The 144,179-nt window shown below is 39.3% G+C and overlaps 2 protein-coding genes across 10 annotated transcripts in view; both read right to left on the bottom strand.

Moving 5' to 3' along the window:
- Window positions 1–12,105, bottom strand: part of AQP4 (aquaporin 4) — a 12,440-nt gene extending 335 nt beyond the window's left edge. Inside the window, exons 1-5 of one of the 2 annotated variants that reach the window (XM_038129315.1) lie at window positions 11,869–12,105; window positions 7,390–7,804; window positions 6,299–6,463; window positions 5,864–5,944; window positions 1–4,066 (exon numbers count right to left, since the gene is read on the bottom strand). The exon at window positions 1–4,066 is cut by the window's left edge and continues 335 nt beyond it. In XM_038129315.1, coding sequence (XP_037985243.1) covers window positions 3,788–4,066; window positions 5,864–5,944; window positions 6,299–6,463; window positions 7,390–7,804; window positions 11,869–11,942 — 1,014 coding nt within the window. In that variant the 5' untranslated portion in view covers window positions 11,943–12,105 and the 3' untranslated portion in view covers window positions 1–3,787. The other variant, XM_038129316.1, reaches the window with a different exon arrangement.
- A 15,985-nt stretch (window positions 12,106–28,090) lies between these two features.
- Window positions 28,091–117,344, bottom strand: CHST9 (carbohydrate sulfotransferase 9). Of its 8 annotated transcripts, XM_038128152.1 has the most exons (8): window positions 115,419–117,344; window positions 114,639–114,780; window positions 114,438–114,538; window positions 112,333–112,459; window positions 110,289–110,347; window positions 108,044–108,249; window positions 45,040–45,077; window positions 28,091–29,626 (listed from the first exon to the last, which is right to left on the bottom strand). In XM_038128152.1, exons 6-8 carry the CDS (start codon window positions 108,141–108,143, stop codon window positions 28,532–28,534), a joined length of 1,233 nt encoding a protein of 410 aa, XP_037984080.1. In that variant the 5' UTR covers window positions 108,144–108,249; window positions 110,289–110,347; window positions 112,333–112,459; window positions 114,438–114,538; window positions 114,639–114,780; window positions 115,419–117,344; the 3' UTR covers window positions 28,091–28,531. The 8 variants fall into 8 exon arrangements, with proteins under 8 accessions (XP_037984080.1, XP_037984079.1, XP_037984085.1 ...); XM_038128151.1 differs by lacking the exon at window positions 112,333–112,459; XM_038128157.1 differs by lacking the exons at window positions 110,289–110,347; window positions 112,333–112,459 and having other exon boundaries at window positions 114,438–114,534; window positions 114,639–114,686; window positions 115,419–117,343.
- Between the last annotated feature and the right edge of the window lie 26,835 nt (window positions 117,345–144,179).

Consider the following 144,179-nt stretch of genomic DNA (forward strand, 5'->3'; position numbering starts at 1 on the left):
AGATACACACAGGCTGAACTGAGATACAAAAAATTGTGCATGGTGTTTTCAGCTCTCACCTTGAAAAGAAAGAACTCACAATGTAAATTCTCACATATTTTAATAAGATTAAAAATATTGGATGGTGTATAATATCCTGAATGTGTCACACAGCCGGCAGATAAGATGTTTCAGAGCACAGCAGCAGCTGTTCTGCCATCAAACACTAGAAAGGTAGATGGCCATCTAGCTTTCTAAGCACATACTGTGGTAATTACTAATAACCAGAAATAAAGCACATTTTGAAAAGCTGATATGCAAATACATGTGACAAACCTAAACACAGCATGAGATGAATCTCACTCCTACTTCCACTGAAAGGTGGAACACTTGGACAGAAGGGTTATCATGACAACTTGAATGCTGCCGTGTTTCTTCTTCTTTTTTTTTTTCCTGAGAATAGCTAGAATTTGGGTGATGAACTCCTCAGAGTACACACAACCTAAAAAGTATTTGTGTGCTTCAATGCACTCTTGGCTTCCATGCTTTCTTTTCTGAAACCCAGTGACTTAATATTATGAAGGTGCTTGGTAAAGTGCAAATATAGCATTGAAAACAATCGTGCTAACATGGAGGAGTGAGACTCATCCTATTTTTGCAGGGGCCCAAAATGATGACAGACCTGCCAGTCTTCCTGTGATTTCCATCCACAATCATAAACAAAAACATTTCCCATCAAAACCAAGAAATGTTTTAAGAGGACATCAAGTATACTATGAGCTGCAGTGTAGAGCTGAAGAGCTTTAGAACACAAATCTCACTCAAATAATATCAAAGCAAATGTTTAAAAAAATACTAAAGCAAAAGTATCTTGAATCCATAAAAAGGTCACGCTAGTCTATTACTTAACCAAGCATGACTATTGTACAGTGATGATACCATTGCAAGACCGCTTAGAGGAGCACATATCCCTGTGCTAAACTAAGTCCTAATACCTGCTGAAGAGTGTTCCCTTATATGAATGTGGTGGGGCAGAACTACCCGTGATTACAGCCACTGCTAAGGATTTACTTTAAGGTGGGTCATAAGCCTCAAGTTGAATGCATCTCCTTCCAAAATTAAGCATATTGCTGAAAGCCTTGGATTTTAGAAAAAAAAACAGAGTGAAATGTGTGAGAGAAGCCATCATGCCCAAAAAAGCTCAGGATCATTTCCACTGTAGTCAATCACAAACTCCTCCACAAGTTTCAATCTATGGGATCAGGAGCTGACCTACCACACATTGTTTACCTGTTAATGTCTAATGGCATAGCATCAACTTTTACTGCCTGCTGGCCTGTATTTTAGCATCCCTTCTTTTCAGAAGTGTCAGGATCTTACCCTCAATAAGGAGCTCTGCTGGTTCAGGGGTTGGTTCTGAGTGTTTGCCAAAGTTCATTAATACAGAGTGTTTCAGGAAAAAGATCCTCCTAACAGAGGTGGCTGGTGCTATGCTCACATTATGCTCACCTCAGCAGCAGAATCAGGCTGGGTGAGGAAAACACAGATCAAGCCATTTGTGTAAAGGACCCTTAAGCATAAAGCAAATCACAGCTTCTTATTTAAATAACACAGTACCATGCAAAATTCACAAATTAAGGAGTGTCTTTAAGTACAAAAAAATGCAAACCTTTGCTTAAAAATCCACCAATTTTATGTGTATTACTCTTTACCTTTTTAAGCCATGCAAAAGGTTTAACCAAAATGTCCCTTTAACAAATACACAGACTGGAACTATGTAAAAAAAAAAAAAGCCCAACTAACTGCCTAGACAAATCCCCAACAAGTTTTGATCTTTCTCATTGAATCTCTTTATTATGGTATCTATCCATCTGAGCAAAGGTCTAACACCACACCTGTGCTGCCCTTCCCTTGGGAGACTTAGTCCTTGCTGTGGGAAGGAGCTCTTATCTGCAACTTGACATTGTCCATTGCAGGTCCCCAGCCACACTCAACTGCAAGTGTGTGAAGGAGTCATGAATCTCATGCTCAGTGCAGGGAACTTGCACCACACTAACAGGGATTAAGACAAGAAAAATGGGAAACCTGAAAAAGGACATGCTGGGACTACACATGGCTGCAAGCTGGGATACTACAATTGCCCTTGGATCATAGTGCACAGATTTGAGGGTTGTAGTGGTTTATTATCTCATTAGAAACATCTAATTCCCTGTGATAAAGATTGCATGTAGAGTATGTCAAAGAACAGTTGAGGCTAATACAGCCCACAGTCAGGACTAATACTTTTTTTTCCTGTCTTATTGCTAAATAAGCAGGGATAACTTTTCCATTTAAAAATAAAGACTATATAATTACGGTAATAATACCATGCTCCTGACTGCTCTGCAGCTGCATATTGTAAAACTCAAAGCCACTGATCAGAAACAAAAGCAGTAAGTCAGTAACAGCTTTACAGAAATATTCTGCTGGGGTGATTTTGTCTGGCAAAAACCTCTATAGGGGAAAGACTGTTTACCGAACATATTTCATGTCCTTTTGCCCCTAAAACATCCTGCAAGCACTTGAACCTTTTTCTAGCAACAGATAAAGAAACATTTGCCAGAGGTGTAGTTTATGACTATATGAACACTGGAACAAGCAGGGAACCTGTTCAAACAGTTAGGCATCAGTTACAACAAAAAGCCAGAAGCAGTCGTATTTTTATCATCTGTTATAAAAAATATTTCCCAATCAGTGTCTCAGTACAGCTAAAAGTTAAAACCCCTCTGCATTACTAATAAATTAAAAAAACACTATCTCCAACCGTCTCGTAAGAAAATAGGTAAGTAATTTAAACCTTTAGTTTACATAAATTAGCACAGAAATGTGTATTCAAACAAGTGCACTGAAAACAGATATGCCTTCTTTTCTTCTGATATCTCTTATTTAAGTTATTAAGTAACAGGAAAGCCTTTATATTCTTTGCATGACCTTGAGAGTCTGCTAACACTGAATGGTCAATAGTCAAACCCCAGGAGAATGTTTCACCAGATAGACAATGACAAGAGGGAGCATGAAGTACAATCAACAGCTTTGCAGCCTTATTACCCTACACTTCAACATTCCATTTCAGCATATTTACTCTTGGGGATGAAGATAATGTATTTATACAGTGAATCAGATGAGTGAAATTTGATGGGTTGATAGAATTTTTTCTTAAAAGCCTGTTAAAGTATCATTTTTTCAGAGGTAGTCTGCAAGGCAATAATGATGTACATGAGTGGAAACAATACTCCTTTGCTTGACTGCGGATAAAACTCTTAAATAGTGCTGGTGTTGTCTCTGAACCTTGCAGAGAAGGCTTAATGGGTAAGATGTTATAATCGGTGCTGACAACAGCCAATTAAGTGTCAGAAGAACAATCTGATAAGTAGGTCTTCATGTCTATAGGCATTTCCTGGTATGTCTTAACTGTCAATCTGGATGTTACACATCTCTATCTTTATCTCATTATTGACTGCTTTATTAAAGGAGAATGCTTTCATCTCTTTTTTTGACTTTGGGGTTTCTTCAGAAAGAGGAAAAGGAAAATACTAGGAACAAGTCTAAATTTGGAATAATAGATGGGGAATCCTAATTATAGCAAAGTCCTAATCTTCCAACTGAGCAGGTGTATGGTTTGGTGACACCACTCCATGCATGTGCCCACACCATACCTTTCAAGAAGTGGATGGTGCCCAGTCTAGAGGAGATCTGTTTCTTTAATGGGTGGAAGGATATCTGTGGACGTGCTAGCAGACTGCTCTCTGCTTTCAGTGCTTCTTGCTAGTCATACGGAAGACAACACCTCGCTGGATGGATCTCTTCCCTTCTTGTCCTCACCCCTGTCGATATCAATCACATGAACTATGCCAGGCTTCAGGATCAGGTCATCAGTCTCTACGTGGCTCCTGTTGTCATCCACCTCGATGTACTTGCCCTTGGAGGGCTGGGTGGCCTTACCAAAGACGTCTTTGAAGCAGCGCTTGAGTTCAACGTCTGGGCAATAGACGTACTCGTACAGAGCACCAGCAAGGACGGCTCCGATTATCGGTCCCACCCAGTACACCTGCAAAAAAAGAGGTGGGAAAAAATCCCAGGCATTAAGCTTTTAAATTAACAGTGATAAGAAGACTGACGAGCAGGCCCACTTCTTTGAAGTGAAATAATTTTGTGAAGTTTTATTGATCTATCAGGAAGTCAAGTTATATTGATCTATCTTCTTTACAGAAGCCTCTTCTAAATTTTGTATTGCTCATTGCCAGCTGCAGACTACAAATATGGATTCTTTGCAAGAAGACACACAAAGGAAACATCAGTGTGGAAAAGTGATTTTCTTTCTGCATTTTGAACCGAGATGACAATGAACTTTCACGGGAAAAAAGCCCTTCCTAGTGTACACACAAAGGCCCTTCCTAGTGTACACATAAAGAGTTCTGAGTTCTGCTTTGGTATTTCAGACTTATGTTTCCAAAATATTTCAAATTTGACATTTAATCCTACAGAATACAACAGGCAGTCAACCACAACAGGCAGTCTGATAATCTAATTTAAATAAGCAAATACAATGGACATAACACAACTTTGTAGGTACCTATCTATTTAATCATGACAAGCAGCAGTGCAGTAACATTAGTAGGTGCCAAAGCCCATAGGCTCCTGTCAATGGTATGCCAATGTCACTGCTCTGGAGGAAGAGAAAAGGCTGTCTTTCCAAGTGGCCAGGACAGTAACTAAGCTTCTCCTGCAAGTTTCTCCATGGTGCATTTGCTTATTGTTTATAGCTTTAGTTATAAATTATAGGCTTCCTTAGAGTATGGATAATTAATCTTGTGAAAAACTACAGCAGTTTTTCATATGAACAAGCCATTCACTGATAACTGGGTAAATCTGCCTCAATAGGATAACTCTTGGGAACAAAGTTACACATGGTATCGTGTTTGCAGAATTGAAGCCTTAGGGCCTGAAGACAATGCTACTTCTATTCTTAGCTGCAGTGGGAGCCATGTGGGCTTCATACTTTAAAAATCAAGAAAATCCTTATATGCACTGTAATATGCAGCTCTTCCAGTCAGCACTGAAAGTGTCTCTAGAAGTGAGTTCCCTCTCTATAATTAGTTGAGGCTGAGCTGTGATCCATCCATCCCTTGTAAAATATAAAATGTCTTTTTGTCAATTGGATTGTTGGATGCTATAGAAATTTACTGCATCATTCACAGCCTGCTTATAACATTGTTTCCTGCGCAACTGCTCCTGGCTAAGCTGACACCTTCAAACTGAAGCAGGTAACATCTGGCCTGGTCTGTAAATACCAGACTGCAACCTCTTCATCTCTCACTGCAGGCATTTGTTGAGGCAGGTTCTCCCCCAGGAACCAGATCACAGAGGGTCCCTGTTCTCATTTTATACATCTGCCCCAGTTTGCTGCAGAACCAGGTGAAATGTGAAGCTGACAGAATTACTTCCATAGCTCCTCACCAGCAGGACCACTGGGGTTTGCTATCTGCCTTGGAGGATTTTTCTTTCCAGCAGTTCAATTCTTTCATTCTCCTTGGGCTGTTTTTTATTTTTTATTTTTTTTATTTTTTTGTTTTGAACTTTTCATAAGATTTCTTTTCTACTCCAGCTACTACCTTCACGAAATGGCCCCTGAATAGTAAGATGCTATTCCAACATGCTGCATGCTGCACTGCAGTCCTAGATGAGGAGCATGATGATGCCTAAGCTTGGGGCAGGTCAGTGCCTGTGTTCCTCGGGGATGGTCTCTATGGGATGTACTGGGAGAGGTAACTGAAAGCGAATGATGTATGAAAAATCCTGACCACTGTTTGTCGCTGTGATGAAAGAAGTATGAAAGGAGAGTTACCCATTGGTTTTCCCATCTGCCCATAATGACAGCAGGTCCGAATGATCGAGCTGGGTTCATACTGGCACCGGTGTAATTGATCTAAAGCAGAGAGAAAATGTTGCCTGTTATTAAAGTCTGGAAGGTCGTGATTTGATTTCTGCGGGACCACCCTGGTTTTGTACAGCTTCTCTTTACAACAGATATCATCACTCTCCTGAGTCTTAACACGAAGTTAAAAAAAGTCATCACATGAACAGCCAGAAAAGTTCTGGTGCAGCACCCTACCCAAGGGGACACTCCTGGGACTCCAAAGGGCTTTGGCATAGATCCATAAAGAATACAGCAGCTATATAGCTGTAATTGCTCTAAAGGTCACTAAAGTTTCCATTTACTTCTGAAGTAGTCATAAAGGGTAAAGGGATCTATTTTTTTAAAGAGAAACCATTAACTTACAGCAAATAAATGTCCAATTGCAACAGAAAATCCAATTGCTAAAGCTACTGAACCAGTGACATCATTTCGTTTTGAATCACAGCTAGCAAAAATAGTAAAAACCAGCTGGAATGTAATTATCAATTCCACCAGGAGTCCATGCCCAGCAGAAAGATCTCTGTGTACCTGGAAGAAGGCAAAGAAACATCAGAAATGAAGCAAAGGTGATTTTGTAAATCAGAAAGCCATCACATGCACAAATTGTATTTCAATGAATGGTATTTCTACACAGTACAAAGTGAAAGACAACAATGAACTTTTAGAGGTACAGATTCCCCCCTCCTCACCCTTCTACTTTTTTTTTTTTTTAATTTGAAATTTTTTTATTTATTTTGAGAAACATGAAAAATCATTGCTGGACTGAGAACAGAAGGCTTAACAGTAACATCCAACTGGAACTGCAAAGTTAGACTGCAGAAGTATAGTTTATTTTTATACAGGGATTTGCAAATGCTGCACTTCCCTTTCACAATTTTTTTTCTTGGGAGCACTGTAATTTACTATTCAATTATAAATTCATTAATTAGCCCTGACTTAATTAATTTAAATTTCAATTAAAAATTAAGCAGTGTGCGGCTCAAGTGCATTTTTAATAAGTCCTGCAACAGGGCTAACTGATGGCATTCCTTATTAGTTTAGAACAAAGCTGAAATCTAAGCCACAATCTATTTCAAAAGTATGTCATTTTAAATTGATGTTTTTTCAATCCCCATCATAATAGCATGGAATTAATTTCCCCCCTCCCCAGACCATATAAAAATGGCATTTCACGCATATATTATTTAAATTTTGTATGTAAATTAACATTACCTGCTGTCATCAGATTTGGGGATGTTCTAGGAAAGACAGCTTCTATAAAAATATCAGCTATAACTATTACACTGCATAAACCCATCCTAAGGAGAGCTTTAAGCCCTGTCTGGATGTTGTGAATAAACCAGCAAGCCGTTAAAATCTGTACCTGAGCTCTCCTCATTCTGTGTGACACTGATTCTATTTTCTCAGGGTCTGAGCTAGCCTAGTTCAAGAGGCAGAAGAGGAGAAGTGATTACCGCAGTGACTCCCAGGCCTCCCACCACGCTGGGCGGTGTGACAAGGTAAAGGATGCCCGCGCCCACGATGGCTCCCAGGCACTGGGCAAGAATGTAGAAGACGGACTTGGCAAGGCTGATCTTCCTTGTGCAGACCATGGCCACGGTCACAGCAGGGTTGATGTGGCCCCCGCTGATGTGTCCAAAGCACTGCACCATGGTGGCAATGCTGAGTCCAAAGCAGAGGGATATAAGGACCATGTCCACAGGCAGGGGCTTCTCTGCTCCACCCCAGTTGATCGTGGAGCCGAGGCTGAGGAGGACAAAAATGAGCATGGCCAAAAATTCTGCCGAAACGGCTTTCCAGAAGGGCTGAGTCCAGACTCCTTTAAACGCCACCATAATTCTCTCACACTTACACAGACGTCCACACTTACTGAAAAGGAAAGCAAATCTTCATCAGAAGTGACCAAATGAACCTTACGCTCTCCTGTTAGGGGCTGCTCTTCAGCAGACTTTGGAGACAAGGTGGCAGTGCTGAGGGTCCTTGGGCTGGGACCAGAGACTACACTCTTAGAGCAGACTGCCCTTAAAACATGCCCAGTGTTAGAGTGTCTGCAGGACACAGGGGAATTAATCACTCCTTGTGATAACTCTGTGTAGTTGCAGCTACCAATGCCTGTGTATTTTGAAATGACCATGAAATCAAGTGTACTCTCCCATGCTAGCTGCCCTCTGATTTAGAGGCTGTAGAGCTCTACCACTTCCAGCGGCCTGTTGATCATCATGTTCATTAAATCAGTGAGTATCCTATTTTTCTATGCAAATCTGTAATTTTCACAAAGCAGGTAAGATAATTCAATAAAAAGCAGTATCTTAGTCAAAGCCTAGTGGTTTTGATGACAGTGTAGTGTTGGGGAGTTGCCCTGGGAGCTAGAAGAGAAAGTTTATTTGCTTGAACACTCAGACCAGTATTTCAATTTATATTTATGCAAAGAGCAGTTTCTTCACTGTGGATAGCGGGTGAAAATTGAATTCAGGCAGGAGGATAGATGCAATCCTACATTCTGACCTTTAAATCAATCATGTAATCAATAAAATGCTTTCTTTTGGGCTAACGGCGCCAATTGAGCTGGGGAATAGAGCAATATTTTCTTCATGTGTGGTGTGTAAAACTCTGCATGGCAAAGAAAGAAGTGTCTTGGCTTTTCTTTCTGTCTGGAGATGCTATTTATTAGTCTACACCGCCTTCCTGATGAATTACAATTTTGCTAGATGTTCAGATACCTATGAAAGTGGGTCACCAAAGAAAAGTTATTTGTGGTATTAATAAATTAGGAGAATAAGCCAAAAGGGAAGCATTTTAATTAGTTTCTAAGGAATGCTAAAAAGATTCTTCTCTAAAAACAAAACCAAGAAACATCCGACCCATCCAAAAAGTAGAAAACAAAAGAAAGAATATTCAGCTGCTACATTTGGGAACAAAATTTCAAGTGGAAGATGGATGAATTTATGCTCAGTTATCTATGGTAACTGAGCTACAATGCATATTTAATACCAGTTACATCAGAAAGAAGCATAAAAGGCATGTCTGCCCTTTTCAAGTCATTGCAAGAGGAATGGCCCATGAATTTCTTAACAGTTCCAGTGAGTAAGGGAAAAGCAATTTAATGCTGTGACTGGAGCAAATAAGTTGTTTCCCTGACTCATTTCCTATGCTAATTTACTCTGTATTTTGGATAGGCCTCTTGAGCTCTATCTCAGTTCTCTAGACTCTCAGATGAGAACAATTACATTCTCTCCTAAAAAATGGCCCTTATAAAGTGCTTATGAATGGATCTGAGACACTTGAATGAGACTTGTTCTTCTAGAGAAGTGAAGCCAGAACCTCAAAAGAGAAGAAAGTAATACCCCAAATCTTCTGATTTTAAGTGAAACTCAAGATAAATGGAAAGATGTTTTTGTAAAATCTCATATTAACAGTCAGTTAATGACCAACCATCCAGACTAGACTTTTTGTACAAAATGAACCCAAAATCATTGCCTCCCTGAAAGCTGAAGCTCACAGATATTTGCCTGTTCTTACCTTTGAACCCTATGCCCAGATTCACATTGAAACTTAAAGGCTTACCTCTGATTCCCTTACTGCTTCCTCAGTAATAATTTATCTTAGTGACCTGAGTAAGATACAGGTGCTATATCCATACTGAGAAAAGCTCATTTTCCCAGTTCCCTGGGCATGTTCCAGGTGAACATAGGGATGACACTTATAGTGAAGCCCATGGAAAAGAAAATTGGGACCTGGGTGCACAGACAATGGAAGCAGCACTCAGCCACTCTTTTATCCCTCAGCTCAGCTGGGATGTAACCTGGATTCCCCTTGTGCAAGCACTGGTGTTATATTCAAGATTTTTGAAAAATTTCCAGCCACCAATCCTGATGTCTTCGTTCAAATGTGCCTGACCGTCTCTTTCTGTGCTCAGAGAACAGCAAGATCAGAAAATTAATCACACACCTTCATCCCAGAAAGTGGACAGAAAAAGGTGTTTGTATTTGGCATCAAGATCATGCAGTTGGCTTCTCGCTAGTTGTGGAACATCTTGGAAAATCACCTTAGGAATGAGTGTGTGCGTGCACGTGCATGTGGAAGATCACACCTTCTACTGGACAGCTGGTGGGCCTGACTAGAAGGAGGCTACCACTTATGAAAGACAGATCTCATATTGTTTCTCCAGCTGAGAGCACGTGCAGTCAATTCAGTCAATATTATCTGCAGCCCTGAAAATGCGGAAATGCTGCATGCAAGCCAAATGCTTCAAACACAAAAGCTGGCTCATCAACGTAAGTTTTTGTTTTTCCGGAACATCATGCTACACAGAAGTCTGCCAGCCATATTTACAGTTAATGATCTAAACATCTATTTTTAATCCATACCTGGTTTTTTTTCAAGCAGTCTGTTTTTCTATGATTTCAACACCAAGCAAAATGCTCAGCTGTGAGGGTCAAATTTTTCTTGTAAACTGCACACCTTTCCTCCCTACAGCAAAACCCCCTATAAATGATAATAAAAGCTTAATACTGTGTTCAAGCCCTGAGCCCAGGTTTTCACTTAAATTCAAAGGCAATCAGCAACTTATAAATCATAACCATCTCTTACATCCACTATTTGTTCAGCATGCAGTTAAATTAAAAGGCTGGAGATAAGTCAGAGTGATGGCTGTGACAGGTCTGAAACTGAATTGGGACCTCTCAGCAGCTAAGATTTGCCATCAAAATTGCCAAACAGGTTCATTTTGAGTAGTTGTTCACATTTTCCTTAGATAAATTCAAAATACAACACAAAACCACTTCAATGTGACGGTCACACATTAATTTCACAGGGGGGCACACTGGAAATTCTCTGGTCTGGGCTACAAGATTCCACAGTAAATTGTGTCTGATAGGGTGGGTTTTGCAGATCACGTTGCCAGCGTGGCTTCAGGCATGATTAAGGCTTCAAAAACGTAACAGTGTAAATCATAACAAAGGTTTAGGTACAAAAGTCAACAGTATTTTAAAAATTCGCTTTCTAACTAATATAATTTCAAGGAGCGGAGCACACATTCTGGACGCAGGCTTGTGGCCAGCCACTCCACACGACACTGCTGTCACACATGAGTTCTGTGCGGGCAGTGGCTATTTACAGTGGCATCTCCGCAGCAAACTCCCACTCTGCCCGACCTGAGCTCGCACCGCCGGCTGGAGCTCAAATGGACATCGGGCACCTGCCGGCCAACTTGGAGGGAGGAGGGCGACACGCCACTCTTGCAAAACCAATGCACGGTCGCAGGGCTTGCTTGTAATAATTTTGCCTCATTTTCCAAAAAGCTTTGGCGACTGACATGGATATCCACAGGAGGTGGGGAGTCTTGGGAATCGAGTACCATAACTTTTTCGCTGTGCGGTACCTGCGCTTTCTCCACACACGACTCTCTATTGCAGGACCGCAAGCGTACAACGGAGTTTTAACATGTGGAAAGATATTGTGAGTTTGCTTCTCTCTGCACCCTTCGCACCTCGGATGTTAAAACTCCAGAGCGACCGATAGGCTCCGATAGTGCCTTCGGAAAGGGGAAGCTGCTGCCTGGTCGCCATCCCTCCGTGCAAAACGCAGGAAAAAGGCAACAGCGCGGAGCCCCACACCTGGCTGCGCACTCGGACAGTCCCATCCCGCGGCCGCGCACCCCCCGCGCCCAAGCTTTCCCATAAACTCATCTTTGGGTTGAGGGGGCTGTCCCCGGCCGCCTGCCTGTCTGTCTCCTGCCTGTCTCCCGCCCGTCTCCTGCCTTCTCTCCCTCCCCCGCGCAGGGCCGCGCACTCACCCGCGGCGCGGAGCGGCCGCTCCGTCGCTCATGCCTCCCCGGCGGGCGCGGGTGAGCGGCGGGGCCGGGGCGGGGGCCGGGGCGGGGGCCGGGGCCGGGGCCGGGGCCGGGACGGGGGCGGGACGGCTCCCCTCCCTACCTGGCGCTGCGGGCGGGCGGGCGGCACTCGAGGAACGGGCGCCGGAGCCCCGGCTGCGGGTCGGCTGCGGTCATGTGCCGCTGCAGAGCAAGGCAGGGGGGTCGCGGCTGCCGGGCAAAGAGAAGCGAGAGCGCTGTGCTCCTGCGGCGCGGGGCCGCCCGGCAATGGGGAGGACTCAGAAGCTGCTCAGTTTCCTCTCTGCCGCTCACTGTATTGAAGGGAAAATAGCCCTAGTAGCTCAGCAGCCAGGGAGTTTTATCCATCTAAAATGCATATTAGTACCTTACTAGAACTCTACTGGTTACAAAATCATAGAATCATAGAATATCCTGAGTTGGAATTGGACCCACTAGGATCGAGTCCAGCTCCTGGCTCTGCAAAAGACAGCCCCAAGAATCACACCATGTGCCCGAGGGCATTGACCAAACACCTCTTGAGCTCTGGTGCTGTGACCGCTTCCCTGGTGAGCCTGTTCCACTGCCAAACCACCCTCTTGGTGAAGAATCTTTTTGTAGTGTGCAACCTAAACATGTCCTGACACAACTTCATGCTGTTCCCTCGGGTCCTATCATTGGTCACCATAGGGAAGCGATCAGTACCTGCTTTTCACTGCCTCTAGACTGTGATGGGTCTCCCCTCAGTCTCCTTTTCTTCTGGCTGAACAAGTCAAGTGACCCCAGCCACCCGACATGTGGTTTCCCCTCTAAGCCCTTCACCCTCCTTGTAGCCCTCATTTGGATGCTTTCTAATAGCTTTATATAATTCTTATATTGTGTTTTGTTTGTTGAAGTTGCTAAATTGAATGAAGTTTTGACTAGTATGAAATGCCAAATGGAGGCCACTGGAAAATAGTGTTTAAATTAGACTGTGATGCTGTCTGTTGAGGAAATTCACACGGTCATTACTCAGTGCCTCTACAGTATGAAAACAATTCAATGAAAAACAGCCCTTCATGTAGTAAGAAAAAACACAAAGTTGCCTAAGGCCCCAGGCACAACTGTTTCATTAGAGAATGCACAGAAACTGTCACTTGACGAAGACATGGTTGAGAATGGAACAAACTGTATAGAAAATCTGATTTAGACCTTTGCATGCTGTAGAAGAGTATGTGCATAAGTTATATTGAATACATTCTAAGGAACATGTTTATCTGTAAAATGAATTTAAACTACAGGTAAAGCCATGCCTCCATGCATCAACAGTGAAAAAAACAAAGTTTGGCATGACCAGCCATCCTGTACAAGACACATTGTACCAGATAATCCTTCTAACCATGAATAAACAGTGCCAGATCTGAAAAACTACTCCAGGAAATTACAGACAGGAAGTCCCCCTGAGCTTCTGCTAGGAGATTATAGACAATAATTTACAACAGTGAAAAGCGAGTATAATGTATTACACTATCAATTAGGGATGCCCTAGACAAATTTGTAGATACAGCAATGAAAAAATCATATCCATATGTTAAATGCTTACCAATCACAGTTTATGGCAACTACAGGCTATCATAATGTACAAATGTAGGTGTTTGGCTCAATTTGCCTGCTTCTCCTCTAAAGCCATGTCATAAAGGATGCCAAGAGACACTCACAATTTGATGGCAAAAGAGAAGCTGCTTGATGCTTGCTTTGTTTTTGTTTTTATTTTTATTTTTGTTTTCAAACTTCACTTTATTTGCATATGTCTTGAGCGCAGTCAAGGGATGGGCAGGGTTGTGTACAGTCATCATTACACATCTCTGCTCTTTCATTTGCTGTCTTTGGGTTTTCAATCTAAGCCCTTCACAACCTGCTACAGTGATTTCAGAAAAAAACTCACTTGTTCTTTGGCACCTTGTGGACTCTGCTCCTCTGGCATGTTTGTTTGTTCACAAACAAAATTCACTTAGCAAAACCAGTAATTGCTTTTCCTTTTCTGGCAGATAATGTATTATCTGCTCTTTTTGATCTGCAGAGCAGATCACTGCCACACGGAGAAGCCAGAACATTAATAGCTTCTGTCACTGCTACCATTCTTATTGTGAAAGATCTTCTGGAGGATTAGACAAAGGTTGTGGCCACATAAAACAGAGAAAGGCAATGCTTCAGGCACAAACCTGGAGCGAAGTGCGCTGTGCCAGCTCTGATCAAACAAACAGACTATGTTCTGTTGAAACCACAGAAGGCAAGGAAGACATCCCTTGAGATGGCACTGAGAATCAGAGGAAAGCTGCCCCAGCTTATCCAGGGGTAGATTTGTCAGTGTTGGGAGGTTGGGAGTTGGAATCACATACTTGGTTGTTTTTTTTTTTTTCATAGTTTTCTTTTTTTTTCTTTCTTTTTTTTTTTTTTTTTCCCTTATATGTTGTCCCCTTTATAAAATCTGGGCTAACTTGTTTTGGACTTCTATGCAACAGTGAAATAGTCCTGCTAGTGTGCTCAACATAGTTAAGGAAATAACTTACAAAAGAGTATTATGAAAAATTTAAAGATGGTGTTAAAACTTAATCCAGGATGAGGGGAATTGTGCAGAGGAATCTTGCTGTGCTTCTGCTTCTCCTTCACTGAACATTAAGTCTGAGTTTCTACAGTAATTTCTAGGGCATCATGAATTAAAGATCTCTGTAGGAACTTAAGCCATGGTGAGAAGATGCTGCAACACATAAGACATCCCTGTTCTGAACAAGAACTTCCCAGACAGTTGAAGCGTGCTGGATCTGGGATTTTAGTTTGGTTGGTTATGGAGGAGAGGGCATGCTGCCAAAGTCAGAGAGGAATGTGCAAACAGCTAATTCCAGCTAAAACAATATGAGGGAGAGGAGCAGAAAAACTCCCAGCACTAGACCCTGTCATCTCACTGAACAGCAGTGTGGGAAGAGTCCCTTCACTGCTATGCCAAATCTCATAGATACCCATCCTGGGCAGCTCTGTCAGACTGTGGGGTTTGTCAGCCAAGACTGAAACAGATTTAAAGAAAGACCAAAACCTAACAAAATAACACAATTTAGAAGCGCTGTCTGTTTTCTCAGTGTCTTAGTCCTTTTCCACTTGTACCTAGTGGATCTGGACTCTATCCTTCCTTGTATTGCTGTTGTTAAGCTCTTCAGCTTGCTTGACTCCTCTCAGCATCACTTCGGGCTTTTAGTTTCCAAAAGCAAGGAGATTTACATGCCTGTGCCTTCTCTCCCTCTCTCTTCCCCTCTCTTTGTTCTGGGTGCTCCTGCCCTTTTCAGCAGATCTTGAGCCCACTAGCCAATTTCAACTACAGCTGATGGAGGATCAGAAATCCCAAAGCTGTTTAGGCTCCTGCCACTTCCATGGGCATGAGTGGCTGCAGGTAACCACAGCAAAAGGGACACTTGCTGTCACTGGCAGGACAGACTCCAGGAGGATTTGGAGAAGTGCCCTAGTGATGGAGGACTTAGTTGCTGTTTTCAAAGTGGTTCAGACTCCTAGGAGACCAAATTCCTTTGGCCTTCCTTGGCTCCTGTCGACAAGTGCGTTTAAGAGCGGGCTGTGAGCCTTTTCAGAAACCATTTGTAGAAACTCTCAGGCTTTTTTTTTTTTTCCTGAGTGATGAAAAGTTTCATTCTGTTGCCACTATAAATCCCCCTCCTCTCATCAATTTATGTTTTGTAAGTTTGGGTTAAGCTTTGTCTACTAAAAGGATCGTACATAAAACACCACTTACTGAAATGTGATCTTTGCGCATTTCTGAAGTTTTAATTTTCCTGCGGTGTAATCTTGTTACTTAGGTCATTCATTTTGTCACGCCTTGGTATCAGTCTGGTCCAGGTTTGGCTGCAGGGCTATGTTCTCCTGACATTTAGAGCAAGAATTCCCTGGGAAATCAGTCAAGAGATTTGACATTGCTGCTGGCTAAGCTCCAGTAGGTTTAGTTTTACTCTCCTTCTCTATTTATTGTGGAATCTGTCTGTCCACAAGCTGCACATTGAGTTCTGTGCTAGAGAAGGAGAACTAAAAGGGACAAAATGGCCATTCATTTGGGGGATTCATTCAGGCTTTTCAGAAAGGATTTACAAGAAGCTGTGCACTTAAATGACTGCTGAGCTTCCTTAGCCCTGCACTATTGCCACCCTCACAAGACAATTTGGATTGAGTGTTTTTTCTTTGCCCTCTCCCCCACCTCAATAGGCTTCAATTACTTTTGGAAAAGCAAAATTAAGAACTAGGTAGCACAGGAACCACCTGGGGGTTTTTCACCTTTATAAATAGTTTAATTTGAACATGGCATGGACAGACCCTTTGCTTGGAGGAAAAAAACAACCAACCCAAACAACAAAACAAAAAAAATCTTTTTCTCTCCCCTTGCCACAAATTGCTGCAATGTCAGCTGTGAAAAGCTGCATCAGTGGCACAGCCTGTCAGGATTTGATAAACTGGAGAGAAGGTGCAGGGAAGCTGCCCTGGGCACTCGTGGGGAACAGGAAAGTTAGGGGAATGGCCCCAGGTCAACTGGAAATAGAGAAGTAAGGTCTTGTGGAGGGGGCAGTGTCATGCAGCAGCAGCACAGAGCAAGATACAGTCACCTCTGAATGTGCTGGGAGGGAAAACCAGCCCATCATACTGGTGGTCTGTGTGCTGGGTCTGTGTAGCCTTAGCCAGTGGGACCAAAGAGATTTATCTAACTTTGCTAGCTGAGACACTGAAATTCAGTTAAGCACTCACAGATTTTATCAGCCACAGAAAATGCAGTACTCAGTAAACACCACTGTTACACACTCTGTAACATCCAGCCATGCTTTCCTGACCAGTTTGTGTTGCTGTCACTTACAGTCCTTCTGCTGTTTCTAAGCTCCTCAGCTCAAAATGCTCAGCTTCTTCCCTCACCACCACTTCAGGTTCCTACAGAAATGAAGCTCAGTAAAGAATTGTGGAGTTCAAGACTAGATAGTAACATAACGTGTTCTGTTTAACTTTGTAGACCATTTCACTTTACCTCAAGACACATTTCATGAGTTCAGTAACTTATATTTGGTTAAATATATTTTGAAAGAGCATCCTTGCTTAGATTTGAAAACTCATGGGAAAGAAAATCCACCCATTCCCTTGGTAGCTTATTCCCAAGACTAATAATTTTCATCACCAAAAATGGTCTTTGTCTCTAAACTGAATTTGTATGAATCCATCTGCCATATGCTGCTTCTTATTATGCTGTTATCTGCCAGATTAAAAAGCCTCTTATACTTCTACTGTCTCCCCATGAGGATACTTATATAATGTGAGCAATTCAACTCTTCGTCATCCTTTTGATAAGCTTAGCAGACTGAGCTCTCAGTCTCTCCCTCTAAAGAAAATTCAGTAACTTTTTTTTCCAGGTCTTGTTTGTGCCTTTGCTGCTTTTTCAACATGCTTTTTAAGATGCATATTTAATATTGGTCTCCCAGAAGGCACATTCTGAAGTAAAGGCATTTCTTTTAGCACACCTGGGAATTGAATTAGTCATTCTTGCCACAGTATTGCATTCAGGAAGCCTTCTTTTTTGCTCTTCCACAGTAGCTCCTGAGACCTTCTGGGAATATAGCCCTCATTCTGTAGATAAGTCTTGTTTCACTCTGAGGCATGCAAATCTGCAGACATTCTGTCTGACAGGCATCACACTAGAGCACAGTCCAGTCTGCTGTGTTTGGCCATCCTTTTCTCAATCTACTGATTTAAGTAATTTTCAAACTATACTGGCAGTGATTCTATATTTACTTCCAGACTTACCTACTGAGGAAAACCCTAAAGCACATGAGGCCTCACAGTGATCCCTTCAGATCCCCCAACATGATTAGTATATTCAGTACTTTCAGAGATCTCTCAGCCAGGTCTGAATGCTTTTGCTGTTCTGTGGCTAATGAGCAGTGCTAATGCTCGAAGCAAATATAACTCAGTGTAGCAGCAAAGGCTCTAGAAACACACTGCTCTGTTCAGCTACCTCTGTCAACCATTATGGGATTTTAAAGATTAAATTGTGCTGTTGCTCATTTTCTTTCTTCTTTTTCTTGGGCAAGGCTGAGCCTCAGTGGTGTATATTTGACATGCGGCCAAGTACTAGGAATTTCTTCTTTGTCCAGGTTGGTGTTTTTTTTTTTTTTTTTTGTTTTGTTTTGTTTTTTTTTTTTTTTTGGTATACAATATAATGAAAAGATATATAATACATACTTAGCTTCATATTCATAGGATTTATATGTCTAATGGAAATCTATGCCATGAATTGGCTCATGCAGCACATTCCAAGAAAGAATTTTGCTGCAGATCATTCAGGTTATCTTTGTAGATTACTACAGTAACTGTTGTCTTAATACTATGTATTTTACAGGGGTTATCTTCCCTCTCAACACTAATAACTTCTAAAACCTAAAACCTCAGGGCACAGATGTGAAGATGTTGATCCTTTTCCCTTGCAGTGGTGCATCTTTCATTGAACTAACCAAAAAAAGAAGGTCTGACTATGAATATTTACAAGTTCTTTTGTCCATAAGCTTCTAAAGAAAACCTGATAGCAGGTTTTTCTCAAAATCCTTTATAGAACAGTAGCTTTATTTCTGACAGATTTTTGTGTTTACAGCTTGGAAAAACCCCAACACATCAACCTAGTGATACAGGTGCTGCATTTTTGCTGGACTAGGAGAAAGGTTTCAAACTCAGAAATGACAATTGGACCTATTCAATCCCTTAACTAAAATTAACACAAAAATACATTTATTGCAGAAGACCTTGGGGATAAACTTTTTTTTTACTTATTTACAGACTTAATATAGGATAACTAGTCTGAGACCATTCTTCATGGCTTACTTCTTTAAACTCATCAGTCGTCTCTTTTCTTGCATTCATGTTTTTGATAGATAGCCTTGCTGTAAGTTGCTGTTTAAAGTGGATTTCATGAGTTTTATGGAGAAAACTATTTTTGTGCCAACAGGTATTGTACTGAATTAGTGTCTATGAAGGAGAAAGGCTGAGGGGGACTCCAAAGCAGGGAGCTGGAACCAGAAGATCTTCAAGGCCCTCTTCCAACCCAAACCATTCTATGATTCTAGGATAGCTCTCCAGGTCAAAATAGTCTGAACCCTGTTAAAAATAGATGTAACTTTCTAAGAATGCATGCAGAGAAAGGGAGATTTCTGAGGGGTTTATGGTTTAATTTGACCCCTTTTATAAAAGCTTGACATGTCCAATTCCTATCTGATTTTCAGTGTCACCCTGCACACTTGACTGACATGGGCACATTTGTCTCACCCACAGCACGGCAGAACCAACACTCCAGTGAAAGGGATTCTTTTCAGCTACACGCCTCACCAGCACCCTGATCCCCACTGCTCCCACTGTGGCCTGACTGCTTCTTGGGGTATGGGAGGGGATGGAAAACCACCCAGCCTGAATCTCAGTGTTGCAGAGCGGAATTTGCAGAATGGTCTCTTCAAAAATTAGTTTTGACTTCCAAGCCAAACCTGTTTAGTACAAAAGGCACGGGAAGGCACTTCCACACAGTGTCATGATGCAATTTTTGCTGTGAAATGTCAGAAATTTGTAACTCATTCTTAAAAGGTCACCCTGATTCCATATGCATTGCCTCAAAGAGTTGTTCTCTCTCTACCTGAGAAATTGTAGATACTTCCAAGTATCCGAAACCATGAAGAGGTATAAAATGCATACAAAGTCCCTGTAGTTTGTAGCCAAAAAAGCCATTTTTCCCTTCCCTTCCCTTCCCTTCCCTTCCCTTCCCTTCCCTTCCCTTCCCTTCCCTTCCCTTCCCTTCCCTTCCCTTCCCTTCCCTTCCCTTCCCTTCCCTTCCCTTCCCTTCCCTTCCCTTCCCTTCCCTTCCCTTCCCTTCCCTTCCCTTCCCTTCCCTTCCCTTCCCTTCCCTTCCCTTCCCTTCCCTTCCCTTCCCTTCCCTTCCCTTCCCTTCCCTTCCCTTCCCTTCCCTTCCCATTTAGTCCAGTTTGATTTATTTAGTAATTTAGTTTTTAAATTTTATTTTTTACTCAAGTGATGATGCTAAAGCAGAACAAAAATCAAGTCTTGCAGGGGAAAATGATCACCTGAGTTACAGGCAAGTGTAATTTGTAGGGAAAAATGGAGATTTTAAAGCCACACAGAGAAAACAATGCAAATGTAAAACAGTAGGGATCATAGTGTAGCCCAAGCAATTGGAAAAATGTGTGAGAGATTTCTATCATGATCCTGAGCGAGATATTTTTAGACAGTAGTCTGCCCTGATTAAGTAATGAATAAATAAAAGACAAATCTTTCCCCACTGTTTCTTTGTGTGTAGAAGATACTGAAAGTCCTAGACTATTCCAGAAGTTTGGGCACACCATTGATTCATGTGGGTTTTGTTATGAGGCCAAAAAGGGAAAAGAAAAAAAAAAAAAGCCTGTGAAACCCTATATCTGTCCAGTCTCAGTGGTTTTGTTACTGTGCCAAAATAAGGGGTCAAGGCATAATAGCACTAGAAAAGCTCACTTGCTGTAGATTTTACATAACAAGTTCTCAGCTTCTCTCATTCAGCCTGTGCCTGTTTCTGCAACCAAGGCAGCGCAGAGAGCAGATTTTAACTATAAATGTGTCAGTGGGTAGAGCTTGTTTTCCTTTGGTAAATTAAAGAAATGCCTTGGTGTTTGAGGTCCGAGGGTGGCACAGAAAGTAAAATTGAAAATTCTAAAAAGAATCTCTGAAAATGTACCAAAATATTCCCTCTTTTCCCCCGTGTCTTACTCAGAAAGGTATGGGTCTGGCAAAGTAGCTTCTGCTGCTTCCAATTATAAGTATGTTTAGGGGTATATTTTTGTACTAAAACTCTGTTAAGCATGGCTTCCTAAGAGCTGGGTTCTTCAGCAACACTTAGGAGTAGCCCTTAGGGGCCTCCTGCTTTTCAGAGGAGGCCTTTGCAACTCCCAGAGATGTGCCTGGCTGCAGCCATGGCTCAGCCCACCTAAAACATTTTGCCTGCTAACCTGCCGGTTGAGTAGCCTAACATATATCAGCTTAAGCTGAAAATTTCAGTCTTAGCATCACTTTTGAATAAATCAAGGCAGAAAATAAATTGTGTGTTCAGTGGGGCCAGATTCTGCTTGGTAAGAGTGCTTCCACTAGGGGAGTTTCTGTACTCAGGGGCAGTGCATTGTCTTGCCCCACTGAAGATACAGGGAGAAACAGGAGCCTTGTTAGCAGCAAGTCTGAGACAGAGAAAAATTTTATCTAACTTTGGTTCGGTGTTTGTGTTTTCTCTGCTCTTCAGGAGGACCTGCAGGGATCACGAGGATTTTGAGAAACATCATCCTCCCTTGGAGCTGAGCTTTTGCTCTGCTGCAGCCTGAGAGTACTTTGATCAGAGATACAATAGCAAAGCTGCAATTTATTATTGTTCATTGTCACCTCCAGCCACAATTAACATTTCCCCTTCTCATTAGAGGTTTTTCCTCTGTCCCTTTTCTGTTTCACATTTTTTTTTTCTTTTTTAAGAGAATAGCAGAAGTCATAGCAAAGGTGACAGCTTGTGTCTATGGCTTGGAGTGCACAATGGAGGTAATACCATAACTTCCTTCAAAGCAGACCTTTCTGTAAACCTCTGCCTCCTTCCCCCCCCCACCAAGTGTCCCACCAGGAAACCTCCTCCCAAAACCCACATCTATACCCATGACCAGAAGCAGGCTCAGCTGGCAAACTGCAGCCCCATAGATGTGGCAGCATCCTGCCCCAAGCAAGCTAAAGAAGGAAAAAGAAAGGCTGTGCAAGAGGCAAAGTTCGCAAGAGGCAAACTTGCAGTCCCTGCAAGTAGTTTAGGTTTGCTTGGAATAATGTTGTGGTTCTGCAACATGCTAACAGATTGTTTATGTGCATGTGTTTTCATGCACATTTAAGGTGTTTAAAGTCAAATGCAGGACTTTAACTATGTAGCTCCCACTACCATTGTTGCAAAGCCTTTGTCTAGGGGTTATAAGACTGACATACAAATACTGTGTACACATGCATTTATAAAACATGTGCATGCATTTGTATTGCATTTATGCAAGCTTGTAGGGAGGGAACTATGTAGTTGAGCTCAGCTTTCTGAACACACTGAGAAGCACACTTTTTTTCTCAGATGAATGGTAACTTATTATCATTCCTAGAACTTGAAAATCTGACTCTGTGTGCATCTGCTTTTGTCAAAAATAAGATAATTTAATATGCAGGTCCTACTCTGCAGACATCCAGTTTTTACATCCAAGTAACTACCCTGAGAAAATTAGGCCTTTAGCATTTAATATCCTACTGACATGTATTTACAATCTGCTGAGTATTGATTTACCTCTCTGTATGCTGAAATGCCCAGATAAACCTGCTTTGCTCCTACACCTTATATCTCAGAATGCTGTTTCTTGAATGCAAATTATACAGGTCACTCAAAATTTACAAATCTTGGGAGATGAGCAGTACTGTGAGCTTTTGTGGAAAATGTGTTTTCTGCAAGGAATTTGAGACAAAAAAACCCCGAACCCTGAGATAGAAGGAATTTCTGCATGACAAAGTCAAGACAGATATGTGTGCACAGATGGTGGCTGACAGTACCATACTCTCAGGCAGGCTTATTAGTGCAGCCTCAGTGCCATGATAACATAGATGTGCTGGACTGGAGGTGGCTTACACTTGTCAGCTGAGAGCAACCCAGCAATTGGTCTCACCCATTTGTGCTGACATAATTAGAGAGGGAGGGAAATTCTGTGTGAGGAGACAGCGGAAAGGAAGCAACAATACATGTATTAAAAAAAAAAAAAGTGATGGTCACGGCCTTGAGATTTTCCCTTTCCTTTTGTAAGGACTCTTTTCCCCTCTCTCACGGTTGTTAATCACATCATTTTCGAAGACAAAAGGAAGAAAGCAACATAGTCTTCTTTCTCAATGCCATCCCCATGTTATTTGTAGCTTCCACAGGGTCACAGAAACAGTGGCTATGTTAGTATGAGATAAATCCTGAGGTGTTCTAGCATGCCAGGTAAACTGGAGCCTGCGACGAGGGGTGGCAGGACCTCAGAAAGGGCTGGGGAAACATGGCCCTGGGTACTGGGTCATGCAGCTCTGGTGTTTAGGATAAGGCAGAAGTTTGCATACCCGATGGGATCCAGTGCTTCTGCAGAACCCTCTAGTTGAGCATCACTTCATTTACAGCTACTGCAGTAAAATAAATACTACAGTACTGATTTACACTGAAATAAAACAGCTTCTCTTTCATTTGGGCTCTGAATGAATTGAGACAGCAAGATTCTCACCCTGTCTGCTCTCCCAAAGGAGCCAGAGGGACACTTTCCCCTGGTCAGACATCCTGGCACTGGTTTTATGCTGAGGCAGTGCATGGATAGGCTTGACAGATGCACAGTGTTTTGAGACAGAGCTTGCATTCTTAAGGCTGCCAACTGCCTAGAACACAGCTGAATAATGTGTTTCTCGGCTGGAGCAAAGCTGGGAAGTCCCCAGCTTCCTCCAAGCCCTTGGAAGTAAAGCATAAGGAAATGCAATGAACATCCTGTGAGTTAAATTCCTTACTAATACCTAATTTCTAACCACTGCTCTTTAGCCACACTGTTTTATGATTTTAGGAGAAGACACATGATATAATTTCCTTCCATTTACAGGACCACTTCACCACTGGTGACACCAATGCAGAGAGCATTTCATGTTTGTCCAACAAGTGCATGAAATTACAGAACCTGGATGAAGATCCAGGTCTCTTAAGTACAAGTCCACCACTCCAGCCACAAGCAGAGCTACATCTAACACTGAAGAGACATGTGGAGCTCTCTTCAGTGAGCTACATTGCCAAAAGCACAATTGTTCTCCCATAAAGCAGGTATTTCTATGATAACCAAACAGTCCAAGACATTCTCATCAAGCTAAATAATATGACTGTTTCCTGAATCCACCCACTTGTACACATTTCTGAAGGAAAAGCAATCCTAGGTATCTGGGGATATAAAAAGATGCTTTTTGCTAAATCAGAGAGTTCCACCTCCCAGTAGTGTATGTGCTTGCCCTGCCCTGTGAGCTGTACATTAATTGGGTGATACAGGACAGGTGCCTCCATATTTTTAATGAAATATAATGATTTATGGTCAGATTTCAGACTTTATGTTCCAAGACCAAATTAATATAGTTTTGAAGGCATCACAGGAGTTATAAAGTTGATAAACTGGTATTAGCATTACAGTTGAAAAGACTTTTCTGATGTATTGTTAGCCTTAAGGCACATACAACAAAGATGTTTATATGTAACCTACATATACAGTACAAAGCTCTAGAAAAATATTTTCATCTCAGACTTTTGCAGAGTGTCATATTGCAATTTTCAGTTAAATTTAAACTACATTTAAAATTAAAGCAGTGATCTCCAATGACACATCACCAAGATAGCTCAGCCTGAGGCAGAAGTAGCTCCAATAAATTTGGCCTTTTGGGGGAGTTCCACCAGAGGAAATTCCCAGGAGTATGTGCTGTGTTTGATTGCACTGTGGCTGCATACCTCTGACTTCAGCAAGCAACAGTCTAGCAACAGTTTTAGAAGAGATGGGCACAATGGCTATGTCTGAGCTTTGCAAGCCAAATCCTACCTGAAAAAAAGAAGCTGCATTATGTTGATGCATATATCAGAACTTGGGAATGCACACCTATGAAGTTTAATTCTTTTAAATTTGTTTATTCTTTAAACATTTTGTTATTTAAAAATTTGGTTTTATTAATACTGATTCATTTTAGAAGAAAGGCAGATGTAGAACATTAGGTTCCAAAAACCAAATTTTAATTTCAGGAGAGATGCATGACTCTCTGGTGTTTGGAAGAGACACATGAGCCAAGGGAGCACTCTCCTGCCATGCCAGCCCTCCCACAGGCTCCCTGTAATGCCTTTACAGCACATTTGACTTGCTCTGACAACTGACCTGCATTAGAGGAGTGCTTAGAGATCTTCAAATGAAGAAATGTTCATAACTAAAAAGCATTTACTGTAATGAAGCCCCCTTAAAAGAGGCTCTGCTTGCCACAGCTGATCTCTAGTGTAGATGTAATCGCACTGAATGTTGTGGAGTGTATTTTCATTCCTCTTCTGCATACATTATGGATAATTTTCTGAGTAAAACAAACATCTGTGCACAGTTGTGGAGATGAGATTTTATGCTAGTTATGGTGGACTACCTTCAGTTTTTGTTTTTGCCCAGGATTCTTACAAAATACAAACAAAGTTACAATGCAGCCTCCCACTTTGACCTTTTAAATTTTACTTTTAAAAATAGAGGTTATCTTTTATGCTGCAAATTATGCCTTTATCTCTTATAATCCCATAAGTCAGATATCACAGTCCCACTTCAATTATGCTAAACTCTTATGTTAATTTTAAGTCATGTAACTTAATTCCTGGCAAAGCAGGCTGGTGATTTTCAAAATGTGGTTAATGAAGCAGAGTACAATCTAGATTCTGCTACTGAGATCATCTGAATCCCTTAGGTCACTGAACAGGACTGTGGAGAGGCTCTTCTTTACAAAAGTCTCGGCTAGATTTCCAAAAAATGAATTTTTAAGTGCAGTTAGGGGCTATGAAATTTGAAGTTGAGCATACAGAGAAGTTAAATTACTTTCACTAGAGCCATAGAACAACAGTGCAGCTAAACCAATTACACTTCTGTGCACATACATGCTTTAAAGACCTTAACTAGTGTCCTCCCCTGTTAAATCACAAATGCAAATCACACCAGATTTTCAAGACAACAGTCTGGGGACCTGATGTCCATGTATGTATGCAAATCAATGTCATTTTCCCTATCACTTGCAGAAACCAAATATTTGCTGATAATTTCTTTCAACCCCCTCCTTGACTCAAACAATAGCTTTACCTAAGACCCACTAGTAGACGAAGTCTTATGAGAATGTGCAGCTTTTCCAATGCAATTAAAACTGCTCCCCCAAATCTCTGTCATTCTCTGATCAGATAGGCAGAAAGTTTGCCACTGAAATGAACTCAGTGTGAAGCTTAAGTTCTTCAGAGACTTTGTAATTTACTAATATTAATTTATTTCTCTCAATTAAAGTATTCATACCAAACTCATCTATAAATTTGCCTTCATTCTTTATTAGCACATTGCACTTTTTTCCTCATGTGCTTTTTTGAAAATACTAGTACCTCTAGTGTGCCATATTTTTGTCTGTAAACTATCAGTTAATTAACACGTGTCCACAACAAACAAGACAAAGCAAATATATAGACACCCAAAGGTTGGTGGGCATTTATTTTTTTATTTAAATTTACTATATTCAATGGTCTTCCTGTAAGGCAAGAGCGATTCACTCAGGATTTGAGACTGAATCCAATACTTACAAGAGCAGAGAATCTAGAGTCAAACCAAGGTCAAATCCAAGGCAGTATTCACATGACTTAGTAGGTTGCACGGTACAAAATCAAAACTTTCAGGAGGTCTTCTTTAATTGTCTTGGGTTGCAAGATGTGGACTGGAGCCCACAGGAATACCAGGAGGGATTTCTGACAGGGAAGGTGGGAGCTGAGCACCATCCTGTGTTAAAAGGGGGAGATTTTTTTTCACCTGAGGAGAAGCATGCGTGGGGGAGGTTCAATTGCCAGATATCCTCTCCCAGACAGTTCTGGGTGTTAACACCTGTGGGTCCACCCATGCACAGCAACAGCTCACACAAGCAACAATGTGTGTGTTTACCTGTCCAAGGCATCCTTGCAACTTCTCACTGGTGCTCAGCAAATGCGTCTCCCCACACCTCCTCCTGATGGATGGCTTTTTGCTCCTCCTCTTTGCTCCATGGCCCCAGAGAACAGGATGGTTTAAGCTATGGGTGCTGCTAGCCACAGACAGCACAACCCCTGCCTTGGGCCGCCCAGTGTGCTTTTACCTTTCCCCCTTGGAGTGGCTTGTCCTGCCACAAGGATAGACACGCAGAGCCTGTTTGATTACACTCTGGTACCATGGAGACTTATTTACCTCTTCTGAAGAGAAAACTGACGGAGAATCAAGCAGTGAGAGTACCTAGGAAATGGTCTGGCCTTTCAGTTGCGACCCACACCTCCTCCTACAGTGGGAGGACTGAATCTGTACATCATCCTTTGTCTGAGATGAAGAAAAGACCACAATAATAGCAGTAGTTGTGACCAATGGTTGGGCACAGAGGAAAAGGACATTTTACTTGTATTACTTTCCTGTCAGGCTGTTTCCTCACCCTACAACTTGCTATATCAAGGCATTGGAGCAAGATGCACCAAACCATTTCAGAAAGAAAGGCATAGGGCACATCTTTGTTGTGGAAGGGCATAGAGATTTTTCCCTATCCATTTTAGAGATTTGGTCTACTGATGGACTTGGTAGTGTTGTTAATTGTTGGACTCGATCTTAAAGGCCTTTTTCAATGGTTCCATGATCCTATGATTTTCCAGAGGTTTCTCCTCCTTCTTGGACACCCTGGCCCATCCACTGGGCAAGACAGGTTGCAGGAACAACTGCATGTTTTGGTCAGGCAGCACTTGTGGGAGGAGAGGGAAGGGTAGAAGGTACTTTTTGCTTTTCAAACCAGGATTATGGGATTCTGGACACATCTTCCTCTAGGACAAATCACCAATACACATTACACCACATAAAACTGCACCGCGCACACCATTCCTTGGGCTTGGTGACCACTGGCAAGGCAGGCAGGACAGCAAAACACAGGTGACTTCAGGAAGCTCTGGGGGCAGAAGCAGTTTATAGGTTTGAGAGGCAATGGGGACACACACCTTCTCTGTAACAGATTTCTGGGAGCTGGGCTGATAACCAGTCCCCAGCAGACCAATGGTCACAGCAGTTGCATTGAAGTTGCTTCTCAGTACAGACCTTAGAATATCTCAGAGCTGCCAGGCCGAAACTTAGGCCATTTCACCAAAAATGACGATTACCATGAATATTGGGACCACAGTATGCAGGTGTCACATGTAATGATGCATCCACTGTGCATTAAAATCTTAATTTTGGTGAATTAAGAAAGGAGGATCATACTCGTCAACCCCAGTGTATCAATCAAAATGAGGCAGTGGACTGGTCCTTCACAGGCTTACCCAAATCTACTCTGCTCTTCAACTGAGCTGCTGTGTTATTTTTAGTTTGATGCATTTGTACTCAAGAGCATCCTTCAATAAAAAAGTCAGGTCTAAAATTGGCTACAGTCTAATAGTAATCAAAGAAACAAGCCTTGCAACTGAGAACACTGTAAACATTTTAGAAAATTAGCCAGTGATTCTTTATTAATAAGTGACAGAAAGTAAAAATACATTCAAAAGTTTTTTCAAAACCTATTTCTAAAGCAAACACACCAAAAAAAGAATCATGACACTCAGAATTTTTTTTCTTAAACCGTTAAAAGAACATTAGGTAAGCTAATGCAACAGCTGTCTGAGCTACTGCTTCCACAGAATAATCCATAATGGTAAAAACAGCTTTCTCAGGCATTTTAGTGCAATTTATGCTGTTTACAGGTCTTTTTTTCTTTGCATTCTCCATAATTTAGTATCAATTGATATCACTCTAGCTTATAAAATCCCCACTAATTCAAGACAACTCTACTTAGCAGTAACTTCGTTTCCTTTCAGGACTAATATCAAAGTAGTTGTTTTGAATCCCAACATGATAAGTATCTAGTAGAAGCCTGAAGCTATTCTAGTTCTATACAAGTGGTGATGTATAATTGAACATTAAGTAATCCAAGTAATAGAAGTCATAGGTCAGCTGTCTCTCCTCCTTAGACAATTCCTTTAAATATTGCCTCACTACTTCTGTACTTGTTCTCTCATCAGAGGAATGTCTGTCTTTGAATTTAGGGAACTTCAGATTGGCTGGAGCACCTACCAGCTGCAGAAAGTAATTGGCATCTTCTTCCAGGGTTTCAAACTTTCCTATAAAATCATAGTTGATGAGGCAGGGATAGCAGAGCTTACTGACTTGCTCCCAGTGAATATCCATTCCTACTGGTCGGTGGGAATCCAACAAATACTGGATAAACTCCTTGAACTTAACTCCGGATCCTGTTTTCAGTGCTTCTTCATCTGCATTATGTCTATACTTTTTAATTATTGCCTTCCCAAATACCGGATGGTAATAGCTGTTTGGATGTTCAAACTTATCCCTGAAGGCAGATACCAGTCTTTCCATAGGATCACGTACAAATATAAACTTGGTGTACGTGTTCAAGCGTGTGTAGATCCCTTTTAGGTCATAACTGTCCAATTTCCTTAGGTGCTTTCCATAGTGCACATCATCATGGGAGATGTTGTTTGCTGAAGCAGCGAGTCCACTGAGCACCATGAGGACCCTTTTCCAGTTGGAGCAGCCTGCTTTTGGCACTTCACAGTACAGAACCTTGTGTCTGTCCTCTACATAAATTCTTGACACTAGGTGCACCAGGTGGGTTTGCAGCTTCTTTCTGCTGTTGTATTTCCTGCAGAAGTCTTGCAGGAAGGCCCTGCGCTTTTCCTGGGTGCTGTCCATGTCCTGCCACTCACCACCCTTGACAAATGTCTGGTTTAATGGGTGCAGAGCAGGAGGTAAATACACCCCTCTGAACCAGCTGAGAGGGGACTCACTCGTCTTCTGCTGCTCAGGCAGCCGGCTCCCTGAGGAGGCAGCCACCACACCGAAAGGGTCAGCCCTGCCCTGCCAGTGCCTGCTGCTTGAGACGGCCATCTCATGGTTACTGAGGCCCACAGGAGCACTTCTCCATGCTGCTTTCCTTGGCATCCCCAGAGGTTGGAGCATGAAATCCTGCAAACATGGAAAGGATCAGAGCTTAGAGCACAGTGACAGTCCAACCCAGCCCACTCATGTTGCAGCAGCAGCAAGGATGGTGGGGTGTGCTCGTAACCAAGCCACACCTGGTACTAAAAAGTCCCCTTTGAACTGCTTGATTAATACACCTAATTTAGGAACAAGCTGGGCTAATTACTGAAATACATGCTTCTGAAGATCACCTGTTAGCACACAGTAGGTCTTCCTACAAAAATAAATAGCTCAAGTCACACCTCTTAAGAAATCAAAAATGATTCACACAGGGGGGCTGATAGTCCTGGTAGGGGTGGCCAGGCACTTTTCTCTACTGAACACATTTTCACCTGGGACAGCACTGGCACTGGTGGAGTTGCACGGTCATTCTCTGGAGTGCACTGGCAGAATCACAGTAACAGGTGTTGGATCTACTTTCACCACTGAGACTTGGAGCAGCCCTTATTTCCCAGTGGTGGCAGGGGACAAAACCAGGGCCCCTAAACAGCTGACATCAGTTGGTTTGAGTAGGGTGTAGAGACAGACAAAATCGTCCCTCCAAAATGGTCCTACTCCTACCTGCACACAGAGAGATGATGGAAGTGCATGCACTGGACTGAATGTACATACAGGTGTCTGTGACACAGATGCCTGCACCTGAGCTGCTTTCACAGCTGATAAGAAAAAATAGATGCCTTTGGAGCCTATTCCATCTGACTTATTTAAACATCAACATTTATGACACCAACTAACTAAACATTAACTAGTCACTCTGCAAAGAATGTGAAAAGATGAGACTTTCCTCCTAAACATCTCTTTGTATGTCCCCAGCCATTGTGCAATCCACAAACTGCAGGAACAGCAAAGCTTGCATCTATGTTTTTGACATCAGATTCTTCAGGTCTTGTATCGTGCAAGTTGACTGAAGAATTTCTTGCTATATGGGTATTTCTGCTTGTTCATTCCTGAGTGGATTCTCATGTATCTGCTAAGCCTTGTAGATTTTTTTTTTTCCTGCTAGTAGACAAGCCTGCTGCATTGGGACACCTTTACAGCTGCTTATTTTCATTACACATCTGGAAAGGGAGCATGCTGGTCAACAGGTTTTGACATCTTGTTGCAAGTAACAGAAAAATGGTTAGATGGTTAGACAAACATAGACTATCTGACTGCTTTCATGAACCTAACTTTTTTTGGAAAGCTACATAAAAAGGCTTTTCTGGCATAAACTGATTAAACATTTACTGGAAAGTTGCTTTGTAGACTGGCAGATCATACGTGTGGATTTGGGGGGATGATAAAAGTTCATAGGCCAATTCAAATAAAGCTGTTAAAAATTCAGAGGAATAATGTAAGAAATTGTAATGAAAGGAACACAATTTGAATTCCAGTTTGAATGAAAGCCTATGAAAAAACAAGCAGTTACAAGAAAAGTTAGCATGTGTTGTAGTGTAATAATTTCCCATAACAAAAACAAACCCAGGGGATCAGGCTTTTCTGTACTGCTGCAAGCCACTGACAAGCTGGTCTTTATGCCACTGAACTGATTTTTGTATTGGTGAAAACAAATAAAAGAAGAGAGTTGTGCAGGACTTGTATGTCTGTGAGAGAGAAGGCATGTTGTTGTTTTTCGAGATGCAAAAGGATACTTGAATTCATTGGATTTGATGTGGTCCATTTTCTAATATATTTTAAAAAAATGTATTCTGTCTAATATTTTATTCTTTAAAACAAATGAAACACATGTGTCTAGAGATTTTTCCCTTCTGCCCTAGGATGGAAATAATTCAGGAGCTAAGTCAGTGTGTAACAACAGAAAGTAGTGCTAGTAGTAAATCAGGGTATGACTATGAGCCCAATGGGAGTTTCAGCATCACAGTGAATGGCAAAGTGCCATTCTTGCAACTGCAGAACCATAGACTTACAAATAATTTAAATGTTTTTACTTTAAAAGGGTAACTTGGAACTTAAAAAGGTGAGATGAAAAATGTGGGATACTCAGAAACCAGCTACACAATACAAGGCTCAACAGAAGTAGGAATAAAATTGTGACAGTGCTAAAGTAACTAAAGGTTGTAAGTTCATCAGTGCAACTCTGGTGAGTTTGAAAATTTAGAAGACAGTCTCCAGTGATACATGGCTGTACTGGTGTTCCCCAATGCAGAGAAAACTCAGGAGAGGGCAGTACCTCATGACTTCCTATGGTATGTCACCTGAATTTAGCAGCTCATTTCTGTGCAAAGAAACTTAAACCATCTGAATTTTAATCCAAAGCCACTAAAATGAGCCCTATACTTCATAGGAAAGTTCAGCCTTCTCAAGCCACCCTGTCATCCTGAACTAGTGGAAGATACCCTAGTTCCACTAGAGCAGGAGGGAAAAGAACAGACTGACAGGTGTGTGTGGTCTTGATTTTGTTCCATTTCAAAGAGTCTGCCTGGGATCCAGGACAAGCCTTGAGGGTAACCCAAGATGGTACCAGAGGAGGATTGTATTTTAGTTGCAGAAACTGTGAATGCAGATGTAGGAATCCCTACTAAAACATTTTTGTGGGATTAAAAACTTCAGAGAAGGATGGACAGAACTATTCAGAGAAATCTCAGTACCAACGTAAAGGAACAACATATGCATAGTTGGAGGCAATTCAAAGAGGCTCCTTCGTAGTGAGATGAGGCAAAAGGAGAAAGAATCACTTAGCAAAAAAAGGCCAAACAGAAAGGAAAAAAAAAAAAACAAACCCAAAAGAAAACCAAAGTCAAACCAAACCAAAACCCCCAGAGGCCTACCCCTCCCTCCCTAAGCCAAATAAAAACCCCTGCACAAAACCCCAAAACTCTAGGGCCAAAGCAATGATACAGGAAGATCTGAGGACCAAGAAGTTATCTGAATCTGTAAAATATTATTAGTTGCTTTCCTCTTCCCCTTCTCCCTGAGACTTTACTTATCCCACTTATGTTGGCTAATATACATTTTTATGGTCTCCATGAGGGAGAGTGTCCTTGCAGTAAATGCTGGCTGTAACTTGCTCTAGAATAGGAATGGATAGTGATATTTTCCAAAGGCATAAATGGCTGGTACATTGCTATGGAAGTTTTCTAACCCAAAAAAATTAAAAAAAAAAAAGAAGAAAGAGATCAAACCTTTCTATACACTTGTCTGAGTAACCAGGTTAGTACGTAATAAAGGTGAGATGAATGAAAAGATGAATCAAGCTTTATTTTTGATGAGAAATATTTAACTAGACAGTTTTCTTGGGAAACTAAGAGAAATTGTTTAATAGATAGTGCCATGTTCCTTAAGCAAAGATGCCTGACAGTCTGACACTTATCCGCATGAAAGAGCTGAAAGCCACACACTCTGAAAGGATTTAAATATTTTATGACACCAGTCTTACATAAAGAGAGTTGCCTTCTTTGGCCTGTTCTTGGTGTCAGTGATGCTTTGTTGTTCATTTTATGACACTTTAAAGATCTGAACGTCTCTATGTTGTATCTTTCTTTTTTCCCACAGCAATAACAGGTAAACAAAAACTTGCAAAGCCAATAAACACTTTTGAAAAACATCTGTGTCCATATATCTACAGTCTATATCTATCCTAACAGTCCATCTCACCAGCTGCTGAGCATTGTTGTTCTGAAAAACACCTGAACATACACCAACAACAGGCAGCATGCAAGCAGTGTCAGACACTGACTCTGGATCCAGATCTTCCCATGCAGATAGCCTTTACCAAACTCTTTGAGCCAAGTGTCCAAGGACAGGAACGCCCGTTTATGGCTTTCCAAAGAGCTGCTAAGTTTGGGAACCTGCTGCCTGACATGGGAGATGAACTCTGTGGTTACCTTGGAAAGATGCAAGGCTGTCCTTAAGACATGCTGACAACCTGTGCAGCAGGCTGCATGCATTTAGTTTGAGAATTAAAACCCAGGGAAGTGTTGTACCTTTGCCAGTAATTGTACAAACTGTCCTCTGTTTGCATGAACACATTTGAAAGAAAGTTAAGAAGTGGCCATGAGCCCAGTTTAGAAGAGTAGAAGTCACATTGCCTCTGTCTCACTTTAGCTAGGCTAGAGCTGAAGACAGATTTAAAAACTAGTTTAAATTTGAGGAAAAAATGGAATTTAATAGAGTATTTCTGTGATGTGTGGCTACTGGCAGGCAACTCAGTGAAGCTGTTGAAACAAAAGGCATTTTAGAGTCATTAATGGGTTCATGGATTTTTTTTCTTTTTACATTTTTATAGCTGTAGATTCCCTGCTCCTCCCCATTGAAAAAAGGATTTCTCCTCACTGTAAAAATAAGTAGCCAATACTTTCTTTTATACACCTTGAAGCTGTCTTTTCCTTTAATACCTTCACAAGCCACTGAGGTAGAAGAGATTGACCACTGCCAGGAATGGTTAAGACTCATCCAATTATGCTTTGTGTGATTTTACAATGCACGGGTGGGATCACATCTAGGCAGTTTGCAATTAGAGCAACTCACCATGCAAAAAGATAATGATGTATTGGAAAGGCTGATATTCCAGGGCTGATTTACAAAGATTTAATGGCCCGCAGTGCAGACAGTGCTGTGTTTCCTAAATGCCTTAGTGCTGGATATTCAGTTTTACTAACAAGAATAATAAAATTAAATAAGCCCAAGAGAAAACATATAGTGAAAAATAGCAAAGGAAAGAAATATTCTGTTTTCTTGTATTTGCCTCTGCTGCCAACTTACCTATTTACCTAGGATCTCTCTACAAAAAATTGACAAAGAGTAATTTAAGACAAGGTTCATTTTCCAGTTCATGCTCAGACTCTAAAAGGAGGACACAGAGGTGAGTCTCTTAATTTAGGTTTTTAGTGGAAGGCAGCTTGAATACTGGAGGACTATAAAACAAACATCCTCTTACTTGGATGGTAGGTATCTGTGAGTGTTTGAAAACATTGGAACTGGTAGTTTCAGCCTAAAACCTCAAGTTTTTCACATAATGGTTGGAGGGGGCTCTGAGCAAACTGATTTAGTTCAAGATGTCCCTGCTCATTGCAGGAGGACTGGACCAAGTGACCTTTGAAAGGTGCCTTCCAACTATAACTGTTCTGTGATTCTGTGATAATTGTTAGGCACACTTTAAAGAATCTCTTAGTCAGAGGACCAGGATTGTGGCAGATAGCTCAGACTTGGTATGCAGTTTAAATGTGAGGAAAAGTTTGCATGATTCCTATTTTCAGCAAGCCAGTGAAGCCTGGATCTGTTACTACCTCACTTTGGCCCTACAAACATGAAGAGCTGTACTTGTATGTGCTTGTAAGTTTTCTTAAGCCTGCCAAAAGGAGAGATTATCCAACTTCTTGTGTGCTAGAAGACTATTTGGAAAATGTGATTCAGAATGATCAGACTCATCTACTACTACTATGCTACCTGAGCTAACATGTAAATGTGCTCAGAACTCTATCATATCATAGCACTTGTTTAGTGTAATGTTGGTGAGCTAAACAAACTTCCACAGGATCTCCCAATGGAGAGACTATTCAGGCTGCCTACAAGTGACATAAAATATTTGCTGATGAGGTGCTTCACCTTCTGTGCAGTGGAGATAAACCTCTTGATTCATCACTTGTGCTTGTATCAGCTACTCCACAGATAATAGGCAGCACTAACCCCTCACCTCCCAGCAGAGCCATGAATTTTTGGCTTATCTAATTTATTCAGGGCATATCACTGATGCTACATTTGTCAAAAGCCAGAGGCAAGACCTTACTGCCACAGACACCACATTTTCCTATGAGATATGTATCCCTAAAACACATGTACTTGTACCAAGCACCTCTAAGATTACTAAACTGGTTGAGGGGAAAAAGAATAAGAAAAAAGAGTATACAAGATACTCAGAAATTCCTTCAGAGACTAAGAGGCAAACCTCATAGTTTGTAGCTGAATTACAATTAGATTCAAAGGAGATCCTTGTGAACTCTGAGCCAGACACAAAATAGAATAACTGATTGTAGTAAGAAAAAAAATACTGCAGGTAAATTTTATTTAACAGATACCAGTAATTTTAAATACTGCTTTTCAAAACACAGCTTTGTAAATCAGTGGCTATTGCCCCTAGAATCTGTTAGCAGAAAGTCCAGCATCTCATTGCATGGTGACCTGGAGTTATGGCAAGGATACAGACTAAGATAGTGAAGACGGAAAGGGCAGAGGGAAAGATAGGGTTTTTTTTGTTTGTTTTGTTTTGTTTTGGTTTTTTTTTTTTTTTTTTTTTATATGGTGTGGTCAAGTGTCAGTGATTGGTGTGGAAAAATTTGATGGGAGAGCCTCAGTTCAGAGATGGTTTTGGAGGAGAACAACCCAGGCCCACAGGCAGTGGGGATAGTGGAGAGGCCCAATGGGGTAAGATAAACAGTAACATGAACACAAGTATAGTAGCGTACTTAATAAGGAGACTGGAGAAATCCATTTGTCTTTGGCTGAGACCTCATAGATACCCAACTCCTGGCTTTGCACCAGCCTCCCCTCCTCTCCCTGCCCTGTCTTGATCTACAGAAAGCACAAAGTCATGCTAATGAGGCAAGACAGTCCGCACGAGCCACTTCCACAAGCTGATTCACATGGTCAGCAACTTGGATGGAGCAAATTAAACTCTAATTTACTTGCCAATTCTTGATCAAATCTGGAATTAACTCCCTCCTGTGTCCACTTTCACAATCAAAGCATTTGGATTCTCCAAAGCATACTTTGAATGGGAGGAATAAGAAAGATCAAGGCATAAATAATAGAAAGAGTAGCAGTAAAGCTGCTATTATTATCAGAAACTAAGTTTTTTGTGACAGATTAGATTAAAGATTCACCAATACAACTGCAACCAAGTATAGCAAATAAAAAAGCACTCCACTCCCTTATTGCTAATAAATAAATAATAGGGAAGGTCACTTGATAGCAATAATAAATTGGTTTCAGGGTAGTGCAATGCTGATGCTGCTTGTCTTGCCTCCTGACATCAGTTTTATGGTGCCAGTTCTTTACACTATAACTTACAGACTTGAAAATAAGCACAGAGCCACTGCAGACCTGACAGCTAGTGTTTGGGCAGAGTCTGCAGCCAATTTGCGTGGAGTGCATGTCTCTAGACGTGCAGCTAATAAAAGGCAATTTTCAGGTCATGGACCTCTTAACAATTGGCCATATTTAGCCCAACCTCCTTCCTACTTAGCAACACTTGTTTCGGGTACAGGTAAACCGGTGTGTTTAAATTGTTTAATTCTGAGCTCAGTTCTCCTCTGTATTAGTAAAACCTAAGTCAAACACTGTGGCTAGTGGCCAGAAATCTTCACCAACACTCACTCACATTTCCATACAGAACAGCAAAGCATTTTAAACAACCTGAAATCCAAAATGCATTAAACTAAGCATGCAATATACATTTTATGAAGCATAGTGCTTCATAACAAGTAGGTTTACCTTATGTATAGAGGGAGATTAAGTCTGAAGATGACACTTTCAGGCAATCTGTGTATATTACATATTGATCTCGTATTTTAACTCATTAAGTAATGCTAATGTGCCCACTTTTTCATAACTTAAAGCACAGAAGCAAATCAAATGACCTAAACAGTTCCTGCTGTTGACAAATGCAATTCCCAAAATTGCTATTTTCAAGCGTATTTGAAACATGTCTTTGAAAATAAATAGTGTGTCTTGCATGTTCACAAGTCAAGCCAGGTGGGAATTTTTGAGCACATTTCATATTTCAGACATCTATTTTCCTCTCTTAAGAAAAGGGACACCAACATTTTTTATCTGTAGAGGGGCCATGTCTCAGCCCTTGCTGATCAACACCCAGCCTGCACAGGAGAGACCCTGCACCATTTCCTTGTCTGCATGAGTAGACATATTTTGCAGGAAGCTGACCAAACTGCTGGGTGTTAATCCTGGAGGTCAACCCTGCACGCTTGGACTGAAACCTTGGCTCCCATTTCCCAGCAAATGGTTTGAGAAAGAGGCCTGAAATCTAATGCTGTGCTTCTGCACACAAGTCAGAATTCCTCACATTAGTGGCTGTGGCAAGATTCACAGGTTTTTGGGTTTGTTTTTTTTTTTCTGGTAAACAGAATCCATCTCTATCTTGTTTGCAGGTAAACACACTTATCTTCCAGCATAAACAAGACATCTTGCTCTTTTAGAAATAATAAGAAAAGTTTCAAATGAAACTAAGTTCAGATGAAGAATATTAATGTATATTCAGGCATGAAGAATTCAATTTTTCCCAAATTGCTTTGGAAGAGACACTAAGATCTCTAGAGGTCTCAAAGCATTTTCCGTTCAATCAAAATTAGCATTTAATTCAAATTAGATGACTTTATTGGTAAATAAAAAAGAAATAGAAATGTAAAGGCACTCTAGGTAGGCAAATATCTCAAATACGTGTTTGCCTACATGTGTACACTTTTAAACAGATTTGTCTGTTAATTTCTAGACAGAAAGAATAATACTTGAGAAATGATTGCATTCATAAATTACAGTGGGAAAAAACAGACTGTGAATTGACAAAGGGCATTATTCACTGTACACTCCATCCTCACGCTGACTGACCCTGTTTCACTGAATGGGGCTTTCATGTCTATCACAGGTAAAAGAAAATACACTAGCTTATTCTGTAGCAGATTTTTATGTGGCTATCCACCCAATATGTATTAATACGCAAGCAGTGCCACAGCTGATCAGTGTGCCACCCAAACATTAACTAGTTCAAGCACCATCCCTCCCTGAAGTACAGGAATCATAAAAGCAGCACTGTGTTTAGGGTAGCTGCACCCACCAGAGCCACAGTGTTTGGTTTTATGCAATTCCCTTGACCTTCACACTTCATTTTTCCATGTCTGTAAACCACAGAAAGATAATTATTGCCTAGCCCATGTGAATATTGTGATTCCTACTTTCTGATTAACACTGGTAGAAAAACCTGACCATTTTACAGAGCAAGAAGAGACAGAAATCTGATAACTGGGATTGCCACACAACTTCCCAGTCCATGCTGCCCTTCATTGCTTAAACCTCTCATCATGTCTTTTAATACTTATGTTGAGCATTCAATCTGTTGCATATTGTTATGTTTGTTTGTTTTTCACAAAAGAAATAATTGTTCAAAAAAATTTAAGATATTTTTATCTTCAGACACTGCACTTATGTTCCTGTCTATACAGCCTGAGAAACAGTTTCCTCCACAAGGGACTGAGAAGGTTCTCACATAAAAGTGTCTTCTGTACTTATTTAAATAATAGTTCCTCCTGCATTTTTTCTGAGAGTAACCATCTTGGTGACGATATATTATGAACTAATCAGTGAAGGACTGTTACATTATCTGAACTCAAAGGGGGCAGAGAATGTTATCAGAAGCAACCTTTATGAGCTTGGAAGAAAATGTTATCTGTAGGGAAAAATGGAGCATTTTTCTCAACTGATTTTATCTGATAATATATCAGATAAAAAAATTAAAAATTAATTAAAAAAATGCAGCTTCTGTATACTGATACAAAATATGCAGGGGGAGCAGGAAGGATCTCATATTCAACCAGACAGGGCTCAGAGCTGACTACTTCAAAAAAGTGAACATGTGAGAACCTACAGGACATGACCAGGTGACCCACCTAGTGGATTAGGGGAAAGAGGAGTGGCTGGAAAATTGTCCAGTGGAAAAGGACCTGGGGGTGCTGGTTAACTGCAGTTGGATCTGAGCCACTGTGTGTGCCCAGGTGGCCCAGGGCTTGGTTTGTCATTTTGAAAATAATTTTACAAACTGTAAAAATCATTTGTATTTTTGATACAAATCAAGGAATCTTGGTTTGTATCAAAAATATGGCCAACAGGACTAGGAAAGGTTTTGTCCCTCTGTACTCAGCACTGGTGAGGCCCCACTTCAAGCCTGGAAGTAAGGAAGATTTTCCTTGGTGGAGAAGGATCAGCTTAGGGAATATTTAAACAAACTAGACAGAAACAAGTCCTTGTGGAACAGAAACAAGGAGCTTATGGAATGTACTCATGAGTGTTGAAGGAGCTGGAGGATGTCACTGTGAGCCTATTCTTGATTATCTTTGAAAGATCATGGTGACTGGGGAAGGTTTCCTGAGGACTGGAAGAAAGCAAGCATCACTCCTGTCTTTAAGGTTGGATAGCAAGGAAATGATGGCTGATCAGCTTCACCTCATTACTCAGGAGCATGATGGAGCAAGGGACTGTTCCTTCCCAGGTGCATTTCAACTTGATGAACCTCATGAGGTTACTGTTGGTTCATTTCTCCACCCTGTTGAAGCCTTTCTGAATGGCAGCACGATCCTCTGTTGTATCAGCAATTCCTCAGCCCAGTTTTACCTCCTGTGACAACTTCCTGAGGGTACACTCCATCCCATCATCCTAGTACATAATGAAGACATTAAATGGTATTTATTCAGCTGTGACCTCTGGGGTACTCCACTGGTGACTGTCCTCCAGCTAAATCTCATGTTTCATGGATTTATGAAGGGGAAATTGAGCCTGACCAGTCTAATAGTCCTGTACAAGGAGATGACTGAATCAGTGGCCAGGGGAGAGTACTGGATCTTTATCCCATTTATCTCAAATTTACTGAGGCTTTTGGCACTCCCATAACACCTTCATGAAGTACAAGTTAGGTAAGTGCTCACTGAGTTGGACTGAAAACTTAAGCTCAAACAGTTGTGCACAAAATGCAGCTGGAGGCCATTCACTACTGCCCCAAGGTCGATGGTAGGTCCAAAAGTGTCCCACATCTTTATCACTGACCTGGATGATGAGACAGAACATACCCTCACCAAGTCTGCAGGCAATATAAAATTGGGAGGAGTGGTTGATACACCAGAGGGTTGTGCTGCCAATCACAAGGACCTCAACAGACTTGAGAAATGGCTAAACAGGAATTTCATGAGATCTGACAAAATGGAATGCGAAGTCCTGCAGCTGGGGAAGAACAACCCCAGGAACCAGTACAGGCTGGCGGCTGCAGAGTGTGAAAGCAGCTTTGCAGGAATGGACCTGAGGGCACTGGAGAACAAGCTGCCTGTGGGCCAGCAATGTGCTCTCAAAGCAAAAAAGGCCAACAGCCTCTGGGCTGCATTAGGCAGAGCAATTCCAGCAGATCAGGAGAGGTGATCCTTCACATTTGCTCAGCCCTGGTGAGACACAAACACACTGGGAGTGCTGTGTGCAGTTCTGGACTTCCCAGTGCAGGAGATGTGGGCATGTCAGGAGACAGGAGACATACTGGAATGCATCCAGTGTATAAATGGACATGGATGTAGACATGCTGGAGTGAGTTCAGTGAAGGGGCAACAAGGTATTTAAAAGTTAGGAGCATGTGACACACAAGCAGTGGCCAAGAGAGCTGATGCTGTTTAGCTTGGAAAAGAGGAGGCTTGGAGAGATCTTATCAATGTATATAACCTGGGAGGGAAGAAGTGGGGGAAATAAAAATGATGATGCCTGACTCCTCTCAGAGGTGTCCAGTGACAGGACAGGAGGAAGCGGGCACTAAGTGAGATACAAGGAATTCTATATAAATACAACAAAATACATTTCTACTGTGTGAATATCCAGGAATAGAGGAACCACTATTCTTGAAGGTACTCAAAATCCAGCCAGATATGATCCTGGGCAACCTGCTGTATGGGTAAGGGGGTCAGACAAGATGACCTCCAGAGATGCCTTCCAACCTCAACCATTAGGTGATTCTATAAAGCACATGAGGGTGAAACAATAGTACAATTTGTTTAGTGGGCTAAACGCATTAGCTCTCTCATAGATTTTCAAACTCTTAATTTTGGGGGAATAAAGTATGTAACACTGAGGAATATGATCTCAAACTGGGAAAACAGAAGGAAGGGACGTAGCTATCAGATAACCTCAAAGTGGCAGGACTTGGAAGCTGGCATAAATGGACTGAAGTTTTTTTTAGCTAGGTCATCTGAGACGATGAAGGGAATAGAGGAGAAAACTGGAGTAAACTACAGCAGTGCACAAGGGCAATCAAGGAGTTTGGTCTGAACTGTGAAGTTTTCAATCATGTTAGTATAGATTTCTTACACCATGTGCTCGAAGCAACCTTCAGGTCATAAGCTATTCCTCACCACAGTCTGTGCAACAAACTTATTTTGTCATTTAACAGAAGTTTGAGTTATCTTTGACTTCTTTTCTTTGGCACAAGGTGTGCACATACTGACAGTATGCCAGAGCTGCAGTTATCTGTGGTCCAACCCCAGCTCTAGCAAGTACATTTCCTCATCATTATCCTTTCTGTGTTCCTGCTTAGCAGCCCCACATACAGAAAGGGGAATACTCCCTGACAGAGCACTGACTTAGGGATGGATGTGCCACTTCAAGAGAGTCTGCCTTGACAAAAAACTCCTCAGTGACAAAACAGGAGGACAGATATTGTGGAGTCTCCCAACTTGACCTGCAGCTTCACTGCAGAAGGGACAGGCTCAAGTCTGAGCTCAAACACAGCTGGGATTTTAAACCAAAAGTCTGACTCTGCAAGCAACTTCAACTTCCAAAAGCAATTACAGATATTTTTGTCAGTACTTCAGAGATTCAGAGGCACTGGACAGAACTATATGTAGGAGTGTATATTAAGACCACAGCACAAGCAAGTATGAGTGTTAGGGATGAAACATAAAGGATTTTTCCAGGCACATTTTGATTGGTGGTCTGTAATGTGTTGTTTTGCCAATACTGTTACATAGAAACACAAGGTTTTTTCTTGTTTCCTTCCACTTTCCTCATCAGTCATTAACATGCTACAGTAAACAGGCTGTACATTGGTGCCAGGACTTACCCTTGAAGTTGCAAAGGTAGTTAAAAACAGGTATTGAATGAAAAATAGAGTGTGTGCTACATCTGGTTGGCTGCTGGTGGTAGATGACCACTGCTGTTAAATGAACATACATATTTATATACATAAATGACAAAAATGGTGTTTGAGGAAAACCAGCAGATGCCTTATGATTAAAAGGAAAAAAGCTAGTGAAGATGACAACTGTAGTGAAAGGTTTCTGGAAGCAGATACTCCCTTAGTGTTTTGTCTATGTCATGTTTCACTAAACTTTGCTTAGGCTTTAGAAGAGCTAAGAGCCACACAGAAACCACAGTGATCTTCAAGATTAGAGAGGTCCCAGATGCACACAGACAGTCAGGGGTTTACCCAGTAGGAGATCACTGGGACAGCAGCTTTATCATTTCTCCATCCCCTCTCTGTTTCACTCACCTCTCAACAAGATATTTCCAGCTATTTGCCCCTTTGCACTCCTGCTCCTGTCAAGTCGTAATATCATCCATCTTCTGCAGAGAGCTTCTCCCTCACTTAAATTTCTGGCAGCCAGTTTAAGTCACTGTTGCTGAACTGGACTTAAAGGGGACTAAAGGATCTTACTCTGCATATAAAATTTTAACTTCAGTATTGAAAATAAAAAGAATCCTTCCATTACAGATAATCCATCATGATCAACACCCGTTTAAATATTTTTGTTGAAGCAATACAAATACAAATCGAATATGAAGTGCTTATGTAATTGTGCCCTAAATGACAGACTTGAAAATTAAATTGATTTATGTTCTGAAACACTCTTCTCGTTTTTGGAAATCCAAAGGAAATTCACATGGAATGGGACATCATAAGCTGAAGTAGTACCCATTTAAATAGGAATGTCCACAAATCAACTTTTTACAGCTTTATTTAGATACATTCAGCATATCAAGACAACACAATATTCTTCCAAAATTAGATACTCTTAGGTTAACTGCACAGAGACAGAGCAGGTGGACCATTCAATAAAGGCAAGACAGTGGCATGCAGGAAAAGACCAAGACTGGTCACACAAAGTACAGCACATGATCCACCCTTTGAAAACGTGGCAATTTTTTTTTTTATCACAATACATTCTTCCTCAGAAAAGGGCAATGGCATGCACCGAGCAGATTTTGTAACACAGAAAATGTGCAGAATTAGGTCTCCAATCAACCATTCACACACTGCCAATGTTGCCGCAAGTTGTGAATTAAAAATACAAGTGCCCCCCCTTCTGGCCAGCAGAGACTCCCAAAAGTGGCTTTGCGAGAGATTTCAGGCTAATTTTAAAATGCAGTTTTGGTTATAAAAGTTAATTAGACTTGTTCTAGAATATAAACTCTCAGTCAAAGCACATAACTCCCATTAAATTCCAAAATATTTCTACAGTTATTTAAAAAGTGAAAGATTTCCTTTGTTTATGCAATGACATATTCTGGACTGGGTATCTATCTATCAGTTTCTCAATAATAAGAATGTTGTAAAAACTCTGAATATTGCATTGTGCCACAGGACCAGGCTTCCCTTAAGTGCCCAGACATACAAGGGTTTACTTGGTGAAGAATGGTGCCAGCTCAGGCCACTGAAAGTGACACACTGACATCTGTGCCATGCTCAGCCATGGCAGGGGACTTGATATTAGACCCAAACCAGGCTGCTTTAGGTGGTCAGTCCCCTGTCAGGTTAGTCCTTCACTTTGGTGATCAGTTCACAGATGACTGTGATGTAATTACTCCAATGCCTTGGTATGTAGTTTTAGAAGGAGGATGGCTTAACGGAGGGTAATTGCTGGACTGCAAACATTTTAATGACTGCTTTTTAAGTGGCATTTCAAAATAAATCTCACAAACAATCCAGATGCCCATTAATATGCCATCTGGACTACAGTGTTCAGCAAGAGGACAAGAATCCAAAGAATGACAAGCAAGCACACTGCTTCTGTGGAGTCAGGTCCTTTCAATCCACAAGGGCATGCCACTGAGGAAAGCAAACTCTGGGGTTCCTCCTCTCTTTTTGGTTAGAAACTTTTTCAGTTTAGTTTCTCCTGATGTTGAAATGACAAATTACAATATATAAAGTTTTTTTTCATAAGTAATTACTCTTGATACAGTAATAAAGACAGGATGGAAAACGCCTCTGAAAGCAATGTCAGTTTAGTGCAGCCTCAATGAAAATTCATGGCAGAAAAAAACCTAAGAAACACTGCAATACACTGCTTACATGTGTTGTTCAGGTATTTTATCAATAGCTTTCTCCCTCTTAAAAGGAATACCAGCAAACAGAAGGGGAAAAAAGGCATACTGTTGTTCTTCAAAAATTGATACCAATGAACAAATTACCTTTGGGCTTTGTCCTAAGCACCAACACGGGAAGTAGATGAACTGAATTGCTTAAGTGGCAAATCTTAGATCAAAATAATGGCCACTCTTGTGAGTTGAACACATTTGCAGAGCCAGCAAGTTGTCTGAAACGTTCTCCTTTGCACACCTGTATTGCTAATATTAGTGTATCTCGTGAAGTTCTACTTTCTACTGTCTGAGAAATTAAGTTAACAAAAAGTATTAAAGTTTCCAAATACCTGATTAATTGTCTCTTGTTGCAGTTTTTTCCCAGACTCTGAAAGGGAAAGAAAAAAAAAATAGTTTGCATATATTCTAATCAATATGATAGGGGCCATACAGAGCAAAAAACAGTAAATTAGTAAAAAAATAATCAAAACCTATAATTAAGAAAGAGAATTTACCATGTAGAAATTACTTGACAGTTTGAAATGGAAATACACCTAAATTAAAAGAAACACAAGCCTCTCTTATAAAAGAGATGTGATCGAAAGAAGACTGAGATAGGTAGCCAATCTTGCTAACCTGGAACCCCACAAAATATTTAAACATTCAAAGGGGAGAAAAAAATTTCTAACATATAGTATGAAGCTTCTTAATGTTGCAAGATGTCCTATGTGACCAAGAGACTGGTAGCATCCAGCTCACGATTTGACCACTGGAGGAAAAAAGCATCTTCTGCCATTACCTTAAAATAAAATTAAATGCCTGTGTCAAGACTGAGACTCAGCACCAGCTGGCCCAGGGAGAAATTCTATCCTGATATTATCCATAAAGCGGCAAGTTGAATTATGGTCTTGTTTCCTTATTCTGGCCTTCTTCTGCAGTGTCCTTCAGTGTGCTCCTGGAGATAAAATCAGAACCTAGACAGAACACTGCTTTTCTACACTGCCTGGGACTCTAACAGCAAGGACACCTCAAATCTGTTCTTTGCTTTTTGACCAAAAGGGGTAGTAATTTGCTTCATTTACTGCTCCCATGCATGAGTTGTCAAAAGGGCAGCTGGTATCAGTTTGCTACTGGAGACTGTCCACACATATTGGGGAAAGTCAGGAATTTCACACTTGCCTATCCAGCTAGGCTACGTGCACCCTGAGGGTTTTTAAAAATAATAATGATAGGACAGGACTTACAACCTGTCAGTATCACTATTAACTGTCAGGGGAGCCTGCCTAGCTGCCACCTCCAGCCCTGGAAAGGATATTCCATTTCAGCAAAACTTTTCCATATTGATAAGTGTGGCACAAACAGAATTTTTAAAATGAGGTGAGAATATTTAAAGTGTTAAAATACAGTATAAAGACTCTACTTAAAGGAAAATGATCTTCGCTTCTCATCCCTGAGACTACTCCTCTTTTCAATGAAAGCATTATAGATTATTCAGATGAAGATAATTACTTTAGGCTATATTATAAGATTGTCTCTTATGATAATTACTTCCTGCATGCTTGTGTTGTGTTTTTATTTGCTAAATATAAAAACTATGCTTTTAAAAAACTCCACAGAACTATTGTTTAGAGGAGACTTCTTAAAATGTATTCCTTTGCTCACTGAGTTCATCTTTAGGAGAAATAAGATTTATTCTTGTAACAAATATTTTAGCCAAATAGATTGTTGGCAATAGAAGATTAAAGGGCTATGTGTTTTTACCATTCTCTAATGATATACAAGTTGCTAGGAAAGCAGAGTGTTTGAAATCTCTGGTTAGATCAACACTATTTTGCTCAAAGGTTTGTGGACTTTGAATACTGATGCTTTCCTGTTTCCCAGTACATTTGTTTTTAGGCTATTTTGATTCACTTTAAAGGAATTTTAATGACTTTCTGTTGACAGCATGGACAGCTGGTCTTGAGAATTAGTGAAAATTCACTTGCTGACTGAGGAAGGAAGTGACATCAATGAGTTTCTAAAGTCAGCCCTGAGGGAAAAGTGTGCTCTGCCAGAGTAGCCTTTCATGCCATTGTATTTCCAGTGATGCCTCAAGATGCAAATTGCATTATCAATCAAACTTGTGGTTTCTACCTCGGATAAATATAGAAAAAAGAACAGAAAGACTGGGAAAGACCTGTGCATCCATTCCTGACACTACCAAGAAAAAAGTGAAGAAGAATTTATGGTAATTCTTTCCTTGATCTCTCTTCTTTCTTTTGGTGATTTAAATGTGTACAGTATCAAGGAAAAGGCAGTTGCAGAAGTGGCTGTGTGATACGACAGCAATGATGACATGGGTTAAACAGGGCAGAGATTGACTGTTGGGCTGTTAAGGATAGAAGAGAGATCAAATTCAAGGTCACCACTAAATTGAATACTGAGTTCTCCATTTATTCGCTAGATGATCCTTGTCCTCATCACAGAACAACTATGTGCATTTGGCAGAGTCAGCACTTGTGCTCAGAAGGGACCAAGGTCTGTAATAACAGACAGACTACAAATCAGGGTGGAAATATATTGGCACCATTACATGGGGGGAAACCTGCAAAGTCCTAGTGTGTATTTTACTATTGTTTTAGAAGAAACATCACAAAAAGCAGAGAAAAAACATGACACCTACAGTGCTGAAAGGGGGTTCAGTTTCCAGCTGCCAGAGGCTAATTGTGGGGCAGGACAAGGCCATTGAAAGTGGGCAGAATTTAGTTTGTAATGCCTTGGGGTTTTTTTTTTTTTTGTTTGTTTGTTTTTTGTTTTGTTTTGTTTTGTTTTTTTGTTTCTCTTTTTTTTTTTTTTTTTTCTTAAATTCCCAGAATTATCTTATAATGACTAATTGCTAATCTGTGTTTTACTTTTGGCACTCTCACTTTTGAGGAGGATGTTCCTGTGTTGGTGCCTTGTGATCATTTGTGGTGACCATCAACATTCACCAGCAGGATTCAAAAAACACCACTGGAGAGGATGCTCCTTACTCAAAGGGCATGAAACAATGGGACACTGACAAAACCAGAACTGTCAGAACATGTCAGCCAGTCGTACAGGCAGCACCTGCATCAGTCTCATGAAATGCAGGTAATACTTGACACTTACAAGAAGTTTCATTTCCGGTAGACGTATACATGCTAAATTTAAAATTTTGGACAGGTTTTTCCAAGCCACTGCAATGAGGCAGCAGCTTATGCAACAACATCAAACTAACTGGGAAATTTTCTGCCATCTGAAAACTCTCATGAAGCTGCCCAGTAGGTAGCCAGCGCAGTCCCAGAGCATACCTTCTGCAACTCAGACTGCTTGTGAGCAGCCTTCTCTTCTCCTATATTTCTTCTGAAACTTCATTTTTTTTCCTGTCATCTTGCAAACTGTTCCTAAATAGGTGGCTCAATAATGCCACCTGAGCTAAAAATCACAATCAAATCCAAAGGCCTTAATCATAGACAAATAACTGATACTTTGTGAGTCAAAAGTTGTATTTATCAGTATGAACTATGATTCTTGTTTGTTGGCACTGTGCTTTCCTACCATGCTGAGGCCAAAATGCTGCAACTGGACTCCAGTGATGATTTTGGCATCAGGACTGGAGAAACCTACCTCTCCCAATTAATTTTTAGTGATTTTCTTTTGTCTCTCTAGTTGCAAAAAGTGTAATGGGTGGTGAAGGTTGAGATAAATGGCCTTCTTGGGTTGACCTCAAGCTATATCACTTTAGAAAAAAAAATTACAACAACATTGTTTAAAAGAATTCTCTGTATGTTCATGCACTAATTAGTATACTAATTCCTGTTTCCAGGGCAAGTTGGTTTTTTCAGTTTTTGTTTTTTTTTTTTTTTGTTTTGGTTGGTTGTCCATGATTAAAAGATTACCTTACTGAGAGGAATAATGTATGTTTTCTAATGTAACTGACAGCTGCAAGACATGAGAGCGTGCCATAACTGCTGCTGTCACGAGGAACAGCAGCACCGACTCCTCAGCCTTGTGCACACAGCCTGCACAGAGAACAACAACACGTAATTATGCACTCTATGCCCTGCTTACCTCCATACAAAAGAATGGCATATTTGTGCAGGTTTACAGATTAATCTGCTGTAATTCCCTTTAATGTTAAACTACTTCCAGCTCAAATATAATTAAGATCACCAGGTACAAAAGATTCAGATTGGAAATATGAGTACACTCCAGCAGAACAAATAACAGCTTGATGCTGTTCTTTATGTTCAAATAGTTGGATACATTAAGGATTTTGACAGCATGCTTGTTCTGTAGGTATGTAGATGAAAAAACAAAGGTTTCATTTCAAAAGGCAAGACATTACTACTGTATTTAATTAGAGACAAAAATCCCTTAATTATACAGATCTGCCAATTTATGTGACGTGACTGCTATAAGACCTAGCAACAACAGATTTTTTTTCCCTTCCAAAAACCAAATCCAAATTTATATGTACTTCAAGCAACCATCATAAATGTCAAAATAAAAGCTTTGGAATAAAAAGTTTGCTTCCTTAAGTCTTCAGATAATTCTACTAATATTTGTGGCATGGCAGAAAGGAAGGGGATGAACAGAAAGGCTCAGTCTTGTTTCTCTCTTCCCAGGTATCTGAGGGTTTTCAGAAAGACTGAGAATAGCGTGGAGATGTCAGGGCGCAAAGGGGACCCTCAGCCTTGCTCTGACACTGCCATATGCATAATCTGGAACAGCCATATTCACTTAACTTCAAGTGGGAATGGTACTTCTAAAAAATCATTTGTGAAGAGGGAATTTGATGCTCTAATACCAATTTAGTTTTACTTTTCCAGTTTGTGAAATAAACCCTACCAACTTCATCTTTTACTTTATGTTTTTAGACTTAAACACATATGCAACCTATTAAGTTGTGACCCACCCCACTTTGATTACCGCAGTCCTGATCTACCAGCACAGATTCTGAGAAATGTAAATAAATCAAAGCACTCATTTTTGATAAACTTCTGCAGCAAATTTCCATGGCACCAGAGCCTGGGGAAGAAACACTCAGATTTGTTTTTTATGCTTATAACAGACAAGGTGTGACATGAACAGATTATCTTCTGTGAAAGCCTGTAACTAGGCACACAAAGATTAAAATATTTAGGGCAGAACCATTCATTTCCTATGTTTTATCAGCAGAATCTCTGGAGTCTGCAAGCAACACAGCTCTTGCCGACCCGCACATCATTTCCTCTTCCTTCTAACAAGGAATTCAATAAACTGGAAGTGCTCATTTATACCATTGCCTTCAAAACCTAGTTTAGTTTACGGTTGCACCTCTATGATAATTATGCAACTGAATATGAATACAATGGCCTAAAATATATTAATCACATCTTCATGGTATTGCATAATCCTTCTCAGTTGTCACAACGCCAACTCATAAGTTGCCCCAGCAGAAGGAAACATAAAAAGAAACCCAAGTTGATATTGATTGAAGCAAATGAAGGAAAGTTGGCCATCTCAAAACACTGAAACTCTCACAGCATTCCAAGGTCTCCCTAGCTAATTTTTTGTGATTACTTTTGATATGAAAACAGACCTTTAATTGTCAGTCTCTAATAAGGATGCAGAACTGCTCCCTGGGAGGTTCAAAGGACCCTGGGAAACTAAACATTTACCAAAGCTTGAGTAGCCAAATGTCTTGTGCTGATTAACATAGACCATTCAGTTTCCACCTAATGAAGTCATAACAAGAAGGAACCCCAAAGGAAAAAAAAAAATTGGACTGACAAAGGAGCATTAGTCTTAATAAGACTGAGTTCTCTCATTCATTAATTCTGTTGAGCGTAAAAAGGAGGTGGGAGTATAACTCAAATCCATTCCTGGACGAAATCCTGCATCCTAACATTGTGTAACTGTACTTAGGGTGACGAGATGTTACAACATAAATTAATTAAAATTTTGAAGTCTTACCTGCTCTCTGCCTCATCAGCAGTTATAAAAATTTTCAAATGAGACAGAATTGCCAGGATGCCCACTAATGGAATTACTAAGCAGCCTTGTTTGCCAGTTTTCTTCTAGAAGGCTGTGCTTTCTCTAACTGGGAAAAGGAAAAGCAAAAATTTGTCATATTTTTCCTTTAGGGATGGAAGATTTGAGATAGTGGAAACATGCCAGACAGTGTATTTGGTTGTAACATCAACACAATATTGATATCACGATTTGGATGGTTTCCAGCTGAACATGGTGCATATTTTCAATGCCTATTTGGCATTCATCCTGTGTCTAACAACAACAGTAGTTTGTTTCAAATTTGTTTTACAGCTCACTATGCAATTGCTTTGAAAAGTTTTTTTCTTTTTATCCAACTGCTTCACTACTTTTTTCACATTCCTGCACTCTTAAAGGAACAGAATGGAGTGAATCACACATTCCTATTCATCTGTAATAGGCAAGAAAAGACCAGTTAATTATGTCTTAGTAGGGGCATTTTTTGAAATCCTATCACAATGTGATCCAAATCCAATGCTAAAAATTCTCAGTTCCCACCCTGCAAGGGCCATTGCTTTTTCATCTGAACTTGTACAAACCACAAGTCTCCCCTTTAATGTTGCTAGTTAGGTATGGAGCTTTATGCTACTTTGTATTATGATAATCTGGAGGGTAGGTCACATAATCTGTTGAAATGCATTTGACTGTGCTCCCATGTCAAGCTCAACTGCTTATGCAGTTGTAGGAAAAAAAAAAAAGGTTTCCAGGCTTTGACACAAAGGAAGTTGTTTCTACCCATCTGTTTCAGGGTTCTTAGTACATCATTAGTGAGGGATCATAAAATCATACAATGGCTTGGGTTGGAAGTGACCTTAAAGATCTTAAAGATATTCTAGTTCTAACCCTGCTGCCATGGGCAGGGACACCTTTCACTTGACCAGGTTGCTCAGAGCTCCAACCAACATGACCTTGGATGGTTGATTTTTTTCCAACAAAGGAAAACTGTGTGTGTTTTTTTCTCTTAGAACATCACAGTAAGAGCTGACATGATAGAAAAGAGCATGAAGAGCAAATGGAGCTTGAATCCACATGCTCAGAACCCACACAGAAATAAAGCTGTTGGCATACAGTTCTCTCTTCATTATACCTGCTATGGTCTTAGGCAGCTGAACTTTTGCATTGGGCTCACAGCGGACTGAAACATTGCAGTAGTCTGGCTTTGGTTTTGGCTCCTGCTTGGGTTCTGCTCATATTAAGGACATATGGTTGGCCCTGTCCAGATGAGGAGTATGAGTACAGTTGAAATTTGCAGTCCAATTAACCACCTCAAGGCAAAGCCTCATGGAGTCATCATCATCCTGGTTGTCATCATGGTCAACTGTTGGTTTTTCACGGGTAGCAAAGATAAGTTGATCTCCACCTCCGGAGCATGCTATTCTGATATAATCTTAATTAGAACACCCTGGAAATGGCATATGAAGCTACAAGTAACCATGGGAAGCAGCACATAAGCCCAGAGAAACATATTTTGACTCACCTGCTAGGATAACTGCATCACAAACAGCTGAGCGACAAAGCTTCTCTAGTGTGAATCAATAGTCTAAGCAAGTTAAGTACACAGCAAGCCCAAACAGGGCTGAAAAAATCCAGCTTCTTGGCACTAATTACAAAGTAGAGTCCCACAGCAAAGTCTCCATGGGAAGCCTTAGTCTACAGTTTCTGCATTTCAGAAATAAAAAGAAGACGAATTGTCTGTACAACATAAGGCCAGGAAGTGACCAGTGGTGATGAGAGCAAATATTCTTTTAATTTACTACTCATTCTGAGTTATGCCTACATAAACAAACTGTACTTGTTTAAATCTTCCCTGTTTCTTTGTTTAAGGTCTAAATGTGACACTCTAAGGCATGCTCTTAGCAGAATGGCCTCAAACAACTTCTGTGAAATCATTCCAGTTAGAAGTAGAATATTCCCCAGTGTGAACCTGACAGTAACAGAAAGACACTACTCACATTTACGAGGCATAATCTGTAATTAATCCACTAGTAAAGAAGAGAGAGGAAAATGGAAAAGGTGAAATAGGAACCCTATGAAATAGAACTTTAACAACTGGAAAAGTAAAGAAATTCTGTAAACCAAATAATTTTATAGTGAAAGAAAATTAGGTGAAGAAAGGCAAAGAGAAACAAAAGCTAGAACATAACCTTTTCTAATGCATGGCTTTGAATTAAAATTGGTCAGATACAAACCAAAACCCTACAGCAATCAGTTGCTGCAGGGAGTGCAAATTTATCTACATTTTGTATAACTGGAATATGACCTTTTACGACCAAATCTTGTGGTTGACTTCAGCTGCAGCTATTGGAAGTCATTTGTAAAAGGTCATCCATGACTGAGAACATAATATGAATCCAAGATGCACAAGGATTCAGGTTTGTGCTACTCAAAAGAACTTGGGGAAGGAGAAGAGGGCAGGAAGCTCATCCACTGCTACTGATTCAGTTCTCAAATGGATTTATAGTTTGCTAATAGCAATTAATCTAAGAAATCAATTTCCAATATGTGAATGCAAATTATGAGAGGATACACTGTTTTTTTGCTTGTCATTTATGACTACATTACTTAAATGTTACCAAAGGAGATTATATTATAAAACAAGGTTACTTATTTAGTAATGTAACTTGAGTCAATTTTTGTTGTCTAGAGCATGGTAAAACCTCTTCATCCCACAGGTTCTTCACTACAAGAAAGTATTATGGACTCTCAGTTCTTACTGTTATAAAGAAATAAGGTTCTTAGGCAAAGATAGTTTGTAGCCCTAAATAACACATTTATCTGACTTTGTCCATACACAACCTTAGCACTGTTTTTTTTGGTGGTTTTGTTTGTTATTTGTGTTTTTTGAAAATTTTTGCTTTTTTTTTTCACAAAAATTATGATAGTTTAAGCAACTACTTATAATAGCTGATAATGATGCACAAGCAATCCTCAACAAGAAAAGTGCAATGATATATAAAATCATGTAAGGTCATTAGTCATGTTCTCTGAACATCAGAAAATTCAAACTATCATTCAGGGTAGTTGATTAGGGAAAAGAAAAAATAACAATATTTTATATGTAGAAGTAAAAGAAAATTCACATAAGAGAGATCTGTCAGCAATTATTAACCAAGATCTCATGACAACACTTCCCCAGAAACCTAAAATCTATTCAGAAGGCCAGTCTGTAAAGGATTCACCACCACTATATGAGAGTACATTTAAAATTATGCAAAAAAAATACTCTTTTATGCTTGTTGTCATTAAAGCCAAACCTGTAGCTCGGGCTTGCAATCTACCCTACCACTAGCTTTGGGCAGCTGTGTAGCAACTGGGTATATATTACACCCACTATGGATAATTGCAGCCACCTCCTTGCCTGCAGGTGAAACACCCTGATGCTCCAAGCCTCACAAACAGGACCATATTCTGCTTGGGAGGAGCCTTTTGCTCACTTCAGGAATGCCTGTTGTGCCTCCCTTTGTGTGCCATCCTTGCTACACCGATGAGGATACTGGCAGTGCTCAGAAGTGGAAAGCAGCAGGGGTGATGAAGCAAGTTCAGCTGGAGAAATCTTTATGATAACTGAACTCAACATATGTCACTGACAACATAGTTAAATTATTTTTAATTAAGCAGAGACTCAAAATAACAGCAGTAAGGTGGTGTATGGTAAGGTTTTCTGTACCCAGAAAATGGAAATTACCCCAACACCAAAAGAATAAATGCTGCACTGCATCAGTTTGATCACTTGAGCAGGGTCTAAGTAGATGCTCTCAGGTACAGCGCATCCTTTTCATGCACAGAGGGTAAAAGAGGCTTTAAAACCACACCTGCAGGTTTTGTACATGCCAGCAATTTTTGCCCACAAAACATACTGTTGGTGCTTGCAAAGGACCATAGGTACATACTAAAAGCTGGTACTGAGGTACAATTTGCATCCATAAATGTGCAGGTGCAGTTCTGAGGAGACCTATGAGAAGAACGTGACCACACAGCCGACAACTACTACTTACACAGCAGCATTCAGACAACAATCTTTCCATAGCATGGGCCATGCCAGGCACAGCAAGGAGAGGCAGAATTCACAGCTGAAATTGCAGCTGTGTGTCGGAACCCAGGACACCCCTCTGGGTGCCCTGGATGGCCCGAGCCGCTGGCAGGGGGCTCTGAGACCCTGGCATGCAGCCAAAGACACGTGGTGTTTTGATCTTAGCCCGTGGAGCAAATTACCAACTCTGTGTGAAGAATTACAAGCTACACAAGTTTAGGTAGCATGGTAGAGATAATCACAAAATGAAGGGAAGAATTTTTGAGTGCTGTACAGGGGGGGTTTTGACCTCTGTGCAGTGGGGTTTGGATTTTGTACATGGGGGTCTGAGGCTCCAAGATGGAGGAATCAGAGCATGCCTTGTCTTTCTTCCTTCTTCCTAGCCTCCATGATTTGGTTGATGTTGGCACTTTTAGATTGGTTTAGAATAGAAGCTGACTGTCTAACATAGGTTATAGCTATTGGAACAGAATTGTAAATATAGTACACATAGTTTTTAGTATAAAAGATAGCACCAGCCTCGGGGGTGGGCAGAGAGTGTGCAGAGAGTGTGCAGACTGTGCCTCTGGCTGACCTGCTGAGCAGACCACAGCAGCTCAGGAAGAAAATCTTTTAGATAACTTATAATAAACAACCTTGAGACTGGACAACAGAAGACTACTGAGTCTTTCTTTGAAGGCACGGGTTGGAGCAGAGACTTTTCCACCTTTCGGAGTCACCCTGACCTGGGGGAGACTCCGACAGCTGTGTTCATGACTGGCAGACTGATTTAAGAAACAAGCCTACCCAGTCCTGGTTGCAAATCACGGGTGTATACTAAGACTGGTAGCTCTGATGACACCCCAAACTGAGGGCAAGATTAATGTGTCAGCTACAAAGGTGGAAAAATTTCTGAGAAAGTCCTTTGCACCAAGTGATTCAACATGGTTTTCTATGACTGAAAGAACCCACCTTGTTTATTCTTCCCTAGTGAACTGCATTCTTTTCCAGGCATTAAAATTAATTATACCAGCCTGACATGAATCAGCATGAGAATTACTGACCAAGTAAGTACTAATAGATACAGTTCCATAATATGGTGACTTTATTCACATGTGCATTACTGATTTCTAATGAAGTGAGCACTCAGGATGAGACATTTTTATTCTGACAGGAGAACACAGTCAATATTGTGTGTGACTACCAACTTGGCAATGACTTCTTGCTAACTGCAGGGACAAGGTCTTTACATATGTCCATAGACTAAGGGAAAAAGGCATATTTCTGTTTAGCTTATTATTAATATTTAGTTCTAATGGACATAATACTTTATATGAAGTATGATTAAAGAATGTGAAAAGAAACACAAATGAAATGTGGAAAAATTATCTTCAGATCAGAAGTTATTTTGGACTAAAGCCACACCAACTGTGATTGCTTAAATATTTAGTGAATGGTAAAAAGCAGTTTGAGAGGACTGAATTTCCGGCCTTCCAAGGGATCAAAAAAGAAAATGTGATAATTGAGCATCCACCCCCCACATAACTTTTGGGCATCACTAACATACTGACCTTTTGCTATAATTAAACTTATTTGTATACTGTGGTTTGTTTATAATTTAAAGGCTAGGTCCAAATGTTGCAAGCATGTGAGATGCAAATCTTCAGAGAAATTACTTTTACATATTGATGTTGCTAGCAGGGGGTGAAAGAAATACTTAATATTTTTAAATGGCTGGTTAATTAGATGTACAGTCAGAGACTCTGGAAGAACAGAGATGCAAACAGCTCAGAGCTTCATATTTCTTCTTTTCATACAAGCATACCAGTAATGTTCCTACTTTCAATACCTTTTGTCCCATGGATTACAGATAAATAGCTCCCAGAATCACATTAAAAACCAGAAACACTGCCGGTTGCAACTGTATAGAAGTGAGCTTAGGTTAAACATAGTAACAAACTTACTGTAGAAGTGGAAGCTGGGCTTGTCAATCACAGGAGAAAGCAAGACAGACAAAAAAATTATAAAAAAATCCCTTCATTTTTAATTATCGTTTCTGAGAGGACACTAGACCAATTCTACAACTCCAGTGTGGAGCACTATTTTTTTTTGCCGGAAAACTTCTGCCATCATGCAGCCACCTACACACACACAAGATCTTAGCTAAAATTGCCCCTTTATACAAGCTAAAGACAAAGAATGTTTCTTAGGGTTTGCTTTTATGATTGGTTTGAGCTTCCCAATGCCCAGCCCTTGCTGCAGCTGAAGGGATGTGCTCTTCGTCCTCCCATGTGCTGGCCACTGGTGCAACTGCACTAGTGTCAAGACACATCACAGTCCTGACTCAGCTAAAAATTCTCATCTGGCCTAATAGGCTGATTTCAACCATATGAGCTCAGAGCAGCCACATCAGCTGTGCAGATCAAGATACCTAGCTGGAAACAACAGTGGGGACAATGAGAAGTCCCCATCTGGGAAGCTCATGTGTAGATCAGCATAAACCTCCTATAATCCCATATCCTCAGAGCCCTTATCTGCCCAGCTGCCTCAGATCCCTCAGCATCAGAACACTCAGGTTTGTCACAAATGACTGAATAGTTCAGGTGCACAATAATAACAACTCAACAATCAGCTGTTTTCTTTTAGGGCTTGCATTGTATGGGACTCTGTTGGTTTTTTTCTTCCTTTTTTTCCCTTTTTTTTTTTTATACTCAGATACATCATCTATTTGGCTTTCCAAAAGGTATTTGATAATATCTGTCTCACAAGATTTCTTAAGGAAACCTAGCAGGCACAAAACTAGAGCAAACACCTTTGCACAGATTTGGAAAAGCAACTGTTGAAAAGTAGGAAACAGGGCATAGGAATATGAGAGAGGACAGTCAATTTCACTGTGGAAGAAAATCTCCAGTGGAGTCCTGCTGCCTCATGTTGAGGATATTGATGTTCTTCAGACTGTTCTGAAATCACCTGAGAAAGGGAGCAAACAGTGAAGGGACAATGTTTGCTGATGACATTAAGCTATTTGGGGTAAAAATGATGGAGGCAAAAGAACTTTCTTTGAGAGTAGGATCATAATGAAATGACATACGAAGTGCAACTTATACCAAATGACACTAGAAATCTTTTAGGGGAAACCTTAATTTATATTCAAAAGTAGCGGACTCTGAACTGAGTAACAAGCACACTGCTACCCAGGAATGAGATCTTGGGGTGGTAAAACTTCTGTGTAAATGTCATTTTCCTGCTCAACAGTAGAGAAAGCAAATTGAATGCCAGAGAAAACCTAAAAGGCAACTATTGTGTTTCTGCATATTCACACTTGCATCTTAAATATTATCTGCAATTCTGATCCTTCCATCATGTACAGAGCTGAAGAAGAAGGAAAGAGGGTGGACTGAAAGTATAAACTGGCTTACAAGGAGCAACAACTACAAAACCTGGCAAAGTAATGATCCAGAGGAGATATGATAGGGATCTGTAAAATCATGAGCGACATGGAAGAGGTGAATCAGAACTGACTGTTTGCTGCCCATTGTAACACAAGGCTGGGGGCATCAGATGAAGCAGGCAGATGGCAGGTGGAAAACAAACATGAGGAAGCAGCTCTCCATGCAACTGAGAAAGGAAACTCAGGAACTCTTTGCCAGGGGATGTTACAGCTGCTAAAACTTTACATGGATTCAGGGGACAACTGAACAAGCTGAGAGACGGGAAATCCTTTTGGGGCTGATAAGCAAACAAAAACCACCTCTGGCACAGGAAGTTTCTGAAACACAAAATGCTGGAGTTTGAGAAAGTAACGTGAGAAGGTTTCACTTTGCTGCTAGGATATTGAGCAAGGCAGAATTCTAGTCTCAGGCAGTGTTGCTGCTGTGTGCATGTCTAACAACAAAAGACAGCTAAAAAAGAAAGGCACTGGTTTGAAATACTTCAGAGTCTGAACACCCCCAATAACAACATGCACCTCCTGCACATGCTGTTGACTATTCCTGTTGAGCCTCCAACCACAGGAGACTGACCAGTACTTAGATAAATTTTCAAGAAATAGGAGTAGCAGACTTACTGGATATTAAAAGCACTAGACTCTGTGTGCAATGATAAAGAAACAAACACAATGATCTCAGTGACTTCCAATGTCACCTGGAAAGTTTACTGTGAGCAAGAGATTGACCTGCAGTATCCTAAGGTAGATGCTAACACCAAACCATTCTGTTATGCCACAGGCTGGAAACATAAAGGGTTTAAAAGTTATTACAGGAATATTTTATCACTTATCAATTTTCTGGTTTACTGTTCTACTTCCTTGAAACTACGCAAAAATCACTAGAGAAAAACAAATGAGCCTTTTTGAGAAGTGAGCTGAGTTTTGTTCATAAGGCAGATATTAATTTAAAGAATACAAATAGCCCAACAGCCATTAAAATGAACTCTTAAGCACTATTTCTAATTATACTGCATTGATTAAATACAATTATATTTTAATTAAGCTTTGTTCATACCATCATCCTTCTATGTTTTTTCTCTGTGTAGAGGAGGAAATTAATATCTTTTTCTAGAGATTCGTTTTCATGGCAAATAATGCTTATCACTTCATTTATTTTAAAAGCAGAAAACAAAATCTGTACAAGACATGAATTGTCTCAGCTGTGTTGGACAAAATCAGCTGTCTGCTTCAAAGTTCACCTGCATGGAGAGCCTCAGTCAATGCCTCAGCTTGCACTCTTTTCATTGCTGGTTTTTAAGTCCTACCAAGAGGCTCACTTTTAGCATTCTAAGCTGTTACAGCTCCAGCTGCTGAGTTAGGTTAACAGATTGTGTGAGTGCTCCCAATCTATTTCCACGTAAAATCAGGTTACCTACAATCTGGGCTGAGGTGCAGCCTCCTGGTTTGCCCAGCACTGGGGCTAAGGAGAAGAGATCCTGAATGTTAGCACCTACTGCCCTCTGCCTGCTCCACGTAAAAAGCTTAGGCAGCAAAACTAGAAGAAACTTCACTTTCCAATTTTTTAAATGCTTGGTCTTACCACTTTGATCGGAACTGATTTCTAATCTATTTCTTTTGATTACAAGAGTAGGAAGTGTTATTCTCCTCTGCATTGCAGTTTAGGTAGGGATTGCCATTACAAAATGTGCATATATATACTGCTTGCATAATTTTATCCTGTTCTCATAAAACATAATTTTAAATTTCTCTTAGCATTCAGTGGGATCATGAATTCAAAGGTTCACCATATCTTTCCAGGAAATGTGGTGGGAGGTGTACTGCAGTGAAGTTCATCATGACAGACAGAGAAAAAAGAAGTCCAGGTTGTAAATCCTTGCCCTGCAATACGATCCATGTAGTGAAACACTTATACAGGCTATCTGAGCACCTGGCACACACTACAGAGGGACAGACCTTGATGCCTACACAGATAAGACTACACCATCAAGGACAAAGTTCCTATATGCCATAGCAGACAGCCAGCACCATGAATGGGGACTCAGGAAAAGTCTGTCTCAATGGTTTTGACCTTGAATTCAGCTTAAGCAATAATCCACCGTTATCGACTCTGACTTGCACTTTAAATTCTCAGTTCTGCTCAAGAGGATTGCTTGAAATTCCTCAGATACAGAAAATCAACAGGAAATCTACTCCCTTGGGTTTTGCTAGGGGGTAAACTAACCTCTGGACTTTAAAAGTTTTTCTCTGACCTTGATAATAGAAAATATTTCCATGTCCATTTTTGGAGGGACAGAAGCCATGCAAATGGCATTCAGAGAGTCAGACCTGGCCTCAAGTCCATGAATGCAAAGGCAGTGCTGTAGCCCTGGATATACATGTCCATTAATCACGAGCTACATTTCTGAACAGAAGAGACACAGGAAATCCTGGCAAGCTGTTACAATTCTATTATCCCACCTGCATATCTTCCAAAATCCACCACAGTAGCATTCCCTCCATCTAAGGCAAGCAATATGGGAAAATAAAAGCCTATTTACATATGTAGCTACTTGAATATGAGTTTTCAAAACTCTTTAAATTTCCAAGCTTTAATTTCCAGCAAAGGCTTAACCTGATGCAGTTTGGCTTAGAAATATAACAAACCATGTGCTTCCAGTGTATTTGGTCCTTGTCACTGCTTCTGCTTTTTCACAAGTTCTATCAACAATAGTCTGGCAGTTACCATCCCCTCCCATTTGCAGACTCATTCGGGTTCACACCTGGAGTATTCACCAGTTCCACCCACTCACAACAGCTGATTATTTTGGTAATTAACCTGTCAGACTACCCAGACAGCTGAAAAACCCCAAGTAACACTGGACCAAGGCCTTCCATGGGAGGCTTTGGTCAGAAGCCGGGGACAGAGCTGACAAACAGACATACCATGACTGCATGCCACGCTTGCTGAAAGCATGTGTAAATTAATACTGGGCATTCTGCATACCTCAGCATTAAGCTGGCCTGGTAGATGCAGTCCCTGAGTACCTTCTTTCTCTCTGTGATTGGCAGTAACAGCCAGCAAAAAAATAAAGCAAACCCCACCCTCTTGAGACGCCCTTTGGGGCATCAGCTCTCCAGCCCACTGGAATTGCTTATCCATCAGAGATAAAAGGTCCCATGATAAATTACCACAGCCATGGAGCCAAGAGGTAAAGTGCCTAACTTCCCAGGACAAAGGCAGCTTCAAGGGTGTGCCATAAGCTGCCAATATGCCCTTGTGTGGCCAGGCTGCCAGTGAGCCTTAAGCACCCCATCCAAAATGACTGGGGCTCGGTGTCCAGCAAAGCAAACCACTGGGGCATAATAAGCCAGATGGCCTACAGTGAAGTGTCAAGTATGTTAAACCCACTTATAAAAGTGCACTTTACTACCTAAAGTACTTCAGGAGTGGTGTGTGCAAATGAGGGCTCTGGCTTTGTTTGTTTTCAGTAACAGGAGATTTTTCATTTGTCAATTTACAGCCAAGATTTTTGATACTTGAGAACTGTGTCTGTGTTTGTGATTATGCAGCCCTGCTGCTAAGTATGATAATTTGTTCCACTTCAGGTTTTATTAATTAAATTAATACTAATTGAGCGACCTTTTGGTATAATTTTAGCCTGTTTTTTGCACTAAATCCTGTACACTCTAGCTTCTCTTTAGCTTTCCCATTTATCCCCTGTCCCAGAGGAAATGTTTCATTGCAGATCACTGCCCTGATACTCTTGGGTTTACAGATATTTATGGCTATACCTGCATACTCCTAAATCAATAATAAAATCCAGCAAAACCAACAAATATTTTAGAAGATATTTTAGAGAAAGAAGCTGCTACAAAAAAAACCAAACCCAAAACCAACCCAAAGATGGCTAATTTTATGTGACTAAGTGCCCTCTAGTGACAAAGTCCTACTCCAAATAACTTTCACAGTCACTTCCATGTTACACAGTTTTGGTTCTCAGTATCTGAAACATTGTGGGGTTTTTGATTTTTTTGTTTTGTTTTGTTTTATTTGAAGAAAATAAAGCAAAAGTGACATGCAAGATCTATCAGTAATGATAATAATAATAATAATAATAAAACAGTAACAACAACAACAACAATAATAATAAACAACAACAGCCACCACCAATCACTGTGTTAGTCTAAAATACACTTTACTGAAACATGATGAGTATTTTCCTGCATCAAAGTCAATGCTATTATTTCTATAACTCAAAGGAGACACATAGTTAGCTTTGTGGTGGGTTGTTTACTCAACAGCCCTTGAACTGCTGTTGTTTCTGAGAGCTCTCTGCCACTGAGTGGTGATGCTGCAAAGTAGAAGAGAGAATTAACTCTGAGCCAGCCTGACAACCCTTGCCCTTTGCTACAAATCCCTCACCCCACCCTGAAACCCACCTCAAATCAGTCTTTCCTTCCCCAGAACAGCCCACCCACATGTTGGAGCAAACATGTCTAAAAGGCAGGCATGGAGCTTCACCTGCTCCATCATCTTCTCCAAACATGTAAGTAGAAAACATTTACTTAGGGAAGCCTGGCTTATAAATGAGCTCTTGAACTCTTAGAAAACAAAGAAACCCTTCAAAAGAAAAAAATTTTTTTTTTTGTCCCTCAATCTTTTTAAATTTGTGAAATTAGAGCAGTTGTAGAAAGGATACCGATGTCTTTACTTTGTACTGCTACTCCTTTAGGTGAAAGCTGAAGATTTACAATCTATTCTTAACAGAGAAGAAAATTGTACTATTACTATTATTATTATTATTAATTCATATATATATTACACAAGATATATTTCCTATACTATTTTATAATATATAAATTAACACATTACATGTTATAAATAATGTAGCATACACACACACATATATATTACATGTATATATATATATATATACACACCCACAACATTTCCCCCACAACATTTCCATGATCAGATTTTTGGATACTACTTCAAAATTATTCACTGCTCTTCTGCAAATCACAGTTTTCCTTTTTTTTTCAAATGTTGTCTTTCGCTTTCTCATGTGGACAATCTCACACTGACAATTACACTTCAGTCTGTAAAACAGCTCTCGGTCATTTTTTAAAAAACCAAGAATGAATAATTTAAGTAATACTGTTCTTTTCTATGTTTTTTTTTTTAAATGGAAACACTTCAAGGAAAACATGCTTTTTTTTGTCTTCACACTTAATAAGCGTGAATTATATTTTCTGGTTTATCTAATGAAGTCATAACCTTACCACATTAATTTTCTTTGCTGTACTCACTGTCTTTGCACTAAAATAATCAATGATGTTAGCTAGAAAAGCAGTTTGCCAGTGTGCTCTCAGGTTACTGTAAAACTGGGGATTTAGTCAGAAGCACTCCTATATTCCTCTGGAACATTAAATTGAAGGCTTAAAATACAGCCTTTCAGTAAGCAGTTGCTTAGAAAAGATAAAAGACAGCTCATAAACCAAAAAAAGGATGTGGCAAAAGAGACAATTTTTTCTAATGTACACAGCATAAAATGCACTGAAGTAAATTCAAATCTCCTAAGGAAATTTTGCTTCCTTAAAAACAACGAACACCAATGCTAAGATGCTCTGAATTGCAATTTGACCTTTCAAATTACTGTCAAAAAAGGGTACAGTTTTATTGTTAGTACCTGTTCTCAAGTTTTATCGCAGTAGTTACATTTCTGCCTCTTTGTCCATATTCAACACTGCCTAATATTGGTTAGAACTGACATAAAATATCAAGGATTGTAAATGCAAATGACCTATCTACCCAATGGAAGGAATAAACTACCCTTAAGTATTTTCTCAGTCATGACAGAAACATCCAGCACCTTCTTAAGGCTAATAAATGTAGACAAGAAACATGTTACTCTTACACTTTCATGAGACATAAAGCTCTGCAGTTCACGGTCTGTGGAAATTTCTTCTGAACATATTAAAATGATCTTAGGGCTCTGCAGAAATCCTGCTCATAAAACAAAAAAGCTAGGATAGCTAAAATTAATACATCATAAATAAAACATGCATTTCTGTATATATTAAGTGACAGGTCTCAGAAACTCCACCACCACACACACGTTCACATGCAGCAAAAACACATGCAATTCATTAAACCCACTCAAGTGTGCTGGTTCTTCCTGGCATTATTCATTATTGAAACATTTCAATTCTAGTTAATGAAAAAAAAATCCTCTAATTTAAAAGTAAAACAGGAAAATTAGTTCTGTGTTTCAGGATTACAATCCCACAGTGCCTTCAACTAGCCATATTAAGGCTTAGGGTGGTTAATTTTAAAATGTTTGAGAGGTTTTGTGGCTGCTTTAAAAAAAAAAATAAAGAAATAATGCAGCCCACTCAAACAGAAATTTTTGCAAATAAAGATCTCTTCAATATTTTTTTCCAGTATGCCATACAAAGCCAGACAGTAAAACAATGAAAAGTGCCAACCTATATTTTAATTTAAAAATGAAAATGTCATTCCTTAAATATGAATGCTCTTAAATAAGCATAAGGAACAGATGGGCTGCAAAAAGCAGAGCAAGAGCAGTGTATCTTGCAGGACGTAGTACTGAGGTGACAGATGATAGGATGGGGGTGACAGTATCCCCCTACTTTTCACCTGTTTTAACCATAAAAGCTCCCTGCCAAGCACCTACATGGTTAGGACACCTCATCTGGACTGCCAATACAAATGGAGGCAAGGCACCCTGAATGACATGGATTAGCTTGCTGCGATGAAAAGAAATGGCTAATTACTAGATTCTGCATCTCAGACTCAATATTCATAAGCCAGAGGTGTGATGTCAAGGTCTGACCCCAAGCCACTGTTACTCAGCATTTGGCTTTATCTCATTCACAGAGATGAGCACAAAGTGTATTTTACTACTCTAGTTCTGTTTTAATGGTTCACTAGGTCTCCACGCTGTTATCCTCAGACAAAGACCCACCGTCTGAATTTAAAAATAAAATCAGCTGTCTGCACCTTTCCTTAAAGCCTTGTTACATTTTAGGGCCATCCCAACAAACATCACCAGCTTTTCTCCACTTTGGGCCCTCCAAAGAAATAAGATATTTTTTTCCCTGAAAATTTATTCTGTAACATCATTAGAGCGTTACCTAAGTGGAACTGGCGGAGCCCTGGGGGAAGGGACCATGAATTGCTGCTTTTTTCTTGCATTCTTCACTTGCAATCTGCTTTTGGTTACCTACTTCACACCAGATAACTGTAGTCAACAGAGCTTGGCTCTGGATCCACATGGCCCATTAGAACTGGGAAGACAAGAAACCTGCTGATATAAAATCATATGAAAACTGTTTCAGTGCAACACCAGATGCAGGAGGAAATCATTATTCTGGGTTGCAGCTGGTGGATTCCTGAAATACAGATCTGTGATGCTTCTGTAACATTTTTGTCAGCATATAAAAAAAAAGGAAGCAAACCCCCAGCAAGTTCCTTCTGAAGATCCAATTTTTCCTAAAAACTGGGTCTACTTTATTTATAACCTCTTTTCTGCAAATTAATGTTTTAATGAGTTGTACAGTGAGAAAAAAGGGCCATACAGACTTTTCTATTTGCATGTTGAAAAACTGATTTTACCAGAAAGCAGTAACACTTGACCTCATCAGTTTTATGGGGCTAGAAGAAAACACACTTGTACCATGCTAAACACTTCCAGCTTTTAACTTTTGGAAAATTAATTATTATTATTCCTTAATGCAGCAATACCAGTAAATCTTTACCCAGATGTCTACAAGCCTTTTTAAAAAAATTTCATTCAAGAGAATAAACTGTTCTGAAAAACAAACCAGCTAAAATAGTTACCATGCCACTGTTTAAATAGCTTCCACCAAAAATAAAACTATGCTGATGAGGCTACACACATCCGAGGTCCACGTCTGCATAAATCAAAGAGACACGTGAAAGTCATTCTATTCATTTAATAGTCACACGGTATAAGAAAGGAGAAAAAAGCCTATACTCTTAAATTTGTCTCTGTCTCTTCAAAAAATCATCCTCATGAATTCAAATAGGAAGAAGCAGCTTGCCACTGAAAAGCCAAGTATCTGAGTGCCATGGCTACAACACACCAGCAAGGGGAGTAGTAACACTTTGAGAACTTCTGTCTCCAGTGACAGTCAACTTCACATAAATGCAGTAAGGTATAGAATATTGATGCCACGCTGTACAAACAGTGGAAGGGATATTAATTCTACTGAAAAGCTGAGAAATTAAAAAAAGAAACCCAAACCCCACACAGACACTTGCAACGCTAGAAGGTGGAAGCATACATAAAGGATCTCAGATCAGCCCCTTATGCCACTCACCAAACAACCCAAGGCAGCAAGCGAGAATAAAGCCCTCACAAACCTGAGAATGTTATTTCCATTTAATGTATTTATATATGTGTGTATATATATATATATATATATATATATATATATATATATATACACATATACATAAGTTGTTTTCTGTATTTTCTCCTTTTAAACAGTATTGACTACATATTTCTATGGAAAGGAGAGACACTTTCTAGCTTCCTAAGAAAATAAACAGATGGCACTGCTGGGGTGGTAGGTAGGAGGGATGAAGCATTCTCAAGCCTCAGTTGCAACCCTTGATAAGGAAAGTAGAAGGTGGAATTCCTCAAAGCAGGCTTTTACATCTGGATTTCTTAGGGACAGATAAATGAGCCAGCACATTCATGGAGGAGTACATTTTATAACTGCTGGCAGAATGACCTTTTAAATGCTTGTGCCTGCAGCACTGACACAGACTTGCCCATGGAGTTACGAAAGGCAGAACTGGACATCCACCGCAGAGTGAAAAAAGGAGGGAGCACTGACAGTGCCTCTTCCCTGCATCATTGCCACTCTCCTTTTCTATCCTGTCCTACCAAAGGTACCTTTGAACAGTGGCACTGCCCAACACAACTACAGCCCAACCACCACGGAGCAGAATACCACAGGTTCCAACCAGGGAAATGCTGTAAAAAAGATGCAAAGGTGAGAAGAAAAATTGCTGCCTGCACCAGTTTCTTTGCTACAGCCAAGGTTCCCGCATTCATACCTTTTCTACAGCACTGTGAATTTTTTAGAAAGAAGCAAGAATCCCTATCCCTTCAAAATGCTGGAAGTTTTTAACAACTGCTACCCAAGTAGGTAACCAAGGCATTTAATCAACTTGTAAATGCCCAAGTGTGAAGGCAACCTAAGTACTAATCATGAAATTACTATGCATGACAAAATTCAGAATAGTGTTTTGCTGTAATTGTGCATAATTTAACTCAAAAAAGCAAGAGGAGTTATATTTGGATACAGAAGAAAGAGGTCAATTTGATGAGGGGGAAAAAATGCTGTCATTTTTACTAGTCTGAGAGAGAAATCCTTCATCCACTGTAAGAATTTTGGCATGTTGCTTCTCCAGTGTGGTGCCAGGGGACAAGTCATCATCAAAGGAACATGTAATAGAAAAAATGGTGTTCCAGAGCCACATTTTCAACAAAAGAAATCCACTTCTGTTACCTTAAAGTACATTATAAACTGCAGCTTGAGCCATTGGAGGCAGATAGATACCTGTATGTTACAATCCCAGAATACATATGTAAAAATAAAAACAATATAAAAGTTTTGCTCCTTCTGATAAGAAGGAATGGAAATATTAAATAAAAAATCCAGGATGGTTTCAACAATTTCCTAATGATTTCATGACATTTCTGGACAATGAGCTTCCTAATTTTGAGTTTGTAAGCCAATGTTGATGGAGTCAAATACAGACCTGGTTTGGACAGTTTGCTCTTTTCTTCTAAGGAGAAAGAATGGGATATGGGATGCAGGGTGACATCTGTCCTGTGTGCACTGCTACTGACATGGGTGAGGCTATGTGACCTACACAGAACCTTTCAAACCCAGACACAGATGAGGGATGTGTGGATAGTGGATTCTGAAGGTCTGCCCACCCCATCACGGTGGCAGAGGTCAGCCTCTGTTTCCCTCTGTTTCCTTGAGCCTCTGTTTCCCTGAAGGAAAACTTTGTTAACAGGGCACCAGCAACGAAGAAAAGCCACAAGCCTCCTACCCCAGCACTCAAATGTTGATTTTGCCCTCCTTTTGTACCCTTCCCTTCATCAGCATCAACCCAAAACAATTACATCTAATCCCTTTACCTGGCAGAAAGCCAGCAGAGAAACATAAGCAGGAGTCAAACCTCAGGAATTTTGTGACACAGAGAAGGAAACCAGAGCATGAAGTGCCCTTCACCATGCATGGCCCACTGCATTGGTCTGAGCAGCCTAACCCATGCTCTCTGACACAATCCTGAGGATATCACTCCTTGGGACAGAATTTTTGGACCAGAAGTAGAAAGAGCATGAGATAATATCAGGAATAAATGCTTTTCAGGTAACCAAGTTCAAAAAGAGTACAGAGGGCACAGAGGCTATGGTAAGAAATTATCTTGATGCTAATGCAAATTATTCTAGTTTCTTCCAAAACATGCTCTTGCACTTGACCTTTAAGGCACACCTTTCCAAGGAAATAGTCACATGAAATCACAATAAAAATTCCTTTGGGTTTATTTTAAATACAAGTAAATTGCATTAGCATAAACACATCTCCATCTTAAGAGGCAGATTCTTTGATAAGTAGCTTTCAATGTACATAGACTGCAAAAACAGGAGGATGGCTTTAACAACCAGCCTCTAAACTTCCCTAGAATGCAGCTAGATTGGTAACTCTACTAAAAGTCATAAAATGGATGTATTTTTCTGCTGAAGGTGTATGCCTTTGCAGCTTTTGGTGACTAAAATATATATTTCATTGATTTTGAAGACATCTGGAAAAATAAGCCATTTTTGTTTATTTGGAAAAGTAAGTATAAACAGGATATATTTTCAAGAAACACACATATGTAAACACAAAGTTCTCTAGGCAGGCACAATATACACCACAGTCCTAAGATCTCATATGCGTTCTATATAGACTTTGTTCATAATCTAACACAGATCACATAATGTTCATGTCACCATGAAAGTTTTGCTTTTTCCCTGAAAGGATGGCAGCTTTACACATTGTGTTAAGTTATTGCTGGGTTAGCCCAGCATAGACAAGCTCCTACTACCCTTGGGTGGGAATACCAGGCATGATTAGAAAAAAATCTGCAGATCTTTCTTTTGGCCATTTCTAGCTTCCCAGTTTTCAGACTCTTTATCACAAACAGGTGCAGGTAACCCTGTTTTCCCTGTGTTAGTTATCTTCTTCCTTGTGTAATGAAGTCTGAAAGGACAATTTAATTTGCAAAAAGAGAAAAATACTCAAGACTATAAAGAAAAACAGGATGGTGGACAGAAATGCTCTGGGATGAAGCTATGAGAATGAGCACAGCCATGGCTGGCCTTTTGTCTTTCCATCATCATCCTAAGAAAGAGCCCTCTTTTCCTGAGACTCCTGGTTTGCATATGTATGCTTTATCTTCCTCCTTTCTCTTTAAAGTAGCAGAAATTTTTATCTCTAATCCCCTTGTCATCTGCTAGACAAAAATACAGATTCAATGTCCTCATTCATTTTTGAAAAATAGCCTTGTTATCAAGAATGTTGCAAATTATCAGTTACTTTGAGAGCTATGAAACACTTTTACCTTGGGAAAATATTTGGGGTTTTTCAAAAACTTTTCTACTCAAAATCAGGAAGAAGAGTATAAGATTAGAATGACTTTATAACCAAAGAAAGAGTACTTTTTACTCTTTTGACTAGTTGAATCTTCAAAATAATTTCCAAACATGTTGTCCTTTTACTTAGGCTGCAGACTCTGATAAATTCAGAATAAGTAAGAAAGGATTCTTTTATTCAGAAGATGTCAAAACAATAATGTCAGCAGAGTTCTCCAAAGAAATGAATTTAAATAGAAAATTCATTTGAAATTTTCTTTCCCACACACTGTTCTGCAGTTGCACTGGATCAGTACTTCCTTGTGAAGGAGAATGTTTTGTCACAAAGATCCCTGACTTGCTCTAGGGCTCTGTGCTAACTTGCATTTTAGTAACAGGACAACCAAGGCCTGAAAAGATGTTTTCCTGCAGTAAGTACTGTACCCTTCCTCCTTGGAGTCCAGCTGCATGTGATCCCAAGCCAAAGGCTGGTATAGCACAGCTGTGCTACCTTGGCTCAGATTTCTGAGAAAACTGGAAATTTGTGAGGCAAGAGTGTGAGAAAGTGGGCTAGAGCCACACAAGAAAGGAATGGGAGAGGTGCAGGCAGGGATGCAGTTATTGAGCAGTGGATGGCTGCTGCAGGATTAAAGAGAAATACACCAACATGAGGAAAGTATAAAGTACTTAGGGGACTGGAATAAAAATACAGCATCTTACCTGTTTCTTTCTGTTCTCTAATTTCTGGAACAAATGAGTATTCAAAAAGAAAAAGCCCCAAACAGTCAACTAAACTGACTGCACTGGCAGTTCAATTATAATCTCAAATATTAATCTGTGTAATTTTAACTCAGCTCCCATTGCTAAAGTAGATATTCACTATATATGAATGAATAAAACAGTATTTAGTATTATCCTCAAATAATCTTTCTGTAGAATACTCTATTTTTGAGCTGCATGCTTCTATCTGTCACTGGTCTAAACCTACCCGATTATTCCCGTTTTACTGTATTGTTTATCCTATAGCCTCATCTCATAGCTTGGAATGAATCATGGTAAATCTGTACATCTAGTGGCTTCCTGATAAAACATGTTTCCAACACTATTTTTAAGCACTTACCAGGCAGTGTGGCTAGGGGCACTACATGACAGATGCTTTGGAATCACTGAACATTTGAATATTACTATATATATTTTAGAAGTATTACACATACCACATGGGCTTGTTAGTGATTGTATTACAGCCTAAGTGATCAGGAGGTGAGTTACCAGAGGAACAAGTGATACTGAAAAGGGGGGATACTGAAAAGGCAGGTTCTATGTCATACCCACAGTGATCTACAACAAGGACACATATTATTTATTATGCATTTATTAATTGTCCTGCTGCAGAAGACAGGTGACCTACTCTTAACAAAGCACACATGTAGCTTGTTTATAGATAACATGTTTCCTCTTCTCTGAATAAACTCTTTTTTGCTTTAGGAAAGCCTACTTTTTGCCTCATAAACCTGTCACTTCCAAACCTGGTTCAATTTAAGGGAAGATGATGTAGTACCGCAAATGGGCTGACGACCACCACGCTATCCAGGTCATGAGACATTCAGATTTAGCTGGGAAAGCACAGCTTGTGGTGCTGAATGAGACATGCCCCATCTGGCCAGGGCTCTGCAGCATGTTCTGCAAAGAAGGATACTTTGAAGGTTTCCAGGAAATAAGGCACCTTCCTGATGAAAGGAAGCCTTAGGGCTGTGGCACAAAGCTAGATTTGGCTCTCCACTAACATAAAAAGATATTCCATTTGCTCTCATAGAAATATGAGAAAGAAATTTAAGAAATATGATTTTCCTGCTGTTGGAGCCAAGACCAAAATGAACACAGGCAGTTCCTTTTATGTAACACCAAACTGGGAAGAGTTTTTCCAAAGCTTGCTCAAGGAAACAGGCGCACTGCCCACTAGCCATTGTACAACTCCACAACTCCAGCTGCTCTCAAATGGCATCTCATTCACAAGCCCCTCTAGCCTAAAAGAGGTAAAGAACTAGTCTGTGCATTATTGTATACTTCAGTTTCTTCAGAAACTATAAATACAGGACTACCTTTGCTGAACAGCATCATCAGAACCAAATTTGTAGCAATGGTAGTAATTTTCTCCTTAATTCCAAAGGATGCAAGGGTAAGGCGTACAACAGGACCGCATCAGTTACTGTCTGCCATTGGTATGACAGTGGATCATAATGGGTTTAATATCCATTAAAAAGAAAGTAAAATGTTCGTGCTAATTTACTGGGTTAGGCATCAAGTTGTTTGCATTGCAAAGTCAAGGAACAACTGCTTCTGATGATGTCAATGTAAATTATCACAAAACAAATCATTTATTTTACAACTGAAATTGTAGAAGTGCATGGGACTACCAGATATACTTCAAATACAACTTTTGTTGCCACTGCCTGCCAGTCTTTCAAACTAATAATTTAGTTTCCCTGTGGCATTACAGTGATGCACAATCTGTATGAAATTCACATCATTTACTAATGGTATTTTTTCCTTTTTTCTAAATTCAAGCTACACACAAGACTAAAGATATATTTTCACATCTGATTAATTTCATTATCATTTATGCTAAGTCTGCTCCAACTGAACCTAAAAAATGTGGAGGAAAACAGTTTTGTTTTTCTTTTAGCTTGGATTTAGATTTAAGAAGACAAGTAGCAGCAGCAGCATGAGACACATATAATAGGGCTTAATTACATCTCACACAGGCTTAATTATGAGAAGTGGCAGAAAGAACCTGCAACATTTCATCATTAGAGAAAAGTTATCAACCATGTTTCCCAAACTTTTAGTACAGAAGTGCTATTAATTGCTTACTGCCAGCATACAGAATTCATATTTGTTATTCAGGCTGATATACATATCATGACTGCCACAAGAAATGGATAACTGAATTAGTTTGATGAATTTTGTAATAATAAACATAGAATTTCCACAAAAAGCTTAGGGTATCGAAAGCCTGCATTTATGAGTTCTGATTTCTGCAGCAACTGGGTTGTCTTTTTTTCTTCTTGTAAATTCAGGATAAAATATTGCTATTGTTATATCCCTTGATATCCTTATTTAATTCCTAATCCATAGAGAAGATAGTCTATAGGCCCATGAAAGTAAAACAGGCATTTCAGAATTAGTTGAAATACACAATTTCATCCTCAGAGGCAACCTAAAACAAGTTGGTTTCTGGGCACAGAAAATGAGAAGAAATTTTAAAAAGTGTATTTCCACAGTACCCCATATAACAACTTTATGAAAATTTTTATTGTAAATTTTAATTTTCATTATTTCATGCCGCATCAGCTGCAGTTTCACACAGTTATTTAGATGCAAGTAATTTGACCTTTCATTGCATAGATTTAGGTGAAAAATGCTAATACTGATTATTTTACCATTGACTGATTCACACAGACTTTTATCTAGACCACCTGTAACACACCATTATGTGCTCATCTTAAGTTATGCATTACAATAGTTTGGAGATACAAACAAGTTCCAGAAAAGCTGGAACCATTATTTCAACACTTGGCAGCAATCTGTCAAAAAAAAAAAACCCAAAAGTTTTTCCAGGGATGCTGACTTTTACAAGAAATGCACATTTCACTGAAAATAACCTAACAAAAGAATTTGGAGCAGGCCTAATCCATTCCTGGCTGCTTTGATGGCATTTAGTATAGGCTCACTTCTTAGACATCCTGCTATATTATTGTTGTCAACATCTTTGAGCAACAATGCTCCAAACTTGGTTACTCAGCCTGCACTACTTCCTGGTCATCAAGGCTGAGCACTTCTGCCATGCTGCAGAGAGCATGTATGAAATACTGACTGCATGCTGCCATCTTCTGTTTTATCCCACGTCTTCAAGAAAGAAGGTGTAAACACCAGGGAATGACTACCAAATACCTGGCTCTGCTATAGGGTGTCACACCCAGAGGCCTCAGAGTCCATTGGAAGGACAGGACCACTTGGGATGGGAGCTGGGGGTGGGGGTACCATTTGCTACATATAAGACACTGTTGGGCAGCTATCTGGGGTTTAGACCTGTAGAAAAAGACTACAGAGACAGAAGTTTCTCACACCATCTTTCTTTAAATGGCACATTATGTTGCTTCTTTTCCCCAGTACACAATGCGATGCTTCGAGCAGCAGAGCTTTAAGGAGCTCTCGTTAGGAAATCATTCCACAGCTTGCAACACATCTTTGACAGAAAACTAAACTCCCTTTAAGTTAACGATTCCTGAAATCCAGCTGAACATTGCTGGTACTCCTCAGTCACTCAGTTTCACTTTGCCTTTCTGTGGTTTTCAGCAGTGGGGCAAATTAAGTCTTTCCTCTTGAAACAGTAATAATTTTGAAAGAAGATGTTCTTTAGTTTCACTGCTTCTAAGGTGTAAGCATTTCTAATAAATATTAATTTTTTGTCTTCTGTCTGAGGTCAATCCTAGTAGGTATCAACATTTTACTTATCTGCCTCTCTGTCATTTTTGGCAAGGGGGGAAATCAACAGCAGGCTGAAAAGATGCTGTAATAAAGATGCTAAAGAATAAAAACTTGAGCTTAAATCCTGACCTCTGCAGAGCCTCATTAGTACAATTCACCCTGTCTCAATTCATCATCAGCCATCACTGATCATTATTTATAGTTCTTCAACTCATCTACAGTCTGTATGACCATGTTTCTATCCAAGCCAACATGTATTAGTTATTTGTGTATGCTTTGGCAAGATGATATCAAAAGGTTTACTAAAATGCATGTATTATACCACTTGCTTTTCATCTGCTTATTTTGTAATCTTATCAGAAAGGTAAAAAAAGCAATCTGGCTAGATTTATCCTTTCTAAGCCTATTTGTCTTATTGCTTATGGTTCCATTATTAAAGCTGAGGAAAATAATCTTCTTTACTCAACCTCGCAATGCACTGATCATTTGCCCACTTTTTATGGTTCTAATTTCACTGGCTCTTCCAGTTATAGTCACAAAACACTCTCAAAAATGGACCCTGACATGGAAAAATAAACATGTGCACAGTAAGGATAAGGTTTGTGGAAAGAGGTAGAAACACAAATGAATTAGAAACAAAAATAGAATACATGGTATAGCAAATTTTGATCCTAAATCTGCCTCTTCTGACCATAATAAACTGTGTGTGCTAAAATTCAGTTCTGCAGCCAGCACTACAAATCAGCCAGCCAGAGCACTTCAGCACTCCCTTAGCTTTAACCACATAAAAAGTCCTTCTTGACTTCAGGGTCTACTCAAGTGTCACAAGCTAAGCACAAGCTTCACAGAAGGGAAAAAAAAAATCAGCCACAGTAAATCACAAGCCTCATTTTTTTTAGCTCTGAGGGCCTACATCCTGCAGATGGAGGAAGCAAGAATATAAGGTATGGATATTGGTGCCACTGAGGGGCTCTGAGTTCCAAACCTGGCTTTGCACAAGCCAGTGCTTGTGTTTTTTCTGTTATGCCTCTTGATAAGCATTCATTTGTATTCTTCATTCTCCTTATTATTTGTTATTTGGTTCCTGAGTTTCATTTTTTGCCATTCCCTGGAGGATCTTTTGTAAGAGGTTACACTGTCCCCTTGCTACTACTAAGGTGAGATGCACAGACCTGTCCTCTGCACCAGCAAATTGTAAAAATGGTTTGAGACATTACTCAGTACACTGCAGATCAAGTAGAGGTTCTTTAGTCACCAAAAAAATCAAAAGTAAAGGAAATGGAAACTCTGTTTCAAATAGGCAAGTCAATTTTGTCCACAGAACCTTTGGGTGTGATAGTTAGGAACTGCATTTTTTACATGTCATTTTTCAAGTCCCATTACACACTGAGACTTACTGAGTGTCCCTACAACATTTTTCCTTAGATATATTTTCCTCAAGCCAGCAAAACACAAGCCACCTCAGAAAAAACACCTGCAAAACCACCTTGCTAAAATTCCCAAACCCATTCCAAAAGTCCAAGACAAAACCAACCCACCATTACTGCACTGTAATGTCGTGATGGTGCTTCATGAGAGGTTAAGGAAAAAGAAATAAAATAAATAGTTAGCAGCTGAAAGGGTAACAACATCTGCCAATTCAGTTTTACATGAAAAAGTAGCTTCTCCTCTCAATAGTGGAAAGATGATAGATACTGTCATTGGTCAGTTAGAGTCCCTGACCTAAAGCTGGATTTTCAGCAACAAAAGCAATTATCTGAAAGTGCTCAGCAAAAGAAAAGCGTGAACACAGTAGGGGAGGTAAAAGGAGGAAGAAAAGTGAAGAGGAGAAGTCAAAAGAGATGTGATTCTTAATAAAAGACATTAAAAAATTAATGTTAAAAATAATTGTGATAGAGACTGCTCCAGAAGAAAATGCACCCAAATAAAAGGGAATACAGTATAGGCACAGTTGAAATCAGGAATATTAAAGCAAATGCTGATGAACCAGCAGTGGCAAAAGAGGAATAGCATTGTTCAGCCTGAATTGGATGTAGAAGCAATTTGAATCACTGTGTTTACTCTCCTTTTTTCCCTTCCCTTTTGCTTTATTAAATAAGCCACTTCTGCCTATTCCAAGGGAAAAGAAAAAGCCTCCAAACTTTCAGACATCTGTGAAAGTGAAGACTTATGTGAGGCAATCCAGGAACACTGTGGATATGTAGAACAGGGTTCAGTGAACAAAATGGATTTGCTCAGACTTCTGTGAATGTCATTGACCTCCATAAGAATGAAAATATTAAGATTAATGATTGCATCATGGGTGTTACAGCACCAAATAGATCAGGAGACCCTTGAACAGATTTTAAAGAGAGAAGCAGCTCTAATTCTGTTTCCTGCTATTTAAGACACATGGCTTGTGGAGTCATGCTAACAGGTAACAAGCAATTTAGGAAGTGCTGGTGCAATTCCTTCAACAGCCTGGGGATCTTGAGGGCATTTTGCAACACAGCAGTTGCTAATTGAAACACAGGGATACCTCTTTCACTCATGGAAGTATAGAGCACTTGAGTGCTTAGTCAGAGATACTCACTGTAATGTGTTTTGGCAGCTGAGGTAGAGGGCAGAGAGGGCCAAACACACATGCACGCACTGATAATGCAAGAAATCCCACTCATAATTCCCTCTACACTTCTCAGCCAAATAAGTCTCCTTACTCTTTTCAGTTCTGTAAGAGAAAAAGACTCAGAACTATGATTCATGCAAAAAGATTTAAAGGATGCAGCTTCACACACATCACTGTGCCTCAAAATTCAAGTAAGGTTTACAGCACTTTCTCAGTTGGGTTACAAAAGAGACACAGACCTTCCAGATCATACATGACTTCTGAAGATTTCATCCAGGTAACGAGTAATGAACATGTGAGCACTATTTAATTACTAATTATTCAGAGGGCATAGAATTTAATTACACTCTCTTCCATTTATCGTTATTTCATCCATCTTTACAAATACAACTGCTTTTGGAGAATAACTACGCATAAAAATTTTCAAAACTGGCTTTACTCAGTGTGCAGCTATATATCTTTTTTTTAACAACAGTAGTTTTTAATTGCAGAACTCTTTTGCTTGTTTAGATGTACTATGTTTCAGAGCTACATTATACAAAAAAATCTTATGCATTTGCAAAATTGCAGCGCACAGCTGTTTTGTTACTTCTACTCCATTTTAAAATTGACTGGTTGGAAAATGAAGTTTGTCTGAAAACAATCACTTCTGAACTCATTTAAGGTTACAGAACTCCTATGAAAGTCCCTCTTCTTTGAGCTAAAAATGTGATTCACCAGCTAAATAAATTATACACTAAAACTGCAGTGCAGGAGGAAAGGGGCATTTTATTTTCATTATTTTAATGCTGGATTGTTTTCAACCAAAAACCTAAAAAATGTATTTAAGGGCAAAAGACCTAAGCAAACACAGCTGACTCAAGCTGGAAGGTTAGTTAAGCTGAGAAACAGCTGCATGAATATCTTATACTGATTAGAAGCTGTAATTCTCAGAAAATAAATAATTACCCCAGATACGATACCAGTCAAACTAGTTCTGTGAACCATCTTCGCTGAATGCTCTTCTAAAGAAGTAAAAGCACCAAAAGCTGTTTGCATAACCAGTTAGTTAGAATAGGATGCAAGCAGAGAGTTCAGAGATTTCATTTAGCAAAACCGGAGATAAAGGGCACCATCAGGTAAATCAGTGGCACAACTTAGGGTGATTTCAAAAAGAGGAGTCTTGGATCTCAAGAGTAAGGATGGCATTTGTTTCCTAAACAGAAATTCTTTCTACTAATACTAGAGAGACATGTTAGAAGAATCTCTAAAAAAAATTATGGGTTTAGAGCTTACCTAAACAAAAAAAAAAAAAAAAAAAAAGAAAACTAAAGGCATGTCTTTATGCTTGTGTCATCACACTAAGTGACATATTCACAAAGGGTTAAGAGGAGATGTAGCTGGTGGTACCGATCCAGGTGAAGACTGAGGAGAAAGGCAGGGGGAATCTTACAGAAGCAGTTTTCCAACGGAGAATAATCTCAGCTCTAGCCAAAGCTGCATACTGAGGCCTGATATGTTGCAGGAGGGAATTTCAGCTAATGAGGGACAAGCCTCAGAAGGATGAGTCAGAGATCCCCTGCTACACCATAAAATGCCATAACACACCTACACCAAGATCTTTGTGTAGTAAGTTCAGGTGGCAGTGGTTAGAGAAAAAAGCAGCAATTTTCTTTTGAAAGGAGTCTGGACTTAAATAGACATCCTTGCTAAATCAAAACACCCACCACACTTTAACAGTAGGCTACCAACTGTGAACAAACCAGGGGATTGCCTATTAAATGCAAAAATCTGCCCTCTCTGTTTTGGCAACAAAACCTGGAATACTACCAGATCCTAAAGCATTAGACTGTGTAAAGGAAAGAATAAGTGAAAACCAAAATGATTGCTGACGGATGTTAGCCCATGAAAATGCATCAGGACAGCTACAAGGAGCACAATCAGAGCTAACCTTTCACAACCCCTCCCCTGCAACTTCTGCAACACATTGAAATGTTCACATTGTCACTGAGCAGCAAATACAAATACATACCTTCTGATGAATGGCAATAAAGATCTCGATGGATTTCACACAGAAGACAGGGCATGACCGGTATAATTAAGTAATTTGAAAACTGAAAAAAAGCAGGTTCGGCAGGTTTTAAAGCACAGGACAGAAATCTGTGCTTCTGCATCGTAATAGGCTGTTTCATCTCTAAAGGCAAATGTTTATGACATTATGCCAGTCCATGGGATTGTCTCAAGATAACTAGTTCTTCTACATTCAGCACACAAATGCATTACTCCATTTTATTCCTACACAAACAGCAATTTCCCACTATTATAAAATGAGCATACAATGAACCTCATATTCGCTCTACTCCCACAGTGCCTCTTCTTTATACCGAATGAATACAAAATGTGAAAGAATTAAGCTTGTGTGGCCAACTCATATTCCAACGCCTTTTGAGTGCTTGAAAAGTAAATGTCTCCCACATTTTATAGATACATAACATTCAAATATGCATAGAGAAAATTCAGAGTCCTCTTATTTTTGTATATATACACACATGAAGTTTTAAGGAAAAGTAAAAAAATGCAGTGCCATTTAAGACAAAACATCCATTGCAGCTTCTCCCTCTTTTCTCTGCTGGAAAACTGTAATTACAAGCTTAATGCCATATCCAATGTTTTGTATATTTTTTAAGTACAGAACTCAATACAAAAGTCCATTTCAGGCCTAAAAATCCTGGTGTGGTACTAAAAAGCCATTAACTCTATATTAAATTATACTACATTTCATTTATACTACATTTCATTTTAGCTGTGATGGCCCGGTAATTACTACAGATTGTTTCTGATCTCTCACATATGAAAAAGCATGGCTGGTGAATTAGTGATGATAACCAATAATGAGAAGCAAGGGCATTTATACTTTTTCTTTGTATACTATTCAATTATTATTAACAAAATCCATTATGCTCTGTATTTTACTATATAAGGCAGATATAACCCACTAAATATATCTTTTATTTTCTCTCCTTTTTTCAACTGAGATCACAAGATATTATCATATTGCCTTTTCTCTCTCACTGCACTGCCAGGCTCTGGCCAGCCAATTCTGAATTTGCTTTCACTTTCAGACATTTATCTGCATACAGTTAGGTGAAAGGTATTATTAATCATACTCTGTTGCTAGGCTACCTGGAGATGTTCATTTAAGCTTAATGTTTCTCTTTGTTATAAAGTGCCATGAGGAACACACAGATCAGAGACAAGAAAGCTACCTTGCAGAAGCTGCCTAAAAAATAAAATAAAATCAAGGCTTTCATAAGAGAATATGCAGTAATAAGAAAAATAATTAAAAAAACCCCAGTATAGTCTACAGTTTGCATAGTAGAGCTTCGTTTTAACATGAAACTTTTAGATAACTGATGCACATGAACCTTTTAGATAACTGATGCACAATAGGAATTAAAACTGAGGTTTAGTGTTCAGCCTCATAGCTGTTGGAAGAGCTTTAGAGACATTACAATATCTTTATTAGAAATAATTCTGCAATGAGAGCATTATCTAATATGCAGTGAAATAAACAGAAATGTATGAATTACATACAATTTAAAGAAAAATACTATATATGCGCATGTAAATTAGCATATTATTTATAAGGTTTTTGGTTCAAGAAAATGTCAATATTCATACTTCTGCTTAAAGATTCATATCCATTCATATCTGCCACATCTATGAAGAGTTACCAAGGACTTGAGACAGGCTTAAGTTACATGTTATGAAGCTCTGTGTAACAAGAGACAGAGCAGCGTAAGAGTGAGATGTGACTTAAATGGATCTTTTAACCCAGTGAATAGCAGTCGCTCAGTGGAACTGGAAAGCATGAAGCAAAATCCTAGCAAAGACAAGGCCATGTAAAATTTTACTCCAAGACGGCAGAATGAACTTCTGTGACTCTCTCAACATCTCTATACAACCAGTTATCTTATTTAAAAATCTGCAAAAGCCCTTGTCTATGTTACAGCTTTAATTATGCTAGGGAACCAAAGCAAAACAGTCCAAATTGTTTCCCTTCCACTCTTGTCTAAAAAAATCCTGGACGTACTTGAATGACTTTCCAAGTATTTTGGAATACTGATACTCATTTTAATTCTCTGTAGTATCTCTTTCCATTACTGAAGACAGAAAGTATTCACTTTGAGAGTATCAATATCTGGTGCACACACTCATTTGGAAATTTGGGTTGTAGCCCTTAAAAACATATAAGCAACAGCACCTACTCAGCAGGGTGGCCCCCACGACTTCCTAATCCATCCATTCTGTTGAAATGCAAAAATTCTGAATACCAGTATAGACTGGCAAATCTTCTCTGTTTCTGGGGAAAGTAAGCCTTTTTCTGAAGTTGGACCTGCAAGCCAACATAGCACTTTGACAAAATGACAGTAAGCAGTGTTACAGAGTTTTCAATAAAGAGTCCTGGCTTGGATTCTGGTTATCACCAGGAATGCACATGGGTGCAATAATGAAAGTAGTCTTCACCCTTTACAGAGTTAAGAAAACAATAAATTACTTTCACAGACCAGCAGTGACACGGGACTCCTTTTCTAACTCCTGCTACATTGGTACTTTCCAAGTAACAACTGCAAGCAATGCTCTTCCTGATTCTTCATGTGAAAAATAGATGCAAAATACTTCTGGAAGGCATTATTGCAGTGCATTGATATGTCAGCAAAAAAAGAGTACAAAAATGGCTGTGGTATAGAAGAGCAAGTGATTTTTCAGTTTCCTTTATTGGAGACATTATTTCCAATTAACTTTCATTTCTGCACTAACATTATAGGTATAGAAAACTTTGCATTCAGCATTTTCAGAAGTACTAAGCATGGGATTTTTAAGTCCATAAGAAGAGATATTTTAAAAGTTGCATCTGTGGCATTGGGGTTTGAAGTATGTACCGGTTAGCTTAAGAAGAATTTGTTTCAATCACTATTCAATTTATTCTTTATGGAAAAAGACAATAAAATGCTGCCCAAAACAAACTGAAAAGCCAGCAGGTACATTTCCAGCACCAGTTCTGGTCTAAGATTCCTAACTACAGTCATGTTTTCCTATGAGAAGGCTGAGATGAAGCCAAACAAGCAATGCTGAGGACAAAGGTAGTGCTGCTGCTATCATCATAAGATCCAGGACCTGTACCTCTGTCACTGTTTTTTATGGTAAGTGTTGTACCAAACAGCTGTTTCTTCAATGAAAGTCTATTTTGCTTAAAATATCACAAATAAATTGTTCTGACATTGTGGCATTTTAAAAAAAATATTTAAAGGAAGATAAGGCTCAGCTTCATTTAGAAGACCAAGCACTTCTTAAGAGAGAGAAAAACACCCAGGGAAAAATGTGGTATTGCTTTAAGTTTACAAGACTATGTGTTCTGCTTTGGTATTTCTGCTTTAATAATGTTTTATAGCAATACTAACTCCACACTGCTACCCAAGTTATTTTTCCCTTTTACTTCAGATTTTGGCTGGGTAGAAGAATTAAAAAAAAACAAACCCAAACCAAAACATCCTTTCATGAAATGAGCTACAATTACAAAAAAAAGCCTCATTTTTAGCTTATTACAGTTTTATAAAGAAAAAGTGTAATGAAATGTCCCACTTATAGGAGTTAAAAAAGGATAGCTGTGAATGTATAACCTCATTTTAGTTTTGAAGTTGGCAACAAATGCATTATGGCAATTACATCTCACCAGAAGGAAAAAAAAATTAAAGAAATAAATAATTTTAAAATTGTGCTGTAGTGCTCTGATCACTACTACTGCCACACTTATGGTGTGAAACACACCTGTTCACATGTCCTTATCCCTGAACTCTTGTAATAGGAACAAATTCCATGCTTCTGTACTTCAGAGGGAGATCCTTACAGCATAGATAACAGACCAAACATTTAATTTCATACTCTTTTCCTGAATTTTCACTCACACTTTGAGAAAACTACTTGATGTCTTCTCCTTATTTTTCAGCTTGGCCTTCCTTTTCTGCATTGCCACCTTTGTTTTTCCCACCAGCTGACCTGTCCAGGACATCTGATGTTCAAAAAGCCAATAAATAATTCTTGCTGATATAGAGGGCAACCAGCCTGGATCCAGGTAAAACATTTCAAAGTTTTACAATGTAAAGTTAGAGGCTGCTCCTCCCCCACTTCAGTAGCACCCTGCTTCTTGTGTGGGAAAAGCTAAACATAGCATTTATTGGGAAGGATTTACTAGTTTGGAGAATGGAACCCTAAGATTCTGTATGCAGATTTTTTATCTTGTTCCCTAAATATAGGTTTTTTGCTACCATGCCATCTTACAGCTGTGGGAACTGTTTCATCAGTAAGATATTGGGGTGGCAGAGACTGAGATGACATGATCACTTCAAAGAGTAGGCGCTGTGAAACCAAGGACCATCAGTTAATCAAGAAGCAGCAATGTCAACAGGGTAGCATCCTGATGTAAGGCACCCTAATTAAAGCATGCAGGGCAGATTCAGTCAAGGGTACTTTTGCTGCAGCTCAGCATCCCTAAATACAATAGAGAGATAGCAGTGGATAGTTTCCTCCTCAGCCAGAAGATAACTTCTCATCCTTCAATGAGTGCCGTGTAGGCAGTGCCACATGGAGTCTTCTGCAGCCCATGAACATTGTGGTAACTTCTGTATCCTTCCAGAACTGCTCAACTTATGGCCAGGGGCCTCTCCAAAAGTATCCCTCAATCAAGTGTATGTGAGAGTGATTTAAAGCTAACTGAAATTAATTTCCTAATGAGCAGGTAGTTCTTTGAGACCCTAAACACACCACACCTGCTGTTTCACCTAATGAGATGAATTATTAAGGGATTAATGAGTATTCTTCTTACTGCTCATATTTTTAACCACCAGACCTTTTTACTCCCACACTCAGCTGCTTACAACACTATGCTGAGCATGCAATTTTAGTGATCACTTCTACAATTTAACATCCTACCTGTAAGGACTCAATTCTGTGCTAACACCTACTGCATTGAGGTTCTCCACACAAGTAAAGATGCCTTATTTTCATGACACCCTTCTCACCTTAAAACTGACATTCAACTTTTTGCTGTTTTCAGCTAAAAATGACAACTGCCTTTTTCCTAAGTGCTAAGAACAACTTTTGTTTCACAGGCATCATAGAGACATCTTTCCACCTTTGATGCTCCTTATACTCCTCATTTAACCAATCAAACATAGTTCTGCTTCCTGTAACAATGCATTCAGTCTTCACACATGAGCCCTTTCCTTATAGGTAGGCTTTGTTTAACACGTTCTCATTTCCCCTATAGTACAATTCAGATCTATTTCCTTTGCTCTTTCCTTGGATATACAGGAGCCTCAACACGTCCTGTCTTGCTAGCTCTGTGCATGCAGCTCAGCACCTCAAGTCCCAGTTTCCTGTAGCAGAAGTAAGATTTTAGCTAATAGCACCAGTGTATTTTCCAGTTACAGTCCATGCCCATCTTACAGCAACACCCAGATAGCTTGGCATGCTCCAAGTTTGAGAAGTGTTTCTTTTCTTCTACCTCTAATTGAAAACGAGTTATCTAAAATACAGTTTGTCCTTCTTAACCTTTGTTATCTTCATCCTTCATGAAATACATCTTCTCATCTGGAAAACTCCTTCCGCTTGAATTCCACTCTGGTTCCACCTGACAGCATCCCTGTGTATTTCCCATCCAAAAAACCTCCGTTCCACTGGCTCAAGAGATCTGGCCTTGAGATATAGCATTTGAGCTCTGATGGCCATGTACAACTGTTCATACCAGAATAATTGCAGTCTGAGCTTATGATTATATTCCAAACTATAAAGATTTGTTATTAACAGGTAGAGGGCTGTAACCGAACTCTTCCACATGGTAAAAAAATTGAAAAAAAGATTTTTATCTCTGCAGTACTCTAGAAGTATACAAGTTTTAAGACATGCTTTGAAACACACTTTAGTTTCAATTATTGTTAACTGCAAAACATGAAGGTCGTAGCATGGACTATAGGTCTTCAAAATGTTTATTAAAGTAGCACTGATTACTGACTTAATTAGTCATAGCTGCAGCTATTTTTCTCCTGATTATTTCCTTCCTTCCATACGTTTTCAGAATCAGAGCCATTTTTTCAGTATTTCTCTGTATTATTTCTATATTCATTAATACTAAGAAAAATGCAGAAAGAGCAAAGATTTTCAACTTTTCTTGGAATTTTTTCATGATAGCATCCACCAATCTGTGCACCAAATAAGTGAAAAAAAAAATAAAACTAGGACTCAGTCAGGACTCAGATTAAAAGTACTTTTTAAAGCAAATTTGAAGAACCAACACCTATGTTGCTGACACTGGCCTTCAGGTAATGTTTGAAACTCTCCTGAAAATCAAATATGCCAGTTGTAAATAAGTGTTATCAACAAACTTTTATGGTGTTCTACAGAATTTTCCAAGTTGAGAGTTTCCACTGCTGCTATAGCACAGAAAAACAGAAATTGAGAAAAAAAACCCCAAAAACTCTGAAAAATAAACACTGCAAAAATACAACTCTAAAAGCAGTATATATAAATTGGAAGGAAACTTTCCAACACAGTTAATCCCCTATAGACTGTTGAAGACATTCCAACAAGTATGTAGGGGAAGAACACTAAAACAAGAAAAACAACTAACAGAACATTAAGAAATTCTCTTTTTATACTACGGCTTAACTGTTCCTCAAAGAGGGAAAGGGCTGTGCTGCCATCTTCTGAAGGAAAGGAAGGAGAAGACTTGTATTCTGAGGTTTCAACATCCAGTTAGGAATTCAGCAACCTAAAAATTTTATGTCCATATATAGACAAGCATGAACTTTGTTATCTTTACCTCTCAGATCTCTTTTAAATATGGGTGCGATTTTTTAGATGATTTAGCTCCAAAGTTTCTTGGAAAGCCTGACTCATTACGAAGAAGTTTTACCCAAATTACATATTTTTAAGAGGCCCTAGTAACAAATGGAGAAATTATTTATGTTTGGAGACACAAAAAGAGCAAGAATAAGGAGTAATTGCTTTGTTTCTATATGCCCTCACATTTATGCTGCAATGAAGTCGCAGAGAAGCTCAGTAACACACAGAGAAGGCAGTACAACATAACAAAGCATCTGCAGATAACGCCATCTCACTTTTCTGCTCTTTGGTTTTATAAGGAGTCACAAAAATACTTTACACTTCATTATTTCTATAGCACCTATGAGCAAAGTGTACTCTGTTTTTTTTTTTTTTATGTCAGCCAACCAACCATTAAACTACCAGAAGTTAAATCTTTTAATATCTTACATTCAGTTCTGCAGGCTCCATACATAAAGCAAGGGTGTGGGAGAACAAACCCTGCAATTATTAGCAGGGTTCCTTAAAAAAGGAACAAAGCATACTTCTGTCTGCCAGCCTCTAAATCTTATATCACTTGCAATGCTATTATACATCCATAATGCTATTTTTTTTTTATATAAAAAGTTAAAAACATGGCTGAAGCTATCTAATGCTTTATAAGGAATAAACACTTTCTTTCAGTAAGCATGACAAGATAATGAACTATAACCACTTGTACACAAAAATAGTAAAAATAAAACAAGTCACTGAGCAGTTTTAAGTTATGGATGCACCAGAGCAGAGAAAATAAACCATGAAAATTTGTGCTAAACCCAAGCTGATCTGGAAAGGAAAGCCAAAAAGTTGGAAAAAAGTTTTCCATCTCTCACCTACAACCAAAAAGAAACTCTTCACAGCACCCCAAGATCCTACTGGATATCCAGGTCAAAGGGACAAGAAAGAGTGTAAAATACAACAGTGTGTACAGTGCGTATATGTGTATGCGTGTGTGTCTGTGTATTATCTTAAATTTAATGACAGAATTAACTGTCCTGTGCAACAAACCAGGGCTTTTTAATGACACCACTTTGGACAGCACACAAGGATACGTACAGAGAGCCATGTTTTTTATCTTTGACCACTCATAAGAGCATCATTTTTTTCCCCACTCTGATTATTGGTATAACTGGACTGCTTTTTTGCTGTGGCTTATATTGTAAACATTTGCTTTTCAAGTCTTTTTTGGTACAAAAGAACATCCTAGCAATAAATCATTACAACATTACCTCCAAAAAGGAGGTAGTTTGAGGCTCTTGGGTGCAGATAAGAAAAGCGAAGGAAGTTAATGCATTTAAGCTAACTTGCTCTGCTTTATTTATTCATGCCTATTGGTTCTCAATATTTTCCTTCTCCTTATTATATACAGCTTCTGGAATTAAAATATAAGAAAAGAACATTCTGCCTGAGGGATTGCAAGAGAAATGTGAGAACAAAAAGAAACAATGAATCTGTCAAGCTCAGATAAAAAGAATACTCAAAGAATTATGGGCGGTAGTTGGATATTGCACAGAAAATGTAACAATTTTTTTCTTGGGATGGTATTTCCTTGATAATAAGAAATATCTGTAGTCATGTCAAATTGATGTGTTAACACAAATGATCATCTCTCACACTGCCTTTTTCACTGTCATTACACCAGTCTTTCCAACAATCTTTCTTACAATTGAGCAGTTTATAGCTCAAGTACATAGAAAACATGAACAAATCCATAAATCTTTATATGAGGCTCAAAAACTCCCATCAAAAATGCATCTACTTTACTTTTGATAACAAGAGGCAACAAAAAGGGAATAGGCAAAAGAGTACGGCAAAAACTTATATGCAGAAAGATTCAGACTCTGTGAGGACTCTTAAAATACCACATGCAAAATGTTTAAATGTTAACATTAAACCTGACAAGTAAACACAAAATACAGATCTATGACATGTAAAGAAGATGATATCAAGGTTAAGAAAAAACTCTTGGTTAGACCACTGTGATCAGCATTAATACCTTTAATATAAACAACACTGAAACATCTCCAACCACAACTTTGTGGAAATGGATGCTGAAATACAAGACTGTAACCTTTGCACACATTCCTATCTTAAATGGTTGGCAAACTATAAATTGTATTTTCCCACTTCTTTTGGCTCTTAAATATGTAAATAATCAAGTTATGTACAACTGCCTTATAGATATTGACATAATATTTATTGAAACTTTATAAATTGTGAATTTATTAGATGTAAGTTTTTTAGTTGAATGTTTAATTTATTATTTTAATTACATATTCAATATTACTTAATATTTTAAATCAATATTTGTTGAGGGCATTGTTTTTTTATTAAAAAAAATTTGCTTTATTAAGCCAAATATAAAAGAACATACCAGAATGACCCAGAAAATTTGAGACAGTGAAGGGACTTGGCTTCTAAATGCAGTCAACTAAATACTGACAGACTGATGAGTGATAGATCTTAAACTAGGCTCAATCGGGAAGTATTCTTAAATTTAGATTTTATACAACACCTCTCTGCTTTGCAACCAGAGCTTCTGAACCTGAATGCAGTGACCACTGTCATTTACAAGAAATCATGTTATCTGACTAGACAATATATTTTGATAATACAAATGAATTGGTTAAAAGAATTTTGTAAGCAATAAAACAAGAACATAAATCTGGACGAGAGGCAAAATTCAATCTAAGGATTAAATTAATAATTACACGGATTTTTAGAGTTACTAAGAAGAAATGGAATAAAGAGAGCTTCATCCTTCTGTAAGGAATGTTCTCTTGCCTTTGTAAGGAAGGGTCTCAAAGCACACCAAACATGATACAAACTTCCATTGAACCTGAAATGCTATGTCTCTGTTAGCACAGGATTCTAATACCAGAAGAAGCCTTCAAAGTAGGACCTAGCACCACCTCTGCTTTGAAGACAGGGAACTAGGGCATAAGTTTTCTGTATTATTTTCTTAAGAAATCATTGGCAAACTCAGACAGAACATGTTATCTTCCACCATATCTAGGACCTTGAATAAGAGATCGCTCCTTGTCCCACAAAAAAAGGGAGGCAAAAGAGTTTGATGTCATGAATCTCTGATTTTCCTGTTTGCCAGATAAGCATATTACACGTAAAGGAAAAGCCATCCACCTCCATGAAACAGAAGGAAATTTTCTCAATTTATAATGGCTGAAAGAGGGTGCAACATACCATACAACACTTCTACTTGCAGCATTTTATGCAGCAGGTCTTTTTTCCCTTATTTTTCTCCTATATTCACAGAACAGTACTTTGTTGATCAGCACCTGAACTGGTCTTTCAAAAGGATCTTAAAATGTTAAGTAGAACTTGCCTTGGTTTCTGCTGGGATTGAGTTAACTTTCTTCCTAGAGACTGCTACAGTGCTGTGTTTTGGATTTAGTATGAGAATGATGTTGGAAAAACACTGGTGTTTTCAGCTGTTGCTACGGAGTGTTTCTGCTAAAGCAAGGACTTTTCAGCTTCTCATGTTCTGACAGCAAGAAGGCTGCAGGGGCAGAAGTTGATAGCAGACACAGCCAGGACACAGGGCCAAAGGGATATTCCACACCCCATGGTGTCCTGCTCAGTACATAAACCAAGGGGAAAGCTGGCTGGGGACCACTGCATGGGAACTGTCTGGGCATCGGTCAGCAGCGGGGTGAGCAATCACATTGCGCATCACTTCTGCATATTCTGTTACTTTCATCAATATTATTATTTTCTTCCTTTTCTGGCCCATTAAACTGTCTTTATATCAACCTTTGAGTTTTTCCATCTCTGCTTCTTGGATTCTCTCCCTCATCCTGCTGTGGGTGCAGTGGGCTGTGTGGTGTTTGGTTTCTGTCTGGGGTTATACCAGGACAGAACTACACAACATACAAAGGGTTAACTAAGCTCAAGAACCACAGAAGGACCTGGCAAACCTTTGCAGTTTTATATAGCCTAGCAATATGAAACCCCTTTCTATTCTTGGCTAGATTTCCTTCACACACCCTCTTAAAAACGTTTATAGAGAGAGAACACAAACTGTAGTACCTCTAACGGGTATTCTCAAGGCTAATTTTAGGCACTGGAAACCAGCCTCTTTCTAGACTTTCTCTTAAGCCTGTAGAAAGAGTAGAAAGACTGTGACTCCATAGATGATGGTCAGAAATGGATTTTTAAAGTGGATTTGTAATTGTAAACATGAAAAAAATAAAAAGAAAGAACAAAAGCCCAGTTGAAACCAGCCACACACCCACACCTGCACCTGCCTGCTCACCACTCATTTTTAGCTTCATCCAGACAAGTGTTCCTGTTGCCTCCAGTCTGCCCACACTCCAAACAACAAATATTATGAGCTCTCTGCCCCAGCGTTAATCTAAACCAGTGTGTGAGTCCAGCCCCACTGACACTGCACCACAGTAAAGACTGAGAACTGATGTTATCTTGCAGGACAAAAAGGAAGATAACCACTCTCCACTAACCACTCTGGTCAGGAAGATCAGCCTACCAACCCCAACAGCTCTCTTTCAACTCCCTCCTACACATCTTGTCTTCTTTCTTCTCCTGTATTTCATGCTTTGCGTTCCTAGGCTTAAGATGCAAATTGTGAATGGAAATATTTTTACATCTTCTTTGATGAATCTCCATACATAATTTACAAAGCCTTACATAAATTCCCTTAGACCAACACAAATCTCCCTTATTCATGTATCATCATCATTGTTTAACAGGGCATGGCAGATCTTGATCTTCTGAAATTAAATTCAGGGTTAAAGGACTCCACAACCATAATCTACTAATGTTTGAGGCTAAAATAATACAGCAAACATCCATTAAAATAAAAAAAATAAATTCTGTAGATCTTGTAAGACTAACAGCACATACCTGAACAGGAAGAGAAGCACTGCCCACTACAGAACTATTTATTTGGTCATCCCGTCACTTTAGAATTCTGTAATCCAGGGCTAAAAGCATTCATCAGAAGTATGTTGCTGGCAACAGCCATATCATGTCTAGTATCATGAGGGAAACATGTTACAATGAGTTATTGCTCAAATCCAAAATCTTCAAACTTTTCAGACTAAAAGTGAGCTATGGAAGTGGTCTTATTTGCTTAAAGCATGAAAAGCATAAAACTGAAGTAAGTTGACATTACCCTCATTTCCATAAACCACTGCAGCTACTGACTGACATTTTGCAAGTTAAGCAAGAGAGGAGTCAAATTCATACTGGCATTTCTACTGTCAGGCAAAAAAGTGTGAAGCGTGCATAAACCTGCAGTCCCATCTACTGCTTGTCACCGGACCCCTGAGAAGCAAGTACATAATGTCACTTTCTCCTCCTATCCCTTTGCATTGCACATAGAGAAGGCATGATGCTCTGTATCTTCTCAAATGGTGTTTTATATTCAAGAGGGAGCCTTTACTGTTTCAGAACAGTGCCCACTAGGACAGCCTGTTTGATGGAAATCTTCAGGTTAGAACTCTCCCTCAAAACAGTTGCCATGTGTTTAGGCAGCAGCTACACTTGTGTCATTAAACAAACAAAACATGTGAACTTTTTTGGCAGAGATTCAGCAGCCTGAAATATGCATTATTGCACCTCCTAACTGGATGGTGACCAAAAATCGACTTCTTGATGAATTCTTCCTCCTAGAAAGTTTATTGTTGAAGGAGGATATATTTTGTTACAAACACGAGGCTCCTCAAAACAACAAATGCATAAAATAAAGCAATAACAGGATGAGATGGGTTATGCTGCTTTTGGAAAGCTTTGAAATATTTGATTAGAACTGCTTTGTATTATTTAATCTGTAAGAGAATGCTGTCTTTTTCAAACTTTCAGGAACTGAATTATAATGAAATGTGACCTCTATCTAACAGTTCCAACAAAAGACAGAACAATTTCTATCAGAAAATATAAATAAGTAGAATTAAAGTAAAAGCCTCACAGGTTTAATAAAGGATGGAAAAAACTTGATTTCTACATCAAACTCTCCAACTCATGCTTCAAGAAACTGCAAAGGCAGATTTTGCTCACAAAATTCTGAGGACATTTCATCTCGAATCAAGACTTAATCGATTGATGTTGCAAGGTCTCTTTATGAGAAATCATTCTTAATAGGACAGACTGCAAAATATTTGCTAATAGTCTATGAAGTACTGTAGCTAATTAAAGTACATTTGTCAAATAAATTAAGTGATACATTATCATTTGCTTTCTCAGTAATCTATAATGCATCTCCGATATATCAGCATGAGTTAAAGGGGCCATTGTTACAGCTAGTAAAAACCTCAATTACTCTTCTAAAGAAAAGTCTGACATTCTGGTTTTTATCCATTCTTAACAGGACCCTACACTTAAGCTATATATTGTATAATTCTTTGAATCAAAAAGTTCCTTCAAAAACAAAGTCAGATATTAAATAGAATAATTTTAGTTTTTATTAATTTTTTCTTTGACATAAACAAGAAATAGCCTTATTTTTTTACTTGTATTTAGTTTCTACTTTGGTAAAATTATACTTTCTACTGAAAATCATTCTGAAGGTTTTCAAATTAACTCAACTTTAAGCTATTTCATCATTATTCTTCTGGGATAAAAAAGCCCAAACATATCCTTACAAATTATTTAAAATGTCTTTACTATTTCATTTTTCATTTTTTTCCAACCATAAACTCTTGCCAGGAAAATAAGTGAATTTTTTAAAGAAAGCAAATATAGGTAATTGCATCTATTTAGTGTTTACATAACTTCTCCTAGAGCCTTTCTTTGGACCACCTAGCTTGTGGGGCTTTTAAAAAGTCATTAGAGCTAAATAGCTTGAAATTAGTAAAGTTATTTTTCCCATTCATGCATCCGTCTCAGCTGAGAAAAATCATTCAACAGTGAGCACTTGACAGAACAGCCACTTTCCCCTTTAATTGTCGACTAAGACAGGAAAATTGAATTTTTGTCTGCTGAATTTTAGGCAGTGGTTTCATGGGTAGAACAGCCTCAGCTGCTGTCAGCTGCTCAGTTTCTCTAAGCTGCAGAAGTGAACCGGCATACCTATACCTGCTGATGATGGACAGCTCTTCTGAGACGGAATGGCAGCAGGTTAGCTCCTCTGAGCAATCCACAGGGCAATGGCAATGGCTTCACAAACACTGCTTAATCGTTATTCTGCTCCCAAAGGTGTTGCAGCTGATTGATACGCTCAAATTTCATTCCAGATAGTGAGAAAAACCCCAAGCTATCACACAATTCTATTTGCTATCCTTACCCAGCAAACGTTTTGCCCAACTCAGACTGTCAGGTCCATTTCTAATCACTGTAAAAGTAACATTAAGTAAATGTGGCATTTGGAACACTTGATGCTTTATACAAAAAAAGCAGAAATCTTCACTTATTATTCACTTCCTCTCAATCTTAGGCAGTAAGAGATGCATGTTTTGTCAAATGTATGGAGCAAATATACATCTAATAAAAAACTAATAATTTTAGTCATGTTACTGACCTGACTGGCAGAGGAGTTCGCTTGTTACTCATTTTAAAAAAAAGCTTAACTTTGTCTTATGAAGAAAGCCCTTAATACCTAAACCTCTCTCCCCTCAAACATCTATCATGTCTCTGATCTGGTCTTATCAAAATTTCTCTTCTTAAAAGACAGTTTATTTACACATGTGTGAAGTCAATCCCAGAACAGTCATGAGTACAGTTAAATAGATATCTCCTTCCCTCTTACAAAAAAATATTGGAAAATAACATTCTTCAATTTACCATCAGCACTTTGATAGGTACAAAGCTGAAGAGATACAATCAATCGTTCCTGATTAGTTTTTGAGAAAGAGAAGCACAGAAAAGTACCAAAAATGTAAAAAGGTAGTCAGGATGTTCTGCTGAGCCATTCATCCATTAGTCACTTTTTAATTTTATGATCAGTAAATAACATTCTTACAGGGACAGAAAGTGGAAAACTTTTTTTTTTTTAGCGGTCTAGTGATAAAACAATCTGGAGAACATTTCTGTAGAATTAAAGAGCATAATGAGAAAAATGCTTCCAGTAGTATCCAGTATTCAAGCTGGATTTCTCATCAGAGGAATCTCAGAGGAAAGGCATCAGTTAAGACAACACTGTACAAACTGTTGGAAGAAGGAATGATTCAGGGCTGCGGAACACACCTCCAATCTAGAAGGCCTCTAAATGATAAAACACAAAAGGCCAAGAAAATTCTCTAAATTATTATTATAAACTTCTCTAGCTTATAGTCTGCTCCAAGCACTGTTTGCAAAGATAAAATACAAAGCTGGAGAGATCTTTGAATCTGACCTGATTTATTGCTTCTTTTTGTCTGCCAGAGAAAATTGGATTCCTAAGCCTTTGCTTGAGCTACCTGAAGGTAGAAGTGACCTGATCTGTCCTCCGTGACAGAGGGTGATCACCTTGCTACCATACTTGCTTGGCTCAAGTAGCATTTCTCTTGGAAGCTTACAACTTTTCAGGTCTCTACCAGTCTGAATGCCTCCCCCTCATTGGTATTCATGCGAGTCTAAGGGTAAGTCATTACATCCTATAAACATTCCTCATTCAAAAAAGTATTCATGACCCACTGGATTACGCTCTTTTGTCTTCCAGGAAAAAAGAAAACCCAGAGCAGTGTGATATGGGCTTTTTTCTTAGACTTGTTGAATGTCATGCCACCAAAACTATTTTAGCTCCTCTTCAGGCTCTGCCTTCCCTTCTCTCCACCTTTCCTCGTTCCCCAGCTCACAGCATTACACCATTAAAAGACCTCCACATACAAATGTTTACAGTCACTTTGAATGTTTAGACATAAGATTAGGTCTCGCACCCCCACAACAAATATTTTGTTTTATTAGTAACTGGAAAACACTCCTAGATAGGTACAGTTTCAAGTGAACATTTTTGATAATACAGTATTTGCAAATGCAAACATACTTATTTGCTCAGTTTTATGGCTATTTATTGAAAAACAAAATGTGACTGTCTGTTGCAATAGAACTACCTGAAACATTAACTCTATGCCACGAACACAGTTGTGCAAGTGCAATATCACATCAGAGGAAAACATCAAAAGACAAAGAAAAATACTATTTAGGAAAAAAAAAAGGCAAGAACAGACACTTGGGTACTTTCAATTGGTCAAACTTCAGTGTTCCTCACACACACAAAAACTTCATTAATTCTACTGATTCTCTGAAGCACAGTTCTTTTTGGCTAAGGGTTATCTTAACATGAGGAAGATAGTTTTAAATTGCACTATAAAAGGAGCTACTATTGCTACAAATCCACCCATTTAAAACTTCTGCAGACTGCAGCCACGTTAGCTGCTTCCAGATATTTGGAGGGTAAGAAAAGAAATATCAGTGGGAACCAGAGTTCTGGAAAAACCTTAAATGTCAGAAGTTTTTTTAGGCAAAAGCACAGTTGTGGCCAGGATACTCATAATGAATGGCTGATTGTGTGATGCCAGCCTTCTTTAGATGGTGTCACCAAAAAATGATTTTATGATAGAGAGTTTAACTAATGATTGATATGTGAGAAACAACATACTTAAAGGACAAAACTATTTTAGTAATAGGAGCTGCCAAGCAGTGGTTCGAGAAAAGTAAAACATACCCATGAAAAATATAAACGTGTACAACAAATATGTAATAATAAAAAGTAACTTCAGTACATTTCTTGTAACAGAAGTCATAACAGAAGTTAGAATCAAACATCTGTGGCATGCTCTCCTTTCCTGTCATCAAGGTTCCAGAAACCATTTGCTTTACTCTGCCATTTTTTATCAGTCGCTCTTGTTTTCTTATGGCTTACCTTAGGGGATACACAGTAACAAAGCACATTTGTTAGTGAATGTGTCAGCTTCAAGAAACACATTGAACAGAATGAATAAATGGTTTTGATCATTTATGTGGTCTTTGGCTCTTATGGAGAGACAAAACCAAAAAGATGCTTTTCTACCAGCTCTAGAGCTAGACATTCTGGCAGCCCTCTGACCCAGGTAAAATACCTGGTCCTCAGCCCCAAATGAAAACTGAAAGGACAGCAATGTTTTACAAATAAACATCTGACCTCCCCCAAGTAATTAATATGATTGCCTTAAGTGGATACTAGTCCACATGGATTAGATCATTTTAAATTAACTTCTAACTTTCCAGAAAATCAGTTAATAGTTTGTGTGTGCATTGGTCATCACAGACTAGACTTTGCTTAAACTGCTTCCCAACTGTCATTCAACTGTATTTTATTTACAGAATATTAATACAAGCTGTCCAATATGCACATTCTATTAGCTGGAGAGTCAAGGCTGAGTCTTCTTTCCAAGAACACCTTGAACCCACCTGTCAGTCACAGCATCTGGCAGCTTTATCTGCATTATATTTATGTGTACATCAGTCCTAAGCCTCATGCCAATAGAGTTTTGTTATATTGCATGATCAATCATAACTCAAGTGGTAGCACACCTCAGCTATTTGTAGATTAATTCTACCAGAAAGAAATTTCTGCTCAAAGGTTAAATAAATCATGAAGTATTTATACCTCACTGCAACTACCTCAGCCTACGTAAGCCCAGACTCACCCGCCTATTTGTCTTCAAAATAGGCACGCTGAAGTGGAAAGATTGCAACAGAAAATAAGTAGGGTGAAATTAATTTTGCCATCTGTAAGAGGATAAAGCAAATTTTAAAAAAATCCCCAAAGACAATATTATTTGTTGTATTTCACATTACTTTGTGCTGGCCCCCATCCCATGAAACTAATTTGGAATCCAGGAGCAATGCCAGGGGTTTTTCTGAGATGTTTTTCATTGTCTTCTACCTGCCATCAGACTGCAATAGCAAACCCTTAACATAAAATTTCACAGAGGAAGAAGAAAACTCATCAAATACTTACTGAAAAAAAATAGTGTATTTTTTTTACAGTTTGTTGCTTCATTGGATATAATTTAATTGGGGGCCAGTCAGCCAACTCTCACTCTAATGATTCTGATCCTACAAGTAATTTCTTTAGTGATTAGGAGTCTGTTCATATCCAATGGACTTTATTATTGCATTAGTAATTCAGCAGCTCCCACAGCAAAAGAGAAAAAAAGATAAAAACACGTCCAAATAAATTCCTATCCCTCTACCAGCCTGCCTGAGCTGCTTCTTTCCTTCCCATCACAGAACATGACAGATTTTGTTCTTCACCAGTGTTAGAATTTTACATATTTGATGACCTCTTTGAGGACTGCTGGCAGGTAGAAAAGGTTAGAGAACTTGAGAATCTTATATTCCCACAGAAATTTCAGTTTCTAAGGAAAAATAAATATCTGTCACCTCTATTAACAACTGTCTTGTAGAGCTACTTAACTTGGGTATTTCCAAATAGTTTATAAATCAAGCTGAAGTTCATGAAAAGTCTAATTCTTTGGCCCAACATGAAGAACAGAAGTGCTTTCTGGAAAGTGCTCCATAATTCTTGACTGCAAGTACAGAATCATCTTAAAGAAATGACATTTAATTAATTATATGCATAATATTTAAAGTAACAGGCTGCATTTTACACACAATTCAAATACCATGACCTGTAGTAACAGATGGTACCCTGTTAGTTCTTAGAAGTGGACAAGGCAGACTGTGCATTAATGACTATTTAATGAGAGCAAGAAAGAGCCAGAAAAAAAGAAAAAGAAATTAAATGCATCTATGTATTTTCCTAATTTGTATTGCCAGAATTCATTCAAAAATTGTAGTGTGAAATATATTGTAGGTTTTTTTTTTTTTGATGGAATAACAATATTGCAACAGATTCCACTGCATTATTTGGCCACTAAGTGTTCTTCCAGGAATAAAAAAAATATTTTGCACAGACGAATGGACCAGAAAGTGAAATTCTATTTACCCAGTTCTATTTGGCTTTTGCTAACTAAAGATCCTTCTCCCCTGCCATTGTTGTAAGGCCATAGTCAAAGTAACCTCTCATGACATACACCTCTGAACAACAGAAGCATTATGGCGGTATGGCAACTATTCTGGAAAAACTGTTTTCCACTCTTCCTAGGAAGAAGCAGATCTTTTAAAAAATTTAAGCAAGAATATAAAGTATAATCAAAACTGTCTCTGCAAACATTTGCTATACTTATTATTTCCTGTTGGACATATTTTCTTTTCTTAACAGAGCTATTTTGTGGATGAATGGTAAAGCATCAGGCACTGATATTTTCCTGTTTAACAGTTCCAGCTGCAGCTAGCAGAACTCACGCACATCTCTCCCTAGCTGACCATAATCAAAACCAAACACCTCCAAACCCTCATTTCTCTTGCATATAATTTACTGAGAGGCAGTATGCCCACATCCAGGGCCCAACAACATGACTAAACAACCCCAAGTTCACTTGAGCTGATCCTAAGTGCATGCTTGTATTAGGCCTAGATTATAAGACATCTGTCACAGAAAGTATTGCAAACCTTTAACAGCTTCTTCCTCCATCTATGCCCTTACACATGTACACAAAGATGTGCAAGTACTTCCATTGTTAGAATATATTAGTACTGAAATTACCTGCTCCATTCCAATCACATTAAATATAAAATCAGTTAACACCTTGTCTTTCATGCATGTGGCATGCACCCACAGTGAAATTTAATATTATTTCTGATTATTCTTAATCTTAGACTGCTGATCTTCAGTTACTTTCCTGGATGTTACCCAGTGCCTGTGACATGCAGAAAACATCCCCTGATGCCCGTGTCAGAATTTGTGGCTTTTAGGCCATCATCCATTATGTTCTAGGGCAATTAATTTCTTCACTAAGAGACAAGTTTTGCCTCACTATCGCTGTTACTTAAGAAAGTCAATTTTCCAAAGCCAATGACTTTCTTAAGAGCTCCTCCCCTCCTTCACCTGTCATTGTCTGCTTGGCTCATAGGAGTTTTTGTCCGTGGGAAATGAACTGCTCGCAAGCATTGACTCAACACTGTATCCCATCCCTGCCATTCCAGGACCTTCTGTGTTTCAGCATCCCTGAACAACAATAAAAATACCCCAGCCAACCATCAAACCAATCAAAAAACTCAAGCAAACAAAAAGGAATCATTGCTCATTTGGAAAAGTCTAACATTGACTAAGCGTTGTTTGTTTATTTGCTTTTAATTAGAATATTATGGAACTGTAAACAGGAAAATTATTATTACCATTGTCCAGAAAAAAAAAAAGAAAGTCTCTCATTCCCCAAATATTTTGATAACTCATGTCATTTTCCCTTGTAGATGGTGCCAAGAGACAAAATCTGTGCCTACTGAGCCTGATTTTGCTAGAGCTATGTGCTGCGAATTCCTGGCAGGATTGTGTGATGGAAAGCTGAGTGGTCAATATAAACAAAACCATTTGAAACAACAAAGCTGTGAGGGACAACTTGTACTTCTAGCACAGAAGTTTCACACAGGTTTAATAGATGTCCACGATAGTCTTGGATCTTGTTACCATGAGGAGGGTCTCAAGCGATAAGGAAACAACCATTTTTGGTGATTTGAGTGGGACTGGGGGGAGTGAGAGTTCCTAAAGAATTACTGCAGGCAATAATATTTTCTACGTTGCACTTGCTGCCAAGTATGGCTTTCCAGACTTTCCAGCCACTGCACATCTTCACTAATTCAAGATCAAACCAAACAAAATCCAAAGCCAATGGATGTGTGTGATATTCTATTCCCCATCACTTTACATCAAGTGAAGCTCATACATGCCTGGGAACGGTTTCGTCAATATACAGGGCAATGCTTAAAATACAGCATATTTTTCAGTTTTCCTGGGTAACGAATATTTAGTGTTTTACAAACAGCAGAATCTTCAAGCTGATTTGATTATTGACTCTGACTTTCAACAGAAATGAGCAAATTTGGGACTTTTCGAAGGGGCTTGTTTGTTTATTTTAGTTTTTTTTTTGTTTAAACATTTGATAGCACCCAGCTGCCCTCCCTTCTTTGTGGCTGAAGACAGCAACATTCCCTCCCACACATACAGCCACAAGGCTCAAGGTTGAAGGAGCTGCAAAGAAAAACTCTGTATGCTGATGTGTCAAGCATCTTCCCAGTATCAAACTGACAGATAGGAAATGTCTTGCGCGGGAATACTATAGAATGTAGAAACATTCTTTTTCTTTGAATATGCTATTAATATAATTTTTTTAAAATGCAAAAAGTGAGACACTTGTCTGAAGAAGTAGGGACCCAAACTTGAAAGCCCAGCCAATATTCATGCTGCTGTGAAATAATTATTAGCTTTAAAAATAAAAAAAGAACTAAAAATAAAACCACTTTCTTTCACATTAAAAAAAGGAAGTTAAAGGCACTTCTCTTCTTCCTTGAATCTTTTTCTCCTTGACACAAATCATGGTTTTTTTCTAGCTAAATCATACACAGCATCTGTCAGACATGAACCCCTTGTACACTAAAATGGTTTCCATTACCTGAAACCTCTCAGCCTCCTGACCCTTAAATGCTTGTTTCACACATTGCAAGATGATCCAGAAGTATCCCAAATTAATAGCAATAACTTGTTTACAGCAAGACCAAATGAGTAAAATGAAAAAGACAGAAACAAAGGCTCTAGAGTGTGAATACCAAAAAAATTCTTCCATATAAACTGATCTCCATGTACCCCAGCAGCTGACTGTGGTTAGGAGATAGGTTTCCATCTAAAATATTTCTTCTACCAGCAGTCTCTGCTCCCACAAAAAAAAAAAAAAAAAAAAAAAAAAAGAAAGGGGATACTTTAAATAAATATATATATGCATACCTATATGTATATACTCACACTTAAAACAAACATCAGAATTTCTAATTTAATTCCAGTAAGAAACCAAAGCTTTTCTTTGGAATTTTGCAGAGACCACATCACATGTTTTACCATGACTGTTTGCAATCAAGCAACATATCAAATAAATTCAACATCAGATACAGAGGTAAGCAGCCTTAAATATACTCCAGCAGCAACCACTTCAGCTTCACTTTCAACAGCAAACACTTTCAGCTCCTCTGAAAATGTGCACTGCACGTAAGGAAAATGGAACAAGCCAGGAAAATAACAACATTCATCTTTTCATCATAATTCCTAGATAGTAAGCCATATGAGGAGCAGCTGAGGGAGCTGGGTTTGTTTATCCTGGAGAAAAGGAGGCTCAGGGGAGACCTTGTTGCTCTCTACAGCTCCCTGAGAGTGTAGCAGATGGGGATCGATCTCTTCTCCCAGGCAAGCAGTGACAGATTTAGAGGATATGGCCACAAGCTGTACCAGGGGCATTCAGGCTGGACATCAGGAAAAATTTCTTCATTGAAAGGGTATTTTAGAATTGGAACTGACTGCCCAGGGAGGTGGTGAAGTCATCATCTTGGAGGTGCTCAAGAAAGACTGGACATGGCACTAAATGCTATGGTTTAACTGACCATGTGGTTATTAGCCAAAGGTCAAACTTGATGATCTTATAGGTCTTTCCCAAACTCAATGATTCTGTGATCTCAGTTTTTTTCTACTGTTACATCTAAACGATGATTTGCAAGGTGAAAAATACCTCTCCACCCTTCTTGCTTTGTAAGACTGTATGTTTGTCTTAAAGGGTACTGCATCATATAGTCCATGCCCAGAAGAGACAAGACTGCAGGGCTGTACTATCCAAATGACAAGCTTTTAAGGAAAGGACACTTTGGAACTGAAGAAGTGCCATGAACCAAATGTTATTAAAAGCAGTAACAATGGTGGACAACAACTGAAAACTAACCACTTCCCTCAACAAGAGCACATCTTTCAGAAAATTAAAAAAAAATAGTTGGAAAATAAAGCAAAACTCATATATCATGTTAAAAAAAGAAAAGTGTAGCTACTTAACAGAAAGAATGACTGCTAAGGAGTATGTAAAATCACATTTCCGAACACCAGCCAGATATTCCACTCTGAGGGTCTGACTAACTGGAAAACAGCATGAAGAGCACCTGCTACATATTTTCTATCCAATTCAAAAGAGCATTTTGGAAACAGCATTACTGTTACTCAGCCTTTCCAGGAAGGAGGATACCACAACTCAAAAGGGTTTCACTAATCAAGCCAAAGAGCCCTCCAGGGGTAAATACAATTCAGATGTTGAAGTGAATTTGGTTACATGCCCATAGATACAAGAAAGTTACAGAATCCTCTTCTTAAAGTTCTGTTTGAAAACAGGTAAGAAAGAGTATATTCAGGTGACCTTAGTATAATTAAAGTATGTACTGCACCTCTCTAGGAGTAGATCTCTGTGGTCTAGGTATGAACAAGGTTGTGTGGGCTGTTCAAAGCTTACACACAATAATACATGAAATGTCATCAGCCACCACTCAAACATGAAATTGAATGTATAGCTAAGAGGAGCTCCAAAACCTCATTCCATTTAGTTTGTTTTATACCACCAGAATGTGGAAGGTGGAATTTCTTCTAAAGCAGAAGGATTTCTAAAATTAAATGGGATTTAGCTATAGGAATGATAAACCTAAAATGAAGATGAAAATGACTGAATGAAAAAATGAATGAAATGGCTGCTAAACAGCCAGACCTGGTAAGAATATCCTCAGAAATAGATAAATAGAGCCTTAAGTGTTATAAAATTTGAAATTTTAGCATTTTTTCCTTAAAGCTTCTGGGGTTTGCAACTGCAGAAGACAGAAAACCATCTTCTCTTATATTCAACTTTTACTTGTGTTTTTAGATCATTATGGTTTAAGAAAATATAAATTTCCACCTGTTTCTTATTAGCTTTTTTTCCTGCAAAAGCAATTGTTCTCCCCCTACAGCTTCCATCTACTGAAAGCTGGGTGTGGAGAAAGGAAATCCATTCTATGTTGCAATGGAGAAATTCACCTAGTAAAACTTAGTAGCATTTCTGGGATTCCAATACCTGTGTAATTGTTCAGCAAGCATCATTTGCTGATCCTATTGAATCTTCTTTCTTTTGTGCTTCAGTCCAATAATGGGGCAGATTTAAAAAATAAAACAAAACAAAGAAACATTTCCCACACAAAACACAGCATTTCCAACCAGAAGGGTAAAACCTAAGTACACCCAGACTCATTAGAACAGCCTCATTAGTGACTGGGCGTTGTAAACCTGAATATTTGTTTGCCATACCAGTGATGTTCCACCAGACTTAGGAAGACTCCCATGAACTCCTCAGGACTTTGACAGCAGAAATATTTCAATCTTACTAGAAGAATTAAATTATTCATAATTAATAACGATTGCTGAGCAGTGTTCTTTTCACCTTTATCTATAAACCTCTACATATTACTTTAATGTATTTTATGATGATTGCCTAGAAAAACTATGACTTCCATAAAACAGGTGCCTTTGCAAATCATCACAGATGAATGGTTCTTTAAGCCACATCAATGTTTCTTCACTTAGACAAAGTTTAAATAAAAACCAACCCACAAAAACAACAGAGTAAATATTATCATGTGTACACACACATTCAATTGCTACTTAGAGTTCCAAGATAAAGAAGAAAGGAACTCCATGGACTCAAAATATCTCACTAGATTACTAAAGGACCCAAAATACCCCCTTGGATTACCAAATCTGGCAAGGTGGGGAAAAAAGCCCACCCATGTATGCCAAGGAATGTGTATAATGGATACAATCCAGATGGCTGCAGCAATAGCAGATTAAATTGTGAAAGCTCATGCAAAGAATTGCATGAAAGCACAAGCTTTTTTTAAAATGTGATTTTTATCTAAATTTTTATTTTGTTTACAAAAGGAACACCTGTGGCCTGAGGAATGGCTATAAAGTCTGTGTTGTGAAGCTTTTCAGGAGGTAGATGCACAAAATTGCAGGAAAGCACACTGACTGCAGAAGGAGGCCTGTGCAACCACTGATGCTACAGAACTGATACTCTGCAAAGGGAAGGGAAAGCACACAGGAAAATCTCATTATCCCTAAGGTGAGATACAGAACTGCTGGAAAGAGGAGACGCAGACTTTTTCACCCTTGGGAACCAGAAATCTATGGGAGAGCGGTGCAACCTTTTAATTAGTGGTAAGACTACACTATTCTAAAGTAGTCCTTCATAATCATGGATTTACTAGGCACACATCAGAAAAAATAATTAAAAAAACCTTGAGAGAAGGGAAAAGAACAACACATGGCAAAACCCCAAACAACAAACCCAGCATACAGTTCTAACCTCAAAGATATTCTCAGATTATTTTGTAGTCATCAGTCACACTAAATCACATTGGTCCCCCTAAAAAGGAAGGGTTTTACAGTAAAAAATTAGAACCCCTATCTTAAAACTCCAATTCATATCTCTAATATTTCAGGATTAAATTGCAAGTGTCCTTTGTACCCCACAACCCTCTAATTCAGGTAACTCATGGTACAGAACTCAGCATCAGCCATGACACCCAGCAGTTTGCTTCATCTGAATAAGATCAACAGTGCTGGAAATTTCTAAGCATGTAACAAATAGTGACTGCTTCTTAATCAGTGCCACAATATTTGATGCTTGCACTGCATAATGCAAGACCATGTGGAGAACTGTCAAGTAAAGCTCTAGGATCCAGCTGAATTCACATCAAGCTTCATTCATTTATGTGAATTTATATACAATGAATATATTTCTATATGAAGAACATGAAGTGTTCCATATACACCACATTATCAATGTTGTCAATTAAATTTTCATCCAGATGTAGTCTGTACATATTGATGCTCACATTGGACTATTGACAAAGTCTGTTCCCAATTACTCCACTGAGCTGAACTGAAGCTACCCAACTGAAGTAAAAATGTATCATCCTGTCTTTATACACTCCATGCCCAGAGCCAAACCAAGAAACTCCCCTGTTCTCTCTGTCTGCTGATGTCTCTGAAAGCCATCAGAGAGGACCACCACGTAGCTAGCAGCTGTTTCTTAGACATCTTTAAATGAAAGACTTTCCCTTTTTAAAGGTATAGGGATGATAAACATGACTAGAAATATTCTGAAGAGTCCAAGCACAGTGGGAGGGAGCAGAAGACATGGCTGTGCTGAGAAATGCATCCAGCTGCTGAGCCTGCAGGTGCATCTGGAGTAGATGGACAGGATGAAAAATTAGAGGTGTTCCTGGGCTGGATGCATTTGAGTAATGAGGGAAGTTTGTAAAAATAAATCAGAGAAAAACATGCTTGGATAAGATCAGTCTAGAGCAAAATAAGACAAACAGGGGAATGAAATCACAGTTGAGATCTCAGTGATGGGAACAGGAAGTAGAAATAAGAGACCCAAAAAGAGAGAAGGCAAACTATGAATAAAAACTGGCATTGAATCTAGTGTGAAAAATTATGAATAGCTAGAAAAAGTGGCAATAAGAATGGCAGGTGTGAAAGAAAACAGTCCAACTTTAAAACATTAATAAAACTGAAAACTATCACATAATTTTCTAGTTCCCCCCCAAAAAAATCTACATCTCATTGGGAATAATTCACACCACAGTTAGGAGAGCCTGAGAAATAAGCCTGAACACTGCAAAAGACAAAAAAGTAAAATTCACTATCTTTTCCAGAGATTGTGATTTATAAAGGCTCCGGATATTCAGAAGAATGGGGTGGTAAGGAGAAGCATTTCACAGGTGCAAAACAGATACTTTCCTTAACTCAAACACATCCAACTTTCCATCACTTCAGCAACCAAATGCAAACATGAATGCTGTAGGTCTTGAGCAGGGCACCATGGAAGATAAAAATAATTCTGCCTACAACAAACACTTGTCTCTACAGACTCTGAGCACAGCAATTGAGAAGCACGAGGTGCACTTTCCATTTCCTAACAGAACTTCACCTCACATGCTCAGCCACTTGCAGATTAAAACTAGCTGTCTTACAGCTGTGCAGCTAGTGAGAGGACTAAAGGAACACATAAAATCCTTGCAAAGATATTTGTCAGCTTAGCATTCTCCAGATACAGCTTATCCCCAAAACAGCCACAGTATACAACACATGGCAATATGAAAAACAGAGCAGAAGAGGGAAAAAAAAATTTGCAAAATGCCCATAACTAAACTAATGTATATTGTGAATATGCAAATATGTACTATTTCATACCAACTCTAAAGCAGCATACAGGAGGGGAGCATTAGAGAACTGCGCCACAGAAGGTTTAGGGGAGATACAGGTGTTTGAAATAAAAAAGAATGGCTCTCTAAATGTTAAATTGGAAGAAGAAGCAAGAGCAGACACCAAAGAATGAGTTTTTTCCATGCTCTTGCCAATGTGCATGACCATATACATTCCCTACTGCTACTGTAGAGAATGCCAAAATTTTTTTTTTTTTTTGGATCTTGATGAAGTGCTGTCACAATAGCAGTCCAGTGAGATAAAAGGGCAGTCAAAACTGCAGTCACACTTTAAGCTCACTAACCATTCTGTTATTCTCTGATAGCTTCCATTTTATTAGAGAAATGTTTCCACATGGAAATGACTTATGTGTGCGAGGAGAAGCCTCTCTCCTGAAGAAGATTATAGCAATATATCAAAGAAAACCCCAAAGAAAGCAACTGGTTGGCCTAAAGAACAGAGTCTGTCCTAGTTCAACCTCTATTTTATTTTTCTTGTTTCTTTTTAATGGTAGAGAGATACATACAAAAGAAAGGAGTCAAAAAAACTGCAGTGAGAAACAGCAACAAGGAGCACTGCAAGGAAAGAAAGGTTAATTACGGCACAAGTAAAGATGCAAGGAATGTGAAGAATGTCAGCAAGTAAATAAATCAATAATCCACAGTCATCATCTACATTCCTGAACTACCTTGAAAGCAAGGATATCTACCCTTAACATTCCTGACAACAGCAGAGATTTTCAAGGAAGACCCCCCTTTGCTTCATGCTCAGTTTCTGCCAGCACCCTTCTGTCAACAACAAAGGGGACCTTTCCAAAGGGAGCCTGTATTACCTCTTACAACAGTTTTATTAATACAAGCTTGTGAATACTTTGGGACAGCCCAGGAAAATTAACAAGCCAGAATTAATGCTGTGATCATTGCACTTAGTTGAAAAAAACCTCAAGGTCATTGTCAAACAACTGCAGCAATGATGCACTATATTTCCTCCTCAACACTGCTCTCTAAAACATACAGGAGCCTAACAGCTCATGGAATAACAGTACAAATCAATAAAGCCAGAGACTAATGTGGTTTTACAGATATATTTCTTCACAATGGTATCAACATACTATAAAATAGGAGTTTTACAGAGGAAATGGAAGCTGAGTGAGAGAGATGAGAAGATCTAAAAGTCAAGACTCAACAAGTTGGAAGCAAACAAACAAAAAGCCACTGACAACAAAACCCCAAGCACATATACCAAACAATCAAAAAAACCCCAAAAACCCCCAACCAAACCCAACCTCGAAAACAAAACCCTAACCCCCCCCAATACAAGTATACAGGTAAAATCAAGGGTATGCCCTCAATGAGATGACATAACAGAAGTGGACCTGCAGAGCAAAACCATGAAGGACCTTACTGACATTTTGTGGAAGGTTACTGAGCTTCCAGTAGGGATTGAGGTAAGTAACCTTGTTTAGTTTAGTCTGTAAGAGAATCTAGATTAAGCTGGGGTTCAACCCAAAACATCACAAATGGGAAACAACAGAAATACAATTCAGAAGTGTAATCCTGAGCCAGTGCTAATACAGATTTATCTGAAGTTGCTAGATGATTCTGATGCTAGATATAAAAAGACTTCTAAGCCCAGTCTCAAACAAACAATAAATAAAAAGAAAGAGAAAGGATGACTCCGTGAGCACTGCTGCTTAGAAGACCGCTTTGTTCTACAAAACACAGCAGTTTTTCTCCAAAAATTTCTTTACTACAAAGAATGTAATGTACAAACCCCGCAACAAACCATCATTGAGAATAATTTCTATATTGGATGTGCAGAATGCTTTTGCAACACTTGCTTTTGCAAATGAAGCTGATACAATACAATTAGGTAGCTGGGGGCATCTTTTCATGTGACTGAAGAAATTTCTTAATGAAGTGTAGCGATTAAAACAAGTCTATTTTCAACGCCATTTTACTTCCAAAGTGGGGGTGGGGGAATCGTGACTCCACCCTCAACTGTCCTAAATAGGTTTTATGGTCATCTTAAAATAATAGATGCAACTATGGTAAAAAAAAAAAAAAAAAAAAAAAAAAGGCCAAGAGAGAAAGCCTAGTGTACCTGTATGTTGTTCTTCAATCCAAGCTTGCAGATACATGAAGAGGAGTAGACCAGCTACTCCAAACAGCAGTACAGACACGAAGACTTGTCTTAGGTTCATGACCCTACAAGGGCGCTTCTCTTCAGCTTTCAGAAAGACTCATTGCTCACTTTTCTGAAGTCTTCATGCCTGCATCTTCTTTGGTGTCTTCCCCAGAGACTCTAACCTGGAATAACAAGAGAGGGAGGTTGTTCTTGTGTTATACTTTTATTCTTCATCAGAGACTGTGTTAACAACACACTATATACAAGCTGTAACTCTTACAAGCTATTGCTTTCAATGCTTATATTTCTGCTCACAGTCTCGATGTTCTTTCTACCCCTGATGAGTTCCAAGCAGATGCGTTTCTTAAAGTGGCTGGAAAGACCATTCCACCTCCAGAAGAGAAAACATCACCTGCTGTCATAACAGAGGGAGGTAATGACCCAAATGAGGTCATTGGTTGTCACATCAATGCCCCACTCTGCCCACCAACCATCACAGCTGGGAAGCTACAGCAACGCAGCTGGAGCCTCCCAGGCGGCTGGGTCACACTCCAAGAGGCTGCCAGCCCACTCTGATGGGTATATCAGAGTGGGCTGGCATATCTGCTTCTGGACCCAGCATATCTGCTTCTGGACTGTATAATCATGTGTCCTTAAGGATGGGTCACCCCACAATACAATAACTCTGCTCACAGAGCCCCAGCATTGGTTCAGCCTGTGCATCAAGGAGTCATACAGTGATGTTCGCCCTCAAATAAGAATCCAAGTTGAGTTTTGCAGGATTAGGAAATGTCAGCATAAGATGGTACCAGTAAAAGAGCAAAAAATTAATTAATGGCTCATCTTTTTATTCAGCTCTGTTTTGCAATATGGAGAGGGACTTGTCAGGAACTCAATTCTTGCCACAAAGTTCAATGGAAATGAACTCAACTGTAAAAACTTATCAAAAAGATTTCTTTATTGAACAGCAGTGGGCTCAGAGGAAGTAATTTACCTGATACCCTGCATGTGCCACAAAGGGGTCATAAAATTCATTTAATAAAATCAGAGCATGGATCACTAGAGGACAACTCCTTAACCTGAATAAGAATGTGCTCACTTTGAAAGTGCATTATTAGAAGCTAAGGGCTGTTGTTGAAACTGGCCTGCACAGCAAAAGAAAATGCCTTAAAATTCAACATAATGGACACTGTTGTCAGTACATATAACAGAAGTGTCTGATGAACTAACACATAGAATTCTAGGGAAAACTCAAGCTTTTAAAGGAATACATCCTACTGGAAGATATTTGAAAGATAAATCTATTAAATACACAGAAAAGAAAATGCAGCCACTTAACGGTTATTCTGAATCATACAAGTACTCCATGTTCCAAAAATTTGTATTTTTTAATAACTGAGCACTGTTACATCTATAATTGCTGAGTTTCTAAAAATACAGTACACATACAGCTTACCAGGAACTCCCATTAAAAACAGCTGTTGAATGAACAAAGTAACTATGTTAGAAAGACGCAAAAGATTTCAAGAACAACAAAACTGCTCAGGATTCTTCATGTTTTTCCAATTCTGTGCCATTAAACTATACACTTAAGCACAAACTTGCCTACAGAAAATGTAAGCCACAGTTTAAATATTAATCATTTTATGTGTAATTGTTCTGTAGAAGACAGATAGCTAGACATTAACAGAATGTAAATGTTCTGTCTGAAGTCTTTTTTCTAAGGGTCATGAAGCAACTGGTTCAAACCAGGCACATGAAAGGAAGGTGATAGAGGCTTTATTCTTAACCTTGCTCTTTCTACTTTGATTCTGCAGAGAGGGAATTTCTTACATGTTGGATACAAGTACCTGTTTGCAGCTATTGTGATGATGCACAGGATTGGAAGGAAGCAGTGAAAATTGGGCCAAAACAAAGAAACTGCTTGGGGAATGGTATGAAATGCTTTTTGTATAGGTGTGGGTAGTGGAGTCTCCTTTCACCCACTCTTCATTAGCTGTTATTACTTGCACCTTTTTTCCTTACAGTGCTCTCAACTCTCTCAGACTTGCAGTGCTCTTTATCTATGCTACAAAGCTACCTAGGGCTTTGCACCTCACTTCAGGGCTGCAGCAAATGCACTGTTGCATGTTTTTAGAAGTCACTCTGCTGATGAGACAGAAGCTTCCCAGCATAAGCAATCCTTCAAGAACCACCAGTCATAGAATCGACGAATACAAACCTCTTCTGTTTCCCACAAACAAAAGCTATGTTGTTCGTGTAACAGGACATTGACAGCATCTGGATTAGGAGGAAAAAAAAGCAGCAAATAAAAAGATATGAGGGTCTGAATATATCTTTGAGATAAATTACTTAAATTAGAGGTATGAGAAAGCAGGAATCCGTTTCTTGCTGTTTGGGATTTGCAAGTTTCTCTCATAATAAAAAGGTGAGGAATCCAGATACAAACAATAAACAGTGCATGCTTCCAAATAAGCCCACTTCTGTGATGTTGCTTTCTTCTATCTCTGACTACACAAAGCTCCCATATATTCAGCCCTTCTTTCTGAAAAACAGCATTCTTGAGTGGGCAAGGAAAGTTTTCTCAGGCAACATGGATGATGCTGAAAGGAAGGTACTTCACACCACATCTCCATGAACACTTCTGACACCTGTAGGCTGGCACTGCTGCTCTCTCCAGCCACTTGCTCTCATTCTCCCTGTTTGCCCAGTTCTTGCCACCATCATGAACACTTTCTGACCAAGTTTAACCAAATTACAGCCCACAAAGAATTTACCCAAGGAACAGTGCCAATGGTTTTTCCTTTAGCAGTAGCTGCTGTCACATACATCCATGACCCATGACAGCATAGGATATAGAGCTGACCTTGCCCAAACACCATCATGGTTGCCTGCAGCACCACCTACAAGCCCTGAAAGGTGATGATGAAAATGCACAGTAAAATAAGGAGCACTTTTAAGCAATTTGATCTGTTAATAAGAAAACAGATGTTTTTCTACCAGGTTAGTTTTGGTTTTGAGTGGAAAGAAGCTTGTGAAATGAAACAGCAGTTCAAGGTGTTTTTATTTTTTTTCATTTTGAACTACCAAACACACCCTAAGGCAGATTCACTCCACCATCCCAGTCACTGTAATTATCTTTGTATCAAGAGTCTACATGCTGCTTGCAATTAGTTTAATTTATTTAAATTTCATTTATATGAAACTGTGTTCTTCATTTACATGTTGACTAAGTTTTAAGATTAGTTTTAAACAAGAGTAACATTACTTTAAATTAAGACTACTGATTTTAGCTCAGGTTAGAATCTAAATACATCAAACCCAGCTATTCTGCTACCTTATAAGATTTTAAAGGCTTTTCAGCTTGAATGAGTAGTTTAATTTATTTACCACAGTGATTTGTAACCCCCATATGAAAAAATTACAGTGACATTTAAAAAAGTCTGCGCCTGTGAGTCTTCTAGAAGAACTTGAAAAATGGCTGCACAACACTGACAAATTTGCTCCTTTCGTATTAAAAAGCAATGATAGTGGATTACACTCTCAGGCAACCTGGGCAAGAGAAAATACCTGCAAATATTCTTTAATCAAGATAAATGCTTTCTCGTGGCTGCGAAAAGCCAAGAAGCTGTTACTTTCAACCCAAGTATTTTCAAAAGAGATCAGCCATATCCAGATAGAGGTTCAGCATCCCTGCTTAAGCTGTGAATCCTTTTTTTGCTTCTAGTTCTGGGTGACATGGCTCCCCTGGGTGATACCTTGACCATCCTTGGTGGATGGCTCTTGCCATGAGGGAACTAATGTAGCCTGAGAAACTGCTCTGTGCCTTCCACCTGTGCTGGACTAGATTCTTGCTTTTGCCCAATGTCACCTCCATCTCTTTGGGATGTACGGACCCCACTGTCCCACCTGCTTGAACTCAAGATATGCACCCCAAAATTTGAAGTTCTTTTGAGTACTGGAGAGAGATTACTACATATCCTTATCCATCATGGAGAAGCAGTAAATCTGTCAGACAATAGGACTATGTGCCTTAGATGACAAACACAGCAAAAATTTAGAAATTTTACAGGTCTATAGTCATTCACTTCTGAGTCCAAATTGTTTAACATTTGTCAAATAGTAAGAATTTCAAGAATCCTCATTCTACTGATATAGAAACCTTGCATTTCCCCCATTGTGTTTTGGGATCAAATAGGTACATTCCTGTACAGAGCCAACAAAAGCATTTGAAACAACAGTCACCAAAATGGGGAAGAGTGTACCTCCTGCTTTTGGCATGATTCCTCCTTTCAGAACATCATCCAACTTTTTCTTCCTTTCAATCAAATATACGTGCAGCTGAGGAGAGGCACCTCAGCACTCAGGTACCATTCCTGACTCCTTCCTATTCTAGACCACACAAAACCAATGGCATCTGGTCAGTATGTTTGGTTAACTTTAGATTTCCTTGCCACCATAACCCTCACCATCCCTCAGTTCCAAAACCAAGGACATACAAATGCAAAACATTAGGTTACCCCCTATTTAGAAACCTTTCCTTTTAATTTCAGATTTTTTTTCCTTCACCTGGAAATCAAGAATATCAAGATGCAGGACTAACCAGAAAAATACAGATGAAAAAACTCAGACAATCTTTATAATGGTCAAAACAGTCATATTACTGTGGGATACTAAAAATTCCCACCCACTCAGTATCTCCTTAGACACAACTGAATTAATGAAAACAAAATGAGAAAAAGAACACAGAAAGCTACTGCAACTGCACAATTTTGGAGGTTTTTTTGGTGTTTTTCATTTTCTTCCCTCCTTCCTTACCTCAAGAAGCACTACATTTTCTGATACCTCCAGTGGAGTTATCATGGCAAGATAATTTTGCAGTGAGGAATGTTCTGCTGGACACTGGCCCAGACTACTTTCAGCTCAGTCAGTAGAAGGAAGCAAGGATATCTTCTCACTTCAACACTCCCCCTCCTCCCTCACTTCTCATCTGTTAGTTCATGTCCTACTTCACACGCAGATGATCCTCCAGGATCACCTTTCCACTGCCCACATCTCAACTTTCTGGCTTCACAACGACTAGCACAAGGCAGAGCTCCAGCTCTTAACAATGCTTGCACAGTTCTTCACATCAGGCAGTACTATTTTTTGTTCTGGTTTATTACAGAGGTTGCTAGAAATAAACATACAGTATTTGCTGTTTCCTATCTCCACCAAGTGACACTAAATGTTGTGGCTGGGTAAAGTCAAAGGCCTTACAGAAATTTGAATTAAGTGAGTAATCAAGAGATCAAGAAAACAGTGGTACTGAGAAACTTTGTAAAAAATTTTAAAAACGGAACCAACCAACCCCTCACCAAACACCCCACTAAAGCAAACAACAAAACCCAAACCAAACCAAAATTCCCATAAGGGATTTTTTCCACTCCATAGAAATTTAGTACGGGTATGCAGACGGCATATGGGCCCACTGTTACATCAGTTCTGTTGACACCTCAGCAACTTCACCTGAAGAGTTGCTTATAAGAAGACTGTGTAAAAGTATAATTGAAGACACCATCTGGCCTGCACAACTTTTATTACTGGCAATAACAGAAGATTACTACCTACCAACACCGCAAATCAAGTTAAGAGAATTTTGTATGAGTTCCATAAGACACAAATAATGAAATATTTTTTTATGAAATATATAGGGATTTCTCTTCAAAGGAGAGACCTGTTTTTATCAAAGTGAGTATTCTTACCTACTGCCAATCATGAAACAATAAAGCCCCTTTAAAAAATAGAGCTTAAAAATTTGAAATTTTATAGCAGTCAGGAAATTCCAAACATCAACATCACTAAAGTAACTTGCCACCCAGTCAACTTGTATGTATTTAACATTTTTCAGCTTCACTCTCCCTTGTTATATAGCAGACCATAATGTTGTTATAGCAATTACATTTTGTTTTAAATGCACTTTATAGCATACAACATGCTATACAAAATTAATAACATGGCAAAGAAAATATGGTTTGCATTTGATTTCACCATTTTAATCTATTAACATCACTAGTTCCTCATTATCCTATTGATGTATTTCCAAAGGAAAAAAAATCCATTTAATGAAACAATGGGCCTAAGTTAGACTCTGCTTCTGAGAACACATTTACCTAGTCCTGCTCCTCCACCATAAATCCTGCTAAACTTCAGACCATGTTGGTTTAATGCACATAGCAACTTGCACATAGACACCTGCAGATTAATTTAAAGCTGCAGTTTTAGACAGACAAAAGTTATGCTTGTGTTAAGAACAGATAAATGCCAAGTTGACCTACCCATGTGTATGCAGGTTGACACATCAGCATCATGGAAAGTTTTGGTTACTTACAGAGAACAGAGAAGACACTGAAATCAGCAGATCTGGAACTTCACCAGTTCACCAGGATATTCAGTTTCAAGGGTTTCATCCTACAGCTGCTGGACATCTTGCTTCAAAAAGGAAAAATCATTATTATTCTCAGTAACATTTGCTAGTCAGGACTGAGGGACCTCAGCAGAAAAAGGCAGGTTTGGCATGCTTAGCTCTTACCTGCCTGAAGCACTCCTGGGAATCAGCAAGCAGTCCCATGGAAGTTGCCTGGATTTGGGGAAGTTAAACAAACACTGCTCACAAGACAGCAACTTGATGACTCTCCGTCTTCTTACAGGATTATAGGTGGGATTTCTTCCCACTGTCAGGATAAGGAACATCAGCAAAAGCACTGTGTCAAAGCCAGATCTTCCCTTTTTTTGAACTGTTGAAATGACATGGTCTTATTTACGGACTGCAGAGAACCGAGGGGCTCTCAGCATGCCAACAAGACTCGTAGCCTACCCCAATCATTCACTCTACTGCTAGAAAACGCCCGGGCAAAATAACAGTCCATTTTTTTTATTTTGGAGACGTGCCACGAATTCCCGATTCCCGGTGTGTGACGAAGGAGGGGTGTGTGTGCGGGTGTAGGGAGTCGGCAGAAAAGTTGCTGGGTGCGCGGAGCGCAGCCCGCGCGGTGCCGCAGCGGGAGCTCTGCCATGCCCTCAACTCCTGGGGACAAGCCGCAGCCCCTCGGGGCCGCTCCCGGCGCTGGAGCCCCTCGCCGCGGACACGCCGGGGGCCGGGGCTGACCCTCACCCCCCAGGGCCGGTCCGCGCCGAACGTACCGGGACGGCCGTGCCGCCGCCTCCGGCTCCGCCGCTCCAGGTCCCGGCGCCGCGGGGCTGGGCGGCGCCGGCGGGGAGCGGCTGCTGCCGGGGCCGCGGAGGAGATCCGGCCGCAAGCTCGCCCACCCTCCCGCTCGTCCCAGGTGGGTCCCCGGCGGCAGCCCCTCACCTGCCCGCCGCTCCCGCCGCTCCCGGGAGGCGCTTCCGCAGCGGCGCCTACACACAAACTTTCCTCGCCAAACTTTGGGGCCGGGCGGGCTGGGGAGGGGCCCCGGCGGGCAGGGACACCCCCGGCAGCAGCGGGCGGGTCCCCGCGGGGCAGGTGAGTCTCCCCGGCCACCCCCGTGTGCGCCCGCTCCGCCCGTGACATCGCGCTCCCTCCCCGCCGCCCGTAGATGAAGAGCTTTGCTAAAAGGTTTTGTTTGCTGCTGCATATCCAGGGGTAGCTCTCCCTGTGTTGGCGAATAAATATGTCTAAGCTGCCAGGTAGAGGCAACTCATAGCTTTAATTAGCTACTAAAACAGGTAGTGGAGAAACTTTATTGTCGTCTATGGGAAACAGGATGACAGAGAAATATGTTTAATTAGTACTTATTGGAGCTTCACGTGTGCCTTGCAAACCTTATCTGCTTATTGTGACAATAGACCAACCATGTAGATAAATGGCATTACCTCTCCTTAACGGGAATATCGCTTTGCTTACATTTCTTCGGGGGAGTCCTTGAAGAAATAGCTCTTAGCCCTTGCTAAAGGTGAGGCAAGCACCGAGGAGTTCTGACTTTCTAAAGCCACGCTCAAACCACTTCTGTGTCCTCGCTGCAGGGCTGTGTTCCTAGAACTACCTCAGCAGACAGATACTTCTAAAATGCTCCCAGATTCACTGCCCCATTGCTCACTTACGGCATTGAGGCCTCTCCTAGAGTAACAGTAATGTAACCGTTTATGTTTCTGTAACATCTTTTACTCCCACAGGTTTCAAATCATCTCACACTGTTTAGACAGCACGCAGGGATCTCGTCCCCAGCCAGCGCAGCACCGCCTTCGGCAGGAAGCTGAACAACGCCCGCCAGCTGAAACCCAGTGTTTATGAGCAGAGGGTAGAGAGCTGGGTGCTGCTCAGATTTCCAAGGGGGTGTAACTAGGCAGAGAGTCTAATTACCCTGTCCAAAGCTTAGATGTTCGTTGAAAAGTGCTCCAGGATCTGTAACAGCCGTAGGCAGCCAAGACCTGTGTGCAGGAGCGTTCCCTTGGATTTTCAATTCAGGTGCTAAACTGTCCTGCCCCTGCTTAGTTTGGGTTGTGTGAATACATATAACCTCACCGTGGTGCTATACGTTTTCTCTGGTTTATCTCACTTCAGGGTCTCCCTAGTCACAGTTCATTATAGGAGCTAGCAGCTCAGAGAAAGCCTAGGGAGAGAAGATTTTTCCATTAAAGCCAACCATGGATCCATTTTAAAGTTCTAGTGAGTAATGACTATCACTCAGATGTGTAGCTTGTCTGGCTGCCTAGTAGGAGTAAAAGGGGAGGAAAGAGAATGAAGTAGAATATGGCATTTTTTTTGCTATATCAGGAGAGCTGAGCCTATTTCCCCTTTTAGACAACCTGGCAGGGATGTGATCCCATGTTAACCATATGCCTTAACAAAAAAAAAAAAACAACAAAACAAAACAAAACAAAAAAAAAACAGAAAAAAAAAAACTAAAACAACTCATATTTAAATTACGGATCTTTTAGTCCCTGATGGCCAGTGAGATTTTAGAGAAAAACAACATGCCAACTGAATTTTAGTTTCCTGATGTAATACACTCAGACGATTGTAATGAAGGTCACTGAAGCTTTATAGTAAGGATATAGAGATTAACCTTCTGGGTGTTGTAGATTTAATTTCACTCAGTAAGTACATGCAGCAAACATGTTTCTTCAGATTGATCTACTCAGGCTGTATCCATCAACTAAATAAACTTATATATAAAACTGAATAAATCAGATGCCTTTATTTTTATTTTTCTTCAGTTAATGGAATAAATTAATTGCTTTGGGATAAATACAAATCTTGTTTTACAACTTAGTAAAAAAAAAAACCCAACCAAACAAGAAAAACCACAAAGAACTCCAGACTAGTGCACTTAGTTTTGATAACACTTGTTCCACACAGATTGTCCTGGTGCAAAAAGTATAGTCCAGCTATTGATTTAAGAATCTTTACCAGATTAAAGATTAAAAATTCAACATGCAGGTGAAATTAGACACTGGATTAGGAAGCTCATCAACTATGTAATTGTAATCAGCACCTTCTGAAGCCTGATGTGTAGCAAAAAAGAAGCAAATTACAAAAGGGTGGCGGCAGTCTGTCTGTGGCAGCGGGGCTGGTGTGGAGCCAGCGCCTACATCAGAAACTCTGTTCTTGGCAGGTTTCTGCATGCTTCCCATGAATTCTGGTAGATGAGTAGCTCAAGAGTTAAAGGAGCAGCATCATCTTCTGAAAGCAGTGAGACAGCAGCCAGGTGGTGATGCCTTCTCACAGGAACAGGAGTGGTCAGTGCACTTAGAGAAGAAAGTTTTTTTTTTTGATTGTGAATCAAAACTGCAACCTGCCAAAAATTAGAGGTCAATTTGCTGAAGTAAAACAACCTTTACTCTTCAATAAAACCAATTTAGGCTCTTTTCACACTTCCTGTGTAGATTTTCAGGAACAGCCATTGAGGGAAATATGGTGTGGAGGGTAGGTAGGTAGGTCACAGTAATCCACACCCAGAGCTGCTTCTCCATGGACTGTGCACTCTGTACCATCCCTAATTTTGTGGGTGCTCAAACCATGGGGCAGAAACCATATATATCATTGTTGCAATCTGTTAAGAAACCCCCCTCACTTGCTGAGCTTTCCACCCAGCCTAGGTTTCCATTTTTCATTTTTCAAAATTTTCTGCAAAGCTAGCGCAGCTATCTGCACAGATACACACATTGCAAGGAGTCAGAATTTGAGATTCTTATATTTAAAGAAAAACTTAATATAAAAACCCTGGCTCATGTAGCAGGGCCTGTTTGGCCTGATCTTTTTCCAAAGGGGAAGGATTAGACCTTCAGAGACATTTTTAGATTAGCCGAATTCATTCCAAGTGCTGTTATCATTTGCTGTACTGACTTTTAGGACAGACCACACTGGCATAGTTTCAGTGTGTTATATATAAATACAGAGCCCATTAAACAAGCCTTTGGTGATTAAAAACGTTTTATCATTATGAAGGTGTCTTTTGCTCCAGGGTACAAACCATTCAGCAAGTAGTTTCATTTTATTTCCTTGAGCTTTTTTCATTTTCAGCTAATTAGCTGGAAATACACCACCTAAAATATTCGCCTTTCCTCAGTTAGGAGGCTAAAATTTGCCTCTACCAAGGGCATTGCTATGGGGCATTTGCTTTGTTCTTTAAAAAAACTGCTAGCAACTTGGTATAAAATTCATTTGCTCAGTAACTGGTATGCTGGGGTAATTATCAAAGCCTTTCTAACCAAGCTGTGTGCTCATTCAAAAATATTAGGCAATTCAAAATGTCTGTGGTTCTCCAGCTTTTACAAAGTTTTGTTTTTAAGCAGTCTTCAAAAACTTGACGTAAATACTTCAATGAGTTGACTGTGAAGCTATTTTATCCTAATGGGCTCCTGTTCTCAGAAGACAGCCCAAAGTAAACAGTAGCAGCAATTTTTTTTTCTGAAGGTTGGTACCTTATCTTACTCCAATTCTGAGATGCTCTTCAAATAGCAGATGCTACTCTGTCAAGTGCTGCAGGGCTACAAAATGCCTTAGGATGTCCTGAAAAATTTATTTCTGAAAAAAAAGTGAATTAATTCTGTATTTGAGTGACTGGTGAGGAATCCCATTAACAGGTGTGAATGGAAAGGTTGAGATTAGCTCCCCTTCTCTTACTCCCTCTGCCCTAGCTCTGGGTGAACAGGGTTTATGTGAGTATTCATGCTGTTATATGATGCATTTATAACTTAGAGGAGGTATATCCAGTTTTAAAGGCTCCATGCACAGAGCCTTTTCAAGACAAGACTGGATAGACCCCTGAGCAACCTGGCCTGACCCCATGGCTGACCCAGTCATATGCTGTAGGTGGGACTGCAAGTTTCTTGTGATCCTGTCCTGTGTGAGTTGTCCTCTGCTGTCTTCCTGGATAGCCCATCTAAAAATCAGGTGGTCACATTTTCCCCAAAATGGTCTCATCTCACTACAAAAATGAGGTTTGAATACCCTCCACAGAATCACAGAGCACAAATGGATGTATGAAGTCCTTAATTAGTCTTAATTAGTGTCAGAAGGGTTTCTGTTGAAATGTGGTTTGTCAAGGAGGAAGTTCCTCTGAAAAAAAAAAAAAAAAAAGAAGCCCATTCTTCCAGGCCTTTTGCAATATGTTTGTAAAAGCTGTGTAACATTGTAATTTCTAGTTTGTCTCAATTTAAAGAGGAAACATTCATCTTTGTTCCACCAAATAATACTTGATTATGGTGCCTCCTGGAATACAATAGCCTATTGTATCAGAGTGCTAAGCCAGGAGACAGTTTCCTTGGTCTGTCAGTTCTTGGTATCACAGTTGACACACAAAATGAGTTGAAAAAAAACCCTTAACTGTGTGATTTAAATGGTTTAAAAGCATCCATAAAGATCTTGAAGGTGACATTGTTGTCTTCCAATTTTCACTAAGGGATACTGCTGATCTTCTCCATCCTTACTGTGGTGTCTAGATTTCTCAGCTACAACTGATATTACAAAGACTGAAAAAACCCTTACAAAAACCTCTTTTAGACCAATTTTACTATCTTTCACATGACTACTAAATGTCAGAGAAGTAAATTCTACATGTTGCCCTTTGGTCTCTACACATCCCCTGAATGTGAGACAAACAAAATTCCCTTACTCCCAACAACACGCTTGACAGTGCAGAGCTCTGCATTAATTCAACATCTGCTGACAAGCTGTCTATATAAATCGACAGAGAAACAAACTGATTAATGAAACTGGGGATACCTCCAAAGTAATTCAAAATCTGTTGAAATAAGACACCACACCATAAATATGTAATTCCAATGTTCTGGTTCCTCTTGCACCCTAAAATACCTGGAACAAAAAGCCGAAATACAGTGACATGACAGTCTGGCAGCTGTCCTGAAGCTAAAGGAGGACTGAATGAAATAAAACGGGATTTTTTTTTTTTCTTCACCAGTATCAGCATTGGACTATGTGTTGAATGTTTGCATTGCTTATTAAGACCGATGGATGTATCTTGAACCCATTCTGACAGCTTGAAATCAAACACTGAGCAAATTATGACACTATGGTATTCATATGTGCCAGAAAAAAAAATTTCTGAGAAATTGTGAGACAAATGAAGGTGGAAAGTAGAATAAATACTAGGCAGACTGACAACCATAGTATTTAAGAGACAGAAAAAGAGCTAGAGATGAGAACATTATCCAAAATCTCATGTGAACATTAGTCCCAAGAGTTTGGTTGTTGTATAGTGGTCCACATATGGCCAAGCGTGGGTACTGTCCCTTGCTTTTGCACCTTCACAAGGTATTATTACAGTGTCAGTCTAAGGAAAATGAGGTCAAATATTCTATACTGGATATAGGACACATGCTAGCCAGCCTAAGATTTGCAAGAAATAGCACACACTTCCTTTAGCTAGGAGCTGAGGTACATATAAAACAAAAGACAGTTTTTCAGGGGGCAAAACCAAGATGCTTAACTTATTATTGCCTATTTTATGCAAAAAAAAATTCTCACAGCTGGGTTTTTAGATGAAGATATTTCACCGAGACAGCGGTGATTGCTCTGGTGGGTCATCTTCTTTTAGATATAAGATTTTAGTCTAACTGTGCTAATGTGGCTAAATCTGCTAGCAGTGTTTGATGGAGCTGACCATCAAGTGGTGCTCTTTCACATAAGATCTAGCAGGGTAGATAAAGCTGCACATCTCGTTCTCTTAACCCTTTTCCTAGCCACGCCATTGTTTAGAATTGTGCTCCTCATTCTGGGAATATCCTCATGAGTTTGAAACTCTTCATAAGACTGGGATATGAGATGGATTTGGGAGTCAGCAGCATGCATGGGCAATAAAACTCTGCATAGCATGATCAAGCTTTCCAAACACTAAAGTGTATAACTTCACACACTAAGTGGAAGAGTAGCCTGGGAAAACTAACATGCCTCTAATGTTGGACTGTTCAAAGAGAAAGAGATCTGGAAAAGCTGTGTCAGCTCAGGCTGGGAACTAGGCTTGGAGCAACTCTGGAAATGTGGGTAATGGCAGAAAATTCTCTAGCCAGTGGCATTTCCCTCCTGTCGCATACCCACAGTCGTTTCTCCTGCCTTCAGGCTCCACTGCTGCAAAATGCTGTAAAAAAAAAAATGCAAGTGAATGCCATGATGGAGCCTCAGGATCATAAAATCCTAACACATCTCACAGGATTCCTGCTAATTTCCCTTGGCTCGGCTCAGCTCAACTGTATATAAACCATGCTCTCCAGGATTTGGCTTACTTTCTCTCAGTAATTAGGTTTCACAGGAAGGTTTTTCTTTATTTTTAGGAAACTTTTCCTCATAACCAATATAGTTTATTTCATGTGCTTTTCTTCTTGTTCTTTTCCCAAAGGATAGAGGATAGTTCACTACCTTTTTTTGTGAGAATATTACATGGTAAATTCCTACCAAGGAAACCACAGCACACAGCATATTGTTCCTTTAATAGGAAGCAATCATCCTTCACCCTATGTTTGAATTCTGCAATGAATTTATATCGCTCATTAATCCAGTGCAAGCCACCCTCTTTCTGTCTCTGTCTCATTGTAACCTGCTGAACAAAGGTGACTTTCTCAAGGATGCTTTTAATAACCCATTCTCCAGGACCTTCTTTAGGCTTGTGGCTACTAAACTCATCTTTTCCAGATGGTATCATAATTTCCTACCCTTCCATCTTCAGAATGAAATGTAAAAACACTTAATAAGTAACTTGGGACAGATCATGAACTTCCACAAATACATTCATGCAGTGCTTTCATTGCTAGAGACTGTTACTCCACATCTGGAGAGGGGAATGTGAGGGAATATTTGGGGACAGGGGGAGGCAGACTACAGGGATGGCTTCTGTGAGAAGCTGCTAGAAGCTTCCCCCATGTCTGACAGGGCTGATGTCAACTGACTCCAGGACAGTCCCACCACTGCCCAAGGCTGAGACCATCAGTGACAGTGGTAGCACTTCTGGGGTAACAGAGTAAAGAAGGGGAAAAAAGTTACTTCACAGGAGTAGGTTGTAGCTGGAAAACAGAGAAGGGAGAATACGTGAGAGGAACAGCTCTTCAGACAGCAAGGTCAGTGCAGAAGAAGGGGGAGAAGGTCCTCCAGGCACCAGAGCTGAGATTCCCCTGCAGCCCGTGGTGCAGATCGTGGTGAGGCAGCTGTGTCCCTGCAGCCCATGGAGATCCATGGTGGAGCAGAAATCCACCTGCAGCCTGTGCAGGACCCCACACCAGAGCAGCTGGATGCCTGAAGGAGATTGTGACCCCATGGGAATCCTGTGCTGGAGCAGCTTCCTGGCAGGACCTGTGGAAACATGGAGAGAAGCCCACACTAGAGCAGGTTTGCTGGCAGGACTTGTGACCCTGAGGGACATATTCTCAGGTGCCTTTCCCAGTACACACCTGATCTGGGCTGCACAAATGGAGTGGTTGTTTATACTTGTTGTATTAAAAAAAAAAAAAAAAAAAAAAAAAAAAAAAAAAAAAAAAAAAAAAAAGTGGTGCTTGGGAATTTAATATGATTTTGGAAATGGAAAAGCATTAATGTTTCTGTTTTGTAATTTTTGGAATTGTCTTAATTACTATAGGAAAACAGCTAAAAATAAACAAAGCAGTCTGTTATTCTCTTGTTTGCTTTACAAATAAATGCTCTGCTTTGTAATTACTCCTTTAAAGCTAAATGCTTAGGTACAAAATATATTACTTAGGAAAACCTTACAGTCATCATGGAAAATATTTGACAGTACTTGTAGAACTAAAGCACAGATACCATTATTTATTTTATTGTTTATAAACTGTGAAGTTTTGGTCGGCAGAGCTTGCAGTCTTTTTATTTTAATTTAGACAGGAGCAGAAACTGAAACAAATGTGGGCTCTGTACACACATAGGAACATCCTTGACCATTTTTTGGTTGTCATCAAACTATTTTTTGATTGTATATATTAAAATCAACACATGTTTAAGTCTATATGCATACATGATGCATTTATACCCAAGTCTTTTTGTATCTGTGTGTTCCTTTGCTTGTCAAGATTCGCAAGTCATCTACAAAGAGCTTAGCTTATAAAAACAATTGAAACTTCCAGCAGTGAATTAAAATAGCAGGAATTTTTGTTTGTTTTCCTTAATCTCAAATTGGTGTGAGGTACACAGTTGCTGCTTGTGTCAGTGTAATAACACTGACTGCCAAGTTATGTTTTCAAAAGCAAATATATTGAAGTAGTCAGGATTTTCAGGATCATCTACAGATAAAAATACTCCATATGTTAGGTGGCTTACAGGGAAGCCATTATTAGCAAATCCTGCAGACACCCTGCTGTCAGAGGTCCATACATGGCACAGAAGCAAATACATTCTCTCTCTACAGTTTGGATTTATTAACCTAGAAGTTCAGAGCTCCACAACATGAAACTCCTGTGTGTTTGCAGCCAGATTTTTCACCTGTGATTCCTCTTCTCCCAGTCCAGAACCTACACAAAATTACTGCCACATCCCTTCTTCCAGGCAGACTAACTTGCCAGCCGCTGGTAGCCAGCTGTGAAACAACCAGTTTTTTACAGTGGACTGCCCCCAAACCATCAAAAGGAACGAAGAAGATGGAAAAATTCGGGCTGTCACTGAATTATCAGTCTTACTATCACCAACTGCCAGTTTACATTGGAATGGGGGAGAGAAGAGAGGGTTTAGTAAAGGAAATAAATTATATTTAGCAAATGAGATAGGGGCCAGATTTTTCCTTCAGATAGTCTTTTCTTTCTAAGTATCTGCATACATGCTTTTAGAGAATGTTTTTAATATAGGGGTAATTTATCCTCTGTAGGCAGTCAGAATAAATGAGTTAACAGAGTTTGCTCAGGCCTCCTTGTCCCCAGTAAGTGTATGCATAGTGCTGAAATACTATTCTGGTGCTGCAGTCTGAAGTTACAATTTCCATTCTGCCACCCTACCAGCAAAATGGGGCCTCTCATTTATCTACATCAGATCATGGTTTGCAATTGATAGATCAACTTCAAATAAAATGTAGGAAATTCACCTTATAACATAAATGTATCTTGTATTCAGCACCTGCCTTCATTATGGTGCATTCTGTAGCAGCTGCCTGTAAAGATTACATTGTAAAGAAAAAGAGACTTCTAAGCCACCAAAGATGACTGAATTCAATCCTTTAAGAAGATGATGAGAGCCTGAAACCTGGTCATTTCAATAGCTGAATTACAACACCTTTCAGGTATTACACTTGCCCCGAACATCCTTTTTTTCATTTCTGCATTGTTATGTTTGCACTTTCTGCTTCACTAAGGTCTTTTCTTCCCCTACCTTAGTGTTAGAAAGCCAGAACCACCACCATTACCTCTGTCACCACCACCACCAAAAGATGGGATAATTTGACAGCTAAAGCTGCTATATCAAGTACATGCAATTTAGTATCCTGAAGTGAACAGATAAAGTGTATTTTCCATCTATCTCATGTATGGTAGCTTACAGTGTATGGGTAGTTTCAACCTTCAGACTAAATGACTTTCTTCTAGTCACCAGGACCACAAAGACTGATGCTTTATAACAAACGTTTTCCCTCTAAATGTGATAATGAAATATCTTGTATTCCAGAAATACACACTTTTGCATTTGAGGTTATATTAAGCGCTGATCCGAGCAGGTCAACAAATTTCACATTTCTGATTTTTTACTGCCTACAGTCATCTTGTAAATCAGCATAAATATTTTAAAATGTTTACACACTGCTATTGCAAAACCTATGGGAAACACATGTCATGGCAAAAGTAGCAGTTTATGGTGCTGGGAGAATGAGATCCTGTTGCCAGCTAAGAGCTTTTGATGGGCACAGGTAAGGCATTTTGTTCTGACATGTCTGTGCTCTCCTGCATGAGCATGAGTAACTGTCAGGTTAATGCTGCCAAAACCTTTGGGATAAGAGTCCTGAGGCCAGTGGCGGCTGTGTCTCACTGCCATCACCCAGCTCCTCCACATTCGTAGAGACTGAGTCACTCTTTCCACCGAGAGTGACAGCCACTGCAATTCCTTGCTACATCCTCTTTAAGAGCACCTAGATCTTTATCTGTTTCTCAGAGGGAGTGTAAACCCAGCTGATGCTATGAGTATTCAGAATTTCCCTTTAGGTGTTGTCAATCCCTTTCTCAAGCAGCAAAGGAAGAGATCCTCAGGCTCTCTCCCATGAGACAGTGGCCAGCCAGGAAGCCAGTGTAAAAAGTTTAGAGCTTACCATTACACCCAACTATCAAATGCTAAGTGCTTAATGGAACTGCAAGGGAAAAAGTATTTTAACCATGAATAACTAAACCCACAGTTAATCATACCTGTGTAAATCTGCAGGATCCCTTCTGAGTCTGACAGGGCAGCCCTAGAATTACCTCATTTAGCAGAACCCCACAGAAGAAATGGTGTGCATGCTCAGGAGGACGGTGTCTCTATCTAAAGGTTAAGGTATATAAAAAGATTTCAGGAGCTTGAGGAAGAAAATTAGTGTGTGAACATGAAAACCTGAGGAAGGAATGATGAAATTAATTACCAAACTAAAGGAAAATGAAGAAGCATGAAGAAAAACAATTAGTAGTTGAAAATGCTCTTGAGTCCAGTAACCTTGGAGAATGCATTGAGCTAGTGGTTGCTGCCACTTTAGGCAATTATTGGGTATCATATAAACCTTTTTTCATACAAAGACAGAATTGTTTATGTTTTAGGAAGCAGCCATCAATAGTGAAATTAAATATCTGAATGAATGCAGGAGCATGTTCTAATAAAACATGAAGGAAGTAATCAGGGAAGATTATCTGTCTTGTCAGTGCGATATTTAGCAGTGATAAAAAAGAAACTTGTGGCCAATGTACTTTCCTTTTTGCAAGCTGATCCTATATAGTATAATATTAAATGGCAGAGACTCATAAAGAGTTTAAATGCTTCTCTGCAGGACAGAGCTGAAGACAGGCACAAACCTGAGATTTATATTAAATTACTAAAATGGTTACTCTTAATGCCAACCCGGGGTATCCTGGGATCGGCAATAACTACCCTTGATTGCTCAGAGAAGCTTATGGTCATGCAGTTGACCTGAACTGGAGTCTGATGAGTTGCAGAGAAGCAAGACTTTGTACCCCGGACTAAAGCAAAGCATCGCTTGACCAGCCCAGGACAGAAATTCAGCACCCACTTGCAACACACTGATCTTTTTTACCCTGCCCCCAGGGGAAAAAAGGAATCATTGCAGGGCCCACCTACAAAATGTTGCCTCTGTCTGGAGGTCCCTGGCACAAATTCCCATGCAGAGAGCCAAAAAAGAGGTCACTGCTTACAATTGCAACCTTACACTGTACCCTGGATACAAATAACACCCAGCAACGGAGTACAGCCTCGCCTGCTACTGTAGCTCAGCAGATGGAGTAGCTGCTAAGCTTAGTTTGCAGGATTGAGAAATGGATTTTTTCTTTTATGAGCAAAACCATGTGCAGATGAACTGAGGATCACCTACAGATCACAGAAATAAAATCTATTACTTAGCAATTTTTTAGGTCAACATACTACATGTCACTCTCTCATCTCTTTTCTGCTTATTTTATTCCAGTAACTTGTTTGCTTGCTTTTCTGCTGCACTCCAGAGCTTAATTTTAGCAACTGAAGTTGGTGGGCCTTGCTCAGAAAGCCTCCCAAATTTACTATTGCTCATCTTTAATGAGACAGCTTAAGTGAGATAACACAATATATTTGCTTATAATTTCACATGGTTTTCCTGTGCTCTTATTGTAAGTGGGATTTGTATCAAAACCCTAAAAATAAACCATAGAAGCTTGTGTCAAAGCTTTACTGTGACACTTTGATGCAAACATCTGCTTCTCAATACATTCTTCCTGAAATCTAAGAAGGGTATTTTAACAGTTTCAGATATTGCACATGTTGTACTTAAATTCTAATGACTTTCTACACCCAAGCTGCTACCATGAGGTGGTAACCATTTTAGTTACCATCTCCACACCTCTAGGCCCATTATAGACCTGTTAGAACCTCTAGACAGGGCCCTAAATTCCTCAAATACCAACAGAACTACTTTTCTGATATGACACCTTCAGACTAAATCTTTGTATTTACCTCAATGGTTAATATAATTATTACAGTGATCTGCATGAGTGAATTTTTCATTTGCATGAAGAAAGCTGTCTTTGTGTCTATTTGCTTTTTTGCTTTAAATTAACATTTTCCCAAAGTTGACCAGAACATTAAAATTGCTTATCATGAACCAAATTTCTGTGATTAAAGAAAAAAAATTTAAGAACAGCTAGAGAGAGCTTTGTGTGTACTGGGCAGATACCCACAGAGGGAGCAAAAGATGTATTTATTTGGTAATGTTAAAAGTACAGACCAGGTTGCCTTCTGAGCGTAGCCATTACAATTCATGATTTCTGCCATACTATATATTGATTTCTCTATCTTAAGAATCAGCACCTTCCCCTGTTGATTGAATTCTAATTATTCACTCCACAGTTACATTGATTTTAACAGTCTTCTGGACAATTTTGGACCAGGTTGGTTTCAAATAACACAAGATGTATTCGTCATGACTCTTGATATACAAACTTCCCTTCTCCAGCAACTTGAAAAAGAAACAAACTGCTTTTTCTCTCTTCTGCACAGGCCAAACTTGTATCACACTCACTTGTGCTGCAGCAGTCAGCTGGCCTTAGCCTGTACCTCATGACAACTCTGGGGAGAAAAGGCAGAAGAGTTAATTTTTTTTGGTCTGAACTCAATGATGAGTTTGTCTATAGTGGATGATGATTAAATTAACTGTACTTTTCATATATTTCATCAAAGACCAGAAAATCTTCTACCTGCAGGTTACATCCAGGTGCTGCTTGGGTGGTATGGGCCCACCTTTACCCCCTGAAGTCATGAGGCATGGATGATGAGCACCAAGGTGCCTGTTTCAGCCATCTGGGATTGTCCCAAACTTCTCTCCCTGCTCCCAGAGTCACTCCCTCAGTGAAATGTACCCCTGCCTGTCTGATGCACATACAGGGATGGGCATTTGCATAAATCGATACTACAGCCCGACTGGTTTGTAATTAAGTTTAAGGAATCCTTTTTGGCCTCATGGTTTTATTTCCACTTACCTTGGGCAATGACTCCCTACTCTTTTGAGTTATTGCTATATAAAGGAATATTCAATTTTCAGTCAGGTTGAAAGCTACTGATTACATTAATCAGCTTTAATAGCATATGTTATTAGATCTTGAATTATCTATAGATCAAATATATGATCAATGACAGCCCTTAAATATTTCCAAGTCAATATTTCCAGAGATTTATTCATTCTAAAGGGGCTAGAAGTGTTTTACAATTGAAGGTTCAGATTCTACTCTCCAGCTTTATTTAGTATTCACTTTCTTTCTTCTAAAATTCATTAATTTGGGTCCTGTAGTTGTGGTGCCAAAAATGGTTGAAGCAGTATGATATAGAATAATAGAATCATTTAAGTTGGAAAAAACCTTTAAAATCATCAAGCCAAACAGTTAACCCACCACTGCCAAGTCCACCATTAAACCCTATCCTAAGTAACTTATTCATAAGGCTCCTAAATACCTTCAGAGATCTCAGTCCCTTAACAGTCTGTCCCAGTGCTTGGTAAATCTTCCATCAAAAAAGTTTTCCTAATATTCAATCTAAAACTTTCTTGATGTGACTGGACGCCATTTCCTCTTGTCCTATTTCTTGTTACCTGGGAGAAAAGCCTACTCCCACTTAACTACAACCTTCTTTATGGTAGTTGTAGAGAACAGTAAGATCTTCCCTCATCCTCTTTTCTCCAGGCTACACAACCCAGCTCCCTCAGCCACTCCTGGTAATCTCCTTCACCAGTTCCCTTGACCTTCTCTGGATATCCTCCAGCCCCTCAATGTCTTTCCTATAGAGAGGATTGAACAGAATTCAATATGTGGTCTCACCAGTGCTAAATACAGGGGGACAATCATTGCCCTGGTCCTGCTGGACGCATTATTTCTGATACAAGCCAGTGCATTTCTTGGCCAAAACAGCGCTGGCTCATGTTCTGAGCTGGATGTTGATCAGCACCCCCAGGTCTTTTTACTTCAGACAATTTTCCAGCCACTCTTCCCCCAGCCTGCAGCTCTGCATGGGGTTGTTGTGACTCAAGTGCAGGACCCAACATTTTGCCTTTTCAACCTCATACAATTGGCCTCAGCCCATCAATCCAGCCTCTGTAGAGCCTTCCTGCCCTCCAGCACACCAGCACTCCCACCCAACTTGGTGCTTTCTGTGAACTCACTGGTGGTTATTAAACAGCACCGGCTCCAACACTGAGCCCTGGGGATCACCACTTGTGACTAGCCACCAACTGGATTAACTCCATTCATCACCACTCTGGCCTGGCCATCTGGGTGGCTTTTTTACTCACTGAAGCATTCCTCATCCAAGCCATGAACAACCAGTTTCTACAGAAGAATACAGTGGGAAATAGTGTAAAGGCTTCACCAAAGCTGTAGGTAGACAACATCTGCAGTGTTCCTCTCATCCACTAAGTGGGTCACACTGTCCTACAAGGAGAGCAAGTTAGCCATAGTCTGCAAGTCCAGACCATATCTGATGTTTTTATTTTTATATATAAACTACTAGGTGCACTATTATTGTAGAGTCCTGTCCATGCAGGTATTTCCACTGTGCTTTCAAGCTCACTTTGGGATAAGACATGAGTATGGCCCTGTCTGCTTGCACCATCATCATACCCATGGGAGGGAAGTGGGGTACGCAGAGCCCAGCCAAGTTGTGCCCCCACAGCTCTGATCTTGTGCCTGTGCCCCAAAAGGATTCAATTCCTGTCCTGAGCCTGCTGCCCTACTGAGATGGAGGTTTACCTGCTCTCTGCTGGAAGAAATGTGACTCTGGAGTACGGTAGAATTGTGGGTGCGTTAGAGCAAAAATAACTTAATGGAGAAGATTAAATCAGATGATGATTTTACAGCACACATGCATTGTGCATTCAAAAATCACCCACTTCACTACACGTACCCATTCTAGAAGTAGCATACAGAAGTTTACTGCAATGACATGCTGTTTTCTTTTCTAATGAGGAAAGGAACAATGAGTTATCCTCCTTTAACCTTGCTTGTAGAAAATAAGTCCAGCAGGCAGGAGAGTTTGATGATTTAAGATGTTATTTTCTAAATTATAAAGCTTCCTGTGGAGATGAACTTTCTTACAATCTCTGACAAACTATCTGGTGATTACTGTGATAAGAGTAGTAAATGATCTAAAAATATGTACATCATCCTTTGAAGTAGAAAGGAAGTTTTACATGAGTTCTTTAAATCTCAGAGCAGAGCCGTTTGTTCTCTGTTAGGATAAACACATCATGTTAGGGTTTACCCTGAGCAGCCTAGCAGAAAATAATCTGCATAAATAGATGAAATTTTATCAAACAGTGAATAAAAGATTCAAATAGAAAATTTATTTTCTTTTGTTTCTAAGAGGTGTAAAAAGAACAAAATTACCGGGCTATTTCTTTTCCCTTAAAATCTTTTTATAGATAATGGTGAACAGATGATTCTGTCAAACTTCACTTGCAATGAATTCAAGACAAGATAATATCATCATCCATCTTCTTGATGAGCCTCATCATTTTATCTTCAGTCTGAATCCTGGAGAAAACTTAACAAGCTCTACACATCTCTTCATTTAAAAATTATGGTTGAAGGAGAGAAAATGTTTAAGGTCAAGCTTCTAAGCTACCATCTGGTGCTCATTTAACAATTGCCAAGAACATCTGCCACTACTGCACATGCCTAAGACAAAACTTAGCCAACATCACCTTTTCTTTTAAGGACAAAATCTTAGAGTCACATGAGCATTGAATGAGGTGCCTTTCTGCCAGCAGTCAGAATTCAGCACAAATTTGGTAGTTTGACAACCCAGTGGACCTTTTAATAGATAAAGGCAGTTCTGTAGTTCACAACACAGAGTTCATCATCTAAAATCTACTGATTTCACAAACAGTAAAGTCACTTTCAACTTTGCAAGACACATCAAAAATGTTGGGGGTGTGGTGGGGTAGAAGGGTATCCCCTGACTCATGAGAGCTGAAATGCAGTTATGGGATAGTAAAAGAAAACTCCCATAGCTCCCATTTTTGAAGCCTCCCCTCTACTTTGGCTCTCAGGTTGCTGAAGGCAGTATTTTTGGAAAGTGTTGTAAGTGAAATATGAATACAGACACTTAAGACCTAAATAAAACACATCCTCAGAGATGGATATAATATTCTCTAAACTTTTATAACAAAATGAAAAGATATAAAAATCTGAAAAACATATGGCATACAAGGTCTAATTTCTCAGATAAAGCTCTATGTCTTTATTCGTATTTCAAGATATATCAAATCCCACTGGCTATTAATTCCCTACATTAGGGAAAATGTTTAGAATCTTAAAAACAGTGTAAAGATGCTATTCTTTTACTCACATGTATGAATTCTTAGTAGCAAGAAGTAGATAGGAGATGAAGACCTATATAACTAAATACAAGAGAAATGGTTTAGGGTTTGGTTTTTTTTTTCCCACAGCTTGTATGGAAATTATTTCCTCTAAATGATGGACATGACATATAAAATGACTATTAAGATATGATGAAAATTTTAACTAGAAGGAGACATTTTATATGGTTGCATCATTAGTTTGATGATTTGATCAGACAGGGCAGACTCTTTCAGACATGCTTAGTGTATCAAATTTCTGTAGTTTTGTACATGCCATGCATTGGATTATTTTCCATAGGTGAAAAAAAGTAATACAATATACTAAGTATTTAGTGGTTTGTCTGAACTATGTAATTACCAGTGTGTGCAATTCAAGGTAATGTATATGTATATTAATAGGTATAATGAATAATTTCATTCCATTTATAGAACAATGAATCTGTATTTTGGAATGGAAAATGGAAGTAATTGAAAGACTGAATGTGACTAAAAATTCCCACATTGATTACAGATCAATTTACCTTTAAAACTGGAAAACAGGATTTATACTTCATGTCTTTTTCTATATGAGTTTTAAAATTATGCTACATTTTGTATTTTAACAGATGACACAATTTAATCCTTATCAGAGGGACAGGAGTTATGTAGAAACTGGTAGTGTTTGTCTCGTGGTGTGGAGAAGATTAATGGTAAGTATAATATTTTGGGCTTTTTATTATAGCTAAATATAGGTCTCCTAAAAAATTATCATCAAATTGGGTTTTTTTCAGAATTTTTCTGTTTGTGTGAAAATGAAGAAAACAATGCCTGCAGCCAAATCTCCAATCTAGCAACTATTAGCTTTCCAAAATTCAGAGCACCATTATCAATTCCATTTCACAAACAACATTGTATGTGATCTCCACCCAGGCTAATCTTGCCAGCTCTATTAAAGAATTTTAACTGGCAGAGGAACCTGTCACTTTGAATGTGATTTTACATTTTTTTCTCGATGCCTAGAAATTGTTTGTCTTTAGTAGGACCTAAATGTTTTCGCTTTTCAAATGCCTCTAGTCTGAGCAGTCTGCTCACAGCTGAAACAGAATTTGTAAGCAGGCTGGCATTCGTGGTGTGACACTTTCTCACCTGATCCAGATTAATTTAGACTGCCACTGAATCCTCAGTCTGCTGAATCTCCCTGGAGTAACTTTTGTACATTATGAAAATTTAAAAAGAACTTCTGCTTTTAAGAATGACTTGACAAGTGAAAAAGTGATAGTTCACAGAATACCCACAGATGTAAAGCAAAATGTCTCCAAAACCTTAATCACAGTACAAAGATAAGAATGCTGAGATTGGTGGTAAACTACATTTATAAGAGCAAACATTTAAAAGTTAGGAAAGTCTAGAAGTTAAGGTCGAAAGGCAAGGTATACAGGATTTTTTTGTACATTTTGCATATTTCAAAATAGGGGGAAAAAATGTTTTATGCTTAGTGTGGCACCAAAGAAGGACAAATTTGAGTAGAAATGTGACCAATATAAGAATTCAGTCTCATTTTTTTCAATAGAGTTGGAGCTTTTCATTGGGCTTGTTTAGATATTAATTTTTATTTTGCAAATAATGCCATAACTCTAAATTGCGGAAAAGCTAAAGCCATGCTTTGGTTATTTGTTTGCAGTTAGTAATCATATGTATTTACTTCCCATGTTTCCTAGGCGTATTTTTGTGTGTTGTTGAAGCCATGTAAAAAATTAGAATGGTTCATTGTGTTGATGCCTGTCTTTTTTGTGGTTTAATTTCACTGGCAATGCAACATCACACAACCACTCATTCATTCCCCCCTACCCTGGTGAGGTGAGGAGGAGATGCAGAAAAAGGTAAAACCCTCAGGCTTAGATAAGAACAGTTTAATAATTGAAATAAAGTAAAATAGAACAAAACCAGCAATTGTAGTGAGGAGAGAGAAACAAGTGACACACATTACAGTTGCTCAGCACCCACTAAGTGATGCCCAGCCTGTTCCCCAGCAGCAATCAGCCCCACTGCCACCCCCTACTCCAGTTTAGGTGCCGAGCAAGATGTCTGATAGTGTGAAATATATGGCCAGTTCAGGTCACCTGTTCTGCCCATGCTCCTCCCATCTTCTTGCGCACCTGCTCACTGGCAGAGGTTGGGAAACTGAACAGTCCTTGATTTAGGGTAAGCACTGCTTAGCAACAACTAAACCATCAGTGTTTGGTCAAGGTTATTTTCATACTGAATCCAAAACACATCGCTAGGCGGAAAGTTAACTCTATTCCAGACAAAGCCAGGACAGTCCAGTAACAGCCAGGTACTGCACAAAACAAGCTGCTGCACAAAACCATGTTTGTCTCTCAGCAAAACAGGGATGAAAATACTGTTTAGAGTCTATCTCAATGCAGTATGGTGCTCCTTAATCGTGTCCTATCAAGCCATGCATGCAAGCACTGGAAGTCACTGAAGAAGAATGGGGAAAAAAAAGGAGAAAAAGAGAGCAGGACAATTTGGAATTAAATCATTTTGGCAGGTGAGGGAACTTTCAACCTGGGTCAAACTAATATCAGTTGAATGATTTGGAAAGAAAATCCTCATGTGGCAAATATTTTCTCTTTGCTTTTATCAAAGATATTTATAGGTTTTAATAAGTGCAAAGACTCACATTCAGCATTCTCTGTTGTGGTAACAATGCTGATAATGCCATAAATAAATACAGTGGTTTGGAGCTGCTCAAGTGATGAAATCATCTTCTTTTTTCATTCTTCCTCTTGCTAGCCCAGCTACATCACTTGGTGTCACCAAAGGTAGGCAGACTTTTGAAGTATTATACAGATTGAGGTGGAAGATGAAAAGTCATGTCACATATACCCTCCTGGTTCCCAGCTGCTGAAAGCAGATGTTCCAGGGTATTTACCTCCCTCATTAGGAAGGGGCTATTATGGAGATAACATGGGTTGTGGTGAGGTTCGGTTGAATTGGAGGAGAAAATGCAATGGAAAGGGACCAGAAAGAAATGGGCAAGGAGGAAAAGGTTAGAAGAAAATTTGATATTGCAAGAAATAGGCGAAAACAGAAAAATGAGTGACTAAAAAGTAGGTTAAAGGGTCTAAGGAAAAGGGTTGGGAGGGAGGGAAGAGAAAGAGGGAAGTATTGAAGGTTAGTTTGAGAAGTTTGCTGACACTCTCAAAAAATGTGTAGTATCAGGAATTCCCCAGAACTCCCCAACTCTACAAACAGGAGAAGACAGGCAATGGCTGAAAAAGCTGGTCTTATTTTAATTAAATGTTTATTTAAGTCTAACATATTTAAAAATTATAATTGGTTTCCCCCAGCAATGCCCTTAACCAAGCCCCTTCACAAAGATCTTAGAAAAGCAGTCAACTCACTAAAAATCCCACTTGGCAACCCTTTTTCCCTGAAAAAGGAGCTTACCGAAATCTTCAAAGGCTAGAATCTGGCATAGTTTTCTCTTGAGTAAAGTTAACTCTGTGAGTTGAAGCCCTGCCAGGAAGCGCGACGTGCTCCAGCTCGCTGCACACGTGGTCTCTGTGCGCCCAGACCCACGGGCAGGAGTGACTAACCTTTCTGCCCCGTGCCACCTCATCCCATGCCGCCTGCCCCTGCCCAAGGAGCCTCATTTTTGTGCATGGCCCAGGTGACAAAATGCAGCTGCAGCCAGGATGGATGGCTGAGGGTAGTACCAAGGCAGCTACGTGGTGTCACCCATCCTTGCTCTCAGACTGCTCAGTGTCCGGCTGCCGCACAGCAGAACGTGTTCTATCAGCAGGGTCATGGTCCCACAGGAAGAGCAAATACATGAATTTTCAATGAGCTTTGTTCTGCCAAAGCTGATCCTCTCCCGCTGCCCTTTGGTGGGCAGAGATTCCCTTCAGCAGTGGATGAAAGACAAGGTGCCATAACCGTGCACCTGAGCAGGTTTTCATCCAGAGACCACAGAGCTAAGGCCTGGTTTAAATGATTGTTTCTTGGACAGGACTTCTGATGACTGTGATCAGTGTTGATGTGTAAGAACAAACCTTTCAGAAGAAAGAATATCACATCCTATTACTCTGCAATTGAAATCCATAGGGATGTTTAGAGAAAATTAAAATTTGTATCCTTGTTGGTACCTGTGTAAAAATGGATGGAGCGACTCATTGCGTCAAAGCTCAAATGGACTGCAAAACTTCTAAATGAGGATCATGTTGGGAAACCACAGCTCCAGATTTCTGAAATTCAGGCTCTTTTAATGCACTCTAGGTATGGTACTTAAATATTCATATCACATGGTCTTTGCAAGTCTGATATTAGAACAGACATGGAATAAAGGTCAACAGAGAGAAAAGTCTAATAATAATAAAACAAAAATGCATATGCATTCACATCTTATCAAATACACAATGGAGTTGGCTGGGCATGTTTAGAGGAAGTCATTTTTCAGACAGAAAAAGTGGTTAGTGAAGGAAAGCTTTCATCAATACTTTATATACAGTTTCTGCATGGAAAGAATTCCTGGTGAAAGTACATGTACAACCAATTATCCACTGACTTCAGCCACCTCTGGGGAGAAGGAATTGAAAGTCTTTTCTATAGCTCATTTTGTCAAGGGACCTGGCCCTCTGGTTCAGAGTGCCCAGACTCCTGGTGGAAGTGGGAAGTGGGAAGCACTTTGAGGGGCCCATTCAGAGTTGTGCAATGCCTTGCCACAGCTCCTCAGCCTCACACTCCCTTCTTGCCCCCAACTCAGCCCAACCATGCCTGGGATAATGGCATTTTTCTGGAATGTGCCTGGGAATCTAAATGAGGATGTCTACCACTCTGCTGACTCCAGATAACCTCCTAGAAACCGATTAGTTAGAAGCAGTCTCCCTCTCTATCATGTGTGATGATTGTTAACTGTCAAGAAGTTCATAAGAGGGAATTGAGTTTCACATTTCTGAAGAAAAATAAAATTATTTGCTTTTCACTCTGAGACCTAGCCAGGTGCAAATATACCAAGTACAATTTAGTGATATCCATTTAATTGCATATTTCCTTCAAACTATATGACCACCTGGATGCAGTCACAATAACAACAGTAAATCAATGTTTGTGAGGAAATGCTGTTAAGTATTGAGATCTAATAATATGCTTTCTTGGAAGCTGCTGTAAAATTTTTTGTTTCCCTTTGCAAATGAGTGTTAAGAATGCCAAGAACCAACAAGTGTCTAATATTATTTTTCCCCAGATGAAATGAAAAGATATTGATTTCTGTGAAAGAGATTCCTTGAGATATAAACACATTATTCTAAGGCTTAGAAGAATCATTTACTTTTATTTCTCCTGTCTTCTGAAAACACTTGAAGGAAATATTTTATCAAAGGAATTAAATGAAATGTTGTGTATGTTCCCAGATAAAAAAGCCACCAAACATATAACTTACATTTTCACATTGTGTACATATACATTCCTAATTTTACTTTATATCTGCTTAAATAAAAGGCATCTCTGAACACTAAAAGATGTGACTCTGCAAGGTTTCTTTTGTGTGAAGTGTCACCAAGGCTGTCAGGAGGACACTCAGTCTCATGGTTCAGTGTGAGGTAGTCCTGTGAGGAGTAGGGACTTGGACTTGATGATCTTTATGGGTCCCTTCCAACTTGAGATATTCTGTGATTACATCATGTCTGATCATGAGGGTGAATATCAGAAAAGTCTCCTTCTTATCACTTGCAAGGACCCTTCATGTGCACATGTTTTAAATGGTGATTCCACTGTTTTATAGCAACACAAGTGACCACCAAACAGGTAAGAAATAGGGGTGAACCAGTACAAAGCACCTCCTTTTACTAGGTGATTTTGCAACTGACACTTACGGTTCTCCAGTTAGGGTGGTCATTCCTATAATTTCATTGACTTGGGAAACCTTTAAAAATAATATAGAATTCCATTAGCAGTCTGTTAGTCCTCATGGCAATCAGCCATTTGAGCCTCTGCACTGGTTTTTAGAATCATTTGTTCACTACAATAGGCATGACAGGAAATCTGTGACTCATAATGTAGTTATTTCTATATTTTTATAGAACATATAAATATGCATGCATATGTAATAGATAAAAAGATCATATAAATTTATGTATTATGTATATATTATATCTAAAATTATGAGCTAATGCTTATTTATAAATTTATACATATAAATTTGTATATAGAAATATAGTTATTTCCATATACCCAGAATGAGAGAAACTTTCCAGATTTAAGAATTTTAGATGATAGAAATAGCCTCTACTCCTCTGTTTTTTTCTTTTATATTTTCCTCAGAATGGACCATAATCATTCAGATTTAATTGTGACATAGGCTGTTCAAACTGATCAGCTGAAGTACCCTTCTTCAAGAAGCTTGGCCATGGAGACTACCATTTCAGAAATACCTTCCCTTTCCCAGCAGCTTTGTCCTGTCTTGAGCATGCACCATGGAAAAAGAAAGGCCCAGAAGTTACCACCTACCCAATAATGGAGAAAAAACATTCCTGTGTCTGCCATGGAACAACACAAAACAGCAAAGAAGAAAAGCATGTGTTGTATTTGTGGTTAACCAGGACAGCAAAAGGAGAGGAAGCCCCAAGATTAACAGAAAAAAAAAAAAAACAAAACCTAACTGATTTGTGACGGTCACAATAACTAGATGGGAAAAAGCCACCACGTATTTCAATTCCAGCTAAATTAAAGCCTGTTTCTCCTAATACTTTTTATAATTTGTCCATGAGCACTTGGTTATTTAAACAGCGTTCATGTGGTACAGCCAAGTTTAGAAAGGATTTATTTAACATGCCATTACAGCAATTAGCCCCAGGGAAAGTTCAGCTTGCATACCCAGCTTCTAAGTATGTCTTGAGTTTGTATTTACCAAGTGAGTTTCCTTTTTCCCCCCCACCGAGTATAAATTTTTCCTTTTTTTCCTCACCTCGCAGCTCCTCTGAACCTGAGCTCTTTTCTGAGTACCTGGCACACTGGAGCTCCAATCCAGAGGTCCCTTCCATGTTCCCTCCTGAGGACACCAGCACAATGTCTGTCCTAAGTCAGGTGCATCTGTCAGGCCACATGTGTCAGTTGGGATCATGACTGCAGGAGTCAGTAGACAAAGACAGGATGTTTAGGAGGCAGAAAGGAGATTCAGGATGTTGAAGCTCAGTTTTGAGCTCTGATGTGACTTGAGGCAAGTCATGTAGTCATTACCGGTGTCTCAGCTCTCCAAGTCTGCATGGTGATGGTTGCAGTTTACCTCCGCCATGATCACTCTGTAGTGCATGAGCTATCACTTGCAATATTTACTTACATCAGGTAGCACATCAAGGGTCCAGTCTCACTTTGGGCCTCCAGACACAACCATTCCTCAAAAAGCTTTTTGAATCCTATGACTTTGAACAGATCTTCACAAGTAAGAATGACATTCTGCACAGTGGAGGAAATGAGTTCTGGTGCTCAAAAAATCTGGGTACTTCCTTTGTCTGTACACCTTTCTTGATGACAAGGAGCAGACACAGCACTTCTTCACCACCAATAGCTCTGGGCTTCCTGATTTTATTTTTACTTTTCCTTTACTATCATCCATAGAGGTAACTCTCCAGGTTCCCTTGGGAACAGGGAAGGAAGCGATTTCTTACAGGTTTCTGCTGTGCAACCAGCATCCCAATGCCACAATCCCACTTCCATCTGCCATCAGCTGATGAGCCTCTCCCAGTGGCAGGAACTTGCACTTTTTGTCCTCCAACATAGATTGGGACCAGTTTCTGCAACATTTTCAGCAGGATTTCCCACAACATTCAATGCACAAACCAAAATGCAGCTCTAAATCTACTGCTTCTTATGTCTTCAACTGCAATTAGGTTTTTTTTAACTGTTTTTTGATGAGCATGCATTTTTCAGTCATAATGAATTGTAAGTGTTGCAAAAGAAAAATGGTGTTTCAGAGCCACTGCTTGCTGCACATATTAGCCACAAGAGGCTTAGGGAATGTAACTGCCTGGGTTAAAAGAGTAATGTTGCTTTGGTTTTGCAATATGCATAAAAAATCAGCCTTTTTCACTCTGCATACTCTTTCTGCACAACACACTGAACATTCATTGTACACCAGCTCTGAACAAAGCACAGTGATACCAATGGAATTTTTTTCTGAAGCATCAACAGGACTGGCCAAACTGATTTGTTGGAGGCAAAATTCCCCATCTAGTTTAATTTTCTACCACCTATTCTGTCTGTATCATATAAATGAACCAAAGTACAACAATACTTCCAGCAAATGACTCTACAAACCCATAATTCCCCAACAGCTTCAATCACTGGACTTATTTTTTAACATTATTTTGAGCCTTTTCATACATGTCTGCAATAAATTAAAATCTGAATATTTCCAAATCTATTTCCCTGCATTGTGTCTGGATTGTTCAGGATGAATGGCTACAGCAAGAAAAGGTGAGAGGAATTTCAAGGGCTCCAGGAACACTGCCTAGTGTACCACTGCAGTATAAGATTAACTGACATCAGCTTGACCTGCTGCTTGCCTGAAGGAAAATGGTCTGACGGTATTTGGTAAAGTTTATGAGATGCTGGTTCGCACTGTGGTGTAGGCAGGTCTTTAATTTGCTGTCATTTATGACTGTAATGCTCCCTATGTGTACAGCTTTGTCAAAGAAGTGACAGAGAATCAAACTTCAAACTGGTGATCTTTTTTCCTCAGCACCCTTTGGAATGAAAGGAATGTGATACAGAGAGAACAGTGCAAGTGTGATGAATACTTTTCATGGGGCAGTCATGAATAAAATAGAAAAGAGTTACATAAGCATGTGGAGAGAAATATATGCAACTGGTCTCAACTACTTGCTTAGAACATATGATTTAATTTAATTTTAAATTTATTTTAAATTCAATCTCATTAACTTGGAAAGAAAGAATAATTCTTCAAAACCTAGTTTGGAAGAAACAAAAATTTTGCTCCCTGATCATGAATCTGCGCTATGTTTGAAGCACTCATTTTAACAGATGTAATGAACAAATACAGAGAAAAATTATCCTGGAAAAATTATTGAAGCTTTTGAACCCCAGCTAGCTTTGATCAAAAGCAAACTTCTATATAATGTTAGAAAACCACTCATATATTTTAGTGGGAAAAGCTGTCTGGTTATAAAGGAAAAAATAATCACGTCTGGTTTTCCCTCACTGGATTCCTGAAATTAACAGGGAATGACATAGTGGCTGTGAGCGTTTCATAGTTTCAGGGGTGGAGAAGGAGGGGAATATTTCTCACTGATTTCTACTGACCCCTTGTGGTAACCTAAACTGCATATTATATCCTGCTGAAGGAGACTTAGGCTTCCTTATTGTAGGACGTGTTTACCAGGGACAGGAAGAGCCTTAAGAGTTGACTCAGACCATCTCAATGGCCTCTTAAGAGCAAAAAACTCTTAAGTTGTCAAGAATCCAGCAGATGGCCAAAATTCAAAAATTTTTCTTAGTCCGTGAGGGGAAGGTTTTGGACTGCTTGGTGTGTAACGAGGCTGCAATTCCAAAGGACAGGCACTGACAATGTAAACATCAGACTGAAATTTAAGTAATTAACTCCATCTACCAAAACCCCAGCATTTAATTAGAGGCAACTTTTAGTTATGTATGTAAATTAGTATGCAACTGTTATTTTGCACTGCTGGGGAATGCCATTGTCTATATAAATGTCTTTCCAAAGCCTAAATTCAGCGCTAAGATGAGAATTTATTCAAAGATGGGAAGTGCACCTCTGTTGGGTAATTTAGTCTAGATGTCAGCCAGAATAAGAGATAGGACAAGCTGTAAGAGGGGTGGTTAGAGATAGTCCAACTTTCAGCCCTTCCAAAGTATGTATTAAATCCAATGAAAGAACAGAATTAAAAAAAAAAAATCTATTTGGAAAAAAAGATTAAAATTACTGTAGTATATGTTCACTTTCAAGTACATGTAAATGCTTTATACTTGCATATTCAATATGCAAACATTCTGTCTCTTGGGAACAAGCCAAGGTTCTTGCTACTTCCATTTGTCCTAAAAAGAGTCACCTTCATAGGAAAAATATAACTAAGGAAAATATTAAGGAGTGCATAGCAAATTTTACCGTTTGATTTTTATATAGAAAAGTACATCTGAATCTCACATGATCCATATACCTGGGAATTGTACTTTACAGATTTTGTCAGCAGTCAAAACACACAATTAGTACCTGAAAGATTGTAATTGTTTATTGATGAGAGAAAGTAACCATAAGCAGTTCCAAATTTCATATCATGTCTCCCTAGTGTTTGCAAAGATTAAAAGTCTGCTACCTTATGTGATGTGCCTTTTCCAGAGTTGGTGGTTTGTTATATAAGTTGGAAATATGTTCCAGACTATTTGACACACATGGAACCAATTCAATAAATTCAATATTGCTGTCATTCTTCTCCTTCTTAAGGAAACAAAAAAAAAAAAAAAGAAAAAGAAAAAGAAAAAAAAATGAAGAAATAGCTGGAACAATGAATAAATGTTATGTATGTTGGCAAAGCATACCATGTACTATATACATAAACTCCTCACTCCATATGTTTTCACTTGCTTCATGTGCTTCCTGTAAAATTGCCTTAGGCTGTCCATGAAAAGTTAGGGGGAATAATTTCCATTAATGTTTTCTGTCCCTTAAAAATCAAAAAGAAGATGACAAAAACTACCTTAGATGAAATCTGTTAATTATAAAATTTGAGAGCAAGTAAATGGAGCTTTTAAGCTTCAAACAAAGAAAGTGGGCAGCAAAATCACCTGGGAAAATATATTTGCTTTAGACATAAATGAATTTGGCCTAAACTAATTATCCTTGTCTTTCCATATTAGGGAAGCATCTTTCAGCTTAACTTTTGGAAATGGGAATAGTACATGACAGTCATACCTGATGGGCCACCCACAGCATGAGCATGGACCCCTGACATGGAAAGAAACGTGGAAATCAGGCACGTCTAACTCTTCTCCTGTGATTGCAGAAGAAATAAAATTAAATGTCTGAGAAAATAACCCTGTGCAGAATTTAATCAATCTTGGAACATTGCCCTGAAAAATGGCACTTTTGATTTTTCCAAGTGGAAAAAGAAAATTCATTGGAAATTTCCCTGTGGTTCCATGGACTCAGCAAAATGGCCAAGCCATTCAAGGGGTTGATGAGCAATAAGTTTGGGGCCTAATATTTTTCTGTTTGAGCCAGGCTTCAAAAACAGTCAATAAAATATTGATTGAAATAATAAAATCTAAAATCACATGCTCTACATTTTCATAAGTTCATAATCTAAAATATTGTTCTAGTATCTGCAATGAAATTTGTTATCCACTTTTCCTTCTTATGTGTTTCATATACCAGTGATACTTTAATATGCTTTGGGGTGTTTTTGGAAGGGGGACGTTTTCTTTTCAAAACAGTTTAAATATCTGAACAGATGTAAAATTAGCTAACATTGACAGTATAACCAGTTGTGTACTGCAGACAAACTTGTCAGAAAATTCTAATATGACATTTATCAGCTTTTAAATGGGAACACAACTATCAGCTTCAACACAGTCTAGGATAATGTAATGTTTACAGCTGAAGAATGACTGAATGCTTACACTTACAGAAATGTTTGATTTTAATGGCCACATTTTCCATTCCCATGATACAATAGTCTAAAGAAAACCTTTCTGTCTCTCATATAGGCTGGGTTATAACAACAATTATTATGATTTTTATATCTATACAATGACACCTACATAATATTTAATACCTAAGCAGCTGGTGCACTGTGGCCGATGCTTACTAAATGAATAAATGTTTTGTCTTGTGTTTCCCCCGTGTGCTTCCCTCCATCTGTTGTCTTGTGTCATTTTTGATTGAGGCCTAGAGGCAGTACCACAAAACAAATAATGTCAATTTTGTTTTCATTATTGCAGGGCCAAGAACCCTACTTCCAGCCTGAAAACACTGGCACTTGGTGCTACACAAACATGAATACAAAGAGATGCTTTCCATGCTTACACCCCATGCAGTAGGATGACTTTACAGTACAAAATTTTGCACAAGAAGTTTAAATTGGTATTCATTACAGGACAAACAA

This window comes from Motacilla alba, chromosome 2, assembly GCF_015832195.1.
Source record: "Motacilla alba alba isolate MOTALB_02 chromosome 2, Motacilla_alba_V1.0_pri, whole genome shotgun sequence".
Classification (NCBI taxonomy): domain Eukaryota; kingdom Metazoa; phylum Chordata; class Aves; order Passeriformes; family Motacillidae; genus Motacilla; species Motacilla alba.

Bases quoted from the DNA above. Each gene is read 5' to 3' on its own strand.
- CHST9 (XM_038128151.1), bottom strand. From the start codon at position 108,143: ATGAACCTAAGACAAGTCTTCGTGTCTGTACTGCTGTTTGGAGTAGCT. The intron at 45,078-108,043 runs GTACACTAGGCT...TTTCCCTTTCAG, and splicing joins GATTGAAGAACAACATACAG to AGTCTGGGAAAAAACTGCAA. The intron at 29,627-45,039 runs GTATTTGGAAAC...CCATGTTTGCAG, and splicing joins AACAAGAGACAATTAATCAG to GATTTCATGCTCCAACCTCT.